The sequence below is a fragment of the Carcharhinus amblyrhynchos genome, chromosome 14 (genome assembly GCF_965287045.1).
Source record: "Carcharhinus amblyrhynchos chromosome 14, sCarAmb.v2.hapA, whole genome shotgun sequence".
Taxonomy (NCBI): Eukaryota; Metazoa; Chordata; class Chondrichthyes; order Carcharhiniformes; family Carcharhinidae; genus Carcharhinus; species Carcharhinus amblyrhynchos.
The window spans coordinates 77,042,851-77,187,029 of NC_137337.1; the positions used below are offsets into that span (position 1 = coordinate 77,042,851).

Below are 144,179 nucleotides of genomic sequence, written 5' to 3' on the forward strand. Positions count from 1 at the left end.
CCTTTGGGATGATATGACAACACAGTGGTTAGCACTGCTGCCTCACGAAGTCAGGGACTTGGTTTGATTCCCAGCTTGGATCACTTTCTGTGTGTTTACACATTCTTCCTGTGTCTGTGTGGGTTTCCTCCCAAGGTCCAAAGGTGTATGGGTTAGGTTGATAGGCTATCTAAATTACTCCTTATTTGATTTGATCTATTATTGTTACTTGTATTAACAGTGAAAAGTATTATCTTACGTTATACAGACATACTGTTCATAGAGAAGGAAACAAGAGAGTGCAGAATTAGTGTTAGTCATAGCTCAGATATAGAGAAAGATCAACCTAATGCAAGGTAAGTCCATTCAAAAGTCTGACAGCAGCGGGGAAGAAGTTGTTCTTGAGTCGGTTGGTACGTGACGTCAGACTTTTGTAACTTTATCCCGAAGGAAGAAGGTGGAAGAGAGAATGTCTGGGATGCTTGAGACCCTTAATTATGCTGGCTGCTTTGCCAAGGTAATGGGAAGCGTTGTTAGAATCAGTGGATGGGAATCTGGTTTATTTGATGGATTGGGCTACATTCACGACCTTTTGTAGTTCCTTGCAGTCTTGGGTAGAGCAGGAGTCTTACCTTAATGTTAGGGAGAATGAACTAGCTTAAATGTATGGAGTTATGGGGATCGAGCCTGGGTGGGATTGTGGTTGGTGTTGACTCAATGGGCTGAATGGCCTCTTTCTGCACAAGATTCCATGATTTCCATGTTTGTCCCCATTATCAGTAACAAAGTTTGCAAAGGAGTCCTTTAACAGCTCCCAGTTCCCTCATTAACATGCCTAAGGCACGCAATGTTTAAAAAAAAAGTGGAACTTCACACATTTAACTTGTAAAAATAAGGATGATGCAAGACACATGGGAAACCTGCTCAAAGAAGACCCACGATGGAACGGATAGATAACATCAGAATGTGGATTGGCCTGTCCATGGATTGACAGTGAGGGCAGCACAGGACAGAAATCAGCAGAGAGAGATTGTACACAGTGCGGCCAACTCTTGGAATGAGGACGCACGTGAGGCAAGATACTTATTTTAGATCCCCACCCCCCGCAATCTTAAATTGCAAGGCTGTTGTTGAATATCCTGTTTTAAAATTTAGGGTGGCACAGTGATTAGCAATGATCCCTCACAGTGCCAGGGACATGGGTTCCAGTCTTGGGTGACTGTGTGGAGTTTGCACATTCTCCCCATGTCTGTGTGGGTTTCCTCTGGGCGCTCCAGTTTCCTCCCACGATCCAAAGACGTGCAGGTTAGACAAACAGGCCATGCTAAATTCTCCCTCAGTGCTGGAATGAGGCGACTGGGGGATTTTCACAGCAACTTCATTGCAGTGTTAATGTAAACCTACTTGTGACTAATGAATAAAAGGAAATATGTCAAAAGTACTTTATACATGGTGTCAACCGCTTGCTGTTTTAGCAGAGAACATTACAAGTGACAGCATAAAAAGAAATTAAAACTTATTGTTTTATTATGATAGTTATTTGATATGTCAAATTACAAGTGTATGATGTAACAAAATCAGTTACAAACTTATATATGCATATTTACATTATATATATTCAAGAAATTAAGAAGCTACACCCTCATACAGTTAAGAAATTACACCCATGGCAGGAGTTATTTAAGTAAATTATACATCACATACTTGGTAACATTTCATCGCAGAGATAAAAAAACTAAAAACAAAAAGTAACAATTACAATAGCAGTTAGATTTAAATGGAGTTTTTGTTAAAATAAACAAACTAGGCACTTTTTGGAAGTGGCTAGGCAACAAGAGAGTGGCGTTAAGCAAACAATAGGCAGTGTTTAGAAAAATAAAAATCTCCAGGTACCAAGCATTCCGTAGCTGAATGTGTTCTATTGATAATGTCCCAACTTCTAAAAAGCAAAACCATTTAAAAATTGGAAGTAGAACAAAAAAATACCATGACAGTTCTTGGTGCCCAAATACACCATCAGGGTCAATTCCTTTTAAAATTAGAGTTATTAGCATGCATAATCCATAAAGCAGACATGACATATAAATTACAGTACATGACTAGGAGATGTACCATACCAGTTAGTAGTGCCTCATCATTCAAAGGTCAAAATGTACCTATTACAACAAACAAAAGACTTTGCGACAGCCAGCAAGTTCTCCTCTTGGGGGTAGCCACATCTCCTTACATTCCACATAACAAGCACCGGCAGACACTCCCCCCATCTAAAGAATCTTTTTCTAAAAAAAAGCAGCTTAAGTTTACATTGAGAATGACTTGATGTTTAACAGTCTCCTGACAAGTTAAAAATCTATTTCCAAATTACATTGGAAACTTTTTCCCCCACTATAACAGCAACTTTTCTTTCTAAGCAATCAAGGATTATCTACAAATTGTTGCAACCTCTGGTCTTATCTGAATGTGAGGAAGGGCAAAATGTTGATTCAGCCTCAAATCCAAAATTGATCTGTGTGAAAATATTCCACCAGGTGTGCACAGTGGTTCATTTTCACAAAGAAAATATACTGGTGAAAACACTCAATCGACAAGAGAACATTAATCGGAAAGTAAAAGGTCAAAAACTGAGAGGTTAAGGCTTATTTTGGTGATTAATATCTGTAAACTTCTAGCTTGGAATATAGGGCTTCCAAAAAAAAACCTGGCTTCAATTCACAATCGATATTATGACTATTAGCTTAACGTATGGGAAAGGTAAAAGGATTCAGTCAGTTCTAGGTACTTCATACTATCCACCAAGGCAGATGAGCGAGCCATATGTTTCCCAGGCCCCAAAAGGCAGAAGACAACAAAACCCTTTAATCACTCGATATCTTCAGGAAATCCTGCGAAGAGAGAGGCTGGGCCCAGATGTTCACATGAAAGGCCACACTTGGTGAAATGCCCGCTGAAGCCTTTGAAAGAGTTCCCACTCAGAGGATCATGTACAGGATTGTAGCAGCATCCGATAGTAACCTTGTCCTCCAGACAGCATTCAACTGAACCTTCAGAGTCAGCCGTTCTGATGCTGTGGCTAAAAAAGATTCTTCCACTTTGGTTATACCTGTCCAACGTGGATATCATTGACGATAGGTGGCAGGCCAGTATTCAAGACATTTTTCCATGGAGAGCTTGCAGTTGTTACAAGAGGCAAGTTGAGAGCTTTTTAAATGGAACTGTGGAAACCATTTTGCCAAAAATTTGGACAATGTAAACTTTTTATTTATTCATTGTTGGGACATGGGTGTCGCTGGCTGGCCAGCATTTATTGCCCATCCCTAGTTGCTTGAGGGCAGTTGAGAGTCAACCACATTGCTGTGGCTCTGGAGTCACATGTAGGCCAGACCAGGTAAGAACGCAGATTTCCTTTCCTAAAAGGAAATGAGTGAACCAGACGGGGTTTTCTGACAATCGACAATGATTTCATGATCAGTGGATTTTTATTCTAGATTTTTTTAAAATTGAATTCCACCATCTGCCATGGCGGGATTCGAACCCGGGCCCCCAGAACATGAGCTGAATTTCTGGATTAATCGTCTAGCGATAATACCACTGAGCCATCGCCTCCCCTCTTGCAAGTAGAAAGGTGAACACAGCAAGAATTACAGGGAATCACAGTCAATATGCAATTACCGGGAGCACAATTTAAATTTTATTTTGGATTTCCCAATGTGCAGAATGCAAATGAAATTAAAGTTCAGACGCATACGGATGGAATCCTATCATGAAAAATCACACACAACTGCTAAATACTCAAAAGGCAAACTGAAAGAATTACCCCTCCCTCCTGTTACCAAACTAGTGAAGCCATTCTGCCATTTAGTACAAAACTAGAAACAAGCTCTTATTTTTAAAAATTAAGTCTCACGTCTTTCGCCTCTACTTTTCAATGTGAAATAATACTCAAAAGTTGGCTTATGTACAGAATGCTGTCAGTCATTTAGTCTACTCACAGCTGATAAATATCAATGTATTCTAACACGAGTATCTTACAAATGGGGTTAATTATTTACAAACCTAAAAAATAGAACCCGGGCAAGCCATTTTGCCAAAGTCCTAAGTTTTAAATGCCGTTGTTGTGAATAAATATTGGATAAAATTTAAAAAGCATTAAGTCTTAGGATGGAGATGGTCCAGGCATAGTCACAACAGCTCAATTTCCCCCTCCAAATGAGACAGGCATGCACAAAGGTGGGGCGTAGCAAAAGCATAAAAATCAAACATGCATTAATGAGTTAATGTAAATATCTTGGTTTACCCCACATAATTGTTGGACTAGTTATCACCACAGGACTGTGCCCTGTGGGGTGGCACGGTGGTTAGCACTGCTGCCAGGGACCCAGGTTCAATTCCAGCCTTGGGTCACTGCCTGTGCAAAGTCTGCACAGACCTGTGCCTGCGTGGGTTTCCTCTGGGTGCTCCGGTTTCCTCCCACAGTCCAAAGATGCGCGGGTAAGGTGGACTGGTCATGATAAATTGTCCCTTAGTGTCAGGGGGACCGGCAGAGTAAATATGTGGGGTTATGGGAAGGGAGGCTGGGTGGGATTGAGAGTGGTGCAGACTCAATGGGCCAAATGGCCTCCTTCTGCATTCTAAGATTTGCACAAAGTGTCGGCTAACCCCAATTAATTATATATTTTAAAAGATACAAGCTAGATATCGCCTAAGAATTTAACCCTGCCGTGAACTTTTCAGGATCAGTGCTGCAGCTCTGAAACCCACGCCCTCACGGATGACTTCCCCAGCCTAAACATAAATGTAAAATCAACTATTTATCGTGTTTATGCACTACTGACAGATACACATTTGAGTATGAATTATGTCTATTTACATCCCCACTCCAGAGGGAAAATGTGGGTTTGCCCACATGCGTAAGGATACAGGGATATATAGCACCCAGTGGTTGTTTTAAACCAACTAAATGCATTCACTTAATAATCCTAGAATAATGCATTAAGCTAGCATAGCTTAGTATCTTGCATAAAGTATTCTAGAGTATGTTTAACTTGCAAACTTAGCCTGGATTTTTCCAAAATTGCGTCTACTCTGTTTTCATTCGGTTACTTGAGATAAGGAGAGGCCAGAAATTCACGAGCTGACTACACTCCGAAAATTTAGGCTTTTAATAGTATATCATACCAGTTACATCGATGCAAGAAGCCATGTGATATTCCTGCACCACTAATGGAAAACTTGCTGGTTGTGCAAAAACATAAAATCAGAAGTGTTTTTAAAAAGATATCTAAAAATCAAAATATGCCACTAACTTGCATGTTCTCCCACAACACGCACACGTATGTACAGAAAACAGGATGCGCTTTATCGCCGCAATGAAAATTAGTCACCAACTTCAGAGAGAAAGATGGGAGGGGACAAAAAATGTTTGAACTGAAGTAAAATCGTATGAGAATAGTAAGCATGCATATCTCAAGGAATTAAAAATTAAAGATCTAATATGGATTCATTATGTCAAAATCTTTCGCTTCCCCAACATAGAAGAACTGAAAGGATAAATGGTTTTTATTGAGAAAGTACAAGCCATCTCAACTTTAGTTATATAGAGTTTGACACTTTACATGTATTAAATATTTCTAATTATTCATAGACAGTAAATTCCATCTGCACTGCCAGTTAAGTGATTCTCTAAATGCACATAGTAAGTAAATAGTAAGAAGTCTTTCTGAACAAAAAAAAATCAAACAGTTACCTAGTGCTTTTAGTCTAATACTTCAATCTGATCTGTAAAAGCGTCATGTGAGATACCGGACCCATTAGTCAACTCAAAACCGCAACATGAATCCCTTCTGCATCATCACATACGGTATTTGCTGAATAACCAAAATGCAAAGAACTCTTGGCTTCACCAAATCTTCTCAAGTTAGGCTGTGCAATGCAAAGTATCAGACACTTGTTAAGTGCCACGATCATTTAAAACACATCACTTCTCCTCGAGCCTTGGAAACTTGCACAGCTCTGCAATCGGTGCTGGCTTTTGATACCAGTTGGCCAAAAAAACCCACCCAGCGCCAGGGTTGATGCTGCCTGGAGAGGAATGACCGAGCCCAGCTTGGCTCCCAGATGGTTCCCATCATCCCGCTGCTTTGTGCTTCCCTCCGCAACAGCCGCACAGCTCCCCGCAGTGGTGACATGCTCTCAGAGGAAGGTAGCAGCACATACACGGTGCAATGACAGACAGCGCTATCAGCGCCAGCCACCGCAAACAGAACTTGTCATCGCTAGTGTCACAAGAGCACGGGTCAGAGAAATCTCCCTCCGAGTCCGACATACAGTGATAGAGCATGCTCTCGGCACACAGCATGCAGCTCATTTGATAAATGCATCTCTTGATGGGATCTGGAGCGTCCTGACACTGTCCCCTCTGATTTTCCTCATGATTAAATATGTCTCGACAATATATACAACGAGAGCGTTCACCATCCTCCTTCCTCCTCCGGGACTTTTTCGATATTAGTGAAGGAGATGGCTGTGCTTTGAATACAACAGAACCTTTTGAATCTTTAATGTGTTCGGTTTCAATCCCTTCCACAGAAGGATATACATAATCGTGTTTTTTAGATTCTGGTTTGAAGCACACATACGAGTCTATCTCCGTTTCCAATTCATTCTTCCGCACAATGGGATGTCTGTAGTCTTCGTAGCCTCTGATCAATACATCCTTTCGAGGGTTAATCCGCACCACTTCATCTTCGTCCTGGAAACTGACATGCCTCGTCGATTTCAGCATGATCTGCAAGAGATTTGAAATGTTCTTATTAGAGGAAACGTCGCTCAATCGTACAACTTTTAAGATAGAATTTTTTTTTTAATGGAGACCATTCTTCCCCACACAGCACATCCCATTTTACTACTGCTTTGCGTAAGCACTGTAATATCTCAGTTACTTGTTGAGGCTCTCAGTTGAGGGTGGGCGGCACGGCAGTGGTTAGCATTGCTGTCTCACAGCACCAGGGGCTCAGGTTCGATTCCAGCCTTGGGTCACTGTCGGTCTGCAGTTTGCACGATCTCTGCGTGGGTGTCTCTGAATGCTCCAGTTTCCTCCCACAATCAAAAGATGTGCAGATTAGGTGGGTTGGTCATGCTAAATCGCCCTTTAGTGTCCCAAGACATGTAGGTGATTGGCCATGCAAAATTGCCCCTTAGTATCTCGCGATGTGTATGTTAAGAGGATTAGCAGGGTGGGGGTTACAGGGGTGGGGCCTGGGGAAGATGCTCTATCAGAGAGTTGGTGCAAAGTCGATTGGCCGAATGGTGAAAGGTGGGCAGTGGGGCTCACACTCTTCTTCACTCTCACCGCCCCTGAGGGGGTAGTGCAGTGGCTCACTTTCCCTCCCTGAGAGGCTAGCTTGTTGGCTCTCTTTAGTTATTTATGCACTGCAGGGATTTTATGATTCTCTTTCCTTGTATGAGGGTAGGGGAATATGACTACAGCTCCTTGTCCACCCATCTTCCTGCTGACCCCACAGCGAATGCAAAAACCACTTCCAAAGTTATGAAATACAGAGAATGTTGGTGGAAATGTATCGTTCTCATCAATAACACACCATCACAACTGGGTCCCGTTGACTATCAGCAGGACCCACCACAGATTTGGCAGCATAGCCAGTAGTTATTGGTCAAGGTAGGGGAGTCTAAAACTAAAGGGCACAGGTTTAAGGTGAGAGGGGAGAGATACAAAAGGGTCCAGAGGGGGAATTTTTTCACACAGAGGGTGATGAGTGTCTGGAACGAGCTGCCAGTGAATAGTAGGAGAGGCGGGTACAATTTTGTCTTTTAAAAAGCACTTTGGGTGGCATAGTGGTACAATGGTTAGCACTGCTGCCTCTCAGTGCCAGGGGCCTGGGTTCGATTCCCAGCTTGGGTCACTGCCTGTGTGGAATTTGCATGTTCTCCCCGTGTCTGCGTGGGTTTCCTCCGGGTGCTCCAGTTTCCTCCCACAGTCTGAAAGACGTGCTGGTTAGGTGCGTTGACCCGAACAGGCGCCAGAGTGTGGCCAGTAGGGGAATTCCACAGTAACTTCATTGCAGTGTTAACGCAAGCCTTAATTGTGACTAATAAATAAACTTTAACCGGGAAAGATGGGAAGAGAGGGGTATGGGCCAAACACGGGCGACTGGGACTAGCTTAGTTAAAAAAGGACAGCATGGACAAGTTGGGCCAAATGGCCGGGTTCCACGCTGTAAACTTGGAGGATCATATGGTCCTGGCTGGGGTTCAGGGCAGGAAAGTCCCACCCTCAGAAAGGCCACGGCACAGAAAGATCCCTGGGGTTTCTACTGGCTCTGTGCACGAGCAAAAAATCTAGTTCCGCTTTCCCACTGCTTCTCTGTCACACTGTGAACAATTTCTCTTCAGACAATTAACCATTTCCCGACTGAGGGCCACGATTAAAATCTACCTCCACCACACACTCAGTTTATAAAGTTTATTTATTTATTAGTCTCACAATTAGGCTTACATTAACACTGCAATGAAGTTACTGTGAAAATCCCCCAGTCGCCCACACTCCGGCCCCTGTTCGGGTACACTGAGGGAGAATTTAGCACAGACAACGCACTCTAACCAGCATGTCTTTCGGACCGTGGGCGGAATCCGGAGCACCCGGGGGGAAACCCACGCAGACACGGGGAGAACACGCAGACTCCACACTGACAGTGAACCAAGCCGGGAATCGAACCCAGGTCCCTGGCGCTGAGAGGCAGCACTGCCAAACATTGTGCCACCGTGATTCCACGCACTAACCGCCCACTGAGTAAAAACGGTTCCCGTTGGCGTCACTAATGCCAGCCATCTCAAATCCGTGTCCTCTGGTTCTCACTCCTCCTGCCCACAGGAACAGTTTCTCTCTGTTTACTGTTTGCTGACGCCTCATGACACCTAACAAATCTCCTCTATCCCCTTTCTTCCCCAAGGAGACCAGCTCCTCCAATCAAGACATAAAAACAAACTACGTCAGAAACAAAAACAGAAAAATGCTGGAGAATCTCAGCAGGTCTGACAGTATCTGTAGAGAGAGAATAGAGCCAACATTTCAAGTCTGGATGGCCCTTTGTCAAGAATCCACACTTGGAACATTGGCTCTATTCTCTCTCCACAAAAAAATCTCAGACCTGCTGAGATTTTCCACCATATTCTGTTGTTGTTCTCCAATCTATCCTTGCAACTGAAATTCCTCATCCCTGAACCAGTAGGCACCCTGACAAACAACACTTGGCAACGATTCAACTCAGAGTGCATGCTCACCAAGAACTTTATTCGTGGCGTGTTTTCAATGCACAGTTTTGTTACCACGTGCATCGATTCATCAGAAAATAACTGCTTCAATCCAATGAATGGCACAGTGGTTGGCACTGCTGCCTCACAACGCCAGGGACCCAGGTTCAATTCCCAGCTTGGGTCACTGTTTGTGTAGAGTCTGCACATTCTTTCCGTGTCCGCATGGGTTTCCTCTGGGTGCTCCAGTTACTCAGAGTCCCCGCAGTGCAGGAGGAGGCCATTCAGCCCATCGAGTCTGCACCGACCACAATCCCGCCCAGGCCCTATTCCCATACTGTCACATATTTACCCTGCTAATCCTCTTGACACTGAGGCAGAATTTAACATGGTCAATCAACCTAACCCACACATCTTTAGGCTGCCCTCCCTATTTTGGACATGCCGGTTAGGTGCATTGGCCACGCTAAGTTCTCCCTCAGTGTATCCGAACAGGAGCTGGAGTGTGGCGACTAGGGGATTTTCACAGTAACTTCATTGTTGTGTTAACGTAAGCCTACTTGTGACACAAATAAATAAACAAAAGCATAAAGGCCGGACAATGCTCAAAATATTTAGAATTTAATTCTGGAAAACTAAATATCAAGGAAAAACCCCACTGATCATTTTCATCTCCGCAAAATCGTTCAGCATTTTGCAATTTGCTTTCCTTCAAGAGTGCAAAGTTACCTGATTCTGCTGAACAGGAAAATATAGTCTTTGAGAACTGAAGTCCTCAAACGGAGGGGTTCTAATATAGCAGCTTCTGTAAGGGTCACTGGTCACTACAGTGTCCTGCCGTGAACTCCGCTCTTTCCGAATCAAAGAATTAGTATCATCTTCTTGTGTAGGCTGAAAGAAAAAGTACAAAAAGAATCCTTCATTATCACTATGATAGACAATCAGAATGTTGCCACCATGATGGTTTATTATTGTCCCGACCACCAGAGGTCGTACTGTCACAATAACTGGAACATGTGCTCGGCAGCACCATGGGTCAGATTCCCTGGGGATGGGGAGAAGGTGTTATTGAATCTCGTCTGTTTGAATTCACCCGTCTGAAGGTTCAGCATGAGGGGCACAAGCAGAAATCCCCCAAGTCGCATCCGTCACTCAGGCTGTGCTTTGTAGTGTGCCCCAGAGTCAGCAGTAGTAAAAGTTTCAGCTTTCCCACTCCCATGTCTGCATCAGAAACCCCGTTTAAACTTGCAACTTGTTCAATCCAGCTTGACTGGGGTTTGTACCGGTGATGGGCAAAGCCAAGGAATTCTGACAAACATTTCCATAGAATCCCCACGGTGCAGGAGGCGGCCACTCGGCCCATTGGATTTGCACTGCCCTCTTCGCCCTGCCTGGCTCTACCACATGCATCCACCATGGCCAATTCACCCAACCTAAACATCTCCAGATACCAAGGGACAATTTAGCTCGGCCTATCCACCTAACCTGCCCATCTTTGGGCACTAAGGGCAATTTAGTATGGCCTATCCACCTAACCTGCCCATCTTCGGGCACTAAGGGCAATTTAGTATGGCCTATCCACCTAACCTGCCCATCTTTGGGCACTAAGGGAAATTTAGTATGGCCTATCCACCTAACCTGCCCATCTTTGGGCACTAAGGGAAATTTAGTATGGCCTATCCACCTAACCTGCCCATCTTTGGGCACTAAGGGCAATTTAGTATGGCCTATCCACCTAACCTGTCCATCTTTGAGCACTAAGGGTTAATGTAGCACGGTCAATCACCCTAACCTGCGCAACTTTGAACTGTGTGGGGAAACCGGAGCACCCGGAGGAAACCCACGCAGACACGGGGAGAACATGCAGACTCAACACAGACAATGACCTGAGGCCAGAATCGAACCCAGGTCCCTGGCACTGTGAGGCAGCAGTGCTAATCACTGTGCCAGCCCAAACTCTGGTATAACCATTTCTCGTAACAGAGGATGTGATGAAGGAATAAGTGATCATCACTGCTCTGACTGTGTCTTTCTGGACTATTTTAAAAGCCTGTAAAAATCATTTCGAGTACGCTGGAGATTTAAACTAGCTCCCTCCCAGGGGAGGATGATACATGCACCGCATTGTTGGCAGTTCATTTTCTCTGTGATTTTATCACTCTACTTTTCTACAGTCAACTTAAACCGACATGCTCTTTGAGAGGAAATCCTCTGCTTCATCCTCCAAGTGGCACTGATGGGCGAGTGTAGATAATGTGGACCACCATAGCTGTTCTCCCAGGATGCACCAAATCCCTAATATTTACACAGATGCCCCAGCTGATTTGCTGGATACCAGCTGGGAGTTGGCACCCTTGCCCATACACATCCCATCACCTTTGCCCTCTGGCCTCTGAAAGGTGGCCAATTTTCACATCATGGTCAATTCACGCCATCAATCAGGGAGTGTGCCATGAACACGCAGTCGGTTGTTTTGATTGCTAATCCCGAGCATCTTTCCAGGGTCAGCACATTAAAATATTGCGGGCAAGTTCCCAGCACGAAATAACCCCTTATTTGGACTTTCACATGCCAAGCATCACCTGTAATAGATTAACAAAGGTTTCCGTTAAGAACATAAGAAATAGGAGCAGGAGTAGGCCATCTGGCCCCTCGAGCCTGCCCCGCCATTCAATAAGATCATGGCTGATCTGTCGTGGCTCAGTTCCACATTCCCGCCCTCTCCCCATAACCCTTAATCCCCTCGCTTATCAAAAACCCATCAACCCGCTTCTTAAAAATATTTAGCGAGGCAGCCTCCACCACTTCAACGGGCAGAGAATTCCAGAGATTCACCACCCTTTGAGTGAAGAAATTCTTCCTCAACTCCGTTCTAAACCACCCCCCCTTTATCTTGAGGCTGTGCCCCCTAGTCCTAGAGAGAGGGAACAAGAGGTCTTCATTTAGTCATGCCCACATGCAGTACTTGTTCCAGTAGATGGGCAGCCAGGTATGGTGATAGAGAGTGTGGCACAGTGGTTAGCTCTGCTGCCTCACAGCGCCAGGGACCCAGGATCGATTCCAGCCTGTGTGTGTGGAGTTTGATGCTCTTTCGGAGACTTGGTGCAGACTCAATGGGCTGGATCACCTCCTTCTGCATTGTAGGGATTCTGTGGGCTGCTGGAAACCTTACTGCATGTGTACCAGAGAGGACGGATGCAGAATAATAGCATTCTTTCAATCTATAAAGTTCTATTACACAGCGTTCGTATGGTTATGTGTCAATCTTCAGTCTGAAACCTGCATCTTATTCATCTGCAAAGTATAATCACAGCCGCCATTTCTCAATCACAGGGAATTAGCAGAATTTGTTGAAGTTGCTCTCATGGCAAGTTCCTGTTTTTGACTGGGAAATTACAAGTGCCAAGCACAGACCGCTTACTTCCCCTTTAGGGAGGACAAAATCAATCACAGAAATGTTACTGGAGGCTTTTTGGAAAGCTCTAAATAAAATGCCATTCCAGCCACGTACTCATTCATAACTACACCCACCGTAAACAGCAAATAAAAACATTAATATGAAGCCAATGGCATCTCAGCACTGTACACAAGTTAGAATGGATCATATCCATTAACAATGCCTGCAGTAACACTGGTTTTACACTACTGTGGACAGGAGTCTATACAGTAAACCTCCAACAGCACAGGGAGATAGGAACAGAATGGGAAATGGATGATTACTTACAATGAAAGGGGTTGCCAGAAAGGACAATTGAAGCTAAAACAAGAGTTATCTGAAAGTTAGACGCTGCTGAAGTTTTTCATCTTGTACTCATCAGGGCAAGCACAAGAATATCAAGTTTCAGACAATTTATACTGGTGGAGAAAAGGGTGCTGATTGAGTGGCAAGTTGACTCTGATTGCCTGCAGTGTTGCCAAGGAGAAATGGGCAATTATAGACTCACCGAGCTCCCAGATAATTCAAAAAGGTGGAATGCTTAAACAAGTTCCTAATGTTTGCACAGAATGGCTCCTTATGCTGAACGTATGTCACTTTGAGATCTTGACCCAACCCTGTAATAAAGATAACAGCTAGTGCTTTGAAGGGTTAAAGTTTAAAGTTCTTAAAGCTTATTTATTAGTCACAAGTAGACTTACATTCACACTGTGATGAAGGTACTGTGAAAATACCCCAATTGCCTCACTCTGGCACCTGTTCGGGTACACTGGGGGAGAATTTAGCACGGCCATTTCACCTAACCCGCACATCTTTGGACTGTGGGAGGAAACTGAAGCACTCGGGGGAAACCCAGGCAGACACAGGGAGAATCTGTAACTTCCATACAAACAGTGACCCAAGCCGGGAATCGAACCCAGGTCCCTGGCGCTGTGAAGCAGCAGTGCTAACCATTGTGCCGGTGTAATGGAAAGAGGGGATCAAACACACTGAATGATCTCCATTCCAGTCTAGACTGTATCGTTGGGTTTATATGATGATTTTCTCTCTAAGCTTCCTAGTCTAATCCCATCCTCCTGCTTATTCCCCTTCCTGAACTCCTTCCCCTTTAAAACCCAGTTAAAACAACTGTCGGACTTTCTGAAACTCCCTGTCACAAACCAACACCGAAACAATTCAACCATTCTGAACAATTCCTTTTCAAACTACCTCTTTAATCCTTTCATCCCATAAATCAGAGGGAGGCCCCCTGCTGCCTTTCTGGAGATAATAGGTCACTATTTAGTAATCCTATCATAATCTTGAAGATTTACCAGGTCTTTGGAACTTGACCCTGTAGCATGTTGGGACATTTCTTTCACTGGGATAGCTTCTTCCCTTTTGCCATCAGACTTCTGAATGGATCTACCTTATATTAAGTTGATCTTTCTCTACATCCTAACTATGACTGTAACACTACATTCTGCACCCTCTCTTTTCCTTCTCCATGTACCGTATGCTTTGACTGTATTGCATGCAAGAAACAATACTTAATTAAGGATCCCATGCACCCCGGACATTCTCTCTTCATCTTCTGTTGGGAAAAAGATACAAAAGTCTGATGTTACCAACTGACTCAAGAACAACTTCTTCCCTGCTGCCATCAGACTTTTGAATGGATCTACCTTATATTAAGTTGATCTTTCTCTACACCCTAACTATGACTAAACATTACATTCTGCACCCTCTGCTTTCCTTCTTCATGTATGCTTTGTCTGTATAGCGTGCAAGAAACAATACTTGTCACTGTGTACTAATACATGACAATATTAAATCAAATCAAATTTCACTTTGTTAGAGGTGTGATATAGCCGTACTTTGTAAGAATTGTTTATTGAAAGCAGGTGGTCGAACGTGTTTTGCCATATCTGCCAAACTGATCTTACAAAAGGTGAAAATCTACTGTAGTTAAGATATGAGAGACATTCCATGCCATATGATTATTCAGTGTAAAGCGCAGGCTAAAAATCAGTGCTTGTTCACCAAGGTACAATATCCTTCTCTCTTTCATGGGATGTGGGTGTTGCTGGCAAGGTCAGCATTTGCTGCCAACCCTGAATTGCCCTTTGGCTGAGTGTCTTGCTGGGCCATTTAAGAGTCACCACATTGCTGTGGCTGTGAGTCACATGTAGGCCAGACCGGGTAAGGACGGCAGATTTCCTTCCCTAAAGGATATTAGTGAATCAGATGGGTTTGTGCAACACAGTTCTGATGAAGAGTTATATCGCACTCGAAACATTAACTCAGTCTCTCGCTCCACCTGCACTGCCAGACTTGCTGAGTATTTCCAGCACTCTGTTTTTATTTCAGATTGCCAGCACCTGTGGTATTTTGCTTTCTTTTAGGGGTTTTATTTTACAACAATACATTTACCTTTACTGAGACTAGCTTTTGATGTCAGGTTTAGTGCTGTAGTGGGATTCGAATCCATGTCCCTAGAACATGAGCCTTTGCAGCATTGGTGCAGTGACCTTACTACTGTACCACATTTCCCCCCCCGAGATCCAATCCTTTCTTATTTTCTCCCCCTCCCCACAGACAACAATCATGAGGGATAGCAATACCAGGGCAAAACAAACCACATTACCAGCTCAATAGTTATGCCATTTTAAAAAAAAAGTCCCTAATGAGACACAGTTGCAGCTACAGAGTCATCAAGTTCCCGTAAGCAATCCAGAAGTTTCTCTTTCACAATGCAGGCCGTTCCTCAGCATTGCAATGTTTGAGATACAACAGAGGACACATAACAGCGTTTGTCATTCCAACTTCCCCAGCGCTGGTTTCAACTCTACGCTGCTCACTCTGACGGCACCAGTGAACAAGTTCCAACGTTCACGCACGCGCATCTATGCTCACAGGGACATAGAAAATAAGAGCAGGTAGTGGTCCATCAGGTCTGCTCTGTCATTCATCATGATCTTGGCTGATTATCCAATTCAACAGCCTTCCCCACCACCCCCCCCCCCATAATTCTTTGATCCCCTTCACCCCAAGAGCTAAATCCAACTCCTTGAAAACATACATGTTTTGGGCTCAATTACTTCGTGGGAGCAAATTCCACAGGCTTACCACTCTCTGGTTGGAGATATTTCTCCTCATTTCAGTCCTAAGACTGTGTCATCAGATTGTGACCCCTGGTTCTGGACACTCCCACCATCGGGAATGTTCTTCCTGCATCTACCCTGTCTAGTCCTGTTAGAATTTTATATATTTATATGAGATGTTCGCTCACTCTTCAAAGCTCCAGCAGATGTAATCCATCCCCGAGTTTACAGTACAGTGGTATATTTGTATGTATTTTTAGCTTGCGATTTTCTTACATCAATATGATTGCTATTTACAACATAAATACATTATTGTTGCTATACTAATTGAAAACATAATTCAGGGTTATTTTGGTAAGTAGGGTATTAGGCCTTGGTTTAGGAACCAATCCCCTCCCTATTTATAACACTGTTGCTATGAGAAACCTGTTTCCTGGTTACGGCGCTTTGACCTATGGTGCGGTTTTCAGTAACCAGTTGTGCTGTAAAGTCTGATCACAGAGCCATAGATTTTACAACGCAGAATGAGGCCATTTGCACCAATAACAATCCACTTGGACACGGGGGGAATGTGCAAACTCCACATAGACAGTCACCCAAGGCTGGAATTGAACATGGGTCCCTGATGCTGTGATTCAGCAACGCTAACCACTGTACCACCCTAGACCCAGGGATTGTAACTATGAATATTTGCGCCTTGGTAATTGTTCTCCTCTACATGAAACTCATCCTTGACCACCTCCCCCTTGTCCTTTTAATCCAACTTCCTGGCTCCAACCTCTCTTCCAACAGAAAAATCCTTGCACACATTGTTTGCCTATTTAGACCATGCTCCTCCTCCTCATAACTCCAGGTATGAACTTCATTCAATCAGGTTTTGCTCCTCAAGGTCCCAATGGCATCCTATGTAGGGGAGAACATAAGAACATAAGAAATAGGAGCAGGAGTAGGCCATCCAGCCCTTCGAGCCTGCCCCGCCATTCAATAAGATCATGGCTGATCTGTCGCTGCTCAGTTCCACTTTCCCGCCCTCTCCCCATAACCCTTAATCCCCTCTCCTATCAAAAACCCATCAACCCGCGTCTTAAAAATATTTAGTGAGGCAGCCTCCACCACTTCAACGGGCAGAGAATTCCAGAGATTCACCACCCTTTGAGTGAAGAAGTTCCTCCTCAACTCCGTTCTAAACCGCCCCCCTTTTATCTTGAGGCTGTGCCCCCTAGGCAATGGTGTAGTGGTTATTATCGCTAGACCATTAATCCAGAAACTCAGCCAATGTTCTGGGGACCCGGGTTTGAATTCCGCCACAGCAGATGGTGAAATTTGAATTCAATTAAAAAAAAAAATCTGGAATTAAGGATCGACCATGAAACCATTGGTGATTGTCAGAAAACCCATCTGGTTCACTAATGTCCTTTAAGGGAGGAATTCTGCCGTCCTTACTCAGCCTGGCCTACACGCGACTCCAGAACTACAATAATGATGCTTAACTGCCCTCTGAAATGGCCCAGTAAGCCATTCAGTCTCAAGGGCAACTCGGGATGGGCAATAAATGCTGGCCAGCCAGCGACATCCATGCCCCACAAATGAATTAAAACAAAACATTGTTAGCTATCCATCCTCATTCTTCACAGCCTGATGCCTTAGACTACAACATCCTCCTAAAATGCCTCTTCCCCCCCCCCTCCTCTGTCCAGCTGGGGATAAGATTGTCCCTGTCTGATTCTATTCCTATCTAGCCAGTCATAACAAGAGTGCCACATGCACTGAGTTCTCTTACGATCCAGTAATTTTCGGGTTAAGCAGCAAGTTTGAATTCTTAGTTACTCACTAAGAAAATAAAGATTCCACAGTTTAAATAAATTAAGTCAGCAAAGTAAAACAGTTTACAATATTTATCTTACGCTCCAACATTCAGAATTAACAGGAGGTAAATAGGAATTAATAGGCAAACTGAGGTTTAACATACCATGCTGAACATTAAGTGGCAGATGTGACTAAGGCCAATCCCACAGACTCCTCAGCCACTCACCCAGATGTTAGTGACCCCTGAGAGTCGCAAAATCTTGTTAAACTCCACCCTCCTCATGAGGGATTTCATATGCTTCAGGATTTCCTCAAAAGTCGCTTTGACCATCTCAAAGGATGCTTGCATCCTTATGGTCCCATCTCTCCTCAAGATTGTGTTCCATGGGATTCCCAAAGCTGCACTCCGGCTTCCAATTTCTGCCATACTTCCAATGCTTTCCCAGGTCGCTAAGCTGGCACTGTCCAGAGTTTCTCCTAACTCTGGTCCTCTTGGATGCTCTGAGACATAAATGGCTCTCTCGGCTTCTCTGAGTCCTAACTACCTAGGATGGAACTTGTAACCTTTTTCCAATTTCTCAGATAGAAGTCTCACAACACCAGGTTAGAGCCCAACCACTTTATTTGATAGAATCTCACAAGCTTTCGGAAACGGTGTTCCTTCGTCAGGTGCGTGGAAGGTTCTGATCAGAGAAGTGCGTATAAAGTCACACACAGTTTATAGAATACTGATTAGAATGCAAGTCTTTACAGCTAACCTGCTATTCACATCTTAAAGGTGCAGACAATGTGAGTGGAGATCGCATTAGCATAGGTTAAAGAGATGTGTATTGTCTCCATTTCTCAGATACCCAAGGTTTGGCCAAAACCTAATCGCCTGGAACTTGCTAACAGTTGTTAGGTTATATCTGTTAGCTGCAAACCACACAAGGTCCAAACTGCAACCAACCTCCCCCTGCCTTGTTCCCAGTAAACACACAGATAAACTGAAACCAGAAACCTTCTTAAGTTCCACCCATCTCCATGGCAAATAACGATCCATGCTTCATTGAATGCTTTCAAATTATTTAGCTCTAACTCCCAAAACAAGCATTGCTCTGGGCTGCATTTCATTGAATGCAGAGTAGACATTGTGACCAGAATTTTACTGGCCACCCGCCATGGGGAGTAGAGCAAGTGAGGGGTGGAGCAAGCAATGTCCACTGACCTCAGGGGGGATTTTCCAGTCTTGGGGTAAGCACAGCCAAAAATTCTTGCCCCATGTCCCCAGTTCCCCAGCTAAATAAGCCCACCTGTTGTTTTATAACTCCATCTCTTCTATCCTGGCTCTATTAAACAGACACGTGGAACGTCTGAATGCTTTTAGGTGTTCTGACAATCTCTAAAACCCCAGCTTAGCCTTACCTTCACAACAGCAATCCCCCCAAAACTAAACATAATTTCTAAAATAAAAATGCAAACCATGATGTAAACGTTCTTCACACTCCTCAGTTTGGCAAAGCATTCATTCTACAATGCTCACTCTTAGTTTCAAACCCGTCACCACCCCCCCCAAAGTCACAAAACCATTCAAGATTGTGGCTTTTCTCAGATTGAGTCCTCTTGCACATCCCCATTTTCATTGGGTGGCACAGTGGCTAGCACTGCTGCCTCACAGCACCAGAGACCAGAGTTTGATTCCAGCCTCGGGTCACTGTCTGTGTGGAGTTTCTCATTCTCCCCTTATCTGCGTGGCTTTCCTCCGGGTGCTCCGGTTTCCTCCCACAGTCCAAAGATGTGTGGGTTAAGGGGATTGGTCATGCTAAATTGCCTCTTAGTGTCAGGGGATTAGCAGGCTAGATACGTGGAGTCATGGGGATAGGGCCTGGGTGGGATTGTTGTCGGCGCAGGCTCGATGGGCCAAATGGCCTCCTCCTGCACTGTAGGATTCTATGATTATTCTACCTTTGGCAGCTGTGGCCTACCGTGGTCTAGGTTGAAACTCTGGCACTTCCTGCCAAAATCTCTCTGCTTCTCTCCCCTCTTTCACAATGCTGTTTAAAACCCACCTCTTTGTCCACTCTTTTATCCTAATACCTCATTATGTACAAAGGGACAATGCTCCAAAAGCTCATGTTACCAAATGAACCTGTTGGGCTTTAATCTGGCGTTGTGAGACTTCTTACAGTGTCCATCCCAGTCCAAGATCAGCATCTCCACATCACCTCACTGTCAGTGTCAAATATTTCTGATAATTCTCCTATGACGAACCTTGGAATGTTTTCTGAGGTTAAAGGCGCTAATTAAATGAAAATTATTCTTGTTGATTTTTTTTGGCTATTGAGGTGGATGACAAGTGACTATATGAATTTGTTCTTAAAGGAAAGGGGAATGAATAAGCATCAGAGTGGACAAGATTGAAAAAAAAAATCACATTGATCTATTTATTTATTAAGAGAACAATAGATGCAATTTACAGCTCTCTCATCACTAGCTATATTTTTCAAAACAAGTTCTTATAAGTTGGGTGGCACAGTGGTTAGCACTGCTGCCTCACAGCGCCAGGGACCTGGGTTCAATTCCGGCCTTGGATCACTGTGGGGAGTTTGCACATTCTCCCTGTGTCTGCATGGGTTTCCTCCGGGTGCTCCGGTTTCCTCCCACAGCCCAAAGATGTGTGGGTTATGCTGATTGGTGATGCTAAATTAACTCTAGTGTCAGGGGATTGGCAGAGTAAATATGTGGGGTTATGGGAATAGGGCCTGGGTGAGACTGTGGTCGGTGCACTCGATGGGTCGAACGGCCTCCTTCTACACTATACAGATCCTACGTTGCGATTCTGTGAATTACTGACCTAAAAAGTTAACTGTTCTACTCTCTCCCCTAACACGCTGTGCACTTCCGTTTTGATTTCAGATATTCATCAGCCACAGTACTTTGCTTTTCCTTTCTGTGCTAAACTGGGTACGGCTCTTAAAACTATTTCTTGCTGCTGCGTGCTCAAGGGCGAGAGCCCGACGTGGGAGAGGCACAGAGCTCCTCACAGTCACAACTGAGGCAACATCTAACCCACTGATACCAAGGATTGGACATCTCTGCGTAACCAAGTTCCTTGCTTCGAAAATGGATTAGAACAACACCTTAGCCCTCAAATACTGCGAGGAGCCATCTTCTTGCAATCATATAGCAGATTTGAGAGTGGCGGTACATAAAAATCCTCTCATTGGCTAATCAATGAACACTTCCGCATCTTTAACATATTTAAAACAAAGAACAAAGAAAATTACAGCACAGGACCAGGCCCTCCAAGCCTGCACCGACCATGCTGCCAGACTGAACTAAAACCCCCCCATCCTTCCGGGTACCATATCTCTCTATTCCCATCCTACTCATGTATTTGTCCAGATGCCCCTTAAAAGTAACTATTGTATCTGCTTCCACTGCCTCCTCCAGCAGTGGGCTCCAGGCACCCACCACCCTCTATGTAAAAAAAACTTGCCTTGCACATCTCCTTTAAACGTTGCCTCTCGCATCTTAAACCTGTGCCCCCTTGTAACTGACTCTTCCAGCGTGGGGGAAAGCTTCTGACTATCCACTCTGTCCATGTCCCTCATAATCCTGTAGACTTCTATCAGTTCAATCCTTATCTGTGTGCTCTTTAGATGTGTACTTGTGATGCCAATGCATACAAAGCGATGGGCTAAATGCTGGAAAATGGGGATTAGAATAGTTGGATGGTTTATCTTTGACAAGCACAGACGCAATGGGCTGAAGGGCCTTTTGCTGTGCTGGATGCCTTTATGGGCGGAATTTTCCTGTCCCGCCCGCCATGGGAATTATACCAGGAGGGACAGGAATATACAAAAGTCCGTTGACCTCAGGCTGGATTTTCCTGCCTTGGAGCAGACACAGCCTGAAATTCCTTGCCCTATGATTTTAGAACTAATTGACTACTGGCTTATTATCTACACAGATATAAAAGATAATATAAATATATATCTAAAGATAGAAAAGATTATGTAAAGATAAAAAAAAACTCAATTTAACATCACAAAAATATCAAATTTGAAAATGCCAGCTCAGACAAAATCAGTTTGCCTTAAATTTCTCCATTTACAAAAAGAGATGGAGGCCAATTTGTCCCATCAATTTTATTAAAATTCAACAACAATCCCAATTCCCTCCTTCCTCCCCCCACCCTTTCCCAATTCCAGTCACACTGACTGAGAACCAGTGAACCTCTTTCAATTATTAAGAAAAAAGGGGTCTGTTAGCTTGGTGGTTAGCACAGCTGCCTCAAAGCGTCAGAGGCCCGGGTTCGATTCCAGTCCAGCGTGGGGTTTGCACATCCTCCCCGTGTCTGCGTGGGTTTCCTCCCGGTGCTCCGGTTTCCTCCCACAGCCCAAAGGTGTGTGGGTTGGATGGCGTGGCCATGGGAAATGTGTGGGCTCACAGGGATAGAGCAGGGCAGGAGGCTTGGGTAAAATGCTCTGTTGGAGGATCGGTGCAGGCTCGATGAGCCTCTCCTGCACTGTAGGGATTCTACGATTACAGATTACAACTACATACACCGGTACGTGCACCCATTGCATCAAAACTCAGGCAGATTTAAGCTAAAATTTAGAATCCATTGTCAACATGTAACTTCGTAAAAAGGATTTAAACTGCCAAAGAAAACAGAGAAGCTGCAATTAGGAGAGAGAAATATCGATGGAACAATTCCTCAGGAAGTAACTCTGGTGCATTCATGATTTGATCCTTGATCTTACCAAGCAAGGAGTTCAGAGACTTTATGGCATCTGCTTTAACTCATACAAACTCTCCAACACAGTTCTATTTCAATCTCTTACACACTTGGCAATCCTCAGGACTACTTTCTGCACCCTCTCCTTTCCTTTTCCTCTACATACTCTATGAACAGTATGGTTTGTACGGCACACAAGAAACAATACCTTTCACTGCATGTTAATACACGTGACAATAATAAATCAAATCAAAATCGTACTGTATTGATTAACTGAAGAAATGGTTCAAACTACACAAGCTTGCAGTGTGATGAACTAGTGTGTGTGCTACCATGCTCATTTTGTTGGAGAGACATACTTAAACATGCATCTCAGTGTCATGTCACTCACTGCCTTAGCAAGGGGCCCATTTCCTGTTGTTTACCGAATTAAAGACAATTTTCTAAATTTGCAATTCATTTAAACTGGCAAAACGGGAATTGTATAATGCACACATGCAGTGAGCAGGCTGTAATATGGACTGTTTTTAAATATATATATAAAGCAGCTGAGTGCTTACAAACTGCAAAACACCACCCACATTCTGCGACGAGATTACTCGGCTCTCTGAGAAAAGGGTTGGCGAGTTTGGTCTGTAAAAAAGCAACCCATAGCAGCTTTTATGTAAAACGGAAATCTGGCTTTCACCCAGCTGCTGTTATAGTAATTACTGTCCTGCGGTTGCTAAGAGATGCTTCCTATGATATTTTTTTCCTTCAAAGTACTAAAATGGATGATGGGTAAAGTAATAAAATTGATTCCAGCTGCAGAGAGGAAAAAAAAAAATTGGGACCAAAAAAAATACAGCTGGAAGAGAAATGGGATCCAGACTCCGTACCCCTTCCATACCAAACCTTCCATTCTCCCCTTTTTGCAGCCCAGAGTTCAAGGAGAAAATCATTAACAGCTTTAAATAAAAAGGTTCTGCTTTGCTCCCAACACATTTCAGCCACAGAAGTGGAATATATTTCCCCCAAACCTTTTGGATTCTTTAACAAGCATTGAAACAAAATTGGTTATTCTGTTAAACATGGAGAAAGTGCAGACTGACGAAGAAGTAAATTCTAATCTATCCCATCATCAAATTAATTACTTTTAGCATATAGAATTAAAATATTCAGGGATAGTCTTCCTGACATTATTGGAAACAGTTTACAGTCTCCAATTTCAAGTAACATACAAGCTTTGCTTATCCAATAACCAACGCATCAGCTGATGTTTTTGAAGGCAGTGGTTAAACTTCCTACTGCACTTTATTACATAAAAAAAATCCGGTGGATTAAAAACTTCAAGCAAACATACGGCAGAAAGATAAATGTGCTCAGTTCTGAAGGAAAAAAAAGGTTCCCAAGTCACTCATCCAACTGCTAAATTTAACTTCCACCCATATAGCATGGGTGAGGGTAACCAAAGATTCTACTAGATTAAAGGTTAAGATTCCTTCCAGATTTATACTCGGGCTGTCTCACTAATGTGCAATTTACCAGCTTTTCCCTCAAGCACCGGGTTACAGTAAAGTCATAACTACCCTGCAATGATAGAAGCATAGAATCCCAACAGTGCAGAAGGTGGCCATTCAGCCCATCGAGCCTGCACTGACAACAATCACACCCAGTCTCTATTCCCATAAACTCACATATTTACCCTGCTATTCTCTCTCACTCTAAGGGGCAATTCACCATGGCCAATCCACCTAATGTTCTCCCCGTGTCTGCGGGGTCTGGGTGCACCGGGTTCTTCCTGCACTCCAACGATGTGTGGGTTAGATTGACTGACTGTGGTAAATTACCCCTTAGGGTCAGGGGGATTAGCAAGGCAAATAAGTGTGGTTACGGGGCCTGGCTGGGGTTTGTTGTTGGTGCTGACATGATGGGCCAAATGGCCTCTTTCTGTATTGTAGGGATTCTATGTTTTTATGTTAAGCATCAAATCTTTGGAGTGTGGGAGGAAACCCACACAAAAAGAGAGGGAAAAGGTGCAAACTCCAAACAGACAGCAGCTCGAGGCTGCAACTGAACCCGGGTCTGTGTGGGATTCCTTCGGGTGTTGTGAGGGAGCAGAACTAAGCACAATGCCAATATGCCAGGGTCAGCTACTTTTGGTTGCAATTGGCAGTCGATGCAGTCAATTAAAGTTATAGAGCCATAGAGATGTACAGCACAGATAGAGGCCCTTTGGCCCACTGTGTCCATGCATCAAAAACAAACTACACAACTATTCTAATCCCACAATTTGCACTTGTTTTCAGAGCAGTTTTCTCATCTCTAGATTGCCAAATATAAAATCTGGCAGTGCAGTCAGAAGCATTCTAAAATGCTTTTATTTTTAATCTTGCTTTAAAACATGTTTCTTGATATATTCAATAATAATGGGAACCTGGGGCAATTTGATTAATCCAGCTGATAAAGGGTTTATCGAAAAAAAATATACATTTTAAACAGGCACAACCATCGTGCAGCCCTATTCTAAAATAACTGGTTAAAGTATACACAACCATTTATTGGGTATGTTGGTGTATAATAGTCAGCTTCTCAGTCTGAATATAAAAAATTGTATTTGAGCTCTGAGTCTTTACGAGTGCCCTCATGTTCACGAGTACCCCTGATCAGGCAGCACAGTGGTTAGCACTGCTGCCTCACAGCGCCAGGCTCCCAGGTTCGATTCCCGGCTTGGGTCACTGTCTGTGCGGAGTCTGCATGTTCTGCCTGCATGGGTTACCTTCAGATGCTCCAGTTCCCTCCCACAGTCCAAAAGATGTGCTGGTTAGATGCGTTGGCCGTGCTAAATTCTCCCTCAGTGTACCCGAACAGGCGCCTGAGTGTGGCAACTAGAGGATTTTCACAGTAACTTCATTGCAGTGTTAATGTAAGCCTACTTGTGACATGAATAAATGAACTTAAAACTATCTCAACACCCTCACTATCCTTGTGTACAAGGATAGTGAGGGTCTTGAGATTCTAGCAGTCAATATTTAGCGGGTGGATTTTGAGTTTGCCACCAAAAGAGAGACAATGCGGTTAATTCTGAGGCTGGTATCTGAATTGATAACTTAAATATGGTTATCTTTCAAAATGATCATTTAGCCTTTGTGGGGTAAGACTTCCTTAACTGTGGTGGGGGTGAGGGAGAGAATTATTTTCTGCTTGTTTTTCTCTGATCAGTTGAAAAGACCTGGAAAGTTTTAGACGGAGGGCCACAAAGTCACACTTTTTTTCTGATGCGATTTGCCCGGAAAAAGGTGGAAAATTTATGAAGGGTCCCAGACGTTCAAATGCAAATTGCGTCCAACGCAAAGCGTGTTTTTTGCGATCTTTTCAATTAAACGCAAAAATCCAGCAAAAAAAATTGCCCCAAAGCCCAATTACTGCCCCACCTCCAGATCGAGTTAATCACCATTGTAGGTTTTTAATCAAGTTAAGAATGGGAATGGTTCTGGGGAGCCTTCTCCAGCCCCAGCCTGGTTACATCATCAGGTTCATGCCCTTTCCACCAAATTAGTGCAGAAACAGGGTACCTTCTGGGGTCCCCGTATGTCTCCCTGCCCCCCCCCCCCCAAATCTCCCCTGTTCCCCTCCTTCTACTTCCCTCCAATTAAGGGGCAATTTAGCATGGCCAATCAACTTAACCCACACATCTCTGGATTGTGGGAGGAAACCCTTGCAGACACGGGCAGGATGTGCAGACTCCACACAGACAATGACCCAAAGTCGGGAATCGAACCCGGATCCCTTGCGCTGTGAAGTAGCAGTGCGAACCACTCTATACAGGATAGGTCTATTTGTGTATTTATCAGTGATTCTCATTTTTAAAGCGAATAAATTAACAGGGTGGGTTTAACCGACAGCGAATATAGGTCAAGGCCTCTTTCTCTGGATCGCTACATTTTCAGTATTACTCATCACGTCGTGAGCAGCCTTTGTTGAAACCCCCAAAGCAGGGTTTAATAGCGGCTGTGAAATTGTTGGGATTAGGAAAACGAAGCGAGCTTACAGAATCAGGTGGGTGCTCGCAGCATGCAGATGAATATCAGGAGAGATCAGAAAACCAACGACTGTATCTCATCGCTGTCAAAAACCACCCACATCCGCTCCGGCTAAAAGCCTAAAGCATCTGTAACGACATGAATCAATGGCATAAAGAAAGAGAGAGAAATGGGGCTGATCCAGCAGGCGTCACAGAGGCGTGACTGCTTGGGAACAAAACATGGTCGGGTACATGGCACTTCCACTTCGATGAGTGTGCTGGGGGGATTACCAGCCCCCTGTTAACAGTCAGGAAGGATCTTGGCCCAGGAGACCAGGAAACAGAATCAGTATGGACAGAGATAAGATACCAAGGGGTAGAAAACACTGGTGAGTAGTTGATAGGTCTCCTACAAAGCAATAATTATTTTTATAGCGCCTTCAGCATCCCAACATGTGTCACAGCAGCAGCGTAACACCAATGCCACATGATGACGAGCACTAGCAGTGGCAATATCGCTGGGTTGAATACCCACAGAGGATCAGCTGGTCAGAAAGGTCACGGAGAACCACTGGGCAACTTTAATCTTCCCATCGACTGGACAAATCATCAAATCCCAACAGTGCAGAGGAGGCCATTCAGCCCATCAAACTGGTAAAAGTAGCTTGGAGGATGAGATTATTTTCTTGAGCATCATGGAATCGAGCAGGGAATGAGATAGTTCAGACACTGGCTGGGATTACCCGTGCGTGGGCAAATTCCGCTATGGTGGCTAACACTCACGAGGGGGGTCAGAATGGGAATGGTTCTGGGGAGCTCTCACAACGAGGCCTTCTCCAGCCCCAGCCCAGTTACATCATCAGGTTCATGCCCTTTCCACTAAATTAGTGCAGAAACACCGTACCTTCTGGGGTCCCCGTATGTCTCCCTCCCCTCCCTCTCCCCTGCTCCCCTCCTTCTCCTCCCTCTCCTTCCCTCTAACCCCCTCCCCACTCCCCCTCCTCGCTTCCTTCTCACCCCACACCCTTCCCTCTCCTCCTCCCTTCTCTCGTCTCTCTCTTCCCCTTCGCCTCCTTCTCCAGCCTTCCTTCTCCCCTCCTCGCTCCCCTCCCTTCCCCCCTTTCCTCCTGCCCCTTCCTCTCCCCCCACTCCTCCCTCCCCACAAAATCACATCGGCAGGGATCAGGGCTGGTTTCTAAACAGGGAATCCAGTGCTGGTGACTACAAGGGACCTGGAGGGGAGTGTAGTCCCAGGCAGTGAGGGGAATGGCTGGGTAATACCCTGGAGGGACAATGCCTGCACTTTGGGGAAGGTTGGGGAGGGTGTGTGGTTACTGCCCGAGTGACGGCGATGATGGAGAGCCGGGGGGGGAGAAACGAGTCTTTAACTTCGATTTGAGGCCCCTGTGCAGCCGGCCTAGACACTGTCTTCAGGCCCCACCCTCAGAAACAACGGTGCAAAAACCCCCCAATCATCCCCCCACTTTTTTTGTAGTGTTGGAAGTCCTGGAGAGAAATCCTGCTCACTTCTCTGGGGAAAACCACACCTGTTCTCTATCAGAACCTGACAGATTTATGTTGCTTTCTTTGGAGCAGAGGAGACTGAGGGGGTGGCGGGGGGCGAACATGATCGAGATGCATAAAATTATGAGGGGCACAGATAGGGGAGACAGGAAGAAACTTTTTCTCTTGGTGGAGGGTCAATGACCAGGGGCAGGAATTTATGGTGAGGGGGCAGGAGGGGATGTGAGGGAAAGAAATATCGCCCAGAGGGTGGTGGGCCCGGAACTGCCTGAAGGGGTGGTGGAAGCAGGGACCCGCGTAACATTTTATAAGTATTTAGATATGCATTTGTGATGCGGAAGCGTACAAAGCTATGGGCCAGGGCTGGAAAATGGGATTAGTGGTTATTTTGACCAACACAAACATGATGGGCCGAAGGGCCTTCTTTTTTGTGCTGTAGACCTTTTATTACTCTATGACTCCCCACTGCACTGGAGTGACTTCTAAAGGAAAACTCAACCCCTTATCTTTTGCGATGAAACTGGGTGAATTAGCTATCTCCTCGTGAGGAATCAGAGTCATAGAGGTTTACAACATTTCAACGGCCCAACTTGTCCATGCTGCCCTTTATGTTTAAACCCCTAAGCTAGTCCCAATTGTCCGCATTTGGCCCATATCCCTTGATACCCATCTTACCCATGTAACTATCTAAATGCTTTTTAAAAGACAAAATTGTACCTAACTCTACTACTGCCTCTGGCAGCTCGTTCCAGACACTCATCACCCCCTGTGTGAAAAAATTGGACACCCTCTGGACACTTTTATATCTCTCCCCTCTCACCTTAAACCTATGCCCTCTAATTTTAGACTCCCCTATCTTTGGGAAAAGGTATTGACTATCTAGCTGATCAATGCTCCTCGTTATTTTATAGACCTCTAGAAGATCACCTCTCTGGGAAAGTGGAACAATTGTCATACGATGAAGAATTTCAGAGCAGGTTTGAGTGTGTTCGTGCACATGGGTGTGGGGAGGAGTGTGGGGAGGATGAGTTGGTCAAAATCAGATTTAAAAGATATCACGGTGGATAAATGAACTTTAAAGAACAAATCATAATTCTCAGGGGATCCACATTCCTTTGAGAAATAACAATTCCACTGGAACCATTCCGAAATTCGCTAAGCATTAAGCGAAGTGTTACAGTAAAAGAAAGGTGGACAATAACCGTTCCAGGAATAGCGAGGCTGAGAACTGGGATAATTTTAAAAACAACAATGGATGACCAAAAAAATGATAAAGTGAGAATACAGAATATGAGGGTAAACTAATAAGAAATCTAAAAACAGATTGTAAGAACTTCTATAGGTAAAAATCCAACGATTTTATCCAAGCCATGATGCCAGATTAGAAGAGCAGCTTGGACTATGATCATGATGTGGATTAGCTGAAAGAGTTTTAACAAAAAACAAAGAAAATTACCGCACAGGAACAGGCTCTTCGGCCCTCCAAACCTGCACCGAACATGCGGCCCGATTGAACTAAAACCCCCTTTGCTTCCAGGGACCATATCCCTCTATTCCCATCCTATTCATGTCAAGATGCCCCTTACAAGTCACTACCGTATCAGTTTCCACTACCTCTCCCGGCAACGAGTTCCAGGCACCCATTACCCTGAGTAAACAATCTGCCTCGTACATCTCCTTTAAATCTTGCCCCTCGCACCTTAAACCTATGTCCCCTAGTAATTAACTCTTCCACCCTGAGAAAAAGCTTCTAGCTATCCACTCTGTCCATGTCTCTCATAATCTTGTAGACTTCTATCAGGTCTCACCTTAACCTCCATCACTCCAATAAGAACAAACCAAGTTTCTCCAACCTCTCATAGCTAATGCTCTCCATACCAGGCAACATCCTGGTAAATCTTTTCTGTACTCTCTCCAAAGCCTCCACATCCTTCCAGTAGTGTGGCAATCAGAATTGAACATTATATTCCAAATGCGGCCTAACTAAGGTTCTATAAAGCTACAACACGGCTTGCCAATTTTTAAACTCTATACCTGGCCAATGATGGCAAGCATGCCATCAGCCTTCTTGACTACCCAGATCCCTTTGCCTATCAATACTCTGAAGGGTTCTGCCATTTACTGTATATTTCCTGTCTGGATTAGACCTTCCAAAATGCATTACCTCACATTTGTCTGGATTAAAACTCCATCTGCCATCTCTCCGCCCAAGTCTCCAACTGATCTATATCCTGCTGTATCCTTTGATGGTCCTTATCTCTATCCGCAAATCCACCAACCTTTGTGTCATCCGCAAACTTACTAATCAATCCTGTTACATTTTCCTCCAAATCATTTATATATATATCACAAACAGCAAAGGTCCCAGCACTGATCATCAAGGAACACCACCTGTCACAGCCCTCCATTCAGAAACGCATCCTTCCGCTGCTATCCTCTGTCTTCTATGACCGAGCCGGTTTTGTATCCACCTTGTCGGCTCACCTCTGACCCCATGCGACTTCACCTCCTGCACCAGTCTGCCATGAGGGACCTAGATATTCTCCCTGCCTGAACTCACCTGAGCATCGGCCTTCATGGAAAGGCAGGGAAGGAACTGGAGGCAAAATATTAAAGGGTTTCCCAGCAACGACGTGCAAGAACATTGAATTTGGTCAGCTGGGCTTTTAAAATGCACAACCTTTCAAGTAGCCCTTTGGGTAATCCTTTGAAGGAATTGCTAACCTACTCTGCTGCAACGGGACCCTAACCTTTTCCCAAACATCGCTGGTGCTCCCTAGCCCAATGCTTCCCAATACTTTCACTCCAGGAGTCTAGTACCCATGATTTCCATCCCTAATACTGACCCTCACTTCAGAAAAAACTCCATCAATTCAATAGTCAGCGACACCCCATAAGCCCCCTGTCAAAATGCTGAGAGTAGCAAGAGTTCTCTCAAAGCAGTCACGTTGGCACTGCCAGTCCACCATCACACGAACGTTCATCCAGTATTCCAACAGGGCAGGAACCCACTCTCACACCAAAGGATTCACCCAAGTGTACATTCTCTGACACTCTTCTATAACTCTTTCCAGGCCGTGGTACCCTACTCTCCATAGTTCTTCCCCATTCAACCTCCCCTTCTCACTCTCTACCACTCCCATGCTCATGAACCTTACCTGAAGACCACCTTCTAATAGTCACCAGTGCCCACCACCTACCTACTCCAGTTATACAAAGAACAAAGTACAGGACAGGACAGGAACGGGCCCTTCAGCCCCCTAAGTCCTGATCATAATGCCCAAACTAAAAAAAAAACCTTCTGCCCCACTTGGTCCATATCCCTCTATTCCCTCCCTATTCATGTATCCATCCAGATGCCTCTTAAACGTTGCTAATGCTTCCACCACCACCTCCTCTGGCAGTGCGTTCCAGGCACCCACCACTCTCCGAGTGAAAAACCTCCCCCAGCACATCTCCCTTAAACTTTCCCCCTCTCACCTTGAACTTGCTCCCCCTTGTAATTAACACTTGCGCCCTCAGAAAAAGCCTCTGACCATTCACCCTGTCTATGCCTCTCATCGGGTCACTCCTCAGCCTCCGTCTCTCTAGTGAAAACAATCCTAGTTTATTCAGTCTCTCCTCACAGTCACGCCCTCGAGACCAGACAACATCCTGGTGTACATGTAACTCCTAACCAGGTAACTGCAGCAACCTGCCTGTCACCTTCACCTACATTTTTATCTTTTATACAGTAACATAAAATTAATCCTTCCTTTGTTGTGTTAAGTATTAGCACTTTCAATACTTCATTAGGAAATGACAGATAGCAAGTTATTTTCTTTGTATTCCAATCAATTAGATAATTCGATCGATATTTTTCTAACTATGATGATGTTCATTGGGTAATAAAGTTAGTTTAAAAGTTAGAAGAAAGTTTTGTATTTAGTAAGTAATGTGTACTCCATACACCAAATCATCTTTTCCTTCTTGGTGTGACAATTATAAGGTGGCTGATACACCCTCAGAAATAGAGCTCATCTTTGTCTCCAAAGCTATCCATTAACAGGAGTATCCTGTCTGCCTAAAGCAAAACCACTTCAGAGTGCACTAGTAAATCACAGGCCCTTGCAAATTTTTTTTTGGTACAAGGCTGGACAGCTTCACGTCGACAAAGGAGTCAGACAAAACATTGCCCGGGGCAAAAGAACAAAGTTGACTATTTTAGACTGATATTTTGCCCAACGCATTACTCATCTTTCCTGTGCCTGTAGCCAGAAATCTTAGAACTTCCATTTTAGCCTCAACCCATCACAAAAGATTGCTGGCAGCGCGCCAGGTCAAAACACCTGCAGACAAAGCCAAGATCTGGTTGCATTGTGAATGGGGAAATCTCAATTACCTTCTCCAATATACCAAAGAACTCTGTGCACCATTCCCTTTTCATTCTGAAGGGGAGAACAAAGTCACTGACTCCAATAGTCATCCAGGTAGGTTATTTAATACACGCAAGTTGCTCAGTTTTCAAAGAATCCTTTTTTTTAAGATTACAATGCAAACTGTCAGAAAAAGTCATGGATGAATCACCAGGTTGACACAGTTTGAAGGTTATAGTTATTTATTTTCCTTGGCACAGATTTTGTCCACTAAGATCCATATGGAATTCTGCCATCTATAGTGGCCTTCTTCAACTTTGCTCCAGTTTGATATAGATCATCATTTTGTTACTACTTTTAGTTTAATGCAGATTTTTTTTATTGCCACTCTACTGTCCTGAGGGCATCAGTTCTTGCTGGGGTATAATTCTATACGGCACCTGCGTAGAAAACCACGCTAGCACTTGGTATTCCCTGTATAACCTGCTGATGGCATGGCTCTCCAGAACTTTCATTTTGATCCCTGCACTCCTCCAAAGTGGTGGTCCTTGTTGCTTTCTGTGAAGCATTTTAGAGTCATGGAGCAATACAGCATGGAAACAGGCCCTTCGGCCCAACTGGTCCATGCCAACCATGCTGCCCTTCCAGCTAGTCCCAATTGCCTGCATTTGGCCAACATCCCTCTAATCCCTTCCCATTCATGTGCTTATCCAAGTGCGTTTTAAATGTTGCTATTGAACCTGCCACAATCACTTTCTCTGGCAGCTCATTCCATACACCCTCTGCGTGAAGAAGTTGCCCCTCGCGCCCCTTTTAAACCTTTCCCCACTCAACTCAAACCTACGCCTTCTAGTTTTCAATTCCCCTTCCCTCGGGAAAAAGCGACGTACGCTTATCCTATCTATGCCCCTCATGATTTTGTACACCTCAGTAAAACATTTATAAAATGTTTTTGTGTTAATGTCACGCGTATCCCAAGAGAGGAGGACATGTAACTGGTTGCTCCCCTTAGCAAGTGCAAAGATTCATTTTGATAAGACTATGGTATTTCTGTATTAAATAGGGTTACTTTGATGATGTTGTTGCTATTAATCTGTAGCCAATATGCTGATAATTTAACATAAAGGACATGGTTTAGAAGAAATACAGTCAATAAGGCTTTTAAACCTACCAAAGTTTGCAAGAAAGCATTTCCGCAAGTGCTTTCTGGGATAAATTTACACAAAAATATTCATGCATCAACAGGAACCTGACATCTGTCTTAATCAGCATCATTGGAGAAAGTGGATAAAAATTTTTCAATCACATTTCAAGGTCACAAAACCCAAAGATTACTAAAATAAACAGGGTAGAAACCATTCTAAAGATAACATTCTCAAGCGCAGCTTCTGAAATGTTATATCTCAACACGTTACGCTCACATACATATCCATTATTCCTTTAGCAAATCCATTTAAAGTAATGTCATTTCCTTCCACACAACACTCGTACATTTAAAAAGGATGGAAAAGTACTTCGAGGCATTAAAATGTCTTAATAAATTTTGACGACCGAGTAAAATGAACATTCACTTCGACTTGGTCATGATTTAATTCTGGAATATTCATTCTCAAGCCACCAATGGGCTTTTGCTCAAGTTCCATCGCAACATGCTAAGTTTCACACTGTTAATACGGAGCAGATCTGACAGGTACCTGCTTTGGAAAGCTTCAAGAAAGGTGGCTTAATCAAATCATTTAATAGGTTTATTTGTACTACTTACTTGAAAGTCATCATCGGGATTGGTGGCTTCATTGACAGATTCTTGGCTACCTGCTGAGAAATTAAACATTGACATCATCAGACTCCACCTTCACCACCTGTAGTCATGCTTCGAAATTTGACATTTACAATGATAAAAGTCTCTCAATTTCACCAAAAACAATACGGGCAGTTGGGATACAACAGCTGACGGTGCGGTGGCACAGTGGTTAGCACTGCTGCCTCACAGCGCCAGGGACCCGAGTTCACTTCCTGGCTTGGGTCACTGTCTGTGTGGAGTCTGCACATTCTCCTCGTGTCTGCATGGGTTTCCTCGGGTGCCCTGGTTTTCTCCCATAAGACATAGGAGTAGAATTAGCCCATCAAGTCTGCTTCGCCTTTCAATCATGGCTGATATTTTTCTCATCCCCATTCTCTTGCCTTTTCCCAATAACCCTGATCCCCTTATTAATCAATCCCACAGTCTGACAGACCTGGTTAGGTGGATTGGCCGTGCTAAATTTTCCCTCAGTGTACCCGAACATGCACTGGAGTGCGGCGACTAGGGGATATTCACAGTAACTTTATTGCAGTGTCAATACAACAATAGAATGCCGCTCCGGGTGTTGGTGAACGAGGTGGACGTTTACGACAATCGATGATAGTTTCATGGTCACCATTACTGAGATTTGCTTTCACTTTCAGGTTTTGTTAATGAAATTGAAACTCCACCGGCTGCCGTGGTGGGATTTGAACCTGGGGAGTGAGAGTCTAGTGAGATTATCGCTGCTTCCTCATCTCAAAACCCTGACCACCAATGGCAAGTTCCATAAGAAAGCAGCACAAGGAAAGTCTGCAAACAAAACATGGGACGGAATCTTCTCATCCCCTCTGTCATGGGAATACGGATCATGCAAAGGTCGTTTACCTTGGATGGGGTTTTCTGGTCTGGGGGAGGGGGGGAAGAAGGTGGGGGGGGAAGGAGGGGAGAGGGGGGCAGTGTGGCCAGAAAATCCCGTCCATTGTCTCGCCAACTCAAAAGACTTTGTGCAATCCAACTAAAAATTGATTGATGTCTATGTAATCAGCAACGCAGATAATAAGTGGAAAAAGTTAAGTTTTCTCTCTCGAGAGACAGAAGCAACAATGGAAGAATTGGATGAAGTCTTTACTTCAAAATAAATTAAGTCAAGTTTCACCTCCTTAGACGAGAAAAATGTAAAGTTTATTTATTCGTCACAAGTCGGCTTACATTGACACTGCAATGAAGTTGCTGTGAAAATCCCTTTGTCGCCACACTCCGGTGCCTGATCGGATACACGGAGGGAGAATTTAGCACCTAACCAGCACATCTTTCAGACTGTGGATGGAAACCGGGGCACCCGGAGGAAACCCACGCAGACACAGGGAGAACATGCAAACTCCACATAAATAGTGACCCAAATTGGGAATCGAACCTGGGTCCCTGGCGCTGTCAGGCAGCAGTGCTAACGCATGTGCCAAACAAAAATCACACGAGATGCACAGTTGTTCAAAATTTTGCACCACACATCTTATACTTTGTGTGATATGTGCTGGATTTTTTAAAAAAGGCATTTATAATGTTGCTCAGAGCAGGAGGCTGACACCTAATAGCATCAACTATGCAGTCACCTTATTATTCCACTCTTACCAGGAAACTTCCAATTTTCGTTCACCTTACAGAATGGTGACACTGAAGGCAGCACAAATCCCAGTTGGAGCTACAACTTTCAATAGTTGATCCACCTGCAGAAACCACTTAACTTTGTCTTGAAGAAACTTAACACTCAGCAGGGCGGGGAAGGGACAAAGAGAATACAATAACACTGGCAAGGTTTCACCTGTTCGACTCGCCTGCTCATTTGTTTTGTCCTTGGAATACTGGGGACACAAGGCAGTATTTACTGTCCATCCCTAGTGGCTTCGAGGCATTACCCATCAACCACAAACTCTGAGGCTGGTAAGAGTGACTGGTCTCTCCCTGACAAACATTAGTAAACTGGTTGTACTTTTATAGCAATCTGACACCTTCAATCTGACATTGATTCTTAAGTGGTTAGTGGAAATGGTCGAGAGTTTCAAGTTGTGGTGTCCAGATCACCACAACCTGTCCTGGTCGCTTCGCACCGATGCTATAGGTAAGAAAGCCCACCAACGCCTCTATTTCAAGAGGCTAAGGAAATTTGGCATGTCCACTATGACTCTCACCAATTTTGACAGATGCACCACAGAAAGCATCCTTTCTGGATATACCTCAGTTTGATGTGGCTCCTGCTCTGACCAAGACCACAAGAAACTACAAAGGATTGTAAACATGGCCCAGTCTTCACGCAAACCAACCTCCCATCCATTGACTCCATCGACATTTCCCGCCACCTCAGAAAAGTAGCCAGCATAATCAAGGATCCCATGCACCCCGGACATTCTCTCTTCCACTTTCTCCCGTCGGGAAAAAGATACAAAGCTCTGAGGTCACATACCAACTGACTCGAGAACAGCTTCTTCCCTGCTGCCATCAGACTTTTGAATGGACCTACTTTATATTAATTTGATCTTTCTCTACAGCCTACCTATAAGTGCAATTTGGGTCTTTTTGAGGAAATATATAAATGAGCTGGAGGTGCTTTTCGAGTTTGATACCTGGAATGAGCGAGTTGTCCTATGAGGAACAATTGGACAGAATGGGCTTGTTTCCATTGGAGTTTAGAAGAGTAAGAGGTGACGTGATTGAAGTATATAAAATTCTGAATGGTCTTGACAAGGTGGATGTGAAAAACATGTTTCCCTTTGTGGAACTAAGGGGCACTGTAGCTTCATTGCAGTGCTAATGTAAGCCTATTTGTGACATTAATAAATACACTTTATAAATTGCATCTAAGAGTTTCATCAATGGAAAAGAAATGACCAGGGCTGCTAATAGCCCAACAGAAACAACTTTTTTAAAATTCATTCATGGGAGTCGCTGGCTGGCCAGCATTTATTGCCAATCCCTGGTTGCCCTTGAACTGAACGGTTTGCTAGTCCATTTCAGGACCATTAAGAGTCAACCACAATTCTATGGCACTGGTGTCACACGTAGGCCAGACCAGGTAAGGACAGCAGATTTCCCTCCCAAGAGGACATTAGTGTGCGGCACAGTGGTTAGCGCTGCTGCCTCACAGCGCCAGGGAGCTGGGTTAGATTCCTGGCTTACACCACTGTCTGCGAGAAATTTGCACTTTCTCCCTGTGTCTGCGTGTGTTTCCTCTGGCTTCCCCCTACCATCCAAAGACCTGCTGGTTAGGTGCGTTGGCCCGTGCTAAATTGCCCCTTAGTGCCCCGGGATTCGTAACTTAGAGGGATTAGTAGGGGACATGGGGATAGGGGCAGGGCGGGATTGTTGTCAGTGCAAACTCGATGGGCTGAATGGCCTCCTCCTACACTGTAAGGTTTCTACGTTCCTATGTGGTAAACCAGATGGGTTTTTCTGACAATCGACAAAGATTTATGATCATCAGTAGATTCTTAATTTTTTTTTACATTGAATTCAAATTCCACCATCTGCTGTGGCGGGATTCGAACCTGGGTCCCCAGGACATTAGCTGAGTTTCTGAATTAACAGTCTAGCCATAATACCACGAGGCCATCACCTCCCCTTAACTCCTGTATTAGCAGAATGAAAATACCGGGGAACAAGTTGCCACTTCTTCTTCCGTTGTTTTCATTAATATTTTATTAATTTGATGTTCCGCAGCATGGCTTTTAGAGCAAGTTTGTGTTGCCACGGTAACAACAGTTAGAATGGAACAAATTATTAGCTTCCGCTGTGAACGGCTAACCAGTTACAGGCTCGGTTATTTTCTGCATCAATTATTACTTGCAACAGTACTTTCCAACACAGTACTTTAATATCTGTCATGTGGTGGCCTTTTCACTGGGAAATTATTCACATCTGACGCCATATTAACAGAAACACACAAAAATGTCAACATCCTCGTGACATTAAACAAAAAAGACAAGGTAGATTCCTCCACAACACAGCTGTGTGTGGTTGAGAGCTCCTGGTAGAAGGTTCAGCTCTGATTATCTTCTTTAACAGGTTCAGTTCCCCTTCTGAAAGCGCGAACATCGCGTCAAATAAAAACGCCCAGTTACTGAAATGGCCGCTAAATACAAACATGAACAGAGCTACGTGGACAAAAAAAAAAGCATCAACTGTGTCGGGGCGGGGGTGGGGGAAACAAAAGTTAATTTTTCGTTTCGAGAAAGGAGCTATTTGGGAGCCGGTTTAGCTCAGTTGGTTTTACGGCTGGTTAGTGACGCAGGGCGACGCCAACAGCGCGGGTTCAATTCCCGTACCAGCCCAGGTTATACATGAAGGCCCCGCCTTCTCATCCTTTGAGGCGTGGTGGCCCTCAGGCTAAATCACCACCAGTCAGCTCTCCCCCTCAAAGGGTACATCTGTCAGCTGGGACTATAGAAACCAGAAGCAGGAAGCGGACACTCAGCCCTTCGAGTCTGCTCCGCCATTCATTATGATCACGGCTGATCATCAAACTCAACATCCTGATTCCCCCCTTTCCTCCCATATCTCTTTAGCCCCAACAGCTCTACCTAATATCTTCATAAAGTCAGACAACATTTTGGCCTATTTTCTGTGGTACAGACTATGAAAGTGACTTTACCATTCATAGATTGGCTCGATGATGTCAAACTGACTCAGGTCTAAGAAGCGCAACCTAAACTAACACTCTTTGTTATACTTAATGTGAGTTGTGAACATTACATGTACAAAATAATCCAGACTGACAACTAACCCAGTACTAGATTAAAAACATGTACAACAACAGTTGAAATTGACTTCATTTTTTTCCACATTTGAAGTTCCTCTTTAATTTTTTTTTGAAAAAGGCAGTAGTGGCTTTCACTTTGGTTCAATAGTCATTTAAACTGTGAAAAAAAAACACCAATGATGATAATTACTTCCACAACCTTCTTGGGGCAAATTACAGATGGACAACAAATGCTGGTTTTCCTTGTGATGTTTCCATCTCTCGAAATAGCAAAGGGCAGTAATGTCTGCTCCTTTCTCTTCCCCTTTCTCCCACCCATTCAACAAGCCTTTTTCCCTCCAAACTGGAATGTTGCCACTTTCCAGAAGTTTCCTCTCTTCACCTTCTGCCACAGAAAAGCTGCCTACATTTCTCTGCCCACTCAACAAGGAATAATGTTTCTTGAATCTCCAAATAGGGTCTTCTGTCATCCTCTACACAAAGTCTTACCCTCAAAACGGCCTCTTTTTTTTCCACCCTCCATCCGTATTTCTTTCCTCCCTCATTTCATTCCCTCCCAAGAGACTCTTTCCCACCCCTATTCCCGGTTCTCGAACCCAGTTCTTGAGGTAGTCAAGAAAGCATACAGCACGCTTGCCTTCAATAGTCGGGGCATTAAGTATAAAAATTGGCAGGTCATGCTGCAGCTGTACAGAACCTTAAGTTAGGCCTTATTTGGAATGCTGTGCACAATTCTGGTCACCACAATACCAAAAGCATGTGGGTTCTTTGCAGAGGGTACAGAAGAGGTTTATCAGGATGTTGCCTGGTCTGGAAGGTATTAGCTATGAGGAGATGTTGGATAAACTCAGTTTGTTCTCACTGGAATGACAGAGATTGAGGGCGGCCTGATAGAGGTTTACAAGATTATGAGTAGCGTGGACAGAGTGGATAGTCAGATGCTTTTTCCTAGGGTAGAGAAGTCACGTACTAGAGGACACAGAACATTGAACATAGGATATTACAGCACAGTACAGGCTCTTTGGCCCTCAATGTTGTGCCGACCAGTGGAACGAATCTAATGACCCTCAAACCTAAACTATTCCAATATTATCCATATGTCTATCCAATGACCATTTGAACGCCCTTAAAGTTGGCGAGTCCACAACTGCTGCAGGCAGGGCATTCCACGCCCTTACTACCCTGAGTAAAGAACCTACCTCTGACATCCGTCCTATAATTATCACCCCTTAATTTAAAGCTATGTCCCCTAAGGTGCATGGGGGAAAGTTTAGAGGAGATGTGTGAGGCAAGTTTTTTTTACACAGAGATCGGTGAACGTCTGGAATGCGTTGCCTGGGGAGATGGCAGGACCAGGTATGACAGCAATATTTAAGGGACATCTAGACAAATACATGAATAGGACGGGAATGGAAGGACACAGTTTTAGTTTAGGCGGGCATTATGATCAGTGCAGGCTTGGAGGGCCGAAGGGCCTGTTCCTGTTCTGAACTGTTCTTTCTTAACATTGTGTAACTCTTAAATTTTCAGATCTTTGCCCTACAATCTGATCCAAAAGTAGCCCACTGATGTCTTATCAAAGCACGGCACTGCCACATGCATATTATTTCAAGAGAATGCAACTTCACCTGGTCTCAACTTGACCCAGGCCCTAACATACCTGCAGCCAATCCCCACAATACAAGGAGTGCAGGGAGGATGGGGGGTGTGCTACTGATCTCACTGTTGATTGACCATAGCCATATTCCAAAATGGCGCCAGAGCGTGGCAACTCTTTGTGAGTATGTATGGATAGACACAAAACAATACTTTTCACTGTATCTCGGTACACGTGACAATAATAAATCAAAGGCAAATGAGAATACAACAATGGGTCTAATCATGTCCATATCTTACCTCACATTCTCCACCTCTTGCTTCACTACCAGCCTTTGCCCATCTACCACATCCTCTTCCCCACCCCTCTGTTTAATTTTTGCTTCATTTTGGATCCTTTTATCATTAATTCCTCCTCTACTGTCTCTCTCCTTACCCTGTTCCCAATGCCTTAGTATCCTATTCTTAATCCTTCCAGCCATAGCTTTCCGCTACTCTCCAACAAAAAAAAAACCCTTCTAGCAATGTAGAGCCTTTAGCAAAGAACAGTACAGCAGAGGAACAGGCCCTTTGGCCCACTAAACCTGCGCTGATCATGTTGTGCTATCTAGACTAATCACCTGTATCCCTCTATTCCCCGTCTATCTATCCAGATAAGTTTTAAACATCACTTAACGTGTTTGCCTCAACCACCTCACTTGGCAGTGCATTCCAGGCCCCCACCACTCTCTGTAAGAAAACTTCCTCGGCACTTCTCCACTGAACCTTCCCCCTCTTGTCTTGAACTTGTGCCCCCTTGTAATTGTCATTTCTGCCCTGGGAAAAAGCTTCCAACTGTTCACCTTATCTATGCCACTCCTAATTTTATAAACTTCTATCAAGTCGTCCCTCAGCCTCCGTCTTTCCAGGAAGAACAATCTCAGTTTATTCAATCTCTCCTCATAGTTAATACCCTCCATACCAGGCAACATCCTGGTAAACCTTTTTCTGTACTCCCTCCAAAGCCTCTACGTCCTAGTGTGGCAACCAGAATTGGACACAATATTCTAAATGTGGCCTAACCAATGGACAGAATTTCAAAGACATTCAGGGAACACACTCAGATGTTTATTTCTTTTGTTCTTTGAGCACTTTTTAAAATAATTTCTCAATCTTTTAATGAAATATGACTGAAACTAATTAGGTGGACAATGCTTCAGCTTTCATTATTATTGTTAATATTTGCCAATTCATTTTTTTGCATATATACCAAGGACTGTGATAGGCTGTAAAGAAAACATGGAGATAGACAGCAAGGAATTTCATGGTGTTTGTAACAGAAAAGCTCTGTGATTCCACTTCATTAATCCTCATTTTCAGCCGATCGATCTACCTTTTCCCAATAGCTTGAGAAACTACAAAACAGGCCTTTTGCAAAACTGCTACTTTGATTTTTTTGATTTGACTATTTTCATGTATTAGTATACAGTGAAAAGTGTTGTTTCTTGCGCACTATATAGACAAAGCATACTGTTCACAGAGAATGAAAGGAGAGGGTGCAGAATGTAGTGTTACAGTCATAGCTAGGGTGTAGAGAAAGATCAACTTAATGCAAGGTAGGTCCATTCAAAAGTCAGATGGTAGCAGGGAAGAAGCTGTTCTTGAATTGGTTGGTACATGACCTCACCCTTTTCCCCAACATTTTCCCATCTTTTTCCCAACGGAAGAAGAGAATGTCCGGGGTGTGTGGGATTATGCTGCTGGTGTGCACAAGCAAACCTGCTCAGCAATCAGAAACTTTGGCTGCTTTTCCTTTTGCTTGGTGTCTTCAGGCTTGCCACTGCTTTCTGGGAAGCTGATGAAAATGACCAAGGTGCTGCTTTTTGCTCTGAACTCCGGACTTGTGTGGGTTTCCTTTGCTGCCTGAGATTCTGGTTAGTTTAGCAGAATTACATTCAACGTGTTAGCTGCTTCTTTGGTTCAGCTCACAGAATTGGCATCACCGTATATGTCACAATGGGACAGCGTGCACGGATTCACATTACAGCAGCCCCAAGGAGAAGCTTTGATCAACAGGGCTGTCAATAAGCAAAGTCTTGCACACTCTTTCCAAATACCTCCTCCATTTTTGGATCTAACTTTGCATATATTATTTTGCTAACGCTTATGTTGCCCAGATCGTTCCAACAGGCTTAGAACAAAACAGTCTCGCCTATTTTTGTCCATCCAGTCTAATCATGGCCATATTAACTTCTGTTGTTACTCTTCAGACAGAAGGCCTGACAGGCAGGAAGGTATGCATCTATGCATCAGGATTTAATTATCATTGCTTTCTGTACATTAACAGGTGGAAAGTATGATTCAACCCAAATGGGTTTCTTTTTATTCATTCGTGGGACATGGTTGTCGCTGGCCAGTCAGCATTTATTGCCCATCTGTGGTTGCCCACGGAGGGCAGTTGAAAGTCAACCACACTGCATTCTGCACTCTCTCCTTTCCTTCTCTATGAACGGTATGCTTTGTCTGTATAGTGCGCAAAAAACAATACTTTTCATTGTACACCAGTACGTGTGACAATAATAAACCAAATCAAAGTAGCAAAGGGCCTGTTTTGTAGTTCCTCAAGCCATTGGGAAAAGGTAGATCGATCCTACATGTAGCTCTGAAGTCACACGTAGGCCAGACCAAGTAAGGATGGCAGATTTCCTTCCATAACGATCAGTGAACCAGATGGGTTTTCCGACAATGGTTTCATGGTCATCAGCAGATCCTTAATTCCAGATTTTTTTTAAAAAATTAAATTCAAATTCCACCACCTGTCACGATGACATTCAAATCCGGAATCCCAGTGCATTAGGTGAGTTTGTGAATTAATAGTCCAGCGATAATACCATTAGGCCACTGCCTCCCTTTAAATGGGTGTCGATGTTTAATTTGGTGGAGGGAGGGGTTAAAAAGAACAAGGGAGAGCTTCACATTTGTTCCCTCTCTCTGATCGAGATGTTGAAGCAGATATTGAAAGGTTCAGATTACAGTTGAGGCACATTTTCCCTTTTCCAGCGTTCTTTTCTTTTTCTTCTCTGCCAAAGATAATTTGGCAGAGGGGGAATTCATCTAAGGAAATTTGGCATGTCAGCTGCGACTCTCACCAACTTTTACAGATGCACCATAGAAAGCATTCTTTCTGGTTGTATCACAGCTTGGTCTGGGCTCCTGCTCTGCCAAAAACCACAAGGAACTACAAAAGGTCGTGAATGTAGCCCAATCCATCACACAAACCAGCCTCGCATCTATTGACCCTGTCTACACTCCCGCTGCCTCGGCAAAGCAGCCAGCATAATTAAGGACCCCACGCACCCCGGACATTCTCTCTTCCACCTTCTTCCTTTGGGAAAAAGTCTGAGGTTACCAACAGACTCAAGAACAGCTTCTTCCCTGCTATTGTCAGACTTTTGAATGGACTTACCTCACATTAAGTTAATCTTTCTCTATACCCTAGCTATGACTGCCCCCACCTCAAGATAAGGGGTGGGTGCAGTTTAGATCGGAGTTGAGGAGGAACTTCTTCACTCAAAGGGTGGTGAATCTCTGGAATTCTCTGACTGTTGAAGTAGTGGAGGCTACCTCACTAAATATATTTAAGTCCGGGTAGATAGGTTTCTGATAGACAAGGGAATTAAGGGTTATGGGGAGAAAGCGGGAATGTGGAAATGATCCACTTCAGATCAGCCATGATCTTATTGAATGGTGGGGCAGGCTCGAGGGGCTAGATGGCCTACTCCTGCTCCTATTTCTTATGTTATGACTGTAACACAACATTCTGCACTCTCTCCTTTTCTTCTCTATGAACGGTATGCTTTGTCTGTATAGTGCGCAAGAAACAATACTTTTCACTGTATGTTAATACATGTGACAATAATAAATCAAATCAAATATTTTACAAGTGAATCATGGCAAAAAATAGTCGAAAAGATTGCTATTTATGAAATACAGGAGTCGGTACCTTTGGAGATAGCTTCAGTCGCTCTGCGGATCCCGCGGTCAAAAGCTCGAGCGTCGGCAGGACTTTGAAAGGTAAGTCCAAATTTTTTATCATCAATCTTCCAGTGGTGAAATATTGGCGTAACCTTGTTGTAGACAAGATCCTTCTTCAGGGCACATTCCAAAACCACCTGCATATTAAAATATCAAAAAGGAGAATTTAATAAACTAAATACATTTACAACCCATAAACTAAATACAAGCTGCAACTCTGCTTAAGATATTCAAATTTTGTTACATTTAGAAGTACATTTTAAAAGACTGCATGATAATAAAAGCCCCAGATTGCAATTCTGAGTCAGTAAATCGTATTAAACCACTGGATTTTACAATCTAAAATATCAATTCAAAAACCGAAGGTTGTATTATCGAAAGAAAGACTCGCAATCAGCCTCATTGAGAATTCAATTATATTTAAACTTGGCTGACTGTGCAGAGTCTGTACGTTCTTCCCGTGTCTGTGTGGGTTTCCTCCAGGTGCTCCGGTTTCCTCCCAGGGTCTGAAAGACGTGCTGGTCAGGTGGATTCATAGAATTCCAACAGTATAAGAGGAAGCCATTCAGCCCATTGAGCCTGCACCGACAACAATCTCACCCTAACCCCACATATTTACCCTGCTGGTCCCCCTGAAACTAAATTCAGTTTAGCATCAATCAACCTAACCCACACATCCTTAGACTGTGGGAGGAAACCAGAGCATCAGGATGAAACCCATGCAGACACGGGGGAGAAAGTGCAAACTCCGCACAGACAGTCACCCAAGCCAGGAATCAAACCTGGGCCCCTGACGCTGTGAGGCAGCACTGCTAACCACTGTGCCACCCATATATTGGCCATGCTAAATTGTCCTTTAGGATTACATGATAGATGGGGTTACAAGGACAGGGCCTGAGTGGGAGTGTTATCGGATGCAGGCTCGACGGACTGAATGACCTCCTTCTGCACTGCAGAGACTCTGTGATGATACCATGGATATTATAGTATCCTTGCTGTGGTGACTGTCAACTACTGTAGCCACTAAGACTGACCTCAACTCAACATTCAATTTCTTTTATGCTAGGCGATAGGAGAGGGAGGAAGTAATAAGTATGTGCCCAAATTGGAAGGAAATGACTACTTGTGTCCCACTAGGATCTGTGCTGTGGTCCCAACCGCTCACTACATCTGTCAATGATTTCGGTTACACAATAGTGGGCTATGTATCCATGTTTGGTGATGACAAAGATTGGTGGTATAGCAGGTAGTGTAGACAGGAACACAACATTTCAAAGGAAGATTGACTGATTTACTAAGTCAAAACTGCGGCTGATAGTTTCTAAAATAGATAACTGTGAGGCACTCCCTTTTGAACCAAAAATAGATAGGTCCAAGATGGTGAAAACTTCAGAACAGAGAAGGTGCAGGGAGATTTAGGAGATGCATATAAAGAAGTCGCTCTGATATAGCTGCCGGATACAAATACATTCCAAAGAGCAAATTAAATGTTTGTCTTCATAACTAAAAGAATAGAATATAAAAGGTTTGAAAAGTTTTTTTTAAGTTTGAAGTTTATTTACTAGTATCAGACGTAGTTTCAACCATAAGATCATAAGATATAGGAGCAGAATTGGGCTTACATTAACATTGGAATGAAGTTACTATGAAAATCCCCTAGTTGCCTCACACCTGGCACCTGCCCAGTACATTGAGGGGAATTTAGTATGGCCAATACACCTAACCAGCACGTCTTTCAGACTGTGGGAGGAAACCGGAGCACCCAGAGGAAACCCACGCAGACATGGGGATATCGTACAGACTGCTCACTGACAGGCACCCAAGCTGCGAACTGAACCCAGATCCCTGGCACTGTGACACAGCAGCGGTAACCACTGTGCCACCATGCAGCCCACAGGGGAGAAGATATTATGCTCTGACTATACTGGCTAGACCATATCTGGAATACTGTGTACAGAACACAGCACTGCATCTTCAGAAAGCTTAGATTAGCTTCGGAAGGTGTGAAGATTCATCTAAAGTGGCCAGGTGTTAGATCACGAGAAGCGATCGTATAAGCTTAGGCTTGTGTCCCCGGGAATACAAAAGATTCTGGGGCAAACGATTGAGGCTCTTCAAGATTTCAAAACAAAGTTATTGGGTAGATGAAGTGAAACATTCTTTCCCGCTGGGGTCTTGAAAGAGTTGAGTGGGGTGGGAGTGGGGAGTAAGTCCAGGGTAAGGGGGCATTAAGCCTCAAAACCAGAGTTAGAAAAGTCTGCACACAAGGTATGGAGAAATTTACACTGCCTGCGAGAAGCAGTAGATGCTAGCTCATTTAATCATAAACAAGGCCGTTCCACCCATCAAGCTCATGCTAGCACTCTGAAAGAGCCAACTCCCACTTTCCCTATGGTCCTACAATTACTTATTTTCCGATGCTCACCCAATTTGTTTTTGAAAGCCATGCTGGAATAATAACATTTGAGAGGCATGTTGACATGAACAGGCAGGGAATAGAGGAATACAGACTGTGTAGAGGCAAAAAACCTTGAGTTTTGGAAGGTGTCACGTGTCGGCGCAGGCTTGATGGGCCGAAGGGCCTGTTCCTTTGTGCACTGTTCTTTGAATCTGTCGCGAACGGCCTTTCAACATAAGGCCATAAGATATAGGAGCAGAATTAGACCACTCGGCCCATCGAGTCTGCTCCACCATTCAATCATGGCCGATATTATTCTCATCTCCTTTCTCCAACTTTCTCCCCGTAACCCTTGACCCCTCCCTTATTGATACTCAGAGTGGTTGGGGTGTGGAATGCACTGCCTGCTGTGATATTGGAGTCGGACACTTTAGGAACTTTCAAGCGGTCATTGGATAGGCACATGGAGCACACCAGAATGATAGGGAGTGGGATAGCTTGATCTTGGGTTCGGACATAGCTCGGCACAACATTGAGGGCCGAAGGGCCTGTACTGTACTGCTCTATGATAAAGGACCTATCTATCTCTATCTTAAAGACACTCAATGACCTGGTCTCCTCAGCCTTCTGCAGCAATGAGTTCCACAGATTCACTACTCTCTGGCTGAAGAAAACCCTCTTCATCTCAGTTTTAGAGGAGTGTCCCTTCACTCTGAGGTTGTGCCCTTGAGTTCTAGTCTCTCCCACTAGTGGAAACATCCTCTCCATGTCCATTCTATCCAGGCCTCTCGGTACTTTGTAAGTTTCAATTCGATCCCCGCCTCATCCTTCTGAACTCCATTGGATTTGGGCCCAGACTCCTCAACCGTTCCTCATTTAGCAAACCCTTCATTCCTGGGATCATTCTTGTGAACTGCCTCTGGACCCCCTCCAAGACCTGCACATCCTTCCTTAGGTATGGGGCCCAAAACTGCTCACATTATTCCAAATGGGATCTGACCAGAGCCTTACAGTCTCAGCAGTACATCCCTGCTCTTGTATTCTACCCTCTAGGAATGAACGCCAACATTGAATTTACCTTCCTAACCATTCGCTGTGTAGACAAATTTCATTTATGTTGTCTTTGATTCTTTCATTACTTTAAATTTATGTCCTCTGATCATCAACCCTTTGGCCAGTGGAACAGTTTTTCTCTATCCACACTCCTCAAGATTTTGAATATCCATCGATCCTTCTCTCAATCTTGTCCGAGGAGAACAAGCCCAGCATTTCCAATCTATCCACACAGCTCACGCCGGGAGCCATTCTCGTGAATCATTTACATATCCTGTCTAAATAAAGCCCTCACATCCCCTCTCAAATGCAGATCCCAGAATTGGACCCCCAGTGCTCCAGACTGAGGCCAAACTGGATTTTAATTATTTGCAAATCTGAGGAAAACCGACAGAAATATTCCAGTTAACACTTCGGTAGCAACAGTGTTCTAATTTAGTTCTCTCGCCCTGGTGTTCAAGCCCCTTCATGTTCTTGCCAGGTTCTGATTTTTGCAGAATTCTCTAAGCCACATGGAGTCTGCTTGCTTGTGCATTCTGCCCCCCTCCTTCCTCTGCCCTCACATTCCCATCACTCCCCAGTGGGGAGTGCTTTCAACAGCTACTCTCTGGTTTGGAATTTCCACCTTAAACCTCTCTGTCCTGTTCACTTTTAAGGATTTTCTTAAAACTTAACATTTTGAACAAGCTTTTAATCACTCCCTCGTTTCCTTCTTTAGAACACAGAAAAACTACAGCACAAACAGGCCCTTCGACCCACAAGTTGCGCCGATGATATCCATACCTACTAGGCTTACCTATAACCCTCAGTTCTGTTAAGTCCCACGTACTCATCTAGAAGTCTCTTGAAAGTCCCTATCGAATTTGCCTCCACCACCACTGACGGCAGCCGATTCCACTCACCCACCACCCTCTGAGTGAAAAACTTACCCCTGACATCTCCTCTGTACCTACTCCCCAGCACCTTAATCCTGTATCCTCTCGTAGTGACCATTTCAGCCCTGGGAAAAAGCCTCGGAGAATCCTCCCGATCTATACCTCTCAACATCTTATACACTTCTGTCAGGTCACCTCTCATCCTTCGTCTCTCCAAGAAGAAAAGACCGAGCTCCCTCAACCTATCCTCATAAGGCATGCCACCCAATCCAGGCAACATCCTTGTAAATCTCCTCTGCACCCTCTCACTAGCTTTGATTGGACTTTGATTTTTGCCTGGTTATTCTTCTCCAGTTTTTCCACGTTGAAGGCATTGGATAAAGCTAAACTGTTACATTCAGTTGAAACATTTTAAAACATATTGCGCTGCCCATTTAAAACAAATGCAAAATCACACAACACTGGCTCCATCATTACAGTTCATGCTGATTTTCTCCCTGCCTATTATATTTCAGTCAACTAAGAAGCTCTATCTGTCCTTGACCTTCGCCTGACGCAGTTGTGACTCATTTGCTGCATCTTAGCATCATAGAATCCCCACAGTGCAGAGGGAGGCCATTTGGCCCATCAAGTCTGCACCGACCACAATCCCATCCAGGCCCTATCCCCACAACCCCACGCACTTACCCCACTAATCCCCCTGACGCTAAGGGGCAATTTAGCATGGCCAATTAACCTAACCTGCATATCTTTGGACTGAGGGGGTGAAACCCACGCAGACACAGGGAGAATGTGCAAACTCCGCACAGACAGTGACCCAAGCTGGGAATCGAACCTGGGTGCTGTGAGGCAGCAGTGTTAAAGACTGTGCCAGTAAGCCTAGTGCCATTGTAAACTGTTCTTTTGGGGAAAATTGCTTGCATTTTTTAAAAATTTGTTTCACGGGACGTGGGCATCGCTGGATGGACCAGTGTTTATTGCCCATCCCTAACTGCTGTCCATTTCAGAAGACAGAGTCAACCACATTGCTGTGGCTCTGGAGTCACTTGTAGGCCAGACTGGGTGAGGACGGCAGATTTCCTCCAAAGGATAAGAGCTGGAAAATAAAGGGGACGGGGATAAAAACATCATTGTTTAATGAGCGCATTCTCCAAATTTCTATTTCTACACGTGAATTTTTATATATTTCCATTTTCAATCTTCTCCATTCGTCAATCCATCTTGCAGAAGACCAAGCCTTCTGCTCTTTTTGTGGTCTTTCTAATTCAAGTGGTGGCCTTAACTCCTTACAGTATCTTGTACTAACATTGTACACTGCTACGAGATTATCTTCTAACAAAGGTTTCAAAACCCCAAAACAAAAGCCACTTGCCTTTTTGTCTGAGGATGCAAAACCCAACAGTCCAAGTTAACTTCCAAGTCACATCTATTTTGCTTTATAATTTTGTTATTGCATTAAAGCCTCCAGTATCTAATACAATAATTTCCACCTTAATAAAGAGAGCCAGCACATGCAATACATGTAGTCATAGAGTCATCCAGCGCAGAAAGAGCCATTCGGCCCATCGAGTCTGCACTGACAACATCTACCACTAAAGTAGATACCAAGTGCATCACCTCGCACTCATCGGGTTAAATACCACTGCTCTGCCCATCTGACCAACCCATCTATCGATATCTTCCGATAACCTACAACTATCTCCTTCACTATTAACTACTCTACCAATCATGGTGTCATCTGTAAATTGGCGTAGCATTCCCTCCAACACTTTCATCATTAATATATACAACAAACAATAATGGTTCCAGTACTGAACCCTGTGGTACAGACACCACTGGACACAGGCCTCCAGTCACTCGAACAGCCTTCGATCACGACCCTTTGTGTCCTATTACTATAACAACTTCTGACCCATTTCGCCAAATTTCCCCCGAATTCCATGTGCTTTAATCTTCTCAGTCAGTCTCCCATGTATCAAAAGCTTTGCTAAATTCCATATAACCTACATCAACTGAACTTTCCTCATTCACATACTTGGTCACGTTTTCAAAAAATTCCAACATATTTAGAATCATAGAACCCTAAGTGCAGAAAGAGACCCTTCGAGTCTGCGCTGACCACAAACCCACATAGACTCTACCTCTATATCCCTACATATTGTACTCGCTAATCCCTCTAACCTACGCATCTCATGTCACTAAGGGACAATTTTTAGCACAGCCAATCATCCTAACCTGCACATCTTTGAACTGAGGGGGGAAACCGGAGCACCCGAGGAAACCCATGCAGACACGAGGAGGATGTGCAAACACACAGACAGTGACCCGAGCCGGGAATCGAATCCAGGTCCCTGGCGCTGCGAGGCAGCAGTGCTAACCACTGTGCCGCCCATTTGCGGGGCATGTATATCACAATATATCTTGACGTATAAAGTTAATAGATGAAGCAAACATAATGATTTTACATTTCAGGGAAAGAAAATCCCCCAACTTCTTCGGAGTGAATACTTGCAAGATCAATACTGCTGAGAAAACAGATAACTGAAGCAAGGAAGTGGAAAGGCAGTGATCGACAGAGACCCAAATATTTTGTCTTCTGGTCAGAAGCTTCCCCTCTATATAAAATATTGCTCGGGATTTTCCACCCCACAGCGGGTGTTTTCCCCTGGTGGAATTGGCTTGTCATTTGCTGGTGGGATCTTCCATACCACTTGCTGCCTACACCACTGGGGAATTCACTGGCCAAACCACTCCCTGTAAATCCTGGCAATGGTTACTCTGCAAATTTGGACAACTCACAGAATCCAAAACAAATACTCTGCATGAGTTAAGGATGCAGGTACAAAGTCACTCGTCAATCCCCAGTAAATGCCACACACAACTTTTGACTTGAGGTCGGACCATTTTGGCTTGGCTAGTTCCAGACGTGCCCACACCTGAATGACAATCCAGAAGCTGCTGCTTTTCAGTCATCTAACCTTGCAGTGTTCCGCAAAATTTAGGGCAAGCAATATATTCATTTCCAGTAACACTCCAATTGGGACGGCACAGTGATTAGCACTGCTGCCTCACAGCGCCAGGGACCCAGGTTCGATCCCAGCCTTGGGTCACTGCCTGTGTGGAGTTTGCACATTCTCCCCATGACTCCGTGGGTTTCCTCTGGGTGCTCCAGTTTCCTTCCACAGTTCGAGAGACGTGCTGGCTAGGGTGCATTGGCCGTGCTACATTCTCCCTCAGTGCCTCCGAACAGGCGCCGGAGCGTGGCGACTGGGGGATTTTCACAGTAACTTCATTGCAGTGTTAATGTAAGCCTACTGGTGACACTAAATAAATAAACTTTAAAAAATGTCCTATTGTTACAGAATTGTCAGCATCAACAGAGAACATTTTCTGGTGAAAATATTTCCTGTTAAATAACGGACAGGATTTTCCAGTCTTGTCCGCGGAGAATGGAGAACTCCAGCAAAAACTCCGTTCACTTTCAGCGGCACCGGAGGATCCCAGCTGCGACTGAGGAAGGAGACTTGCAGGGAATACCAGCATCGTAAGAAATTATTGCCTAAAAACTCCAGGGACAAGGGATTTTCCAGCCCCCAAACCAGAAAATTCTTCCAAGGTCAATCGCCTACTATGATCCCTACGGTGGGTAGTACAAGAAAACTCCCCCCCAAAGTCTCTCTGCTCCATTGTGTTAAAGCTCCAGATAAGTGACTGGCAGTTTTTCTTTCAGCGTGTTTCTGTAGTTGAGAAAATCAGTAGCTAACCGCAATCCTGGGAACCTACAGCATCTTTTTTTTAAATGAATCGCTCTGCCCCAAGATGTCTGGTGACCAGACAAAGCTTCGCTAATCCAGAATTCATTGAACAGAAGCTTCTTTCAATAATCCAACAAGTCTGAAGCTTGCCAAGGATGAGCATCATGACATCAGAACATCCATTGCTGTCTGGTGGTTTACCCAAATCACATGTTTTCTGGGCATTACAATTAGCTCGTTCAGGTCACATGAACTGCGGCCGTGACAAGTACACACCCATCAGCGATCGGACACTGAGGCTGGCCAAGGATCAAAGCAGCCTTCTGACATTCGGGGAACAGTGGCCACCGTGTGAAGTTCGCACGAAGTGGACAAGCAGCATTTACCCATTTGTAACAGTTTGGAAACCTTGACTGCCCTGCATTGTAGACCTCGTGTCAATGAAAGATCATGGGGCAAAGCTTAACTCTGCTGACGCAAGGAGGTCTCGGTGCAGCCGGTACCCGCACAAGGATATTCTCCAAACAATAATAAAGGTAACTGTAATTGCCAAGAAAACGTTTACAACACATTCACAAAAAAATCAACTTGGAACTTGAAAATGGAGAGAACAGCTGAACTGAAACGAAGAAATTGCTAAACATTTTCTGAAGCCAATAATGAAAGCAGACAAAGAATGTGTCATTATATCAAGCAGAAAGGGCAAGTTACTTGACTAATGCACACAACCACAGAATCCCTACAGTGCAGAAGGGGTGACATTTAGCCTGTTGAGGGCTACACTGTCAACAATCCCACCCAGGCCCTATCCCTGTAACCCTATGTATTTGCCCTGCTAATCCCCCTGACACTAAGGGGCAATGTGTGGCACAGTGGCAAAGTGGTTAGCACTGCTGCCTGACAGTGCCAGGGATCCATGTTCGATTCCCTGCTTGGGTGGAGCCTCCCTGTGTGGAGTCTGCATGTTCACCCCGTGTCTGCGTGGGTTTCCTCTGGGTGCTCCGGTTTCCTCCCACAGTCCAAAAGACGTGCTGTTTAGATGCAATCTCCCTCAGTGTACCCGAACAACTGCCAGAGTGTGGCGACTAGGGGATCTTCACAGTAACTTCACTGCACAGTTAATGTAAGCCTACATGTGACACTAATAAATAAACTTTATTTAGCTTGGTCAATCAACCTGACCAGCACATCTTTGGTGTGTAGGCGGAAATCGGAGGAAACTCACGCAGACACGGGCTGAATGTGCAGACTCCGCACAGACAGTGACCTGAGGCTGGAACTGAAACCAGGACCCTGGCGCTGTAAGGCAGCAATGTTAACCACCCTGCTGCCCACAGCATTAAGGAATTTGACCCATGGTGTGCTGGCCAATATTTATCTCCTAACCTACAGATTATCCGATTCTTCTATAGCCAAGTTCAGCAATTCTGGCCAATGTCTGGTGCCTTGCACCCATAACAATGGGATTTTTAAATTACAGGCTGAGAACCAAGCTGGATGGAAGATGTCACTTGGCTGTTCGAGATATAGGGCCGCACCCTGCTGTCAGTTAGTGGTGAATGAATGTAACCTTGCTACGCTAGCATTGCCCATGGAACCAATCCCTTCGGCTTCTGGAAGCTCTTGGCAGCCAACTACGGATGTGGAGTTGGGGCCGGTATGAACATGGTAACTGTACAGCTCTTTAACAAATTAAAATAAGAGTCAATAATGAGTGACAGACTGTCGGAACCAGGAACTATAATTTAGAATAACAAATTCACCATTAAATCATGTACAGAAATCAAAAGATAGGGCTGCATTGAGATTTAAATTTATTTCTTTACATATCCGACAATAATGAAACCTGAAAGGAATGAGCCTCCACACTTGTTAAAGCCAATTTTCAGTTTAAACATCTGGTGATTGTCCCTTTAAAGGCTCAATCTGCAGAGTAATGGTCATGTGACCTAGGGAACCAATCAAGGAGCAGTCCTTCATGTTGGACTGGACACATTACACAAGAGCGCTTTGGGTATTATTTCCAAAGGAATGAAATAGGGGAGGGGCAAAATGCAAGGGGATTGTCTATACTGTCTGTGGCACCCAAACGTATAATCTGATTTGCAGTCTCACAGCCCCTAGCACGCCTGACTCCAAACCACTGGGATTGGTGAAGTCACATTTCCAGCCTAAACCACCTGTCACACTCCAGAGATTCAAGTTTAATTCAAGGGAGACAGCCCCAGGCAAAACGATTGTGGCCTATATCACCAAACTGAAACAGATATCCGAGTATTATGATTTTGGAGTAACATTGAATGATACATTTTAGGACAGATTAGTCTGCGGGGTGGGGAACAGGGAGGTGGTTCAAATAAGATTATTTACAGAGATCGATATATGTTTTAAGCAAGCGTTGGAGATAGCACAGGCGATGGAAAGCCCTGCACAAGAGTTACAGAGTGTAATAAATGGCATTATTCATGAGTTAGGGCGGGAATCTGCAGTTAGCAGTGATGGTAAAATTAAAGTAGCCACAAGGCAGGGAAGGAGTTCAGCAACAAATAAGGCACAATTTAGAAGCATCCAATCAGCAAAGTTTGAAGAGGAATGTTATCGATGTGGAAGTAACCAGTGCCCTGAATCCTGCAGGTATAAGGAGGCTGGGTGTTTTTTTATTATGGGGTGGGGGGGGGGATACTTAATTCAAAAGGTGCAGGGCTAAGACACATCTACCAAGTAGTCGATTAAATAATACATCACTAATATACAATGGGTGGCATGGTGGCACAGTGGTTAGCACTGCTGCCTCACAGAACAAGAACATAAGAACATAAGAAATAGGAGCAGGAGTAGGCCATCTAGCACTTCGAGCCTGCCCCGCCATTCAATAAGATCATGGCTGATCTGTCGTGGCTCAGTTCCACTTTCCCGCCCTCTCCCCATAACCCTTAATCCCCTCTCTTATCAAAAACCCATCAACCCGCGTCTTAAAAATACTTAGCGAGGCAGCCTCCACCACTTCAACGGGCAGAGAATTCCAGAGATTCACCACCCTTTGAGTGAAGTAGTTCCTCCTCAACTCCATTCTAAACCGCCCCCCTTTTATCTTGAGGCTGTGCCCCCTAGTCCTATTATCCTTTCTGAGCGGGAAGAGTCTCTCCACCTCTATCCTATCCATCCCATTCATCATCTTATACGTCTCAATGAGATCTCCCCTCATTCTTCTAAACTCTAACGAGTACAAGCCTAGTTTATTCAGCCTCTCCTCATAGCTCAACCCCCTCAACTCCGGTATCAGCCTAGTAAACCTCCTCTGCACTCCCTCCAAGGCCAAAATATCCTTGCGTAAGTACAGCGCCCAAAACTGCACACAGTACTCCAGCTGCGGCCTCACCAATGCCCTATACAGCTGCAGCAAGACCTCCCTACTTTTATATTCAATCCCCCTCGCTATGAAGGCCAGCATCCCATTCGCCTTCCTGACCACCTGCTGCACCTGCAAGCTGGGTTTTTGCGACTCATGCACAAGGACCCCGGGGTCCCTCTGCACCGTGGCCTGCTGCAGTTTTTCGCCACGTAAGTGATAATCCTTCCTACCATTATTCCTACCAAAGTGGACCACCTCGCACTTGCCAACATTAAATTCCATTTGCCATTTCCAAGGGACTTGGGTTCAATTCCAGGCTCAAGTGACTGTGTGAAGTCTGCAAATTCTCCTTGTGTCTGCGTGGGTTTCCTCCCACAGTCAGAAAGTCATGCTGGTCAGGTGCATTGGCCATTCTCCCTCAGTGTACCTGAACAGGCGCCAAATTGTGGCTACTAGGGGAACTTCATAGTAATTTCATTGCAGCGTTAATGTCAGACTACTTGTGACACTAATAAATAAACTTTAAACAATGGGGAAGAGTATAGCACCAACTGTTTAATATATAAGTGGGTGAGGCAGCCCCTATTACTGTAATGCGTTGGGTAAATGGGAAGCCTCAAGATAGCGGGTGGGTTCCTGATGCAGCCAACCCAACCACTGGGCCGATGGTGCTTAAACCCCGGGGGGCCTCACCAGCAGGCGAGGGTGTTGCCGTGACAGATCGGTGATGGAGAGGGCACCTTGACACAGAGGTACCCTCAGAGAGGCAAGCTGGAAACAGGGATTCAGAGTGGCCTGCACTGAGCCACTTCTGTCCTGTACATCGGACATTGTCCTGGTGGTAAAAATGCCTCGGAAGCTGCCCCAAAGCAGCTTTCTCCCATTTTCCCAATACCTTCCACCTTGTCAGCCCGAGGCCAGAGAAATCTCGGCCCTTTCCTCAGAGCCTCACTAACTTACATGATGGGTCCTTCACACAATACTTCTCCACATCCACACTTGGTTTAAAGATGATTTTCCTCCCTGCTGGGAAATGACTTGAGGCCACATCAAGAGGAGTCCAGCTGTATTCCAGATGTAGAACATTGCAAGGCACTACATCACACAGTGGCAAACCAGGGGGGGTTCTCCCTCTGTGGTCACCCACACTTTAAACAGGGCCAGATTGCAAGGGGAAGGAGGTGCTGACGTAGGCAAAGAATCTTTCCCAAAGGAGATGGGATAGAGGAGAGGGGAAAAATACCATGGGTAGGCCGAGTAAAACATTAAAACGCCTTCCAGGAATTGTTTCGTAAATGGTGGAACCAGAAGCAGCTAACCCAGTGAGGGGCTGGTAAAGAACCTCCGTGCGGATAATTAATCAATACTTCATCAATAACCTTTCTGAGTGGGACAGTGGTTAGCACTGCTGCCTCACAGCGCCAGGGACCCGGGTTCGATTCCCAGCTTGGGTCACTGTCTGTGTTGAGTTTGCACATTCTCCCTGTGTCTGCGTGGGTTTCCTCCAGGTGCTCAGGTTTCCTCCCACAGTCTGAAAGGGGTGTTGGGTAAATTCTCCCTCAGTGTAACCGAACAGGCACCGGACTGTGGTAACGAGGGGACTTTCACAGTAACTTCATTGCAGTGTTGATGTAAATCTACTTGTGACACTAGTAAATAAACTTTAAAAACTGAAAACGAGTCTTTCAAGGATCTATTGCTGAAAGAGGAGACATGCTGTCAAAGTTTTTCATCTTGCACTCATCAGGACAGACCCAGGAATACCAAACTTCAAACAGAGCAACAACTTGAAATTTTGCTGTATTGTTTTCAGCAATATTTAAATTCAGTGGTATCAACCGATCACTTCATAGATTTCCAAAAAATATTTATTTCCTGCAATTAAGAAAACAAGACTAGCTTTTGTGATCTACTAGCCCTCATCAAGCTTACTGCCATTTACAGTAACATACCCCAGCCAGATCTAATCGCATTGCTGTTGAATGGGAGCAGAGGGTTCTAATCAGGGATAGACTCTTGTCTTGAATGACTTAAGACAGCTCAGTTACTGCACAAGGTGACAGTCTATATCACAACTGAAAGCTACTCCAAGTCGTTTCCTGAATGTTTCTTTTGGTTCCCTTCCCAGTTCCTTAAAAACTCCAACATTGGCGTCACTGCCTTTCCTTATTTCAATGCTGATTTACACGACTTTACATGTTGCTCTGTTTGCAATGCTACGTATTATCCATCAGTTTAGGTGCTATGTGTCAAAGCCCATCTGAGAGACTTCCCTCTCAGCTATTCCACATCAACTCCATTTACAAACCACCTCAAAAGAAGTTAGTTGGTCACTGCTATTTGTGTAACATCGAGAAGCAGATAATCTTGTGTGTTAAAACTCTTTTACTAACAAGTCACATGATGAGTCCCATTTTTTTTCTTTCCCCCTGAAGACTGCCTCATCCATGCATCTAAAAGAAATTTGATGCTATCCTGAAACTTCAAGAAATAATCCTCCACCACCCAGTCTCCCTCTCCCCTAAAGCAGGGAAACTGTGAATCATAGAACCCCTACTGTGCAGAAGGCCACTCAGCCCATCGAGTCTGTACCAACCCCACCCAGGCCCTATCCCCATAACACCATGTATTTACCCTAGCTAGTCCCTCTGACACTAAGGGGCAATTTAGCATGGCCAATCCACCTAACCCGCACAGCTTTGGACTGTGGGAAGAAACTGGAGCACCCGGAATAAACCAATGCGGACACGGGGAAACGTGCAGACTCCGCACAAACAGTGACCCAATCTGGGAACTGAACCCAGGTTCCTGGTGTTGTGAGGTAGCAGTGCTAACTATCGTGCCGTCGACTACGAATGGGATTTATAGTCAATGAAAACAGCAATCTTTCTACTTTGCTTCTCAAGGCCCTCACACGGACAACTGAGATGGCCCAAATGTTGTCCAGTGTGAAGGTGATTGGCAAAGAACTAGAGGCGACATGAGGAATTAAAACAAACTAGGGTAATTTAACAGGCATTGCGGAAAGGGTGGTGGAAACAATTTCAATAGCGGCTTTCAGAAGGGAATTGGATAAATACATTAAGGGAAAAATTACAAGGAAAGAATTACAAAGTTGTAAAATTTAAAGTTTTTAAAGTTAAAAGTTTTAAGTTTTTCAATTAGTGTCACAAGTACACTTACACTGCAATGAAGTTACTGTGAAAATCCCCTCGTCACCACACTCCGGTACCTGTTCAGGTACATTGAGGGAGGACTTAGCATGACCAATGACATCTTTCGGACTGTTGGAGAAAACCGGAACACCCGGAAGAAGCCCACGCAGACACAGGGAGAACCTGCAGTCTCTGCACAGACAGTGATCCAAGGCTGGAATTGAACCTGGGATCCTGGCGCCGTGGGGTAGCAGCGCTAACCGCTGTGCCATCAGTATGATGAAAGTGCAGGGGAGTGGCACTAATTAGGTGTTGGTGATGCATTACAGAGTCTGAGTTGCTGTGGCGACATGCACTTGAACATGAATGTTTCAGTCTGGAGCTATGGATGGTGTTGGTCGAGGCTCCAACATTCTTTCCATCACATAGCTGGTCAGAGAAGTGTCCCACTCTGACTGCCTGCCATTGCTGTGCTTTGGAAAATTTTATAGATCGATTCTCTGCTCTGGTTGGCCACATTATGAATGCATCTTCCCTGACCATCAAATCCTGGGACGAGATTCGAACCTGGAGTTTCTGGTTATGAGGCAGTGACGCTATCCACAGCATCGCCAAGATTTGAGTAGCTCTACCAAAAAGTCTGCATTAACACAATGTACTGGAATGGCCTCCCTGTGTGCCATACCACTCCATGGGGTTATGGGGATAGGGCCTGGGTGGGATTGTGGTCAGGACAGACTCAATGGGCTGAGTGGCCTCCTTCTGCACTGTAGGACTCTATGATTCTGTGCTAATTCTCCGACCTTCAAATCCATGCGTACCAACGCCACTCACTCCCTTTCTGATAGTCAATTTCCATAAATAAAGCTCATGAGGTGAATCCTCGTGTGAAAATCCCCTACTCACCACACCCCAGTACCTGTTCAGGTACATTGAGGGAGATCTTAGCATGGCCCTTGTAACACCCACTTTGGGGGGGGTGGAGGGAAAAGGAGGTGAAGCTAAGGAATTAGTCAGGATAATTTGGCTGTCAGTTGTGGAAACTCTTCAAATTCATAACTCAAGACCAATTTAGTAAAATTTACAAATCTGTAAGTTCAGGTTAGCCAGAGTTTTGTTAAAGACAAGTTATTTTCATAGAAATCATAGAACCCGTACAATCAGGAGGCCGCCATTCTGCCCATCAAGATTGCACTGACTCTCTGGCAGAGCATCGCACTCAGGCCCTAACCCTGTAGCCCCACACATTTACTCACCAATACCCCTAACTTACACATCTTGGAACACTAAAGGGCAATTTAGCATGGCCAATCCAGCTAACCTGCACATCTTTGGAGTGTGAGGAGAAACTGGAGCACGGGGAGGATGTGAGGACTCCACACACAGACAGTCACCCGAGGTCGGAATTGAACCTGGGTCCCTGGCATTGTGAGGCAGCAGTGCTAATCACTGTGCTACCAGTACTAGAATCCAGTAGCACATTCTGCTCAATAATTGGATAATGGTAAAAAGGTACTGTACAGAAAGTGCCAATAAAATATATTACAAGAAGTTTTTTTTTCAAATCAGATAACATTAGGCATGGACAAATGGGTATGTCTTTTTATAGCACCTATTGTCATCTCAGGATCTTCCAAAGCACATCACAAACAATGAAACTGGGTTTAAAAGAAAGTATAGAAGAGACAAGAGTAAAGGAATTAACTTATTCAAACAATTCTATGGAGTGGGCTCTCCATTAGAAAAAGGGATATTAAAGTCAGAGTGTATATTGTAAATTCACAAGGCTATTGAGATACTGAGACTATTTCCTCACTTTCCCACACTGAGCAACACCAACCACAGTTTTACCCACTCAGTCTATCTGTCACTTTGCAACTTCCCATTCCTACCCGCACGCCTTAGACCGTCTCCTCCCAAATATTCACTTATTTTACACTGTCCTTTGACTCTCGTTGGCCTCAAAGCTTGAGGGAGGTTTTTGGGGAAACAATCGGCTCATGTCACAATGGAACACTGCGGTTAGTCTCCTGAGTTACACCGTTATATAATTAAATACAACACATCATTCAACGCAAAACAGAGTGATGATATCCCAACATCCAGGAGATCACCAGGGAAAGAAGTATTAAAGTAAAAGAATAAAGGATTATGATTTAATTTTCTCCCAGAAAGATGGAGAGTTAGACATACAAACGTTAAGAACAGGAGTAGGCCACTCAGCCCCTTGAGCTCGCTCCACCATTCAACAGGATCATGGCCGAACTGACAAAAACCTCAACCTCACATTTCTGTCTACCCCCAATAATCTTTCACCCCCTTGCCTATCAAGAATCTATCTAGCCCTGTCTTAAAAATATTTCAAAGGTTCTGTTTCCATTGCCTTTTGAAGAAGAATGTTCCAGAGACTCTCAATCTTCTGGGAGAAATAATTTGTCCTCATCTCCATAAGCAACCCCTTATTTTTAACACAGTGATCCCTAAATCTAGATGGTTTGACAACAGGAAACATCCTCCCCATATCCACCCTGTCACCCTGAAAGGTTTCGATTAGGTATTCATAACTTCTACAGTAAGAAAACCCAGAAGGTTATGCATGGTCCACAATATGTTTGTTACGAACAAAAAATAGCTCTTGTAGAGCTGTTGCTTTCCTCCAACTTTCTTCTCATTGGTTTGTTGGTCCATTTGACCATAATTCTCCTTACGCATTGGGAAGTGAGAGAGTGACTTCACAAAGTGGTGTATCCCGACACCAGTCAACATGGCATCCACAGATATGTCCATATTGCTATCTATTGTCAAAATATATCTGCTGCTTTCCACTCATTGTGTTGTACATTGCCTGTCTCTCTTGTCCCTTCACTGATGATCGAGTTTTCAGTTGTTTTGCCAGGGTGCTCTGGGATCTACATTGCTGCACCAGAGAATCTTTGCAATGCAGAAGGAGGGCATTCAGCCTATCAAGCCTGCACTTGCTCTCTGAAAGAACACTTTCCTTCCTTATCCTCGTAAGCTTACACATTCTCACTTTTCAGATAGCAATTCATTTTGAATCCAACTTGATCAAACCTGCCTCCACTCAAGAAGCTCATTCCAGATTCCAACCACCCTCTGGTGAAGCTTTTTCTCCCCTCTCACATCACTTTTACTCCTTTTACCCATTATTTTGATTCAGCGCCCTTCAGTATTTCTTGATTGGGAACAGTTTCTCACAATGCAATCTGTCCATATCCCTCAGGATCTCCCCTCAAGCTTCTTTTCTCCAAAGAAAAAATCTCCAACCTCCAATCTTTTCAACATATTAAAAACTCTCTCAAACCTCTGCAGTGTCAAACACTCCATCCTAAATTCTGCACTCTGCTCCTCCCTCTGAGACTGGATCCTGAACTTGCTAACCTACAGACTGCAATCAGTAAGGATAGGCAACAACACTTCCTCCATGATCATCCTCAACACCGGTGTCCCACACAGCTGTATCCTCAGTCCCCTGCTATACTCCTTATACACCTGACCGTGTGGCCAAATTCCCCTCCAACTCGATTTTCAAGTTTGCTGATGATACGACCGTAGTGGGTTGGATCTCAAACAACGATGAGACAGAGTACAGGAACGAGATAAAGATTCTGGTGAACTGACGCAACAACAATAATCTCTCCTTCAATGTCAACAAAATGAAGGAGATAGTCATCGACTTCAGGAAAAGTAGTGAAAAAAATGCCCGTCTATATCAACGGAGACAAAGTAGAAATGGTTGAGTGTTTCAGGTTTTTAGGTGTCCAGGTTAGCAAAATCCTGTCCTGGTCCCCCTCATGCCAACACTATAGTTAAGAAAACTCACCAACACCTCTGCTTTCTCAGAAGACTAAGGAAATTTGGCACGTCAGCTACAACTCTCACCAACTTCCACCGAAACCATTCTTTTTGGTCGTATCACAGCTTGGTATGGCTCTGTCCAAAACCTCAAGAAACTACAAAGAGTCATGTGAGGAGACTGAGTGGGGACATGACTGAAGTGGATAAGATTATGAGGGGCACAGACAGAATGAATAGGAAGCAGCTGTTCCCCTTGGTTGAGGGGTCGATCATGAGGGGGCAGAGTTTTAAGGTGAGAGACAGGAGATTCAGAGAGGATTTGAGAAAAAAAATTACTCAGAGTGTGGTGGGAATCGGGAATGGCCTGCCTGGGAGGGTAGGGGAGGCCAGAAACCTTTAAAAGGTACTTGGATGAGCACTTACAATAGGTAATGTTATGGGACAGTGCAGGAAATTGGGATTAGTGCAATTCTAATGGTAGATATTGCTGGTACAGACTAGATGGGCTGAAGGGCCTTTTCTGCACTATAAGACTCTATAACTCGATGACATCTGACAGCAGCAGATTAAAGGGGTGCCCCAATTCTGGTAGTGTACTGTAAGTATGTAAACTCCATTAAACATTGTATGAAGAATGTTATGATTGGTTTCAAGAAAAATAAATACTATTTCCTGAAATAAATTACAGCAGGATTAAAAACATAGATCCCATTCAGTGGCTCCTATGGAGCTGTAAATGTGTAGCTGCTTCCATTTTCTGTTTTCATTTCAGATTTCCTACATCTGCAGTATTTTGCATTCATGCCACTATTTGGAAGAGGATTAAGTTTATTTATTAGTGTCACGAGTAGACTTACATTAACACTGCAGTAAAGTTACTGTGAAAATCCCACAGTCGCCACACCTGTTCGGGTACACTGAGGGAGACTTTAGCATGGCCAATGCACCTAACCAGCACATCATAAATGGGTCTTTCTGATTGGCAGTCAGTGACTAGTGGGATACTACAGGGATCTTTGCTAGGATCCCAACTGTTCACGTTACATATTAATGATTTGGAAGAGGGATTTGCAAATTTGCAGGTGATACAAAGTTGGGTGGGAGGGTGAGCTGTGAGGAGGATACAGAGATGCTTCAGTGTGATTTGGACAGACTGAATGTGTGGACATCTGCATAGCAGATGCAACATGACTGTGAGGTTATCCACTTTGGTAGCAATAACAGGAAGATAGATTATTACTTGAATGGGTGCTAATTGAAAGAGGTGGATACTCACTGAGTGGAGTCTTCGTGCATCAGTCACTGAAACTAAGTGAGCAGGTACAGCAGGCAGTAAAGAAGGCAAATGGTATGTTGGCCTTCATAGCGAGAGGAGTTGAGGATAGGGATAGGGATGTTTTGCTGCAATTGTACAGGGCGTTGGTGAGGCCACACCTGGAGTATTGTGTGCAGTTTTGGTGTCCTTATCTGAGGAAGGATGTCCTTGAAATAGAGGGAGTACAGCGAAGGTTTACCAGGCTGATTCCTGGGATGGCAGGTCTGTCATATGAGGACAGACCAAGTTGGTTAGGATTACATTTATTGAAGTTTAGCAAAGTGAAAGGATCTTGTAGAAGCTTACAAAATTCTAACAGGGTTAGACAGGGTAGATTTAGAAAGAATGTTCCCGATGATGAGGGAGTTCAGACCTAGGGATCATAGTTTGAGGATAAGGGGTAAACCTTTTAGGACTGAGGTGAGGAGAAATTTCTTCACCCAGAGGGTGGAGAATGTGTGGAATTCACTCCCACAGAAAGTAGTTGAGGCCAAAACGTTGTCTGATTTCAAGAAGAAACTAGGGATCAAGGGATATGGGGGGAAGTGGGGGGGAATCAGGATACTGAATTCGATGATCAACTATAATCAAAATGAATAACAGAGCAGGTTTGAAGGGCCGAATGGTCTCCTCATGCTTTTAGTTTTTGTGTCTTTTGGAGTAAACCAGAGCACCCGGAAGAAACCCACGCAGACACGAGGAGAATGTGCGCACTCTGCACAGACAATCATCCAAGCCAGGAATCATACTCGAGTTCCTGGCAATGGGGGCAGCATCACTAACCACTGTGCCGTCCAGGGAAAACTGCTACCGTAAAATCGATGTATTCAAGAATTTTAAAAAACCTGTAAGGTTAAATAGAACGGGAAAGAAAAAGCAATGTTTGGGAATGGCTTAGGAAAAAAATGGAGATTTCTTTCTCCACAACACACTCCACCCCACTACATAAATGAAATATCAGTAAAGGCAATGGCACGGTGGCACAGTGGTTAGCACTGCGGCCTCACAGTGCAAAGGACCCAGGTTCAATTCCCTTGGGTCATTGTCCATATGGAGTCTGCACATTCTCCGTGTCTGTGTGGGTTTCCTCCGGGTGCTCTGGTTTCCTCCCACAGTTTGAAAGGCGTGCTGGTTAGGTGCACTGACCATGCTAAATTCCCCCTCAATGTACCCGAATAGGCGCCGGAGTGTGGCGACTAGGGGATTTTCACAGTATCTTCACTGCACTGTTAATGCAAGCCTATTTGTGATTAATAAACTTTATTTCACTTAATTGCTAGGAACAGCCTTGCTGCAAACTAATTCAGCAAAAGTCAGACTAAGTAATTGAGGGAAAATGTAGAAGTCACATTACAAAAAAAATACAGGAAGCGATAGCAGTCGGAGCAGGAACGGGTTGCCAGAGAAGAGCTTGCTTGAATTAAAACGTGCCCACAAAGGAACTGGAAGTCAAAAAATAAAATAAATCTTAAGTTTTAAGTTTAGAATCAGGAGTGACACTGTAAGGACTTGTTCCGTGGACAAATATTTAGTCACAGCCCAACAGTAAGATGAAGATATGGTATGAATATGTTGAGAAGCATGCTTGTGTTCAACAAGCCCCTTAGACATGACTAAACGGTGACACAGAAAGTGCACGCCAGAGTCATTCGCAATTACTGACGTGCAGATCCCCTGTGGTGTTACTCAGTGACTGAGCAGACACATGGCCTGCTAACAGGAATATCATCAACCAGGATAAATCTGGGGGCTGGAAGAGGAAGCAAGTCATACTGTCAGGAAGTGTAATGTGTGCAATAGTTTCAATATATAATTGATGAATGTATATATTCCCAGACTGGGCTTGCCTGTGTAATCACTTTATTCTCACACTCTTCCTCCTCTTGGTTTTAATCTGTGCTCTTTCCTTCTGGTCTGCTTTTTCTGCATTTTTCTTTTAAAATGTATCTGCATATTCCCTAGCTCCTCTGGTATATTAGAATCATAGAATCCCTACAGTTCAGGAGGCGGCCATTTGGCCCATCGAGCTTGCTCCTGACAGCAATCCCACCCGAGCCCTATCCCCGTAACCTCCCCCGACACTGGGGGTGGCACAGTGGCATAGTGGTTAGTACTGCTGCCTCACAGCGCCAGAGACCCGGGTTCAATTCCCAGCGTAGGTCACTGTCTGAGCGGAGTTTGCACATTCTCCCTGTGTCTGCGTGGGTTTACTCTGGATGCTCAGTTTTCCCCCTGCACTCCAAAGATGTGCGTGTTAGATGAATTGGCCATGCTAAATTGCCCCTTTGTGTCAGGGTAAATGCATGGTGTTATGGGGAAAGGGCCTCAGTGGTATTGTGTTCAGTGTGATGGGCCGAATGGTCTCCTTCTGTCGGATTCTATGATTGTGGGACACTAAGGGGCACTTTAGCACAGTCAAACAAACTAACACACGCAATATAGCAAGTTCTACATCTCCTCTTCCCTTTCTTCAGTGTGCTGCTTTTATTCTGGATTTTACTCTGCTCCCCCTCCATTTTTAATTCTGATGAGGCCTAAGCTCCCAATGATGTCTGGAGGGCAGAAAGGGATTGGGTCTCAATATTCCAGAGAGTGCTTCAAGGAAAGATTCAAGTTCTGAGGTGGAGGAGTCAGAAGGCTACATTTTCAAGGATGGTAATCATTCAGAGGCAATGAGATTTGAGACAGGTTTGATGTGTCAACTCTGACTCAGCTGTGGCTTCAAACATAGTTTCCAGCATTCTCTTTATGGGTGGTAGAAGAATCATAGAATCCCTACGGTGCTGAAGGAGGCCATTCAACACATCGAGTCTGCTTCCTCTGGCTTCTGTCATCAAGCTAATTTTGTACCCATTTAGATACCTCACCCTGGATCCTGTGAGATTTAACCTTTTGCAACAACCTACCACATAGTACCTTGTCAAAGGCCTTGCTAAAGTCCACGTAGACAACATCAACTGCGCTGCCCTCATCTACCTTCTTGGTTACCCCTTCAAAAAAACTCAATCAAATTTGCGAGACATGGTTTTTCACTCACAAAGCCATGCTGACTGTCCCTGATCAGTCCTTGCATCTCTAAATGCCTGTAGATCTTGTCTCTCAGAATACCTTCCAACAACTTATCCATCACAGATGTGAGGCTCACTGGCCTGTAGCTCCCAGGCTTTTCCCTGCAGCCCACCCTGGCCTCATCCCCACAACCCCATGCATTTACCCTGCTAATCCCCGAATACTAAGGGACAATTTACCATGGCCAATCAACCTAACCTGCAAATTTTTTCCTGCGGGAGGAAACCAGAGCACCCAGAGGAAACTCACGCAGACATGGGGAGAATGTGCAAACTCCACATAGACAGTGGCCCGAGGCTGGAATTGAACCCGGGGTCCAGGCGCTGTGAGGCGGCAGTGCTAAGTTCAAGTTGAGCATACCAAGGCTTTTTCACCCAGTCCATGGATGGGAATCTGGAATTCACTGCCTGAAAGGGCTGGTAGAGGCAAGAACCCTCACAACATTTAAGTAGTATTTAGATGAGCACTTGAAATGACAAAACGTGCAAAACTCTGGACCAAGTGCTGGAAAATGAGGTTAGAAGAGATGGGTGTTTGATAGACACACACACACGCACAATCGGCCAAAGGGCCATTTTCTGTGCTGTAAAAGTTCTATGACTCTCCAGCACTGCACTGCTGGATGTGTTGGATCTTGGATGAGCCTTTAAACCAAGATCCCATCCCCTCTTGGCAAGCACGTAAACCAAATCCCACGTGACTACATGGAAGAGGAGTGGTACTGTTATCCCAGCTGCCCCGGCCAACATTCAGTCCTCAATCGATGTCACAGAAAAGAGATTACATTGGTCATTGTCACGTTGCTGCTTGTGGGAGCTTGCAAATTGGCTGCCACATTTCTGACATGGCAATATCAAAAAATACTTAATTCGCTGTAAAACACAGAGGTGGCTGGTAGCCAAGTAAGGCACTTTATCAATGCATATTTACCTTTTGAGAGCAGGGATAGGAAGAGATCACAGGAGGAGAAAAGAAGTTAAAGTTTATTTAATAATCTCACAAGTGAGGCTTACATTAACACTGCAATGAAGTTACTGTGAAAATCTCCTAATCGCCACACTCCGGCACCTGTTTGGGTACACTGAGGGAAAATTTACCATGGCCAATGCACCTAACCTGCACGTCTTTGGACTGTGGGAGGAAACCCATGCAGACATGGGGAGAACATGCAGACTCCGCACAGACAGTGACCCAAGCCAGGGATCAAACCTGGATCCCTGGCGCTGAGAGGCAGCAGTGCTAACCACTGTGCCACACTGCAACCCCACTTGGGGATGTCATGAGTACATGAATGTCCATTGAATTAGGATGAATGGCAGGAAACTATAAACATAATCCGCCCTTTAAAACTCATCGCTGCTCAGTTTGAATTATAATCTTAACATTATACTATTTTATTAAACTTGCCTGACCTGTATCACTGGATAGTTTGACTTTATTTTAAAACAAGGAATTTTGAATAAGCAGCAGCGAACAGCACAGTGGTTAGCACTACTACCTCAGCACCAGGGACCCGGGTTCAATTCTGGACTCGGGTCAGTGTTTGGAGTCTGCACATTTTCCCCGTGGCTGCGTGGGTTTTCTCTGGGTGCTATGGCTTCCTCCCACAGTCCAAAGGTGTGCAGGTTAGTGGGTTGGCCATGATAAGAAGCCCCTTAGTGTCCCAAGATGTGTAGGTTAGAGGGATTAGATGGGTGAATATGTGAGGTTACGGCAATAGGGCCTGGGTATGATGCTCTATTGGAGAGTGGGTGCACACTCAATGGGCCGAATGGCCTCTTTCTGCACTGTAGGGTGTCAATGAGACTATAGTCAGGAAACAATGGATGGGATTTTACAGCCTCGCTCATCCTGAAGCTGTGAAATCCTGCCCGAGGTCAACAGACCTTCCCATTGACCACCCCTCGCCCACTCAGACTCCTGTGGCGGGCGGGACAATAACATTCCGGCCATAAACTTTTTAGGGTTAACAAAACATCATCACATGAGGAGCGCACGATAAATAAACATGGCGAACGATTGAAACTCAAACATAGAAATAGTGCAGCAAATAGAAGTTGTATTCCTGCAATCTAATGTTACTGATAACTGATCTCTGGTCTCAATGTAGAACAGTACAGCACAGTACAGGCCCTTCGGCCCTCGATGTTGTGCTGAGCTATGCCCGAACCCAAGATCAAGCTATCCCACTCCCTATCATTCTGGCCATAGTACAAATGAAAGTAAATGATTTAATTTAAAAACGCCTTGGCTCTTACCGTTTTGTCCCGGAGCCTCTCTCCTTGGATAAGAAAGTCATCGCAGCCACTTTCATCCAGGTGGACTTTGAAAACAGTGACACAGCTGAGACCACCTCCTCCCAGTGGCACCCAACCTCCACTCGAGTCATCACGGGTCATCACCACTGCTCGCACACGTGCAAAGTAACTATCACTGCAAAAAAAAACAAGGCAGCCAATTAGACTTCTCTCTTCTCAGAGGAGATTAAATTTCTTGCCGTGGACCCCATTTTCTCCCCATTTTATAGGGATTAGGAGCAGAAGTGGGGGCAAATTCAGCCCTTCCAGCCTGCTCTGCCATTCAATCAGATCATGGCTGATCTCTCCCCAGTCCCAAATGATGCACAAACCAACCGTGGGAGGGGTGAAGGGGGAGGGACTCAATCCTAAGCCTCCAGCAACATGGTTGCACTCTATTGGCTCAGAAATCACAGAATCATTGAGTTTTACAGCACAGTAAGAGACCTTTTGGCACATCTTTTCAAGATGGTGATGGAATGTGGCGATTTCTTGCGAGCTGTCCCCTGCATACCCTCTAATTCTATCTTCTACTCTCGTTCTAAGCTTTTAATACTTTCTGTACACCCTAGCTTTGACTGTAACTCTATATTTTTCACCTTCTCCCTTCCTTCTCCCCTATGAACAGTCAGTATAGTGTGCAAGAAACAGTACTTTTCACTCTATGTCAATAAATCAAATGAAAACATCTGGAATTAAGAATCTACTGATGACCATTCAGTCATTGTCAATTGTCAGAACCCATCTGGTTCACGAACATCCTTTGGGGAAGGAAATCTGCCATCCTTACCTGGTCTGGACTACATGTGACTCCAGAGCCGTAGCAACATGGTTGACTCACAACTGCCTCCAAGGATGGGCAATAAATACTGGCCCAGCCAGTGATACCCATGTCCCATGAATGGATAAAGAAAACTGACAATAACTCAAACTGTGTCCAAGCCAGCAATCAAGCATTTATCTTTGCTAATTGCTGTCAACTGCCTCCCTTATCCAGCCCGTCCCAACATGGGGAAAACCACATCTCCAAATACAAGGGGGTACAATTTGCAAAAACGTCAAACATACATGATCAAATGGACAGTGTGACTAATGGAGGTAGATTTCATGGATACACAGCATATAGCAACAATACAGGATTAGTATGATCCAAAGATGTGCAGGTTAGATGGATTGGCCATGCTAAATTTCCCCTTGGGCGAGTTGTTCTTTTGGACAGTCGGTAGAGGCTTGATGGGCCGAATGGCCTCCTCCTGCACAAAGGACATCCTATGGTTCTATGAGTATGGGATACTCCTGGTCTTTTCTTCAAGTTTAGAAAGCGGTTTAATAGTTTAGTGGGTCAGATCTCAAACAACTACAAGATGGAGTACAGGAAACAGATAAAGGGTCTGGTGAACTGATAACAATAATCTCTCCCTCAGTGTCAACAAAATGAAGGAGATAGTCATTGACTTCAGGAAGCGTAGGGGTGAACATGCCCCTGTCAACATCAACTGGGACAAAGTAAAAAGGGTCGAGAGCTTCAATTTTTTTTGAAGTGTCCAGATCAGCAACAACCTATCCTGGTCCCCCCATGCCGATACTATAGATAAGAAAGCCCATCAACGCCTCAAGACTACGGAAATTTGGCATGTCAGCTACGACTCTCACCAATTTCTACAGACGAACCACAGAAGGCATTCTTTCTGGTTGTATCACAGCTTGGTATGCCTCCTGCTCTGCCCAAGACTACAAGAAACTACATATGGCCGTGTGAGGAGACTGAGACAGGACATGATTGAGGTGGATAAGATTACGAGGGGCGCAGACAGAATGAATAGGAAGCAGCTGTTCCCCTTGGTTGAGGGGACATAGTTTTAGGGTGAGGGACAGGAGATTTGGGGGGGGGATTTAAGAAAAAAAAACACTCAGAGGGTGGTGGGAATTGGAAATGGCCTGCCCGGGGGGGGGGGATAGGGGAGGCTAGAAACCTTTAAAAGGTATTTGGATGAGCACTTGAAACTTCACAACGTTCAAGGGTATGGGACAAGTGCAGAAAGCAGTTTCTTTCAGCAAGGGCTTGAACTCAAAATGCTTGACACGCATCCAGGTCTGAGCAACCCATTTGATTGGCACTCACACCATCTCAAGCGTTCATTTCCTCCCTCCGACGCACAGTGTGCCCAACCGAGAAGATGCACCGCAGCAACTTGCAAAGGCTCCTTCAACACCAAACTCCTGGGCCGGAATTCTGCCGCCTCGCTCCGGAATCAGGGCGAGAGGGGCTCGCAGAACGGAAATCTCCCGTGGGCCTTGGGTGGGATTTTATGATCTCGCCCAAGCTTGGTCGTAAAATCCAGCCCCTCATCTTTACTAGCTAGAAGGACAAGAGGAGGAGACGCTGGCGTTGGACTAGGGTGGGCATAGTAAGAAATCGCATAACACCAGGTTAAAGTCCAACTGGTTTATTGGGAACTCCCAGCTTCTGTCGTGACACTTCTTATAGAAACTGAGCACCCATGGACCAGTTGAACCAGGAACACTTGTCACAATGGACGTCTCAGCACTCTAAACCAACATCCCTCACACCAACAACATTGCTGCAACAGCCTCAGTACTGAACACCAATCCAAATAAACCTGTTGGACTGGTGTAGAAGGACAAGGGCATCAGATGCACCGTCAGCTGGAAGTTCCTCCAGACGACACACCATCCCGACTTGGAAGTATGTCATCCCTCCTCACCATTACTGGGGCAAAATGCTGGAATTCCCTCCCTAACAGCACTGTGGAGGTATCTATGGATGGTAGCAGTTCAAGGTGGCCCACCACCACCTTCTCAAGGGCAATTAGGGATAGGCACTGAACCTTGCCAGCGACATATCCCATTCATGGGGAACAAAAACTTGGAAAAAGGTGAATTAATACATGTGAGATGCGTTAGGAAAGAGGTTTTTATTATTTATATGGTATCTTTGCAGGACTTAACACATTTTACAGTCAACAAATTAATTTGATTATTATTGTAATGTAGGAAGCCAGCTTGTACGCATCAGCTTCCTAGAAATGAGATGATGCACAGATCATAGTTCAGGAATAACTATTGGGCTGTAAATTCCTGCACTTCTTTGAGTCGTGCCTAGGGACTTCCCAAGGGGGAAGATGGGGCTTCAGTCGCAATATGACACAGCAATGTTAACCACAGGAAACAGAAAATCCAAAATCTATTGCTTGGCCCCTAGCTGGATACAACTGCTTTTGAATTATTGAACTGATAGTTAAATTCGATCGATTCCATTGCAAACAAAAGAGCGAGAGCATCATTTTACCACAGTAACCAATGTTACGTTTCAAAATTACATACAAAACACAGAGCAACTCACGCCTGTTTTCAAAGAGACTAGCTCAGATTTGAGCCTCTTTGCCAATCACTTTACACCAAACATTTACTCAGTGATCTGATAACATTTTAAATGATTTGAGATTTTATGCAATTTCCACATTACCCATTTGTACATGTTTGTGTCAATAAGATTTTATTGTAATGTTGGGTAATAACAAAATACGGCTTCTGTTTAAAGCACAATCCCCAATACTTAAATATACAAATAAGGGGAGGCAATGGCCTAGTGGTATTATTGCTAAACTATTAATCCAGAAATTCAGCTACTGTTCCAGGGGCCTGGATTTGAATCCCGTCACAGCAGACGGTGGAATTTGAATTTTAAAAAAAATCTGGAATTAAGAATCTGCTGATGACCTTGAAACTGATTGTCGGAAAAATCTATCCGGTTCACTAATGTGCTTTAGGGAAGGAAATCTGCCATCCCTTTCTGGTCTGGCCATATGTGACTCCAGAGGCACAGCAATGTGGTTAACTCTCAACTGCTCTTAGGCAACTAGGGATGGGCAATAAATGCTGGCCAGACAGCGACACCAATGTCCCATGAATTTATTGAAAAACACAAATGACAGTGGAAAGGTTACTTTCCAGCTCCTCATCTGAGCTTAAGCCCAATTAGTAAAATGCCGAAAAATACTAGGTGATAAATCTGCCCTAACAGTATTGAGGTTTCCACGAGACACTGACCCTGATAGTGGCACGACGGCACAGTTACAACCGCTGCCTCACAGCGCCAGGGAACCAGGTTTAGTTCTGGCCTTGTGTCACTTTGTGTGTGTGTGTGGAGTTTCCACATCCTCCACGTGCCTGCGTGAGTTTCCTCCCACACTCCAAAGATATGTGGGTTAGGTGGATTGGCCGTGCTAAATTGCCCCTTAGTGTCCCAAGATGTTAGGGGGAATTAAACACTGTGAATGTGTGGGGTTACGGGGACAGGGCAGGGGAAGAGGGCCTGGGGAAGATAGTCTGCCCAAATGTTGGTGCAGATTCAATGGGCTGAATGGTATTGTTTTGACTGTAAGGATTCTATAATTCTATGAGAAAAATGACATCTTAGGAAGGAGAAGGCAACATGAAGCTGGGGTTAAAATGTACCAGAAAGATCTAAACCTGGTGCATATTAGTTAGCAGAAGAGAAGAGGTTCCATGGATAAATGACAGATGGCCATTCAGCCCATACATGTTTTTCTATCAGCTTAATGACCAAGTATGATCGCTCTGGCCTCTGCTGCGTCAATGTCAAATTTGGTGACATGTGTCACCAAATATTTCAGATAGAAGGAAAGGGGAGAAAATAAGAAAACAAGATGGCACAGGGAGGGATCTGGCAGGAAAGATCTCAGAAGATCCAGTTTCTCTCCCGCTCCCCACGTTGAAACGCCCATGGTTCCTCCACTCTGTACAGCTGCTGAGTGGAGTTAAAATACTGAATGAAGGTCAGACCCTGTACAAAAGACTGTTTCTCTCAAAACAGGCTTTCAGAAGATCAATGCGCCCAAAGCTTCAGGCAGAATTGGTGACTGGGAAATGATTCCCTCTCAAAAACTGGCAGCATTCCGTATATGCAAATGTTCCGGCAGTACAAATATGTATTGAAATCACTGGACAGAAATAGATTAGAAATCTCCTCACTGATCTTCTATTTGTTCTATAAAGTCATAACCATATAGCTATTTGAGAGTCCAAAATACAGAGGATGTCTGAGCAGTATAATAAATCCTCAGGGGCAGCACGGTGGTTAGAACTGCGGCCTCACGGCACCAAGGACCCGGGTTCGATTCCCGGTGTCTGTGTGGAGTTTGCACATTCTCCCCGTGACTACATGGGCTTCCTCCGGTTTTCTCTCTCAGTCCAAAAGACGTTAGGTGCATCAGCCATGCTAAATTCTCCCTCAGTGCACCCAAACGGGCACCAACACGTGGCTTCATTGTAGTGTTAAATTAGGCCTTCTTGTGACACTAATAAAGAAACTTTAAACTTCACTTTAAGACATTCTGCTTAATTCCATTCATTTTAATGTTGTTTATTCTTTAGGGCCTGTTTTTTTCTGATTTGTGTTGCCTTTTTCATCTTTAAATAGTCTGAGCACTGTCCCCCCTCTCTTCTCATTGCTCCCCTCCCCCCTACTGTTGCACACTGGCCTCTCTCCCCTCACTGCCTCCCCACCCCCATTGCTATACTCTGGTCTCTCCCCCGCCATGATTAAGGAGAGGGAGAGTGGGAGAGAGAGAGACACACACACACACGAGAGAGTGGAGAGGCAAGCAAGAAAAATCTGAACTGAGTTTCAAGAGTGCTGTGGCTGAGACAGAGCAGCTTTACTAATTAGGACTAGTTTGGGTGATTCTGTTTTATCCTGGGTTCGATCCCTGGCTTGGGTCACTGTCTGTGTGGAGTTTGCACATTCTCCTCGTGTCTGCATGGGTTTCCTCCAGGTGCTCCGGTTCCCTCCTACAGTCCAAAGATGTGCAGGTTAGGTTGATTGGCCATGCTAAAAAAAATGCCCCTTAGAACCCTGAGATACGTAAGTTAGGCAGATTAGTGGGTAAATATGTAGGGATATGGGGGTAGGACCTGGTTGGGATTGTGCTCAGTGCAGACTCGATGGGCTGAATGGCCTCCTTCTGCACTGTCGGGATTCTATGTTCATATTCTACATTCAATTAGAATGTGTACAGTATTTCTGCTATATTCAGTGATTCCTTTCATTCTGTAAGTTATTCTAGCTAGGAATGCCGTGCTGCACGTGTACAGTACAGTCCTTCAACTTGTACACTGCTTTTGCCTTGTCCTCAGCAACCTTACTCCAGATTTAACACTGATTCCCCAAGGAAACCTAATGATTCATCTGTTTTACTTAAAGTCGCCATGCTCAGGAACTGCAACCACATCTTTGGGTGAGGACCTACGGAAAAGGGAAAAACCAGCTGACATTTAAAGTCGATGACCTTTTTTAAAAGATCAGCGGCCTGAAACGTGAACACTGGACGTATCTGACAAGACGCTATCACCTTTACAGAGTGAAATATCTCGTGGAAGTTAACTCATCAGTGAAAGGCTTGCCCTGTTCCAAAAATAAAGTCACCTTCATTCCAAATCCTTTTTGCAGCTTTCTGATTGCCACTTATCCGAGTTAACCTTACACAACCCCAATCTGTACATCATATTAGATATCCTTCCTGTGCCAAATTAATATTTAATACAGTGAAATATTGGAGGGAATGCAGCTAAATTATTAACTTATCTGGACGGAAGTATTTCTTGAATGTCTCCGAATTATGAAACTGTAGTAAACTCATTTCATTATAACTAATTAAACTGAAATGTGCCATTTAAAAAAAAATCTAAGCAGTTAAATTTTTAATCTATAACCATTCACTGTCGCCTGCTGGTCCTCTCTACTTGCTCTAGGTTTTTTACATCTCTAACTTTTTCCACTCCTGATGACATGTCATCGACCTGAACCATTAATTGGACAGTATTTGTCCCTGCACATTTGATGCTTGAACTGTCAGTCTTTTTTCCAGCATTAATCACTACACCATTAAGTTTATTTATCAGTGTTGTAAATAGGCTTCCATTAACACAGCAACAAGGTTACTGTGAAAATCCCCTAGTTGCCACACTCCAGCACCTGTTCAGGTACACTGAGGGAGAATTTGGCATGACCAATGCACCTAACCAGCATGTCTTTCGACTGTGGGAGGAAATTGAAGCACCCGGAGGAAACCCACGCAGACACGGGGGGAACGTGCAGACTTTGCACAGACAGTGCACCCCCAAGCCAGGAATCAAACCTGGGTCCCTGGCACCGTGAGGCACATTCTGGGACACTATTGGCAATTTAGCCAATCAACCTAACCCGCACATCTTTTGGACTGTGGGAGGAAACCCATGCAGATACAAGGAGAATGTGCAAACTCCACACAGACAGTGACCCAAGGTGGGAATTGAGCCCAGGTCCCTGGCGCTGTGAGGCAGCCGTGCTAACCACTGTGCCACCGTGCCACATTAGTCTGATCTGCTTTAAATTAAAACTTTATTAAGGTTATGTCCCATTGTTTGAGCTTCACTGGGTTTTTAAATGTTACGCTCGAAGGGGATTAAGGGTTATGGGGAGCAGGTGGGTAAGTGGAACTGATCCACTTCAGATCAGCCATGATCTTATTGAATGGCGGGGCAGGCTCGAAGGGCTAGATGGCCGACTCCTGCTCCTATTTCTTATGATTCATAATTGCTGGCGAACAAACCTCGCTAGCCTGGAGAAAACAAATGTTAAATTTGTGGCTTGTCAAATATTTACATTCTCTAAATTGTACATATTTTACACATTTTCAAAGTTTATTTGAATGTTTTTATTTTAATTTCAGTATGCTTTGCAAAATATTTTATATGGTTGAGAATAACATGCAATGTTCAGGTTCTAATCGTACGTGTTGAATTGTCGGAGCAGCACTCTTCTTCCTCATTGATTTCAGTCCACTGTCCCAACTCATCTCAAAAGGGTAAAGTAAGCAGTTGATGCAATTTGCAGCAGTAATCATCAATACTGGATGTTTCATTTTGCAAGTAACCCATTTCTTCCTTTTCCAAGTATCTGCTTTAACAACGTACACCACTGCTGAGCTTGCACTGAAGGGTGAGTAACGTCACAAGCGAAGCAATTACACTGAATGCCTCGCTCCAATTCACAGAGAGGACCAGGAAACCAGAAGCCATGGCAATCAATCCAAAAGGGCAAGAGGTGATCATCCTCCAAGCTTTGTCCAAACCAGGACGTTTACACCGCCGGGCACTCGAGAACCCAGGCACAAAAAGGTCAAATCACTAATTTGGTCGGGTCTCAGCCTTTCTAATAAGTCAGACACTGAAGTAAAATAATTGCACCTTTTCTTTTAGTGCTGTGCTACCAAGGTTTATTGATGAAACCATTACCTTCAATAACCCACAATGTCCTAAATGCATTTGTACTGATGTGTCAGAGCAGCTGAATAAAGCACCACTATGCATTTCAGGGACACATCTTTGTTCGTTGCTGTAAAACTATAAACACTTTACAACATATTCTACCATAGAATCCCTACAGTGCAGAGACACACCATTTGGCCCATCCAGTCTACATCGACAACAATCCCACCCCAGCCCCTATCCCCGTAACCCCACACATTTACCTCACTAATCCCTCTAAACCTACACACTCCGGGACACTATTGGCAATTTAGCATGGCCAATCAACCTAACCCGCACATCTTTTGGACTGTGGGAGGAAATCCATGCAGATACGAGGAGAATGTGCAAACTCCACACAGACAGTGACCCAAGCTGGGAATTGAGCCCGGGTCCCTGGCGCTGTGAGGCAGCCTTGCTAACCACTGTGCCACCCTTCAGGCATTTTAACTTGCAATATTTTTTATTTTACAAGACTCAAGCAACTGCTACTTTTAATAGAAATTTTAGCAGTCCAGATTTTACTGTTTGCGAAGATTTAAAATAAAAGCAGAAACAAAGCTCACATTATTTGTTCAATGTAATTTGTTATTATGAGAATCTCTAAATCAGAATGTTCCACATTCAGTTTTAAGACTGTCACATTATAATGTGATTACAACCCAATCCAAGTAAAACATTTCAGCCTTTGCTTTGACACTGGCATTGTTGGACAAGCCTTGTATCAGGTACGTACAGCTCACGTTCAGCCTCCCCAGCTGTCATACCAGGTTAAGCACAGGAAACTCAAAACATTTCCCCACAGTGTTTCACCTTAATCTCTGCCCTCTCCCATGCCACCATTAAGTTGAATGTAACTGTCTTTAGGGGGTGGCAAGGTGGCACAGTGGTTAACGCTGCTACCTCACAGTGCCAGGGACCTGAGTTTAATTCCCAGCTTGGGTCACTATCTGTGTGGAGTCTGCATGTTCTCCCCATGTCTGCGTGGGTTTCCTCTGGTTTCCTCCCACAGCCCTAAGGACATGCTGGTTAGGTAGATTGGCCATGCTAAATTCTCCCTCAGTGTACCCAAACAGGTACAAGTGTGGCGGCTGGGGGATTTTCACAGTAACTTCATTGCAGTGTTAATGTAAGCCTACTTGTGAACAGTGCCTGCCTCCACTCCTACAACTGCCCCCTCTTGACAAAATGTTAATCCACGCCTTCTTCTGACTTTGCTCGCTTGCATCTGTTGCATGCTTAACTTCTTCTGTGTCCAGTTCAGAGAGTCTACCCCTTTCTTGGACCCCCTCCTCATTATGCTATCGCTTCAATATCATCCAGAGACCCAAGCTCAGCTTCCACACTGCGGACAACACACTGCTTTATTTTTCCACTATCCCTTCAGTCTTTCTTTGTCATTCTCTTTGGTGAAACAATGAAACCAAATTTAAACAGAGAAGCAAAGCAAGGGGGAGGTTGGGGGTGGAGGGGGTTGCGGGGGACTGCCTCTTTGAGGGGAACCACCTGAAACACAAACAAAGCCGAAATGGAACTTAAAACATCAATGCAAAAAGTGATTAAAAGGGTCAGTAACACACTCCTGCGGTGCCCAATGGGCATGGAAGGCCTCAGCAGTGTCCATGGACAGCACATGCTCTCCGGGGACACCCGGCAATCAATGCAACCGCAGCAGGGGGGCAGACAGCCAGGTTGGATTACCCCCTTGATCAGCTACTGCCTGGACTTGTTGATGGCGAGTTTAGCCAGGCCTACTCTGCCATTGCCGGTGCTGTCAGAATAACTGACAATACCTAGTCGTGGATTAGCCACAATTTCCTATCGAACATTGGAAAGACCAAAACGATTAACCCTGCCACAAACAATCCACTGCTTCCCCACCATCTCCCTCCAAAACACACCATTCACAACCTTGAAATTCTATTCAATGCTGAGTGGAGTTCTAACTGTAAACGCTCCCATCACCGACCTGCACCCCTATCATCATCCAAAGACATCATTTCCTTAGTCCTTTCTAAGGGGGATCAACAACCTGCGATAAAAACCTCTGAATTATCTCCTACCCATCCGGGAATAGTGCTTCATGGAAACATAGAATGTGGGAGCAGGAGGAGGCCCTTTGCACCTACTCCGCCATTCATCATAGTCACAGCTGTGTGTCCAACTCAACAGCCCAATCCTACTTCCTCCTCATCATCTTTGATCCCATTCACCCCAAGTAGTATCCTTCCCACATCCCAATCTCAAACCCTCCCCCAGAGGAAAACTTAAACTGCTACTATACTGGTTATGTGTTCCACATCCAAGTACCACACAATGGTGAGCACTGCTGCCTCACAGCTCCAGAGACCCAGGTTCAATTCCTGACTTGGGTCACTGTCTGTGTAGAATCTGCGTGTTCTCCCCACGTCTGCATGGTTTTCCTCCAGGTGCTCCGGTTTTCTCCTACAGTTCAAAGAGTTAGGTGCATTGGCCATGCTAAATTGCCCCTTAAGTGTCCCAAAATGTGTAGGTGAGGGGGACTGGCAATAGGAAACATGTGGAATTACAAGGGATAGAGCAGGAGAGAGGGCCTGAGTGAGATACTCTGTCAGAGAGTCAGTGCAGACTCAATGGGCTAAATCCACACTGTTGGGACTCTATGAGCACTTTTTGTCTCAGATAGCAAGCAGGAACAAACTTCATGGGTGGCTCCAATCCAGCCAGTGTCAAATCCCAGTAATTATGGCTCTCTCCCTGGGATCGGCCTTAATGAATGCTGAAGGTTCACTTTGGGATCACCAGTGAGTGTGGAAGACATGTTGACTCGAGTTGACCAAGATCCTAACTACCCATTCAAACCCATCCACAGCCTGACGTCCGGCCACACATTCCACTGCAAGAGAGATGTCCCTCGTCTGTAAGGCTCAACGCCAAACTAAATTAAGAGATTATCTGTTAAGCCAATCACGTGGTCGTGTCTTGGGGCGATTGAAGAAATAAAGAGCCACACACACAAAGCCTTCAACAACTTCTGAAGTCTACAAAGTGGACGTCAGTATTATTGAAGTTACTCTTACCCCAAAGCGGGTTAGATATTTTGACTTGTAATCATTATGATGCTGTACTTGGAGTTACAACTAACCAGAATCACTTATCTTAAGAAACAAGTTACAAAGTGTGAATAATGAAAAATGAATAAAGAGAAAGAGAGCAATGAGTTTGGAGAATAAAGTACTATTAGCCAGTCATCAATAAAACCATAATTGCACTCAGTCAGTTTCAAGTTAACTATAATGACTTTATTTTGATTTTTTGCCCATTTCCAATGACTGAAAGATGGTCTTCTTTTCCACATGTGCTCCCCTGAGGAGCTATTAGTAGATAATGCTAAGCTTTGAATCAAAATAAAGCAGTCTGTAAATTGGAACCTGTAGCAGCATTCCAATGAGATAACCGCAAAGGAACACTTGCTAGGTTCGCCCTTGCGTGTTCATATATATTTTAAGAGGCAGAAAACGTGTACATTCTTTAATACTGTGCAAACACACAGACAGCCGATAACTTTTAAACAAGAGCAGAGATTCAAGATATATTTCTCGTCCCCATTATTTGACAATCAAGCCATTAGGATATGGTTGTCAAATTTAGCATTAGACCCAACTTGCATACTTTATGCTTTCTGCATTGTAGCATAGCTGTTAGCCTTTGCATCAGTTTTTCGTTTAACACTCACGGGTGTTCTGATCAGGAGTTAGCAAACACTTCCAATTAGTTCTGATTACGAATGCAAGTTAAGGTGGTCAGAAAAACCTTTCTTCCTGCGGCCACAGTCACTTTTCAGATCATTTGAGGGCATGATTATACTCAGGCTTTTTCTATTAAACCTAATTTTACTTGTCATTCCTCAAGATTAAAGTTCTGACCACAGCAACATAAAATTAGAGTCCCTTTGGAGTGTCAAATCGAACTCCTGCCAGTACAAGTTAGCACAGTGTGTAAGGTTTCTCACTATTGAAGCTGCCCCAACCCCTCAGGATTTTGGATGCCTCCATTGGATTGCCTCTGAACTTTCTCTTCTCTGCAAACAACCACCTCAGCCTCTCCAGTCTATTCAAGTAACTGAAGCCCGTTATGCCTGGAGCCATTCTCAAAAAACTTTTCCTTACACTCTCTGAAGTTTTAGCATCTTTTTCAAGTGCGGTGCCCAGAATTGGTCATGATATTAAGATATTGTTGCTTTTCCCTCTGCGTTGTGTAAGCAACATTCAAATGAGAATGTTAATGTTATATTAGCGAATATAATGTTATATTAGCTTTCGCCACCCTTTTAGACATTGCAGTTCAGTTCACAATAACTCAATGTTTGGTCATGTTACCCCATCTCCTCTTGTCAATAATCTTAAATCTGTGAAATCTTGATGACCAACTTTTCCGCTACTGAAAAGTAGCTCTTTATCTACTCCATCGTAATCGTTCATAAGCTTGAACGCATATCAAATCTCCTTTTAGCCTTCTCACCCCAAAGGGAAATAATCTCCATTTCCCAGTATCTCCACAAAACTGCTGTTTCTTATCCCTGGTTTTGAGCCCTATGAATTCTCTTCTGCCTGCCTCCAAGTCCTTGGCAACCTTCTTGAAGTGTGGGGCCCAGAAATGAACACAATACTCTAGTAGAGGCCAAACCAGTAGCTCATAAAGGTTTAGCATAAGGTTTCTGAGCTGCCTTCTTCAAAGATCATCATGGAATCCCTACAGTACAGAAGGAGGCATCCTTTCCAGATGTATCACCGCTTGGAATGGCTCCTGCTCTGACTAAGACTGCAAGAAACTACAAAAGGTTGTGAACAAAACCCAGTCCATCACTCAAATCAGCCTCCTATCCATTGACTCCGCTTACACTTCCCACTGCCTCGGAAAAGCAACTAGCATAATCAAAGGCCCCATGCACCCCAGCCATACTCTCTCCCACCTTCTTCCATTGGGAAAAAGATACAAAAGTCTGAGGTCACGTACCAACCGACTCAAGAACAGCTTCTTCTCTAGTGCCAGATTTTTGAATAGACCTACCTTAAGTTGATCTTTCTCTATTTCACCTTACCTATGGCTGTAACACTACATTCTGCACCCTCTCCTTTCCTTATCACCTACATACTTTATGAACGGTATGCTTTGTTTGTATAGTGCACAAGAAACAATACTTTTCACTGTATACCAATACATGTGACAATAATAAATCAGATCAAATTGAGTCTGCACTGACAACAATCCCACTCAGGCCCTATTCCTGTAACCCTACGTAAGCAAATCCCCCTGACACTCAGGATTAATTTAGCATGGCCAATCAGCGCGTCTTTCAGATTGTGGGAGGAAACAGAGCACCCAGAGGAAACCCACGCAGACATGGGGAGAAGGTGCAAACTCCACACAGACAGTGACCCAAGGCTGGAATTGTCCCTGGCACTGCGAGGCAGCAGTGCTAACCACTGTGGCGCCCTACAGAGATTCTGGGGCTCGCCAGTAACTCAAAAATCTTGGTGAGTTTATGAAGGCCATTGACCTGACTCAACATTGACTAATCTTTCACATGGGTTAGCACAACCCGTCTGAAAACTGGGGAAACTTGAAATCAAACAATACTTTCTCACCTGGCAGCCATAAGAATCCAAACATTTTACACATTTACTTGATTAAATTATACTTTCCTGTTAGCATCAGATTGAATGGCATCATTGAGGCTTCCTAGCATTAATGTGACATTTTGAAGAGGATAAGGGGGCAATATGATCAACAAATCACAATCACCAAATTTAAACTGTAGCTGGTTTTATTTTTAATGTTCAGTTTCTTTGGATAGAATGAGGTAAAACATGATGTGACACTGGGCTGGTAACTCACAGATTTGATCAGTTGTGGTATATCTCTGCTTCATTGATGGGACAAAATCATTGCCAGGTCAGTTTCACACAGATACCTCCTGAACCTGGACTAAATTCACCTAGCCCGTGGGATTCCTCCAGTGGAGGAAGCAATATCACTAAAGAAACACAAAAACTAGAAGCAGGAGGAGGCCATTCGATCCTTCGAGCCTACTCCGCCATTCATTATGATCATGGCTGATCATCAAACTCAATGTCCGATCCCCCCTTCCCCCATATCCCTTGATCCCTTTAGCCCCAAAAGCGATATCTAATTTCTTCCTGAAATCACACAGCGTTTTGGCCTCAACTACTTTCTGTGGTAGTGAATTCCTCACATTTACCGTTCTCTGGGTGAAGAAATTTCTCCTCATCTCAGTCCTAAAAGGTTTACTCCTTATCCTCAAACGAAGACCCCAAGTTCTGGACTCCCCCACCGTTGGACCATTCTTTCTGAATCTACTCTGTCTTGCTTTCAACTTTATTATCTCAGCTGGAGCGAGCAATGCAGGAATTATTTGGGGAATTGGAAGAAGTTCTTTTATTCTCAGCCTGCTTAATCTTTTCCTTTCAGACCCAAACTCGAAGCAGCCACATCACCAGGTGCTGGGATTAGGGAGTTCGCTTCCATCTGCCACCGACTCAAATTACAAATAACCTCGAGTATCATTGCAAGGTGGAAACTAAGCTTTTAAGAGAAATGTTCTTGGGATTATAGTCAGCACTAACAAGATTGCAGTTACTGTCCATCCCCTTGAGGATGTTCAGAGTCAATTACAGTTGAGTAGGGCACAGTGGTTAACACTGCTGTCTCACAGCGCCAGGAACCTGGGTTCGATTCCCGGCTTGGGTCACTATCTGAGAGGAGTTTGCACATTCTCCCTGTGTCTGCCTGGGTTTCCTGCAGGTGCTCTGATTTCTTCTCACAGTCCATAGATGTGTGGGTTAGGCAGACTGGCCATGCTAAATTCTCCCTCGTCGTCAAGGGGATTAGCAGGGTAAATATATGGGTCACGGGGATAGGGCCTGGATGGGATTGTGGTCAGTGCAGGCTCGACTTCTGCCCTGTAGGGATTCTATGAACCTTTGAGTGCACTGGTTTCCTCCCACAATCTGAAAGACGTGCTGGTTAAGTGCATTGGGCGTGCTAACTTCTCCCTCAGTGGATTTTCACAGTAACTTCATTGCAGTGTTAATGTAAGCCTACTTGTGGCACTAATAAATAGATAAATAAACTTAAAAACAATATGATATTAGAATCACATATAGGCAGATCAAATAGGAATCGGCAGGTCCCTTTACTAATCCTGTTAGGATTTTACAACAAACTAGTTAATTTCATGATCACTTTCTGCTCCTAATCCACAAATTACCAAATTTACTGGATTCAAACTCCTGGTCGATTTAAATTCAGAACCTATGGATTGATAATCCAATAACAATCACAAACCCACCGTACCCTGTTTGGAAATAGTAAAGGTGGCACATAAGTGCATCTTTCACTATATTAAATGCACTTAAACTATTTTATTATACTATTATCTTCATCATTTGCAAAATCACTGTGCCACAAGTTAGTGAATCATCTGGTACAGAACAAAAAGGTAAATTTAATTAACTGGTTCCAAAGAAAAAGGGAAGGAAAAAGAAGTTTGTATGGTTCACAGGTACCATTATTCTTGCCTAGCTAGAGTTTCATAGAATCATACAGTGCAGAAGGAGGCCATTCAGCCCATCGAGTCTGCACCAACCACAACGCTGCCCAGGGCCCTACCCCTACAACCCCATGCATTTACCCTAGTTAGCCCACTGACACTAAAGGGCAATTTAGCATGGCGAATCCACCTAATCCGCACATCTTTTTGATTGTGGGAGGAAACCGGAGCACTCAAAGGAAACCCACGCAGACACGGGGAGAACGTGCAGACTCCACACCAACAGTGATCCAAGCCAGGAATTGAACCCGGCTCCCGGGCGCTGTGAGGTAGCAGTGCTAACTATTGCGTCACCCCAATTTATTCGGTACGTTTTTAACAGTAGATAAAAATGGCAACATTAAAAAACACGTGCATCGTTCTTGAAACAGATTCCAATGGGAATTTTAGTAACTAACTGGACACAGTGACAGGGACACTCACTAATGTGTAATAACAGTGCACTATATCTAAAGCAGAGCCCTCCGATTTATTCACGGGAAGGTACAATGAGACTGTTTGTTGAATTTTATGGAATTATGCATTTAGAGAAAAGCAGCCCTATAATATTTCAATTAGAACAACCCATTAGTATTTATGGAACTATAAAAAAGAGTTTTAACGACATTGACTTTGAAAATCCATCTCCAACATTGCCAACTGAAGTCATACAGCTGGTAATATATTCTACGCAAATATACACACCCTCATCCTAAATCCCCAACACGGCTTATGGCAAAATAATCCACGTGTTACGAAAGTAGTCGTTACCACCGCCTGGAGCAACACATGGGCAAGAACAGGAGCTATCCCCCACTGATGTCACATAATCACTCGAGAGTTTACTGTGCTGTTTGGACTCCTGCTCAATTTCAACTGGTCTAATTAAAAGCGGCTGTCAGGAGTAAGTTGTTGGATAGATCTGTGTTACTACTTGTGGATTTCCACTGGAAATATAGTCCAACACTAACATCCTCTCCCAAGCCAACCTGCCCAGTGTCAAGGCATCGGTCACTCAAAATCAGTTCCTTTGGGCAGGATGTGATTCACATGATACCAGGCTCCTGAAGCAACTGCTCCAGCCACAACATGGTCATGGCTGGAGGTTTCCAGGAGGAAGGAGGAAATGCTTTAGGGTTGCCTTCAAAGCACTCCCGAAAAGGTCAAACTTCCCTGCGGACCTTATGAGGGGGGGTCCCTGGTTTCTCACCAAGTAAAATGGAGAAGGTTCATTCAGGAAGGCATCAAACACGTCAAAAACAACATGGTCAGGAATCGACAGAGATGATGTCGCAGCATTGAAGAGAATGCACAGGCCTCCAAACAACTTGGGGGGTGGGGGGGCAAGGTGACACAAGTGGTTAGCTCTACTGACTCATGACGCCAGGGACCCGGGTTCAATTCCAGCTTTGGGTCACTGTCTGAGTACAGTTTGTACATTCTCCCAGTGTCTGTGTGGGTTTCCTCCAGGTGCTCCAGTTTCCTCCCACACTCCATAGATGTGCAGGTTAGGCCATGCTAAATTGACCTTCATTGTCAGGATGAATTAGCAGGGTGAATATCTGGGGTCATGGGGATAGGGCCTGGATGGGATGGTGGTCGGTGCGAGCTTGAGGGGCCAAATGGCGATCTTCTGAACTTTAGGAATCCTATGAATTCATCTACCTGAATTTTTGAAGCACCACCTGTCCCACTTGTGGCAAAGTCTGCAGATCACATTCTGGACATACAACCACATTAGAACATCATGAGTGGAAGCAAGTCACCCTCAGGCCTAAGGCAATTTACGCAACTGAAACTTTCAATTTGAGCCACACAACCTCCCACAACTATAGCACTCAAACAATAATATGTCGTATATCGTACTTCCTAAGCAACTGTGCAAAAAGTTAAATTCTATGATGTACACAATTATGCTTCCATTAGGACCATTCATGGAACAATTAACACTTTAAACAATTATTTGTATTTTGATGAGAGCAACAGCCAGTTGAAAACATCTGATCTAAATTTGATTAAAGTTCAGACCATGGAATAATATTAATTACAAGCTGATACAGAAAATGTACTTAAAAAAATCTACCCTGATGGTTATTGGAATGGATTTAATAAGAGAAAATATCTGTACAGAAGTTCTCAAAATATGAAATGGTGTATCTATTGGCAACGACTGCAAAATCAACACCAAATCATATAACCATATAAGAAGTGCAGCAAGAGGCCACTTGACCCGAGTTTGCATCAACTGTCTCAAAAGAGCATCTTTTCCAGGCTCATCCCTCTGCCATGCCCCCATAACACTGCGCATTTACCATGGCAAATCGATCTAACCTACAAATCTTTGGATATTAAGGGGCAATTTAGCACGGTCAATCGACCTAACCTGCAAATCGATCCAACCTACAAATCTTTGGATATTAAGGGGCAATTTAGCACGGTCAATCGACCTAACCTGCACATCCTTGGACGGTGGAAGGAAACGGAGCACCCGGAGGAAACCCACGCAGACACGAGTAGAATGTGCAAACTCCCCACAGACAGTAACCCAAGTCTGGAATCAAACCTAAGTTCTTGTGTTGTGAGGCAGCAGTGCTAACCACTGTGCTGCCCACTCACATCCCTCAGCCACCTATTCAGAATACGCTCAAGAAATTGACTATGATTCTGGCATGAGTTATTCTGATTATCCCAATCTCTACAACGGTCAAAATCCTATAGTCAAAGTAGTTTTGCACATCGGCACAGTGGTTAGCGCCAGGGATTTGGATTCAATTCCCGGCTTGGGTCACTATTTGAGCGGACTCTGCATTTTCCTCCCGTTTCTGCGTGGGTTTCCTCCCACAGTCCGAAAGATGTGCTGGTTAGGGTGCACTGGCCATGCTAAATTCTCCCTCAGTGCACCCGAACAGTGTGGCGACTAGGAGATCTTCACAGTAACTTCATTGCGGCGTTAATGTAAGCCTACATTAATAAATAACCTTTAGTTTGCCAGTGCTACAAGTTTGTTTAATCACTGCATTTACAGAATCTAGTGCTTTGCAGCTGTTACCAATGGGAATATGATAAATTCGAATTTTAAAACCTCCTGTTTCCACTGCCTGCCTACCTTAAATTATATCCTCTCTTTTCACTGAAGTGATTTCATCCTTCATCACTAAAACTACTCACACCTTCCCCCCCTCCATTTTCCCTACCACTCTGGTAGCGAGGAATCAATTCCATTGATTTTACCAAGACATACAATGGCCTTTTTACACCACTTAAAGTAAGTAAATTACTGTGACAGCCATAACCTTGGAAAAAAAACCCCATGACAGATGTTTTATACACCCGATCATTATTAACATACAGTATCTAGTTGATCAGTACAAATTCTGTGCCATATAAACACTGTGACTACAACAGCAAGTCAGAGGCTGGGAATTCTGTGGTGAGTAACTCACCTCCTGACTCCCCAAAGTCTGTAAGAAGTCTCACAACACCAGGTTAAAGTCCAACAGGTTTATTTGGTAGCAAACACCACTAGCTTTCGGGACTTTTCCCCTTCATCAGGTGAGTGGGGAGTTCTGACCACAAAAATCACAAAATGTTTACCCCAGTCCAACACCAGCATCATGATCCCCAAAGTCTGTCACCCATCTACAAGGTACGAATTAAGAGTGTGATGAATACCCTGCACTTGCCTGGGTGGGTGCAGCTCCAACAACACTCAAGAAGCTCAACACCATCCAGGACAAAGCAGCCCACTTGACTGACTTTTCCTCCACCGACCCACAGTAGCAGCAATCTGCTCCGTCTACAAGATGCACTGCAGCGACGCACCAAGGCTCCACAGACAGCACATTCCAAACCCATGCCCCCTACCACCTTAACGTTTACTTATTAGTGTCACGAGTAGGCTTACATTAACACTGCAATGAAGTTACTGTGAAAATCCCCGAGTCATCACACTCCTGTGCCTGTTCGGGTACACTGAGGGAGAATTATGCGTGGCCAATGCACCCTAACCAGCACGTCTTTCAGACTGCGGGAAGAAATCGAAGCACCTGGAGGAAGACCCGTAGACACAGGGAGAACGTGCAAACAATCACCCAACTTGGGAACTGAACCCAGGTCCCTGGCACTGTGAGGCAGCTGTGCTAACCACTGTGCCACCCCCAGGGCAAGGGCAGCAGGCACTTGGGAACACCATAACCTGGATGCTGTTCTCCAAGCCACACATAATTCAGACTTGGAAATCACCCTTCCTTCACTGTCGCAAATCACGGAGTCCCTCCCTAACAGCACAGTGGGTGTACCTACAGCACATGGACTGCAGTTGTTCAAGGCGGTGGCTCACCACCAACTTCTCAAGAGATGGGCAATAAATGGTGACCAACACCCCATGAAAGACTTTTGAAATTAGTGACTTTAGAGTATCTAGAATATTACTAGATGATCAATTCATCTTCAATATCCTTACAACAATCCTTTATATGTCATTCAACTGAACATTAGAATAGCTCTACAGGGTTAATAGTTTCTTACACTTGAATGGATCAGTATTAAAAGGTTGTCACCAAACCTGGTTGCAAAAACAGCTTTTCCCATAAGCCGTACTAAGTAATAAAGTATTGGTCAATTTTCAAATTGCCAATATTTGGTGGCACAGTGGTTAGCACTGCTGCCTCTCAGTGCCAAGGACCCGTGACTTTTCTTCAGGCTTGGGTCACCATTTGTGCAGGGTCTGCACGTTCTCCCCGTGTTTGCGTGGTTTTCCTCCGGTTTCCTCTCTCAGTCCAAAAGACATGCTGGTTAGGGTGCATTGACTGCGCTAAATTCTCCCTCTGTGTACCCGAACAGGCACCAGAGTGTGGCGACCAGGGGACTTTCACAGTAACTCCAGTGCAGAGTTAATGTAAGCCTGCTTGTGACGCTAACAAATAAACTTTAGTACTTGACTTGTCTAAGTGTCCGAGTCGAAAGATTGCAGATTTAAGGGCCATTCCAGGACTTGTGCATACAATGTAGGCTACAATTTTGGAGGTGGTGCCTTTCAGGTGAAATCATGCCCCTGTCTGCCTGCTCTAGTGGACACAGCAAGATCCCATAACAATACGGTCACAAGCGCCTTCCTGTCTGACCAACACACATCTCTCAACTTACACCAAGAGGAAAAGATTATCTGGCTACTGCTAATGAGACCTTTCTATGTATAAAATGGCTGCCCTGTTTACCTCTGTAAATGCACTGTATAGTATATAAATCTAATGGGGAGATGGCAGCCTAATGGTATTATCACTCGTCTATTCATTCAAAAACTCAGCTAATGTCCTGAGGACCTGGGTTCGAATTCCGCCAAGATGGTGGAATTTGAATTCAGTTAAGCAACGTCTGGAAATAAGGTCAACTGTTGACCATGAAACCATTGTTGATTGTCGGAAAATCCCACCTGCTTCACTAATATCCTTTAGGGAAGGAAATCTGTCGTCCTTACCTGCTCTGGCCTAAAGAGACAGGGGCATGGATAGGGAGTAGCTGTTCCCCTTAGCTGAAGAGTCAGTTATGAGACGACACAAGTAAAAGTGAGAAGTGAGATGTTTAGGGGGGATTTGAGGAAAACCTTTTTTACCCAGAGGGTGGTGATGGTCTGGAATGTGCTGCCTGGGAGGATGGTGAAGGTGGGTTGCCTCACATCCTTTAAAAAAGTATCTGGATGAGCGCTTGGCACACCATTACATTCAGGGCTGTGAGCCACGTGCTGGCAAGTGGGATTAGATGGGTCGGTCAGGACACTTTATGTGTCGGTGCAGGCTTGATGGACTGAAGGGCCTCTTCTGCACTGTACTATTCTGTGATGCTTGTGACTACTGCAAGTTACTCTCCGAAGGCAACTGGGGATGGGAAATAAAAGCTGGCCAACCAGTGACACCCAAGTCGCACAAATGAAATGAATTTTTAAAAATACACAGCGCTATATAAATGCCAGCTTGTTTGATTTTTTTTCTTTTAACTGCATATTCTAGAATGTACCTATAGCATGAAGCTGCAGTGATTCAAGGAATTGGCTCACCACCAACATCCCAAGGGCAAATAGGGATGGGCAATGAATGCTGGGCCCACAGCACATGAGCAAATGTAAAAGGTACCAGGCCACTGCTTTAGCAGCAAGCTCCATAAGGGAACCCTACAGATGTCTCGCACACTGGTACTTGCAATGAAAGTAGCCTTCTGTCATTTGACTGGCTGGTCAGATTTTCCACATTACTGACCAACACCAAGGATGCACAGGAAGCCAGAATTATTCAAACAAACTGACGATTGAAATGTGAGACTGGGAGCTCACCGCACGCCTGGCCAACATCGTACAAACAGCTACGGCAGAAAAGCCAACATTTCGCCCCCATATCCCACCAAGGAGACCAGCATTGGTGAAGAGCAGGAGGAAGCCGGGGCTAAGCAACTAAACATTGTGTTTCCTAACTGGGAGAGTACCACAAAAATGTATTTCACAGCACTAAATAATCTTGGATAAAATTTCAGGGTCTCGGTGTGGGGTATTTCTGTCTCACCAGGATGTTACTTGTCAGAAACTGTGCAAACAGGTACGTATATTCATTGAGCATAAAAAGCTTCCAAACTGACAAAACAAGAGTATGTTTTCCTTTAATTTTTTTTAAACTCCATCCTTAAAGTTACAAAGCCAATGCCCAGTGCGGACTGGGAAAACCCAAATCCATTCCTTACTCGCCCAAAACAAACATATTTAAAATCTAACTGAATCCAACTCCTGTTTGCCTCAATAGAGAGAAACAAGATTCACACTGACAAGAAAAGACATTACTGACTTGATCTGAGGTTTAACCTTCACCAAAAGGCCGACAAGCGAGTGAAAACATTTTGCTTCATCTCAACAAAGTGGTTTGCCAGCATACAAATTCCATTTTTATCATTTGGAAACATAAAGCCATGCTAAATAAACTTGCATTTTTATAGCCCCTCCTGTGACCTTGACAACTAATAGGCAGCACGGAGGCAGTGGTGGCACAGTGATTAGCACTGCTGCCTCACAGAGCCAGGGAACTGGGTTTGATTCCTGGCTTGGGTCACTGTCTGTGCAGAGTCTGCACATTCTCCCCAAGTCTGCGGGGGTTTCATCCCACTATCCGAAAGATGTGCTGGAGGTGCATTGGCCTTGCTAAATTCTCCCTCAGTGTATCCGAACAGACGCCAGAGTGTGGTGGTTAGGGGATTTTCACAGTAACTTCATCGCAGCATTAATGTAAGCCTTACTTGTGACATACGAATAAGTAAAAAAACACGAATTGCATTTCAGATGCAGACATTGCAACGATCTATGAAAAGCATGGGTACAATTTATACACTGCATTTTACCATTGGAAACACTGGATTAGCTATGATTAAAATAAAATTAATAATTCCCTACTTCCTGTGTCAGATCTGCAGGCTTAATTAATACATTTGCCTCAAAAAAGTATCTAATTTGTCACAAGGACAGCGACCACATTTGTTAATGTGGAATGTAGATCAGATACACCCACTAGAGACAGCAGCATCCATTATAATATACTATTTCACACCACAACTCTACTGGGTTTCCGAGTACACCACTCCAAATATATACCTTTGCAAATCAGCCAACATTATATTTACAATTACATTCACATGTGTAGTGCTAATAACATACCAACCCCATTTATGTTGTCATCACAAAATACAGCGTCAGGAAATTCAAAAGCCACACGCTATATCAACCTTTATTGATAAATGGACGTGGACAAGAAAGTCTTTCACTGTGCTTACAATTGAGAGAAAATCAGGAAGGAATTGAGATGCAGGATAACTGGCCTCCTTTCACAAAGAACTCCCCCAACACAAGTATTCAGATAGGGTTCAGCCAAGGCGACAGTGAGTGAGTCACGGCCCTCATTTTGTCTCTTCTCAAAAACATTTTTAAGCAGCCCTGGCTCGAAACATCCGAAAAAGTGCGCAGAAACATTTCCTGCACACAAAAAAAACCCATCATTCTTTCACTGTATTTAAAAGCAAATGGGTAATAGTTTTGAAATCATAGCCCTTGGGAATCTCACCATACTGGCTTCCTGTAAACAGATTTTTTTTATATAAGCCCAGTTTAGAACAGTGTGTGCGTGTGTATTTAAAGGAAAATTACCACTCTTTAGTCAGAGAGGTTCCTGAATTCTGCAACTCAAGTTTTGCTTTAACATTTTAAAAAATGTAACCGAGGAACCTGCTCCTTACAATTTCTCTCCAGACTGTGCATTGTTCTGGACTGCTTTAACACAAACTAAAGCATAATACAATGTCAGCACTGGAAGTTGTGAATTAAGTTTTAAAATAGGAACTGCAATTGGCCTGAAGGAGCTGCCTCTGAAAGCCACACTGGCAGAAGAGATAGTCAAACAGGCCAAAGGGCTGGGTCCGAGGGACTGATTAAACTGGTAACATCTTTGTAAACAGTAAGATGGAGTTATTTGTGAGCATGAGTCATGCTGGAATCATTCATGTTTGAGGGAATGGCATTAAATACATGTATCTCATGAGAGACATTTTCTGTTCATAACTTGCACTGGTCAAAATTTCCTAAGCACGCTTTGATTCTATTGCACTTCACATTTTGAAATTATTTTAAAACAAAAATCTGTGACGGCCACAAGGGAATGGGGCCGCGACGTGCGGCTCCCTTTTAATAAGGAAATTACTGAAAAGGGTTCTCTCCTACAGTTCTTCAAGTAGCTGTGAACTGCCAGAGCCTTCAGCATATTCAGTACATTCATAGAAACGTTAATCTCCAAGCTAAGAGCACACAGATGGTATCTCAAAGCGGATATCCTATGCAGCATTGGAGCACATTCATTTGGTATCAGGGGAAGTGGTTTTGAACCATTTGTTTCGAGTTCCTAACAGCTGGTATCGGAGGAGAGGAGGTGTGTGAACAAGCCAGTGTTTTGAGTTGAAGCAGTGTATATACGCCTGGCGCATGAAAATAGCACCCCATTTCAAACAGACCTTCAAATCTAAGATCAAATGATGTTGTGTTTAAGCGCGATGCGTTAAGGGTGTAATATGAAACTCTGAATCTGTGAACTTGCGCAATTAACTTGAAAACATTACAAATGCTAACATCCTACACGCCATTCAACATTATAAAACCGGATAGATTTTACTCAAGTAATTGGTAACTGGCTACTGAGCTTATTCTCACCATCACACCCCCAGCACCTTCCTACATAGGTTACATTTTAGACCCATTTCACTTCATTCTGCATGGGTTTCCTCCCACAGTCTAAAGATGTGCAGGTTTGGTGGATTAGCATTGCTAAATTGTCCCTTAGTGTACCAAGATGTGCAGCTTAGATGGGTAAACCATGGTAAAATCATGGAATCAGTACAGTACAGAAGGAGGTCATGTGGCCCATCAAGCCTGCACCGACAACAATCCCACCCAGACCCTATCCCTATAACCCCAGGCATTTACCCTGCTAATCTCTCTACACAAAGGGGCAATTTAGCATGGCCAATCAAACAAATCAACACACCTTTGGAGTGTGTATGGAAACCAGAGCACCCAGAGGAAACCCACACAGACACGGGGAGAACATGCATACTCCGCACAGATAGTCACTATAGCCAGAATTGAACCCAAGTCCCTGGCGCTGCGAGGCAGCAACGCTAACCACTGTGCCACCATGCTGCCCACAAACGTGTGGGGTTACAGGGATTGGGCTGGGAGGGGGCCTGGGTAAGATATCCTATCAGAGAGTTGGTGCTGACTTGATGGGCCGGATGGCCTCTCCTGCACTGTAGAGACTCCATGACTGCAATAGTGCAGTTACCCAACAGTTTATTGGACATGTGTTTCTAATAATTTAATAATCTGAAATTACATGCCTTACATAAGTAATAAATTTGAACCTTTCGTTTCAAACTCAAATGTTTGAATGTAAAAGAGGAACCGCAATCAATCCAGACTGATTTAACATTAGAGAAAAGATTCCTGGGCTGAGGGGTTGAGTGGATTGGTTAACATTGTCTGGATTTTACAATGGTTAGAGAAATGCATAGGCATTTCTGTAATAGCTTGATAGGGGAGACATCGGTTGCTTCTGAGGAATGGAGAATGTGGGACATAAGTGTCAGGGGAAGGAGACAATCATTTAATCTGGGATGCAGAGGAATTTGTCGATTTGCGGAATTCTCTACCCAACATGGTTAAGGACTAGGAGCCCTGGAGTATGTTCAAGGCTGCGATTGATAGATTTTTGGATTCTTGTGAGGAGTCAGGCCAAAAGCTGGAAGTGAATTTGGGCAGCACGGTAGCACAGCGGTTAGCACTGCTGCCTCATAGCTCCAGGGACCTGGGTTCAATTCCAGCCGTGGGTCACTACCTGTGTGGAGTTTGCATATCCTCCCTGTGTCTGTGTGGGTTTCCTCTGGGTGCTCTGGATTCCTCCCACACTCCAAAGATGTGCAGTTTAGGTGGATTGGCCATGCTAAATTGCTTGTTTGTGGCCAAAGATGTGTAAGTTAGGCGGATTAGCCATGGTAAATGAGCAGGGTTTCAGGAATAAGGTGGGGGAGAGGGCCTGGATAAGACACTGTCAGAGAATCAGTGCAGGCTCAATGGGCTGAATGGACTCTTCTGCAGGGATTCTATGAATTCAAAAGTCAGCCATGATTTTACTGAGGGCCTCTGTGGCTTATCCCTGCAGTTTATGTTTTGATGTTGAAAATTGTGGGTAAAAAGGTGGTTTCAGAAGCTGAGACAGTTGAGTAAATTTTGGCATGCTAAGCTAATTTAGCTTTATTAGAAGTTCTCATAGAATAGAATCCCTACAGTGCAAAAGAAGGCCATTCAGCCCATCAAGTCTGCACTGACCATCCAACAGAGCATCTTACCCAGGCCCACTCACTGCCCTATCCACGCAACCCCATGTATTTCCCCAATAGCTGATTCCCCCTAACTTACACATCTTGGTAAACTCAGGGGCAATTTAGCATGACCAATCCCTCTATGCTACAGATCTTTGGACTGTGGGAAGAAATTGGGGCACTTGGCAGAAACCCACGCAGACATGGGGAGAATGTGCAAACTCGGCACAGTCACCCAAGCTGGGAATCACCATAACCAAAAGTTATGGTGCATATTTCTCCTGCTATATCTAATGTGAATATTTTGCAGATCAAAATTCCACTTTTGAGTCCATTAGGTTATATAATTTAGTCTGAGAAAGTACAACAATTCTGAAGAACTTGATGGGCCGGATTCTGCAATAATTTTAATTTAATTATTTTGCGCTGCATTCATACAATACGATTTCAGTGCAGCACTCAGATTTTAATCCCACGTTGGGCTTTGAACAAGTTAAAATCAGGCCCTTTGGTGTCACGAACAGAAGTGAAGCACAAAAGCAACACAAAACTCCTTGTTTACAAATCAGACTATTTATCATATAACTAGATTACCAGTGCAAAGGCAAATTGGCCACAAGGCTGGAATAACGTGGTTAAAACACATTGCGAATATTGTGACCAGCGCCTACCTACAACCTTCGAATGACATCTGCAGAAACATTTGCAAGAACAGGATTTACAACTGAAACAGACATGACACGAAAAACATGAATGTGCTACACAAAACCTCTCTGCCATTTCAGCTGACAAACACTAAAACAACTGCTCCAAAACGGACAAGCATAAATAAATAAATGAACTGGGTAAATGCATCATCTGCACTTCTGTTTTCTTGCTGAGTCACTGATAAGCGCGGAGGTCCTGATAGTGTTCTTATCCTACATATTGATGCAGGTTAGCTTAAACTGTAAAACTGGCTGACAGGGTTGGGAAGAGAGAGGCAAGAAGGAAAAGCAGGGTCGCCCACACACAGATAAGGTTATTCCCACTTTACTTTGAGCACAATCTTCATTGCAGTATTAACATAAACCTTACTTGTGACTAATAAATAAACTTTGGTTTAATCCTAATAAAACTACCTGCAGCATATTCACAAGGTTGTTTAAAAATGCGTGTAATGATCAAATGTTGTGCGTAACAATGCTAACAGTTCTACATCCTTTCATTTGGAAATGAATAACAGAGCAAAAAAAACTCTTTGTAAACTGAAACCTTGTTTACTCTGGTTGCCAGAAGAACAGGTCAAAGCGAGGCATTACTGTACTCTCTCAGATCCATTCGCACAGCTAAAGTTACAAATAGAACTTCAGTGTAAGTTTGTTACAAAAACAGTAGACTGTCTGGCAACAAGTTCTGTGCAAGCTGTGTCTGCAGGCTCTGTGAATGGACACCAGGTATTTTATGAATGGGGTGGTCATGTGACAGCCACACCTCCCAAGCGAACATTTTTCTCACTGAGTGCTAAAGCACTTGCATTGGCAGTGGCAGGTTTGACAGAAGGAGCCCCCACGGCCCAGGCTTTGAGGGTGCGGGATAACAGAGGTTTATTTATCTGGGGAGTTTTGCTAATGCAAATGAGAATGATTAAGCAGCATTTACAGTCAGAGCGGAAAGGAAATTGCACCCAGTAAACTAAACGAAAGAAATCCAGCACTCATCGCTCATCGGATTGTGCAACTCACACACCCCACCCACTCCCCGGGGTCATTACCCATCAGCACCCCCATTCCCAGGGGGAAAGGCCCACCCCAGGGTGGAGCTGGCACATACCACAGGGGAAACAAAGAAAAGAATCCCTATCAACCCCAAAACAGGACAATATTTAGCTGGATACTGTTTTTTTTATTATTCACTCAGGGGGACACAACATTGCTGGCACTTATTGCCCATCTCTGAGTGCATTTAAGGGTCAACCACATTGCTGTGGGTCTGGAGTCACATGTAGGCCAGACCAGGTAAAGGACATCAGTGAACCAGGTGAGTTTTTATGACAATCGCACCATATTCATTATTAGATTTCTAATTCCAGAATTTTTTATTGAATTAAAATTACACCATCTGCTGGGATGGGATTGTAACCTGGGTCTCTGGATATCATAGAAGCCCTACAATGAAGGAAGCCATTTGGCCCATCGAGTCTGCACCGACCACAGTCCCACCCAGGCCCAATCTCAATAACCCCATGCATTTACCCCAGCTAGTCCCCCTGACACTAAGGGGCAATTCGGCATAGCCAATCCACTTAACCCGCACATCTCTGGACTGTGGGAGGAAACCGGAGCACCCGGAGGAAACCCACACATACATGGGGAAAATGTGCAAATTCCACACAGACAGTGACCCAAGCTGGGAATCGAACCCTGGTCCCTGGAGCTGTGAAGCAGCAGGGCTAACCACTGTGCCACAGTGTCACCCTAACTGTAACTGTGACAATACCTTCCCAGCTTTGAAACATTGATGAAACGTAGGTGGATACATTATATAGATAGTCATCAATAAATGCTGACTGCAAATATTAGTATCTATCGTATAACTAGCAGTTACAAAATTATATCTGCATGTACCTGAATGTACATAACACTAATCCAACATTACAGAAATAAACATGCATTTTCACGATTAACCATCAGGATACACATGCTATAGTCTACAAATCATGATCCCTGCTTTAATCTCACTAACTGTTCAAAGAGATTTTGAGTATCAACAAACATCACTGAGAACACAAAACATAGCAAGGGTCTGTGCCCGGAGCCACAGGAGGGGTGCAGGGGAAAAAATTGGCAGAAAATGGCAAGGGGAAATGGCGGGCATGGGACGGGAAGGCGGGACAGGGGTGAGAGCAGGGTGGGTGAGGGGGTGGGTGAGGGGCAGGGAGGGCGAGGGGGCGGGCAGCAGTGGAGGGGGTGAGGGGCGGACGAGTGGCGAAGGGAGGGCAGGAAGGTGGGAAAGGGGTGGTCTAAAGGCACAGCAGGGATGTGAATGCCAAGCTGTGGTGTAAAGGCCGAGTGGGGTAAAGGCATGGGGGGTAAATTGGGTCTTGATGCTCCTTTGGGGTAAGTGCAGATTGGGTGAGTAGATGCAGACTGTGGGGTGTGTAAACAGGTCGATGTGGGGTTAATGAGGAGCAACGGGTTAGATTAGAGGGGGTAGTTGCTCCGTGGGGGTTCAGATACAGTCTGCAGGATAGATTGGAGCTAGTGCCCACTGAGTGGGTACAAGGGGCTAGGGGTGAATTGTTGTGTAAATGGGGGTAATTGGGAGTAGCTACCCCCGGGGATAGTTTTGCCCTGGACAGCAGGGGTGAATTGGGAGGTGGAGTGGGGCAGATTGGGAGTAAATGAGGGTATTTGCCCCCTGGGAGCTCTAGATGGGGATAGGGGTGAATTGGGGGTAGATTGGGGGTAATAGCTCCTGGGATATAGGTAGATGTTTAGAGGTTATTCGGGGGTTGGTTGGGGGCTAGATGGGGCTATTTATGTTTGGGTTATATTGATGGGGGTAGGGATGAATTAGGAGTATATGGCTGTAGTTGCCCCTCGAGAGTAGATGGGGGTTTAGAGGTTAATTGTGGCTTAGCTGGGGGTAGATTGGAGTATTTTACTCTTGGGGGTGTTATGTAGGTGGGTGACTTGGGGTAGATGGGGGCTAGTTGCCCCCCTGGGGGGATAGATGTTAGGGGTGATTTGGAGGGAAGATTGGGAGGTAGATTGGGGCCTTAGAGGTTACTTCGGTGTTAGTTGGGGGTTAGATGGGGTAAATAGGGGCATTTACTCTGGGGGACTATAGTTGGCATTGAAGCAAATCGAAGCTGGGGGTAGAATGGGGATGGATTGGGTAAATGCAGAGCAGGAAACTAAATTAGGGGGTAGATGTCCCCTGGGGGTGAATTGGGGGTAGATGGGAGGGTTAGTTACCCCCAGGGCTAGATGGAAGTTAGGGTGAATTAGGAGATAGATTGGGGGGTAAGTAGGGCAGTTTGGCCATGGGGGCTTTAGATGGGATTGGAGTGAATTGGGGTTCAATGGGAGTAGTTGCCCCCGGGATTGATGGGGGTTAGAAGTGAACTGGGAGTTGGTGGGTGGTAGATGGGGGGTAGTTGGGGTATTTGCCCCCTGGCATTGTGTACATGGGGTGCAAGGGTGATTTGGGGCATACTGTGGATAGATGGATAGTATTTGGGGCATAGGGATGAATTGGGAGTAGTTTGGGGTACCTACCCCCTGTGGGGGTAAATGAAGGTTAGGGGTGAATTGGGGGTATATAGGGTATTTGCTCCTTGGGGGCTATAGATTGGGGGGGTTAGAGGTTAATTGGGGATAGGTGGGGGTATCTGCCCCCCTGGTGGTAGCATGGAGGTTGGGGTGAATTGGGGGTAGATTGGGGGCTTGTTGCCCCATGATGGGTAGATAGGGTGCTGGTGAATTGGGGGTAAATTAGGGTATTTGCCAAAGGAAGGGCTATAGATGGGGTTTAGGGGTGAATTAGAGGTAGATGTGGGGTAAATGGGAGGTAGATGGCAGTAGATGGGGATATTTGCCCCAAGGGGGCTATAGATGGGAGTTAGGAGAGAATTAGGGGTAGGTTGGGGGTTAGAGGTGAGTTGAGGGGTAAATGGGGATATTTGCCCAAGGGGTGCTATAGATAGGGTTCAGGGGTGATTTGGAGGTGGATGGGTGTAAATTGGGGTATTTGCCCAGGGCTACAGAGATGAATTGGGGGTAAATGGGGGTATTTGCCCAAGGGGGTGCAATAGATGGGGTACAGAGGTGAATTGGAGGTAGATAGGGGTAGATGTGATGTATTTGCTCTGGGGGGGGGCTATAGATGGGGGGGTTAGAGGTAAATAGGGGGATAAATAGGGAGGTATTTGCCCCGGGGGGCTATAGATGGGAGTTAGGAGTGAATTAGGGGTAGGTTGGGGGTTAGAGGTGAATTGGGGGGTAAATATGGGGTAAATAGGGGGTAGATGGGGGGTATTTGCCCCGGTGGGGCTATTCCATTCCTTACTCGCTGGGCTTCGCCTCCTCGCTCATCTTTAGCGGCTGCTCCTGGGCTCCCGCTCCCGCTCCGGCTGCATCTTGTCCCCGCTCCGTCCCCGGGCTGCCGCCGCTCGCATCGGGCAGGAGCGGGGCAGCGGGCGCCGCTCAGACTGAAGCCCGGGCGGGATTGCCGCTGCTGCCGCTGCCGCTGCTCTCCCTGCCTCCCCGGCCCCGGGGCTGCCTCTCAGTGCCTGCGGCCGGGCTCCGCTCCGCTGCCGCTCACCATCCCCGCTCTCTCTTCACTCCATTTTGCAGCAGCAGCAGGAGGAGGGGAGAGAGAGGGGAATTCATCTGGGCGGAAGCAATGACCAACACACACAGACTGGGAGTGGTATCCCTCCACTCAGCCCCCCCCCCCTCACCAACCCCCCCTTCCAAATGCTCAATGCCAGAGGGCAGCCCTGGCCAGCTCCCACTGGGAACAGGGATGTGTCCCAGGCTCAGCTCCCACTGGCCACCTTCCCTCTCCCACACTAATGGCACTGGCAGGAGAAGGGAGTCTCTCTCTGTCTCTCCCCTGGGACAACGCGCACTGATCTATCCACACACACACACACACAGGAGCTGAGTTCAATGTGAGTGAGCTTGCATCTCATCACTGTACACACACACACACACACACAGCTCAGCAACTGGTGAAAGCAGCCAGAGACAGAGAAATAACCAGGAGACACAACTAGTGTAACCAGCCAGAGACAGAGAAATAACCATCAGAAATAACCAGTGAAACCCAGCCAGAGACGTAACCATCAGAACTAATGAAATCTCTCAACACCAGCTTCTTCCCTGCTGCCATCAGACTTTTGAATGGACCTACCTTACATTAAGTTGATCTTTCTTTTCACCCCAGGGATGACTGTAACACTACATTTTGCACCCTCCTTTTCTTCTCCCTTCTGTATTCTATGAACGGTATGTTTTTAAAGATCTTTTTAAAGTTTATTTATTAGTGTCACAAGCAGGCTTACGTTTACACTGCAATGAAGTCACTGTGAAAATCCCCTAGTCGCCACACTCCTGTTCGCATACACTGAGGGAGGGTTTAGCAAGGCCAATGCATCTAACCAGCACGTCTTTCAGGCTGTGGGAGGAAACCCATGCAGACACGAGGAGAATGTACAGACTCAACACAGTGACCCAAGCCGGGAATCGAACCCAGGTCCCTGGTGTTGTGAGGCAGCAGTGCTAACCACTGTGCTGCATCCATACCATCTTTATGGTGCCTGAGTCACACAATAAAATATTATTGGATGTTCTGTCTCTTTAGTACACAAGAAGTATTACTTTTCACTGCCCCAATGTATGGCACAGTGGTTAACACTGCTGCCTCACAACGCCAGGGACCAGGGTTTGATTGCCAGCTTAGGTCATTGTCTGTGTGGAGTTTGCACATTCTCCCTGTATCTGCATGGATTTCATCTGGTGTTGTGGTTTCCTCCCACAGTCCAAAGATGTGCTGGTTAGGGTGCATTGGGCATGCTGAATTCTCCCTCAGTGTACCCGAACGGGCGCCGGAACGTGGCGACTGGGGGATTTTCACAGTAACTTCACTGCAGTAAGCCTACTGGTGACACTAATAAATAATAAAAATAAACTTTACATGTGACAATAACAAATCAAATCAAAAACCAGCCAGCGACAGAGAGAAAATTAACCAGGAGACACAACTAGTGAAACCAGCCAGAGACAGAGACAAAGAGAAATAACCAGGCAATACATCCCAAACGAAACAATCATCAACTTCACTTTCTTCCTCTCATTTAACATCAAACACCCCCCTCCACCCTCCCATTGACATTTGCTTTTAATCCCACTCTACACAGACCTCTTTGAAATCATGTTGCAGAACTTTTGAAGTCTCCCTCAATCCTTTCAAGTAGAATTGGAAGCTGCAGTTCTTTTCTTAATTTTCTGAACATTTTGTCTTATGGCACAATTAAGTGTGGCCAGTGAAGATAATTTGGAGGGCTGGCATGCCTGTAACGTTCATTTTTTTTGTTATTTTTGTTTGGTGTTCTAACTTTGCAGTTGCCTGCAGGGTAACAGTGATACACTCTTGATCTCTGTTGTTGATCTATGTGGACTGATGATATTCTAAAGGTTGCCTGTATTGTTACCTCAACACAACTTAAAGGCGTTAACTCACCAAACTTAGACTTCAAGGCTTTCTGGTTACATCACAGCTTGGTATAGTTCCTGCTCTGACAAAGACCGCAAGAAACTACAAACGGTTGTGAATGTAGCCCAGTCCATCATGCAAACCAGCCTCCCATCCATTGACTCTGTCTATGCTTCCCTGTCTCAGAAAAGCAGCCAGCATAATCAAGGATCCCACACACTCCGGACATCATTGCCGGAACTCTACCACCTTGCCCGCCCAGAAGGACTAACAACGGAAATCCCTGTTGACCTTGGGCAGGAATTTCCGGTCTCACCTGAGCAAGGCTGGAAAATCCCACACCCTCTCTTCCACTTTGTTCTGTCAGGAAAAACATACAGAAGTCTGAGATCATGTATCAACCAACTCAAGAACAGCTTCTTCCCTGCTGCCATCAGCCTTTTAAATGGACCTACCTTATATTAAGTTGATCTGCCTCTGCACCCTAGCTATGACTGTAATACTATGTTCTGCACTCTCTCCTTTTCTGAACGATATGCTTTGTCTGTGTAGCGTGCAAGAAACAATACTTTTCACTGCATACTAATACATGTGACAATAATAAATCAAATCAAAAGGGATAGTCAAAAACAGAGGGGAAAACAGATTTCTAAGTGGGGGGGAATCAGCCAACTCTGAAATTTGAAAGATTGATATTTTTAATGTGAGTTAATAGATGCAGTAACGCAGCATTGTAACATGTGGGTTCTCCTTTTTGTTTTTCTATATCATCAATTCTTTTGTGTTCCTTGACCACATGGATTGGGGGAAGAACTTTAGGGCACATATCAACATCATACTTTGCAAGCATTTCCTCACAATCTGTTCCAGAACTGTCTTAATTGAGGGAGCAAGTGACCTAGCTGCCACCTTAGTTGAGAAATAATGAGCAAGAGTTTAAACATTTATTTATTAGTATCACAAGTAGGCCCACATTAACGCTGCAATGAAGTTATTGGGAAAATTTCCTAGTTGCCACACTCCGGCGCCTGTTCGGGTACACTGAGGGAGAATTTAGCACGGACAATGCACCCTAACGGCATTTCTTTCAGAATGTGGGAGGAAACTGGAGCACCTGGAGGAAACCAATGCAGACACAGGGATGTGTTGGAATCTCATTGCCAGTTTTAGGAATAGCTTTAATAGTTATTTGTCTGATTTGAAGCTTCTGTACTGTCCCAGAGGGTAGAAATCACATCGGCCTCACTAAAAGCTAATGTATAGGATATAGCCAAGAAGTCATGCATATGCTATAGCCCCACTAAGTGGACCAATGCAAAAGAGAAAATCTATTATTTAAAACTATCTTACAATGCTGGGTGCGATATTTCTATTATTAACCTTATTTCACAAAGAGCTTCTTAAAAAGTGGAATTCTGTACATCCATGCCATCTCTACGGTGCCTTATTCACATAACAATATAAGTAGATAAAGTATTATTGGATAGATAATATTATGATGGGCCTGATATTCCAATGAGTCCTACATTAGTGGAGCATGTGGATAAATTATATTCAAGGGTGTTTCTGAGGCTCCTTTAATTTAAGTTAGGCTGCTGTTCCATTCTCCAAGGAGAAGTGATCAAATTACACTGGGTTCATTTGGAATAGGGTTGAAGAGGAGGCTGTGTTATAAATCTTGATCACCTCCGCATTTTCCTGAAACCCACCTAGACTCATTTCGACCCCTCACATGCTGAAAAATAATCCAACAGAGAGCTAATAACCTTTACCCTATATGGCAAGGTCAGTTTATGAATATGGACAAGATAACACTGTACAGGGAGGGAGGGGGGTCATATTTTAAATGCACATACATCAATACGAATATGGCTGATCTTGGGTTTCCACTCCATTTTCCTACACACTCCACATACCCTTTGATTCCCTGAGAGATCATTGAATAGGTTAGGTTGGTCGGTCATGATAAATTGCCCCTTGGTGTCAGGGAGATTAGGAAGGTAAATATGTGGGGTTAAGGGGATAGGACTTGGGTGGGATTGTTGCGGGTGCAGTCTCGGTGGGCTAAATGGCCTCTTTCTGCACTGGAGAGATTCTGCGATTCTAAATCTGTCTGTCCCAACCTTAAATATAGTCACTGACGAAATATTCACAACCCTCTGGGCTAGAGAATTCCAAAGATTCACAGCCCTTTGAATGAAGAAATCTTGCTCCGTCTCCATCCTAAGTGATCGGCCCCCTTATCCCGATATAGTCTTCGGGTGCTAGCGATTAAGGACCTTGGAACAGTCAGACAATATAATTCAGCCTCTATCCCAAAGTTATATATCCTGCCTTTATTTTTATTATTGATTCTCATGTCCACACTAATAATGGAAGCTGCCTATATATAAACTTGCCGCACTGTAAATAGCACCGTGGATGACCCATTTGGTCATTCCACTCTGAGGAAGTTTACATAGACAGTTTCCATTATAAATGTGGAGACATTAATATATGATGCGGGGTGGGGGGGGATAAAAACACTGACAGAAAATATGCTTAGATATAAGACTTCTAATCTATGAGTTGATCTCCATGGCAACGCATATGGATATGCCAGGCCAATTTTAATTTTTCACGTCAAGCTGAGATCGAGGGTGGGAATTTTGGCACCAGTGCGGGAGGAATGGGAAATTAGAAAAGAGAAGAGGCGGCAAATGGGAGCAAGGGGGGCAGGAAAGGGAAGAGAGGGGAAGATGGTGAACCACAGGGAGGTGAGGGAAGTGAAATTCAGAATGGGAAGGAAAAAATATTGGAAAAGGAAGAGACAGGGAAGGGGTGCAGGAAGAAGTGTTTATGAAATATAATTCTTATCAGTGAGGGACAGTAAGTAGTCTCACAACACCAGGCTAAATTCCAACAGGTTTGTTTGGTAGCGTGAGCTTTCGGAGCAGGTCTATCCCAATCCAATGCCAGTAGCTCCACATCATGGTCATCAGTGAGGGATGGGGATCTCTACTATGGAACAGTCAATCATTGGAGAGAAGGAATATAGAGAGTGGGGGGGAGTGCCATGGATGGGAAATATATTAGGGTAGTTTACTGTAAATAGGAAAATGAATCCATATAGACATGTGACTGCATTCTCAGCCAATGAGCGATGGCTTGGTGAAGAGAACTTTCAGGCCCACAGCTGGGTGGGAATGACAAATGCAGGAAGTCAAAATCCTGTTCATCGGAAAGGAGAAATGAGGTTGAAATTTCATGCTGGAGTTCTTAGAATCCTTACAATGTGGAAGGAGGCCATTCAGCCACAACACCTGCACCAACAACAATCCCACCCAGACCCTATCCCCGCATATTTACCCTGACACTAAGGGGCAATTTAGCATGGCCAATTAATCTAACCCACATATCTTTAGACTATGGAAGGAAACCGGAGCACCCAGAGGAAATCCATGCTGACACGGGGAGAACGTGCAAACTCACGGGTGCAAAGTCATGTGTAGATAGATTTCTGATAGACAAGGGAATTAAGGGTTATGGGGAGAAAGCAGGAAAGTGGAACTGATCCACTTCAGATCAGCCATGATCTTATTGAATGGCGGGGCAGACTCGAGGGGCTAGATGGCCTACTCCTGCTCCTATTTCTTATGTTCTTATGTTCTCCACACAGGCAGTGACCCAAAGCCGGAATTGAACCTGGATCCCTGGTGCTGTGAGGCAGCAGTGCTAACCACTGTGTCACCGTGCATTAGTTGATGTGGTGTTGGAATTGTTGGTCTAAAGGATGGTTCTGTTTGGTGGAATTAAGCTCCATTGGGAAGGAAGATTGGGACTCAATCTTTCCTTAGCTTGATGAACCAAATGATTGCTTTGTGGGGAGTTTCAGCCTAACTGCTTTGACTGCTGCATGTCCATTGGCACTGATTTTGCAGATCCAGCTTAAGTTTCAATACTTCTAGAATCTCAAATACTGTACTAAGGATATAAGAACTTAAGAACGAGAAGCAGATGTAGAACATTTGGTCCTTTGAGTCTGCTCTCAATAACTGACTCCACTTTCCTGCTCTGACCCTCTTGCTGAGTCTCTCTTAGTGTCCCCAAACGTATCAATCTCCGTCTTGTTTCTACTCAACTATTGAACAACCACAGCTCTCTGGGGTTGTAAATTCCAATAGTTCACAATGTGTCAATTGAAGAAGTTTCACTTAATCACAGTGCAAAATAGTCAACCCTGTATTCTGATACAAGGCATTCTGGAAAGATAGGCAAAGAACAAAAGAAGGAGGGCTGTTGGTGTTGAATAAGGAGAGAATCGCAGTGTTGGAGAGAGAGGATGACCCAAAGGTGTCAAGGACAGAATCTATTTAGCTAGCGACACGGAACAAAACAGTTTCAATTACATTGCTTAGTGTAGGGGAGGCAATGGCCTCGTGGTTTAAAGCAAATTACTGTGGATGCTGGAATCTGAAACCAAAAGAGAAAACACTGGAAAATCTCAGCGGGTCTAGCAGCATCTGTAAGGAGAGAAAAGAGCTGACGTTTCGAGTCCAGATGACCGTTTGTCAAAGCTTTCTTGGCTTAGTGGTGTTATCGCTAGACTATTAATCCAGAAACTCAGCTCATGTTCTGGGGGCCCAGGTTCAAATCCTGCCATGGCAGATAATTGAATTTCAATTCAGTAATAAATATCTGGAATTAAGAATCTACTGATGACCATGAAACCATTGTTGATTGTTGGAAAAAGCCATCTGCTTTACTAATGCCCTTTAGGGAAGGAAATCTGCCATCTTTACTTGGTCTGGCCCACATGTGACTCCAGAGCCATGTAGTTGACTCTCAACTGCCCTCTGAAATGGCCAAGCAAGACATGCAGTTCAAGAGCAACTAGGGATTAGCAATAAATGTCGGCTAGCTAGTGATGCCCATGTCCCACAAATTAATTAAAAAACGTTGATTGGTCACCAAATAGTGGGAAGAAGGCAGAGGAACAAGTTTCTTAGAATCAAAGAATCCCTGCAATGTAGAAGGAGGCCATTCAGCCCATTGAGCCTGCACCGACAACATTCCCTCCCCATATATTTACTCTACTATTCCCCCAGATACCGAGAGACAATTTGGCATGACCAATTAACCTAACCCGCAAACCTTTGGAGTATGGGAGGAAACTAGAACACTCGGAGAAAACATGGGGAGAATGCGCAAATTCCACACAAATTTGCAAGGAAATTACAGAAAGGTGCCAAAATTATAAAATACTTATGATGGAGGACTTTAAGTCCAAATGCTGGTGTAGGTAGAAACTTGAAGGGCAGAGAAGGGTCAAGAGACCCCAGTGTGGGTCCAGGAAAATGTTCTAAGCAGCATGGTTCCAGTCTAACAAGAAAGGAGACCTGGGTCCTGGGAATGAGGTGGGCCAAATGCCAATGGGAGACTGATCATTGTATCATAAGGTTCAGACTGACTACAGAAAAGGACAAAGAACAATCCTGAGTAAGAATAATTAATTGGCGGATAGCCAAATTCAATGGGGTAAGAACACAACTGGGCCAAATTAATTGGAGTCAAAGCTTGGCAGGAAGAGGGAAGGTGATCAATGGGTGACCTTTAATAAAGTGAGAGTCAGCGCACATTCCCATGAAAGGGAAACGTAGGGCAAACAAATCCAGAGCTCCCCAGATGACAAAATGAGTAGATTAAATATTATTGGCTAAGTAATATTAATAAGTAATATTATGATGGGCCTGAGACTCCAATGTGGCCAATATTGGTGGAACATGTGGATAAATTATATTCAAGGTGTTTTTCTTTAATTTAAGTGACAAGGAACAAAAAGTTTCAATTGCCTTGCTCAGAGTGGTCGATAAGTCACCAAATAGTGGGAAGAACATAAAGGAACAAATTTCTTAGAATCAAAAAATCCCTAAACAAATCCAGAGCTTCCTGGATAACGAATGGTACAGAAATTAAGATAAAGAAGAAAAAATGTGTTTGTGACAGTTGAGAATTGAGAACCACACTGAATCATAAAATCCCTCCAGTGCAGGAGGAGGTCATTCAGCCCATCAAGTCTGAACCAACTTTCTGACCACGTAACCCCACACATTAACCCCAGTACTCCCCCTAACCAACACTTCTAAGGACATTAAGGGGCAATTTAGCATGGCCAATCCACCTAACCTGCACATGTTTGGAGTGTGGAAAGAAACCAGGGCATCCAGAGGAAACCCACGCAGACACATGGAGAATGTGCAAACTCCACACAGATAGTGACCCAAGGCTGGAATCGAACCTGGGTCCCTTGCACTGTGAGGCAGCAGTGCTAACCACTGTGCCATAGAAGATTCAGAGGGGAGGTGAAGAAGCAAATAAGATATGCAAAGAGGAAATACGAAAAACAACTAGCAGCTAACATAAAAAGGAATCCCAAAGTCTTTGAGAAGCACATAAATAAAAAAGGGTGGTAAAAGGAAGAATAGCGATGATAAGGGACCACAAAGGGAACTTACACATGCAAAGAGTATAGGTAAGGTTTTAAATGAATACTTCTCATTTGTCCTCAACAAGGAAGAAGAGGCTACGGTGAAACAGTAGAGGTTTAAAACTGAAATAAAGAGATATTGGAAGATGCAGCAGGATTTTACGGTCTCGCTGTCTCAAAAGCGTAAAACCCTGCCTGAAAATCAATGGACTTTTCTGATGTCCACCCCTCGCCTGCTCTGATTCCCGTAGTGGACAGGATGGTAAAATTTTGGCCGTTATCTGTAATTAAAGTTGAAAAGGCACCAGGACCAGATGAGATGCACGCAAGGATAGTGTGAGCAGTGAGAGGAAATTGCAGAGGTACTGGCCATAATTGTTCCATCTCCCATAGACATGGGGAAGGTGCCAGAGGTCCGGAAGTGCATTCTAGTTTAGAAAAGGGCGTAAAGATAAGCCCAGTAGCAACAGGCCAATCAGTTTAACTTCTGCATTGGGGAAACTTTGAGAAACAATCATTCAGAACAAATGCGAGTTAATTAAGGAAAACATGGATTACTGAAGGGAAAATCACGTTTAACTAACTTCCTGAGCTTTTCAAAGAGGGTTGTTGAATGCAATGGTGTTAATAGACTTCCAAAAGCTGTTCAATAGCGTGCCACACGACACACTTGTGAGTGAAGTTATAGCTTGTGGAATAGAAGGGACAGCAGCAACCTGGATATGAAATTGGCTGAGTGGCAGAAAACAGAGAGTTGTGGTTAATAGATTTTTTTTGGCTGACGGAAGTTTTACAAAGTCAGTGTTGGGATTCTTGCTTCTGTTGTACATTTATAACCTAGATTTTGGTGCGCAGAGTATATTTTCTAAATTTGTGAATGATACAGGACACTGTGAAGGTCATGGTGTAGAACTTTAGAAAGACAGAGAGAAGTTGGTGGAATGGGCAGATATGCAGCAGATGAAGTTTAATATAGAGAAGTGTGAAATGATTCATTTTGGTAGAAAGAACATGGATAGTCAATATAAAACAAAGGGTACAAGAGCAGAGAGATCCGAGTGAGCTTATATCTGCTTAAGTCATTGAAGGTGGGTAGGAGATTTTAAGAGAGTGATTAATAAAGCATACAGTATCCTGGATTTTATTAGCAGGAGCATAAGGTACAAGTGCCAAGGAAGTGATGTTAAAACTGTATTAGATAATAACATAGTGGTAAATGTCACTGGACTAGTAATCCAGAGGTCTAGGCTAATGTTCTGGGGTTATGGGTTCAAATCCCATTGTGGCAGCTGGTGAAATTTAAATTCAATTAATGATTGAACAGTGGCACAGTGTTAGCACTGCTGCCTCACAGCACCAGGGACCCAGGTTCAATTCCGATCTTGGGTGCCTGTCTGTGTGTGGTTTGCACGTTCTCCCCGTGTCTGTGTGGGTTTCTTCTGAGTACTCTGGTTTCTTCCCCCACTTCAAAGATATCTGGGTTAGGTTGATTGGCCATGCTAAATTGCCCCTTAATGTCAGGGGGATTAGGAGGGTAGGAGGGGTTATGGGGATAGGACAGGACCTGAGTGGGATTGTTGTCGGTACAGGCTCAATGGATCAAATGGCCTCCTTCTGCACTGTAGATTCTATGAATAATTCAGTCATTGGTAACCTTGAAGCTATCATTAATTTTTGTAAAAACCCATCTGGTTCACCCTTGCATCTTTAGGGATGGAAATCTGCCGCTCTTACTCAGTCTGGCCTACATGTGACTCCAGAGCCACAGCAATGTGGTTGACTCTTGAATGCCCTCTGAAATGGCCCAGAAAGGCACTCATGGGAAGGGCAGCTTGGGATGAGTGATGCCTATATCCAATGAGTTAATTTTAAAAATGTTTAGTTCAGTTCTGTTATGCTTCCTATTGTTAAGCTGCAAGTTATGTGATCATACAGTTAGATGTTGGGTTGTGGGTGTGCCATCATTGAATATATTTGAGGTGGTCAGCATTTTGGGTCTTTTAGGGAATGTGTGGGTCAGGGGGAGCAGGCGGGAACATGGAATTGAAGCCCAGAATCCGCCATGATCATATTGAATGGCAGAGCAGCCTCAATGGGCCACATAGTCATCTCCTGTTCCTGTTTCTTGTGTTCTTTTTGTGATCATTGTCCATAACGTAATACCTGGGGTCATTTGTAGAAATGCCAAGCACTGGTAAATATGAGAGAATATTTAAGCAAGGTACAAAATTATTAAATATGAAAATTAACCATAGGTCAGATAAGTTGATGCTAAATTAGTATTTCACTTGGTCCATTACATCAGTGACAAGCAACCTCAGTTAGTGAGTGGCAGCATGAGTGACCCTCCTTCATCTCAGATTGAAATCGGGCTTGTTGATCCAAAACCGTAAAATCCCACTTGAGGTCAACAGATATTCCCATTGTCCGCCCCTCGCCCGCTCCAATTCCCCAGGGGGCGGGCCGGTAAAATTCCATCCTATGAGTAAGGCTGAATGCACAAAATGCCCTTATCCTAAAACTATGACCTCTCATCCCAGAATGCCTCACAAGAGGAAGCATCCACTTCATATCTACTTTATCCATTACTTTCATCACCTCAATTTGATCTCCCCTCATTCTTCAAAATTCCAGAGAGTAAAGGCCTACCAAGTAATAGAAAGTGTTTAATTAGCCACATATTAATCGAACTGCCATTAACTTTAAATGATAAGAACAAAAGAAATATTTACAGAGGGAGTGCACAGCTCTCACAGTCAATGTTACGAGCAATCATTTTGCACCTCGCGACACTTGCCCTTGTTTTATGTGTGAAGCACTCAGCCACACTGGCAGGAAAAAAAACCATGTGGATGGAAATCAGCACATTGCAGCAACCCTGCGTGTGGTCAACGGTCAACAAAATGTCTTGTGGGTTGCACTCAGGACACAGATGGCCCTCAATTGGCCCCATGGGCTGTAGGTTGCCCACCACTGTTTTGTTGTGCCAAGCCCACAGGAGCATTCCATTATTTAACATGTCATGATGCACAGAGGAATTTCTAGGCCGGAGTTCTCCAACCTCGCCCACGGCTGGGATTTTCCAGTCCCGGTGCAGTGAATGGAGATTTGGCTCCGTGCCAAACCCTCCATTCTTGCTGGTGGCAGTGGCAGGGCATGCAAAATTGCAGAATCCTGGCCCTATTCTCTTTGCTCCTTCTCTCTTGCTACAGACAGACAAATGCACGGAATATGATACCACCTAGTAAGCTGCCTCTCCGTTCACCATACTGAAAAAAAATGACAAGAATCGTGCAATGAGTCATTGAGCTGTTTTCTCTCCAAACCTCTGAAATAGTAATCACGCTTCCAGAATTTATAAATTGATTTGAAAGCTGACAACAATAAAAAAAAGATATGATAACACAAAACACAGCACATTTCTCATTTCTCTTCAATGGGGAACCACAGTGTAGCATATCACTGTTGGTGTTTGGGGAAGCACGCACGCAGTCTTGCTGACTTCCTTTTATTAAATGGCAAATGTTTCCAATGTTACATTGAAATTCTCTTCTGCTCTGGTGAGGTATTTGTGAAAAAGACTTTCCACTTGTTAGAAGTTTGTTGTGCATAGGAAAAAACATCAAATGAGAGCGTTCTGAGAAAAATACAGACAAATTGGAATTGCAAAAACATTTATTTTTCATATAGCATCTGAATCATCTGAAACATGCCCACATCTAAAGCACATTGAATCATAAAATCCCTACAGTGCAGAAGGAGACCATGCGGCCCATTGAGTCTGCACCAATTCTCCAAGAGAATGTCCCACCCAGGCCCTATCCCGATAGCCCCACGTATTTACTTACCCCACTACTCCTGCTAACCATTTTGGGACACTAAGGGGCAATTTAGCACGGCCTATCAATTTAACCGGCACATCGTTGGAAGGAAGTAGGAGCACCGGGAGGAAACCCATGCAGACACGGGGAGAACATGCAAACTCCAGTCACCCAAGACTGGAATTGAACCCGAGTCCCTGGCACTGATTTGATTTGATTTATTATTGTCACATGTTTAAAGTGAACAGTGCTGTTTCCTGCACGCTATACAGATAAAGCACACTGTTCATAGAAAAGGAAAGTTCATAAGTTCATAAGATATAGCAGCAGAATTAGGCCATTCAGCCCATCAAGTCTGCTCTGCCATTTGATCTTGGCTGATATGCTCCTCATCCCCATTTTCCTGTCTTCTCCCCATAACCCTTCAATCCATTACCAATTAAAAATCTGATTAACACCTCTTTAAATTTACTCACTGTCCCGGCATCCACCGCACTTTGGGGTAGTGAATTCCACAGATTCACAACCCTTTGGGAGAAATAGTTCCTCCTCAACTCTGTTTTAAATTTGCTGCCCCTTATCCTAAGACTCAGGAAGTGAGATTGAAAAGCCATGAGGTGGCCCATTGTTGAAACTGTTAGACTAGAAGTGACTTTTGGAGAGAATTCCAAACTGAGATCTTCAAAGGTAGAGATTGGAGACCCTCATGAGAATGGTGATATTCAGCGAGATTAGTTTGCTCACAATGTAACAGACATCTGGATAGCCTGTTGAGAAACCCATGGAATCAAGTTTGGTGATGTCAATGTGGTGTATACAACTGTTTGCCAAATCATAGAATCATCATAGAATCCCTACAGTGCAGATGGAGGCCATTCAGCCCATCAAGTTGGCTCTGACCACAATTCAACTCAGGCCCTATTCCCATAATCCCTTATATATACCTTGCTAATCCCCCTGACACTAGGGTTAATTTTGCATGGCCAGTCAACCTAACCTGCACATCTTTGGACTGTAGAAGGAAACCGGAGCACCCGGAGGAAACCCATGCAGATACGGGAAGAATGTTCAAACTTCACACAGACAGTGACCCAAGGCTGGGATTGAACCCGGGTTCCTAGCACTGTGAGGCAGCAGTGCTGACCACTGTGCCACTGTGCTGTCCCAAATATTAAAGTAAGTGATGCATATTGTAAATTGGTTCATCACTTGCATAGTAAAGGTTACTTTTTATTCAAAACTTATGGAATTTTATGGTTTTATTCACTGAGTAAGCACCTTGAAGCTCAAATTTTATCTACTTCAAACAAAATGTTATTGGTCCTGAACTGGATCTCCTTCATAACCCAGGTATGACCAAGGATCAGAACAATGCATTCGGAGGTGATGTAGTGGTAATGTCACAGGACTGGTAATTCAGAGAGCCAGCTTAATAATCTTCTGACACAGGTTCAAATCCACCACGATAGCCACTGGACCCTGAATACAACTAATAAAATCTGGAATTGAAGATACTCTTTGCGATAGTGACTACTGAAATGTTATCCATTGTCATTAAAAACCCACTAATGTCCTTTAGGGAAGGAAATCAGCTGTCCTTACCTGGTCTGGCCTACATGTGATGCCAGATCTTATATGTTCCTTTTTAACTCATTTAAAAAGTATAACTCTCTAATGTAATTCTAAAGATGTTCCGGTTGGCCATGCTAAATTGGCCCTTAGCGTCAAGGCATTTGGCAGAGTAAATATATTGGATTACAGGGATGGGGGGGTGGGATTGTTGTCAATACAGCCTCAATGGGCCTGTTCTGTAGGGATGCTATGATTCTATGATCAGATTTCACTTTTTGGGGTGACATGGTTTTGTTTTCTGCTTTATAACTCCGACTATGTATTTCATATTTTATTGAATATGTTTTTTTTATTCATTCGTGGGACATGGGCGTCGCTAGCCAGCATTTATTGCCCATCCCTACTTTCTTCAGGGCAGTTGAGTGTCAACCACATTGCTGTGGCCCTGGAGTCACATGTAGGCCGGGCCAGGTAAGGATAGTAGATTTCCTTCCTGAATGAACCAAATGGCCTTTTCCAGCAGTTGATTCATGGTCATCAGTAGATTCAGAATTTTTTTATTGAATTCAAATCCCACTATCTGCCAAGGCAGGATTCAAACCCGGGTCCCCAGAGCATTAGCCGAGTGACTAGTTTAATAGCCCAATGGTAATACCACTGGGCCGTCACCTCCCCGTTGTTTAATGCAACTACAAATTCTTTCTTTAGTCCTTTTTCCTTTGAGGATTACAATCACATACAGAGGATGAACTTCCAGTAAGAATTAAAAGCTTCAACTTGCATTTTTTCAGAATATTGCCACAAAATTGTGGAGACAACAACTGTTCAGTTTGCAGATACCACAACTACCATAATTCTGAGTCTAACTAGCTGAAATGTGTTGGGATTGAGTTTCTCACTGTTGCCCACTGACTTATTGGAGATGATTATATTAGTCAGAGTGTAATTGTACATTGCTGTTGGAGCAGTGTCACACTTGAAGCGTCTCTTCATCTTCTGTTATAAGCTGTAAATAATGAGTCATATGTTCTATATGGGATTAAGCTGTGGCTTTGCCGCTGTACTTGCGTTTATGCCATGGTTGATTTCTGATGCTGGACTTTATGCTGACACCGAGTTTTGGCGCAAAAGCTATTCCGTGTCGGAAAATTATATTAATTAGCGAGAGGGTTTACATGATTTGTCACATTCTGTTGCTAATTTCCATTCAGTTTTTCAGACTAAATTGCTGCCGTTGAATTCAGCTAGTTGCCTAATTATAGTATATTTGCCAAACCAGGCGTACAGTTATTAAAGAATGACTGAAGACTATTTTCTGGGTGAAGCTGATGACTCAGATGACAAGAGGAAGGTGACATATTTGTGCTTCATGTTTCTACTGTAATTTTATGCACATTCTGAATCAGCAACCTCATCAAGGGTGTTGATTGGCTGAGAATGCAATTATTCAACAGTGCCTGGAATGAAAGCAGTCAGAGTCCGTACAGATTTTTTTGATTGCAGTCTGGCTGACTGTTGTATTCATCTTCTGAGACTGGGGCTGATTCATGCTAGCAACATCATAGGCAGCCTCTATTCCTCTGCATTCAATCGCATGCTTTCAGGTCACACTGGCAATGGTCAGAAGATCGAGTTACTATTTACAATCCAGTTTGAAAAAAATAACCTAAGAACCAACATTGTGCGAGAAGATGAAATAAGCAGGGAGAAGAACCTATGTGACCTCATCTTCCCTCTAAGGTGTGGGCCTGCATGCTCCAATTCATCACTGGGCCACACACTTGGTTATTAACGCCACTCTAATGCCACACGGAGAGTACTCTGCTGCTCCTCCAATCAATGCTACGTGGGTGGCATAATGGCACAGTGGTTAGCACTGCTGCCTCACTGCACCGGGGACCCGGGTTCAACACCGGCCTTGGGTCACTGTCCGTGTGGAGTCTGCGCATTCTCCCCATGGGTTTCCTCCAGTTTCCCCCCACAATCCAAAGATGAACGGATTGGGTGGATTGGCCATGGTAAATTGGCATTTAGTGTCAGGGGAATTAGCAGGGTAAATACATGGGATTATGGATAGGGCCTGGGTGGGATTGTTGTTGGTGTAGCTTCGATGAGCCTTTTTCTGCACTGTAGGGGTTCTATGCCTTTTATGATTCACAGTCCAAAGATATACAGGTTAGATGGGCAGCATTGCCCCTTTGTGTCTCAAGATGTGTAGGTTAGGGGGATTAATAGGGTAAATGCGTGGGGTTACAGATATAGGATGGGGAGGGTGCCTGGGAAAGATGCTCTGTTAGAGACTCGGTGCAGACTCGTAGACTCATAGAATCCCTACAGTGCAGAAGGAGGCCATTCAGCCCATCGAGTCTGCGCCAACCACAATCCCACCCAGGCCCTATCCCCATAGCCTCATGCATTTATCCTAGCTAATCCCCCTGACACTAAGGGGCAATTTAGCATGGTCAATCCACCCAACACGCACATTGTTGGACTGTTGGAGAAAGTCGGAGCACCCAGAGAAAACCCAAAGGGAGAATGTGCAAGCTCCACACAGACAACGACCCAAGCCTCGAATTGAATCCGGCTCCCTGGTGCTGTGAGGCAGCAGAGCTAACTGCTGTGCCACACACTCAATGGGCCGAATGGCCTCCTTCTATGATTCTAAAATGCTAAGCTGTGGTTTTCCACTGGTGCCTTATCCTGCTTCAATATAGTCTGCCTGGATAATACCAACAGTTTGTTGGCTGGGAGCTTGCCCAGAAAGAGTGCAGGAAGACCGAGAGAGAGAGAGCATGCCCTGGAAATGGGAGATGATGAAGAAGAGGGTCTGCCATTTGAAAGGTTTGGCTGACTCACTGTGCGCTGTTCTCTAAGGGACTCTGAGATCTGTGGGCAGAGATATTTATTTTAGGGGTGCACTTTTGGTTTGACTGATGTTACCCCAGCAAAGCTGTATCTGGTAAGGATCCAGTGTGAACAGAGGACACAAGTAGTTACTTGAACCAGCTGTGCTTGGGAAAGGTGATGAGTGGGAGGATTCCTGAGGGAAGAACTGGGAGTGGCAAAGAGCTGGAAAGGGGAAACACGACAGGCAGGAAATAAGTTATTAAGAGTTGGTAATTTTGAGCATAAAGAAAGCGCAGAGATTATTTTATTATGGCATTGGTACAAATAAAACATGTTGTTTTCTTTGTCAAGAAACTGGATAATTTTGTTTCACACAGCAAAGGAACAGATAAATATAACATTCAAAAAGGCAATTGAAAATTCTGCAGTTAATTTTTTTATTTGATTCCATATCAAATTAACATCTTAAAACAGTGCATCTTGTTAATTATCCCTTGTTCCAGAACTATGGTTATTTTTTAAAAGTAACTATTAAAATGATATATAGACTTTTATATAGGCTTGCACATGTTACATGGCAAACAGTCACACACTACATTGGTATCGATGCAAATAACAATATAATTCATTACACAAATAGATGGAAAAAAATTATAAGCAACATTATATGTGACAGTTCATGTTTTTAAAGCATGCAGTCTCCTGAGTATGGTTATGTTTCAGAGACACAAGATATTTGCCAAAAGGAGATTGATTTCATTTCCTTGTGTATATATTTTTATTGAGAGTAACAGAAGGGGGGGGAGAAGCAAATACTTAAGGTGATAGTTAGGGTGCCAATCAAGAGAGCTTGTAGAATCCCTACAGTTGTAGAAAGAGGCCATTCAGCCCATCAGGTCTGCAACAACTCTTCAACAGAGCATCCTACCCAGTCCCATGTGTTTACCCTGCTGATCCCCCTAATTCACACATCCTGGAACACTTAGGGACAATTTAACATGGCCAATCCACCTAACCTGCGCATCTTTGGAGCTGCTTTGAGCTGGATGGCGTTGAGCTTCATGAGGGCTGTTGGAGCCACACTCTGGAAAGCAAATGGAAAGTGTTTCATTACACTCCTGAATTGTGCCTTGTGAATGGTGGACAGACTTTGGGGAGTCAGGAGGTGAGTTATTCACCACAGAATTCCCAGTCTCTGACCTGCTTTTGTAGCCACGATATTTATATGGTTAGTCTAGTTCCATTTCTGGTACACGGAGACTGATGGTAGGGGATTCAGTGATAGTAATGTGATTGAATATTAAAGGAAGATGGTTAGACTCTCTATTGTTGGAGATGGTCATTGCCTGGTACTTGTGTGATATGAATATTGTTTGATCAGTCTGAGCCTGGATGTTGTTAAGGTCTTGCTGCATGTTGGAAAGGACTGTTTCAGTATCTGAGGAGTTGCAAATGGTACTGAAAATTATGCAATCATCAGTCTGATCTTATGATGGAAATCCTAAACCAAGACCCAGGGCAGGAACTGAAAGAGTTCAGTGAGGTGATCTAGAATGAGATTGAATCATATGTTCTGAGGAGGCTTCTGAAGGTGAAAGATGAAGTAAGGAGTAGAGCAGACTGAGTAATGCCAACAGCAAAACCACGGTGAGAGAGAAAGCAGGGAAGGGATAATTCACAGAAGTCAAGATGTCAAGAGGGCTAGAATACAAGAGCAGGGATGTATTTCTGAGGCTGTATAAGGCTCTGGTCAGACCCCATTTGGAGTATTGTGAGCAGTTTTGGGCCCCATATCAAAGGAAGAATGTGCTGGCTTTGGAAAGGATCCAGAGGAGGTTCATAAGAATGATCCCTGGAATGAAGGGCTTGTCATAAGAGGAATGGTTGAGGACTCTGGGTCTGTACTCATTGGAGTTTGGAAGGATGAGGGGGGGATCTTATTGAAACTTACAGGATACTGCGAGGCCTGGATAGAGTGGATATGGAGAGGATGATTCCACGAGTAGGAAAAACTAGAACCAGAGGGCACAACCTCAGGCTAAAGGGATGATCTTTTAAAACAGAGATGAGGAGGATGTTCTTCAGCCAAAGGGTGGTGAATCTGTGGAACTCTTTCCTGCAAAAAGCTGTGGAGGCTGGGTTATTGAGTGTCTTTAAGACAGAGATAAATAGGTTGTTGATTAATAAGGTGATCAGGGCTCATGGGGAAAAGGCAGGAGAATGGGGATGAGAAAAATATCAGCCATGATTGAATGGCGGAGCGGACTCAATGGGCCGAGTGATCTAATTCTGCTCCTATGTCTTATGTTCTTATGGTCTTATAGAAGAAGCAAAATGTATGAGCCAGGATATGAAGCAGGAAGTTGCAGCGGCAGGGCGGAGCCAGGATAGGGCATGGAAATTCCTTTAGGTGTCTGTGACATGTCAAGTTGTCTGCTTCTGTACATACATGCACTGATCTCCCTTTATCTATGTGGCTAGTTACACTCCTAGAAACATCTACTCATCACAAAACAGAAATGCAATCTGCCATTTCAATTAGACAGCTTGCATATCACTCTTCGATGGATCGCTAAATAGATTGAAATGCAGGGCGGCACAGTGGCACAGCGGTTAGCGCTGCTACCTCACAGTGCCTGGGACCTGGGTTCAATTCCAGCCTCGGGCCACTATCTATGTGGAGTTTGCACCTTCTCCCCGTGTCTGTGTGGGTTTCCTCTGGGTGCTCCGGTTTCCTCCCACAGTCAAAAGATGTGCAGGTTAGGAGGATTGGCCTTGATAAATAGACCCTAGTGTCGGGGAGGCTAGTAGGGTAAATATGAGGGGTTATGGGAATAGGTTTGGGTGGGATTATGGTTGGTGCAGACTCTATGGGCCAAATGGCCTCCTTCTGCACTGTAGATTCATGATTCGATATTTGGAAATAAAACTGTACCTACCTTTGCTTTGTGTTTCAAGCACAGGCACCTATAACTGTCTTCCAATGAGTAACGACTGATGAATGTTTAGGGGTTGCAAAAATGAAAAACAATCCATAGGCCAACCTTGGGCCTCCTGTTCTGGCCACAGCATTTGTAATTCTGACAAGCTGCCAGTAAACCAGAGTTCCTTGATAGCTTTCCTTCGTCCAGTCACTAGACCTTACAGGAGATCGTGAGCATTGAAGGTTGGAAGTTGTCCTTGAAGAGTGCCGGAAAGGAATTACTCGTTTCGTCAAGGGACACAGGCAAGAGGGGAAGGTTCAACATTCAAAATCTCCTGCATTTGTTCTGGTGTTTTTGTGCTGGAGTTGAAAAGTACGGGTCACAATTTCATAGCAAATACAACGCCCACTCAGATATTATGATCCGTGTTCTGAAATGATAAGGCAGTTACTTAATTACGTGGGTCTTGAGCTGCCATACACCAATGAAATTAAGCCCAAGGAATTGAGAAAGTCATCAAACTGCAAAACAGGAGCACACGCTTGCAGACAACTGTTGTGTTATATAAAACAGTGGAAATAACATGTATCTCACACTCATATTGTGCCAATATAGCTTTGTTGACTCTGGTTAATGCCAAAGCTTTGCTGATTGTATTTTTAATACCCTGCTGCTTCTCGTGAATCTTGCTACTTAACTTATTAGCATCTTCTAACAATATGGACGATTTACTATATAGAGAAAGAAGTATGAGAAATGATTGCTTAACCCACCAAGTCTTGCCCCTTCCAATGAACTATGCAACCTCACACATATCCTCACCGCCCAAGTAATGCCGTCCTTTGGGAGAAGCAGGGAAAAGCTTTGCTGTGAACTCAGTAAAAAAATTCTGGGAATTTTCTCTAAGTACAATCAACCGAGATCCTGAAAGCCAAGATTCCCAATGTGCATCGTGTCCTGTAGCAACTATTTATCTCCTAAAGGAGAGAATGCCCTCTTCTCTCTGAAACTTGTTTTGAGGGGGAATCTTAAGCCCAAGAATGGGTGGGCTAGGTCCTGATGGTAAGTTAAAAAACACCTTTCAAACCCAACAGTAATCTGCACAAATACAATTTTAATAGAGCTGCTTCAAGATTTCTTTTTCATATTCGCTCTTGGGACATGGAGTGTCGCTGGCTGGCCAGCATTTATTGCCCATCCCCAGTTGCCTTTGGAGGGCAGTTAAGAGTCAACCACTTTGCTGTGGCTCTGGAGTCACATTTAGGCCAGATCAGGTAAGGATGGCAGATTTCCTTCCCCAAAAGGGCATTAATGAATCAGATGGGTTTCCCTAACAATCAACAATGGTTTCCTAGTCACCGGTAGATTCTTAATTTTAAATATCTTTTATTGAGGTCAAATTCCACCATCTGCTGTGGCAAGATTCGATCCTGGGTTCCCAATACGTTAGCTGAGTTTCTGGATTAATGGCTGGCGATAATGTCACGAGGCCATTGCCTTTCCCTTGAGAAGCTGCCTTCTGGAACCACTATACTCACAGTGCTCTTAGGGGAGATTTTGACCCAGTGACCCTGAGGTGGTGTTGAGGACACTTCTAATAACTATCATGCCCTCATCCTCATCTCTGACTCCCCCCCCATCGCTCTTACCTGGCTGACTTTCCACCCCTGGTGGGCAACCAATATGTCAACTGGGCTGGCCACCTTGCAGGAAAGCTGCTGGAAAAGATCTAAAAGGCATCCGGTGGTTAAATCCTGCAGCATGTTCAGGAAACCCTGGCTTCGGGTTTCCCGTCTGGAAATCCTTCGGCACCCCCAGCTCTTTGAACGGCCCCGAGTAAATATCAGGGCCCAGGTGTCTCAGACAGAACTTCCAGTGGCCAATGGCTCTTTGCAAGAAATAAAAACCTTTTCCTGGCGTCCAACCTAAATTATTCCCTACAGATTTAATCTGTATGACCTATAGCTCTATCGCCCCTAACTAATAAATTAACCTATCTAATTGGATTGAATGAGCCCTTCGTTTAAAAAAAACCTCAATCATATCCTTTCTAAATCTGAGCTTTGCCAAAGTAAACAACCCCAATTGCTGCCAAGTTTTGTCGTATGTGTTCCTATTTTCAGACTGCACACACCGGTACTATAAACAGGATGAGGATGAGACTGGGCTTGTGGTTTTTGGGAATAGGTTACGATACGTTAGGGAATTGGAAGTTAACGTTTTGAAGTATTTCACTGTGTTGCATCTAGATTATTATAAGGACAGATTTTACGACTTCCCTGTCCAACGAAACACAGTTCTGAAGCTGTTTTCTTCCCCTTGATTTTCTTCTCACTTGCAATCTATTTGGGGCAGCACGGTGGCACAGTGGTTAGCACTGCTGTCTCACAGCGCCAGGGACCCGAATTTGATTACCAGCTTGGGTCACCGTCTGTGTGGAGCTTGTACATTCTCCCCGTGTCTGCCTGGGTTTCCTCCAGGTGCTCCTGTTTCCTCCCACAGTCCAAAGATGTGTGGATTAGGTGGATTGACCATGCTAAATTGCCCTTTAGTGTCAAGGGGACTAGCTAAGGTAAACATATGGGGATAGGGCCTGGGTGAGATTGTGGTGGGTGCAGATTTGATGGATTGAATGGCCTCCTTCTGCACTATATAATTCTATGAATCTATTTCTTTTATTCATTTTGGCACCTCACATTTTACACTATTGGTGGCATGTAGGATGCATTTGATTTGATTAATGATTGTCACATGTACTGGGATACAGTAAAAAGTATTGTTTCTTGAGCACCATGCAGACAAAAAATAATATTCATAGAGTACATAGGGGAGAAGGAAAGGAGAGGGTGCAGAATATTGTATTACTGTCATGATGTGGAGATACTGGTGCTGGGCAGGGGTGGGCACATTAAGAAGTCTCACAACACCAGGTTAAAGTTCAACAGGTTTATTTGGAATCACGAGCTTTTGGAGCACTGCTCCTTCTTCAAGTGAGAGGAACTGACTACCTGATGAAGGAGCAGCGCTCTGAAAGCTCGTGATTCCAAATAAACCTGTTGGACATTAGCCTGCTGTTGTGAGTCTTCTTAGTGTTACAGTTATAGCTACGGTGTAGAGAAAGATCAACTTAACATAAGGTAGGTCCATTCAAAAGCAGAGAAGAAGCTGTTCTTGAATCTGTTGATACGTGGCCTCAAACTTTTGTATCTTTTTTCCAACAGAAGAAGGTGGACCAGAGAATATCCGGGGTGAGTGGGGTCCTTGATTATGCTAGCTGCTTTTGCAAGACAGCGAGAAGTGTAGACAGAGTCAATGGATGCATAGATGTCTACAGATTTATTTTCCATCAGATATTTGGAGTACAGTAAACCAGATGGCTCTGTTCGATTTCTGATGTTTCTTCCTAATTTTCTCACGGATATCTTGTCCGACACATGCAGCTCATCATAAATTGCCAAAAAGTGTGGCCTGCCGTAAAAGCCCATTGACGGATTCCATTTCTGATTCACCCTTTACACAAATGAATGAACCTTTTGTTATTCTGGAATTGCTTTGAATCTCATTGGCAGAGCCACATGGCTCCTTCACTTCCTGTGCTGACATTACCGCTGAGTTGTACTAATGACTTTCTCATGCATTCCATTGTGGGGGCATTAACATATTTGTATATCCACAATTGTTGAAGCGCTGTGGTTGCAGCATCAGTTTTGTGACCTTCCCCGATGTTTTTGAGGAAGGCGAGCGATGCAAATGCATAATTCACATCAACAGGTGTGATGAATTAGTATTGCTTCCTCTCTCTGATTATCGGGCAGCTGTACAGCGCAAATGCAAATTAAATCTGTTCCAAATTCTGCTTTTTCTGCACAAAAATCTGATTCTGATGTCTGGAAAGTTCAACCGTTTACAAATAAACTCCTCTCATTTCTCTAACAATTCTTACAAGTTTTTGAGTAATGCGACCTGAATCACAGTATCCCTGTAGCGCAGAAGGAGGACATTCAGCCCATCTTGTCTGCACCGACTTGTCGAACAAGCATCATCCTCAGGCCCCACCCATCCCCCCATCCTATCCTTGTAACCGCATTCATTTACCATAGCTAGTCCCCCAAGTTTACACATCTTTGGACACTAAGGGGCAATTTAACATGGCCAATCCACCCAACTTTCACATCTTTGGACACTAAGGGGCAATTTAACATGGCCAATCTCCCTGAATTATACATCTTGGGACACTAAGGGGCAATGTAGCATGGCTAATCCCCCTAATGTACAAATCATTGGACACTAAGCGGTAATTTAGCACGTCCAATCCACCTAACCTGCACATCTTTGGACACTAAAGGATAATTTAGCATGGCCAATCCCTCTAACCTGTACAACTTGGGACACTCAGAGGCAAATTAGCATGGCCAAACTACCTAACCAGCACATCTTTCGGATTGTGGGAAAAAACTGGAGCACCCAGAGGAAACCTACGCAAACAGGAGGAGAACTTGCAGACTCCACACAGTCAGTCACCCAAGGCCGAAATCGAACCCAGATCCCTGATGCTAACTGCTGTGCTACCATGCTGCTCTGAAAAGGTTTGACAGCTGAAGGCATGCTCATTCTTAAAAACGACAATACAAATCACTAAACCTTAATGCTGATTAATTTTCCTTCATCAAACCTTCTGAACATTTTCCAGTTTTAGTTTTCCTGTCCAGACTCATCTCTCTTTGTCCCAGTTTCACCTGCCTTTCCACAGTGTTCATATTTCACTCACCTTAGATCTGGCTCTTTGTTCACATTGAGTCACTGTTCCATGTTCAAATCAGTTACAGAATTGTGCCTTTTTATCCTTGTTTCTCTTCCAGTGTCCAAGCTTGCTGACGTTAGATAGTCTCAGATCCCTTACCTCGCTTCCCACTCCCATGTCACTAACAATAGTATTTAGCCAAGTCCCTCAATATTGGTGAAACTCCAAACTTTCTTGGATATAAGGAATTTTTGGGTTTGCGCTGATCCCACTTTGATTTTATATTTAAATAAAGCCTTTCCTCCTCCACTTGTCTGTCTGCAGCTTTGAAAGTCAACCAGCTTCTGAAAGCCTGGATTTTTCCTTATCTTTTTTGTTGAGGCATGCTAAAAATAACAAGTATTTCCTTTCGCCAGAGAAATGCTCAGGTAAACATACTCTGAAGTTAAAGTTTATTTATTTGTCGCAAGTGAGGCTTGCATTAACACTGCAATGAAGTTACTGTGAAATTCCCCTAGTCTCCACAGTCCGACACCTGTTTGGGTCAATGCACCTAACCAGCACGTCTTTCAGAATGTGGAAGCAAACCGGAGCACCCAGAGGAAACCCACACTGACACAGGGAGAATGTGCGAACTCCTCACAGACAGTGATGCGAACCGGAATCCCTGGCACTGTGAAGCAGCAGTGCTAACCTGTGGCAAGTTGGAGTTACTTTGGAGCAAGCTCAGGCATATCAAAATGCCAAGGAGAGAAAAGGGCTGATGTTTCGAGTCGAAATGACCCTTTGTCAAAACTTTCAAAGTCGGCACTTCTTACTGCCCCTCCCAACCCTCCCTCCCCCCCGCCCGATCATCGGCCCCCTCTTTTTGCCCCTTCTCTGTGAACTGTATGCTTTGTCTGTATAGCACGCATGTGTGCCACTGTATGCTAATACATGTGACAATAATAAAACACATCAAATCACATCATGTTGTCATTGGTTACATAGTTTACTGGGTCAGCTGACCATTACAGTATGTTACCATTGGTCACACTGCAACAGATCCAATGTTATCACTAGTTACAATCTAACATCCATCTCAGACCTGGACTGGCACCCATGTTGCCGTGCTACCCAGTTTCGTGGCCCCGTTCTTTCCACACACGTTGATTAATATGCTGAGCGTTCGCAGTGTTTTCTACAATGGTCCACTTTTGTCTATCTCCAAGATTGAGCCTTGGAAGGTGTTACGTTTTTGGGACACAGCATTAAGCAATCCTACAGTGGCTGAGGTCCTGTCTGTGCATCAGGTTTACGAGTCATCTTGAAAGAGAGACGGCAATTCGTGGAGGTAGATGAGCTATATTCTGATGCACTCACTCATTAAGGGAAGGTCCCACCAAACATTTTATTTTCAGTTGCAAATTTCTAGGGTTGATTCATAAGCACAACTTTTTTAAGTAGCATGAGGCATATGTTGCTGGCCAACCTTGCTTCTTGAGAGGCTGAATCCTGTGGCAGGTTATTTATAGCAAACTGACTAAGCACATGTGGCCAGAACACGCTACAGGAAGAAAGAGGAATGGTGTCCCAGAAGTGCTGAACTACAAAAACGCAATGATACAAACTGGATTCACCGCACCACAGAAACACATGGCAATCTTTATTTAAAAATACACCAACCCTTTTCAGTGGGGACACCGCCAATTGCAAAAGATTAAGATCATTTAACATTTGAAGCAGTGGAGTGTAATATACAGGACCATACATGTAATATAACTTCAATCTGACCACAAAGTTCAGAGAATGTTTTGACCATATGTGTGCTGGAATTTCAGTGAGTTGGACAACATGAATAAGAAATGAAAAAAAAATCTCAGTGGATAAGAAACTAGTTATCTGTACTTGGCCCAGGCTATATATTCCAAAGGAGCTCTGAGTAGAGAAGGAGGCCAATCAGCCCATCAAGCCATGCCAGCCCGCTGTAGAGCAATCCAGTTACGCTCATTCACCCACTCTATCGCCACGGCCCTGTAAGGTTACTTCATAGAAAGGTAGAAAGTAGAAGCAGGAGTAGGCCATTCAGCTCTGCAAGCCTGCTCCGCCGTTCATTTTGATCATGGCTGATCATCAGATTCAATATCCTGATCCCTCCTTCCTTCAACATCCCTTTGACCCCTTTAGCCCCAAGAGTTCTACCTAATTTCTTCTTGAAATCACACAATGTTTTGGCCTCAGCTACTTTCTGTGGTAGTGAACTCCACACATTCACAACTCTCCCTTAAATGTCCTTTTGAAATCATTGGTCACCTCTGCTTCCACCACAGTTCACAAGCTCCAGATCGATTTGCTGCATCAGAAACTTCTTTCTCACATCACTCCTGTAACTTCTTCTCAAAACCTTAAACCTGAACCCCTTGGTCCGTGTACGATTAGCTAATCTCTTCCAAACCTGTCATACACCTTAATCAGATTTTAACAAATTCATTCATGGCTCATGGGTGTCACTGGCTGGCCAGCATTTACTGCCCATCCATAGCTGGCCTAGAAGGGCAGAGAATCAACCACATTGCTATGGCTCTGGAATCACGTGTAGGAACGTCAGATTTCCTTCCCTAAGAGACACTAGTGAATCAGATGAGTTTTTTTGACAAACGACAATGGTTTCATGGTCATCAGTAGTCTCTTAATTCCAGATTTTTTTATTGGATTCAAATTCCACCACCTGCTGTGGTAGGATTCGAACCGAGCCCCACAGACCATTAGCTGAGCTTCTGGATTAATAGTCAAGTGATAATACCACTAAGCCATCGCCTTCCCCATAGGTCTTCCCTCCATCTCTTTTGCTCCTAGGGGCACAATCCCAGTACTATGGTCCTTGGAGGTGTGGTGGAGGCGGGTTCAATCGAGAGATTCCAGAGGGCGTTGGATGATTGATCAAATATAAATGACATACAAGGAAAGGGGTGAAGGAAGGAGAATGACGCTAAGTCATAATGCTCAACCGTAGACCAGAACAGACAAGATGGGCTGAATGGCCTCCATAAGTGCTGTAACAATTTGAAAATAGTTGTTGATAAGTAAATTTAGACGGGAGTGCTATTTTTTGAATGACCTTGCAGCAGCAGATAGGAAATCAATTGTTAATGTCTTGCCTAAGCATGAAGCAATGTAAAACACTTGCTGCTATGTCTTTGGATAGAACTATTAAAAAATCCTCTTTCAATTTGTTTTACTCAAGACTTACACTTGTGTTTCTGACCCCAATAGCACTCCTTGTAAATGGATAAATGCTGATTTCATCATCAGCAAAACCCCAGGGGGAATCTCGCTGCTAGTGTGGATATAAAAGTATTTTACCTGCTGTGTATCGGTCATGCATTAATAATTCAATATAATCTAAAGCAAGGAAACGTAAATGCTACTAATCTGGAAACTGAAATTTATAAGCAGTGAATATGATCTCAGGAATTTACAAACAGTTGTATCTAAATGGATTAATCTATTACTTGCCCTATTTTGATCACTTTCCTGCTTAAGGGCTAAAAGTACTGGGCAGCACAGTGGCGAGCACTGCTGCCTCACAGCTCCAGGGATCCAGGTTCTGTTTCCGGCTTGGGGTCACTGTCTGTGTGGAGTCTGCACGTTCTCCCCGTGTCTGCATGGGTTTCCTCTGGGTGCTCTGGTTTCCTCCCACAGTCTGAAAGACGTGCTGGGTTAGATGGCTTGGCTATGCTAAATTCTCCCTCAGTGTACCCGAACAGGCACGGGAGTATGGCGACAAGGGGATTTTCACAGTAACTTCATTGCAGTGTTAATGTAAGCCTTATTTGTGACACTAATATATAAACTTTACTTGATTTAAAAGGAATAGGCTAGGTTAGTTGTTACATTACACAATTAGGCTACCTATGAGCAATGATAGATCTGAAAAACAGGCCTGACATATTTGTTTATTAATATTCTTTTGCTGAGATGTGGGTGTGACTGGCTGGGCCAGTATTTGTTGCCCATCCCTGAAGTAAACCACTTTGTTGTGGCTCTGGAGTCACATGTAGGCCAGACCAAGTAGGGATGGCAGATTTCCTTCCCCAAAGGGTGTTAGTGAACCAGATGGGTTTTCATGACAATCGACAATGGTTTCATGGTCATCAGTTGGCTTTTAATTCCAGATTTATTTTATACTGAATCCACCTGCAATGGTGGGATTCAACTCTGAGTCCCCAGAACATTAGCCTGGGTTCCTGAATTATTAGTTCAGTGACAATTCTACAATATCACCATCCCCCAACCCCCCAGCCCCCACCCCCTTAGTTTTTATAGAATCCCTACAAGGCAGATGGAGGCCATTCAGCCCATCACGTTTGCACCAACTCTCTAGCAGAGCACTCACCCAAGCCCTGTAATCCAATGCATTTACCCCACTACTCTTCCTAACCTATAACATCTTGAGATACTAAGGAGCAATTTAGCATGGCCAATCCACCTAATCTGCACACCTTTGGACTGTGGGAGGAAACCAGAGCACCCGGAGGAAACCCACACAGATATAAAGAGAACACGCAGTCTCCACACAGACTGTCACCCAAGGCCAGAATTGAATCAGGGTCCCTGACGCTGTGAGGCAGCAGCGTTAAGCACCGTGCCACAACGAAACATTGGGAAATGTTATAGTGTAAAGGGAGATAGCCATACTGAATCCCATTCCCTCAAGTCACCCTGATTACCGTTTGCTTCAGTTATGGATGTTCCTGCTGTGCACTGACGGTCTCTGCAGAGTTCTATCAAGTGGCAGATGTGAAAATCAAGGCCAGGATCGAGTCCTGTACTCCTGAGATCTCGCCACCAAATTACTTTTCGCACTTTTAACTGGATCCCCAGTGACATCGGCCTTTTGTTAAAGGGGCAAAAGTTGATGGGTTCAGCAATGGAAATTTGGACGGGTGCAGCTTGAGGCTGAGGCCACAAGGTGCTGCCCACAGATTTTGGGGATTTGGTTGTGGGGGTGGTGGGGGGTGGGGGGAGGAAGGTGGATGGGATTATAAAAGTTATATAAGTGCTGAGTCTACAACCCAATTTCACCCACCAATAGCACAGGATCTAATTTAAATTGTACAAAGTGACCATTTCACTCATTTCCTGTTGTTTTTATGGAATTGAAACGTACATATGCTTTTGGAAAAATACAAAATTTAAGCAATTAGCCCACACATTCAGCAGCATTGACCCTCCCAATAGGGGTCAGAAAGCTGGAGGGATTCCTGCATGGGCCATTACACGCGATCGCTTGTTTCCCACCTCAATAGTCATGTATGCGCGCAACTTATGTTGAGTCTCGTGATGAGGTGTCAGGAAGCCAGGCTCATGTCCGGTCCTACTAGGTGAGTGGCCTTCACTGTGGGAAGAAGGGTGAATATGAGGAGGCAAGAGGCCACGACTCCCCATTTCGACGATATATCCCTGGAGCATCTCCGTGAAAGATGGGACATCCACTTCCCCAGGGATGGTTGCAGGACACCCATGCGACTGACCAGTCCCACCTGGGAGGAGGTCGCCAAGATGGTCAGCGTTCCAAATGTAAAGGGCAGCAGTTTCCTCCTGTGATTGTTTCTGTGAGAACTGCCCAAGGTGTCTGCCTCCAGAGGAACCCTTGTGGCCTGGAAACATGACTATAGAGAGCTAGATGTGTCAATCAAACAGATGGCATTTCCAAAACCCAACCATCCTCTTTCTCATATTGAACCGAAGATGTAACAATCCCCCTTTTCCTTACAAGCCAAAGAAGTCCGATCCTCTGTGACTCTGAGTTCCCTGGAGAAGGGGGAGGGGGAATAGGGGTGGGTGGGGTCGGGTAGATAAAGTCAGTTGATGTTTCCATTATCTAAACCCGTCCACCACCCCCCCTCAGATGAAGAATGGCCACTTTTTTGGAGGAAAGAAACCCAGTAGAACAGAAACTGTCAAATGATTACCAACCTACAGAAGGAAAAGAAAAACAGTTTTAAAAATGTGTGGGAGCAAAGGGGTGGAAAGCATGATTCTATCTGTGACAACTGAAGAAAACACCCCAAAATATTCCTGTCTGGGTAAAAAACTAATGGACGGTACAGTCCTGCATATTTTTGCGAATAAGGATGACTAGAATTTCACATCAGAGAACGTATTTTCATTGCTCCTTGGTAATTTTTTAAAAAGCAATTGGAGAGTAACTCTTGGACTCCAGCAATAAATATTTTATTGATGTTTTTTCTGAACTTTTTCTGACTTCAGAAGGTTAAATATGTCTTATATATATTGCATGACTGCATAAAGGCATCAGGCAAAAATAGAGAGATCTAAAGGACTTTAATATTTCAGATATGACCGAATGGAATGTTGTGTTTTCTGAACATTTAGGAGCAGTTCAAATTTCATGGATAGAAACTGTTGGCTCATTAAATTTCTGGAATCTCCACTCAGGAGGGCATTATACTGGAAAAGGAAAAGTCTCCAGCTCTTGGAATGGCACGGTAGCACAGTGGTTAGCACTGGGGACCTGGGTTCAATTCCAACCTCGGGTTACTGTCTGTGTGGAGTTTGCACATTCTCCCTCTGTCTGTGTGGGTTTCCTCCAGGTGCTCCGGTTTCCTTCCATACTCCAAAGGTGTGTGGGTCAGGTTGATTGACCATGCTAAGTTGATCCTAGTGGCAGGGAGACTAGCAGGGTAAATATGTGGGGTTATGGGAATAGGGCCTGGGTGGGATTGTGGTCAGTGCAGACTCAATGGGTTGAATGGCCTCCTTCTGCACTGTAGGGATTCTATGTTACTTTTGTAAGCATTGGAGATTGTATTTAACATTGTCCCAAAATAACATGTCTTTCACTCAAGCACCTCCTATTGTCCAGCGCAAAGTACAATGTCATAAAATAGGAAGAACAATTATCAATCCGGGTGGCACGGTAGCACAGTGATCAGCACTGCTGCCTCACCGTGCCAGCCTCGGGTGACTGACTATGTGGAATTGCATGTTCTCCCCATGCTTGCATGGGTTTTCTCTGGGTGCTCCGGTTTCCTCCCACACTTCAAAGACATGCAGGTTGCGTTGGTTGGCCATGTTAAATTGTCCCTTCATGTCCCAGGGTGTGTAGCTTAGGGGGATTAGCAATCTAATTACATGGGCTTGCACAGAGGGTATGCGTGGAGAGATAGTGCAGACTTGATGGGCCGAATTGCCTGTATCTGCACTGTCGGGATTCTATGATCAGAATAACCATTTGGTTCCAGACCAGAAATAGAGGTAAACATTACAGAAAGTTGTTTTTGGCTATTGGATTTTTACAAAAAATCTTCACTATTACTAACCGGTCTTGGTTACAAACAGGCTTCTAGCCAATGAATTTAACTTGGTTATACATTAACTTTTTGTCTTGTAGTCAACCAGAACTGTTCTATACTTAGGCAAAATGGAACTGGACCCAAAATAGGAGAAAACGCCAGCAGGATGAGTCAAGAATTCAAACATTAAAAATAAGTGCTGGCGTGGGGGTGGGTGAAGGGAGATTAAATAAAACTAAGAATTGGATTAAATTTAAAATAGGAAGTATAGAATAGAAAAAGAAAGTTCACAGGATAAAAAAAATAGAGAAGCATAGCCAGGCAACAGTGGCACAGTGGTTAGGACTGCTTCCTCACAGTGCCAGAGAACCGGGTTCGATTCCGGACTTGGGTCACTGTTTGCGTGGAGTTTGCACATTTTCCCCGTGTCTGCATGGGTTTCCTCCCACAGTCCAAAGATGTGCGGTTTTGGCTGTGCTAAATTGACCCTAGTGTCAGGGGGATTAGTTGGGTAAATATGTGGGGTTACAGTAGTGGGGCCTGGGTGGGACTGTGGTTGTTGCAGACTCAACACGCTGAATGGCCTCCTTCTGCACCTCACAGACTCTATGATTCTAAGAGCCTTCAATATATTTGAGCTTTTCTAATAACAATACTACTCATAACATTTGAATAGCTTTATTATAAAATTGACATTTAGTTCAGCCTTACTGTGTATGAACTGAAAATAGCAGAAACATTCGCTGCCAGTTTTCTGAAGATTGAAGTTATTGACCGTGTAGAATGCAGCATCATGATAAGCTAAAATAGTGCCGTCAGTGTGTAAAAATACATTGAGGCAGCTAATGGAAAAAGTGCACAAGATACGAAATGAGAACAGGAAATGAACCCGAGGAAGGATTTTCTTCCCATTCCTCATGGGTTTTGTGCTGGTCCTGGGATCGTGATGACTGCAAGCTTAGTGGTGACGAACTTTGCTGGATCACTGCCTAGTTTTGCACGTATTGTAGTTTCTCTTTTGAAATGCCAGGCAACACCAACAATGTCTGCCCGACTAGGGTCTTGCATGCTCCCTAATTAGATGGTAACTATGGAATGAGGTCAGCGTTCACATTTTCCATCGTTGCTGCCTTAGCAACGCTTTCTATGATGCATCTGTAAAAATTGGTGAGAATCGTAGTGGACATGCCAAATTTCCTTCGCCTTTTGAGAAATTAGTGGACTTTCTTAATTATAGCACACCAGGAATGCCAGTGGACAAGAGGTACCCAGCGTTCCCAAGCATGGTGGAAAACTCACGTGTCTGCCAGGTCAGGGCTTCAGATAGATGACAAGATTGTTGATATGTCGGTCTACAGAAATTTCCGTATTGGATCCATATTGGACACAGCAATGCCACCTCTTCCTAGCTGTTGTTAGACAACTGGATTTAAACTGGGGGCAGTGATTGAAACATTTACATAGAGCTGCATTTGCCTTCCATAGCGAGAAACTCTCAACTGCAGGAGGGAATACCACCGAGGGACCAGCTGCCTAAATAGGAAACTGGCAAGTGAGGTGAACAACATCCTATCCTCCCTACTTCCAGGTTTTGATTTGATTTGATTTATTATTGCCACATGTACTGGTATTCAGTGAAAAGTTTCTTGTTAGCTAAGACAAAACATAACATTCATAGAAGGAAAGGAGAGGGTGCAGAATACAGTGTTACAGTCTTAGAAAGATCAAGCCAATTTAAGGTAGATCCATTTAAAAGTTCAATGGCAGCAGGGAAAATGCTGTTTTTGAGTCAGCTGGTACATGATCTCAGACTTTTGTATCTTTTACCCAATGGAAGAAGGTGGAAGAGAGTATGTTCAGGGTGTGTGGGATCCTCAATTATACTGGCTGCTTTTCCAAGGCAGCAAAAGTGTAGATGGATTCAATGAATGGGAGGTTGGTTTGCGTGATGGACTAGCCTTCATTCACAAATCTTTGTATTTCTTGTGGTGTTGATCAGAACAGGAGCTATATCTAGCTGTGATACATCTGGAAAGCATGCTTTCTATGATGCATCTGTAAAAATTGGTGAGAATCTTAGTGGACGTGCCAAATTTCTTTAGCCTTTTGAGAAACTAGAGGCATTGGTGGACTTTCTTAACTATACCATCAGTGTGGTGGGACTAGGACTTGTTGGTGATCTGGACACCTAGAAACTAGAAGCTCTCGATCATTTCCACTTTATCCCCATTGACGTAGTCAGGGGCATCTCCCCAGTATGCTTCCTGAAGACAATGATTATCTCCTTCATTTTACTAACATTGAGCGAGAGATTATTGTCATCGCGCCAATTCACCAGATCGCTATCTCTTTTCTATACTTCATCTCATCATTGTTTGAGATCCGATCCACTAAGGTGGTGTCTTCAGCAAACTTGAAGATTGAGTTGGAGGGGAATTTGGCCAATATAGTCATAGGTGTAAGAGTATAGAGTAAGGGCTGTGGACACCGGTGTTGAGAATGATTTTGGAGGAGGTGTTGTTGCAGGTTAGGAAGTCTAGGATTCAGGTGCAGAGGGGGGAGCTGGGCCCTAGGCCACGGATTTTGGATTTGAGGCTTGTAGGGATAATGTTGATTTTTCCACTGCTGAGTTGAACCTGACATTAGAAGTTCTCAGCCCTCTACCACCATTTTCTGCTTTAATTATAATGTGTTGTAAAATGGTAATATTGTGATTAAAAACAAACATATTTTCATTAATTTGAAAAAGGTGACCCTTCCCAAAACTATTATTGATAGGATAATCCATACAGTAATCTGACAGATAGAAAGCAGTCCAAACTGTTCAAAACATTACAGTTTACAAAATGGAACTTAGTAAAGGACTAATCCCACCTTTTCCTTGTGTTATCTTCTGATGCGATGCTTCTTATAAAAGTCACGATGAATTGGTTGTTTCTGAAACACCACAAGTTGATTTTCATCGTTTATTTTCTTTTTATTTCAATATTGTTCAGAATCATCAGGAAGATAAGTCTGCTTCCATTGGTTATAGCAGTAAAATTAAAATTATGTGTAGACATGTTGGCCAGGAACTGATGATCTTGCTGGAGCGAGTCTCATAAAATCCCACCCGCGGCCAACAGAGAATTCTGTTCTGTGAGCCTTGCCCGCCCCGATTCCGGGAAAGGTGTGCCAGTCAAATTCTGCCCATTGAGTTTGAACAGGAATTTTATCCTGAGTCTGACTGGCTATGGAATTTTTTCATATCCATTCTGGTTTTACAAAATAGAATATTCCATTCCTCTCACTATGATGAGCAAACATTTAAGGCATACATTCTATGTTTCACCTTTACCCATTCTAGATCAGTGATGGGTGGCACGGCGGCACAATGTAAAAAGTTACATGGATGGAAATCAGCAGAACGTGTAGGTGGGCAACGGTCAACAAAATATTTCATGGGCTGCACTCAGACGGGCTGCTTGTGGCTCCCGGGCTACAGGCTACCTATCACTAGTCAAGATCATTTACTTTTGTGTTCAGTTTAGAAATGATCTAGTGAGCCATGAAGAGAATCTCAAGGGTGGGATTTCCCCCTGAACAGGACCTTCCGATTCAAATGAAGAGCAGGGGGTGGTGGTGGAGAACCCCAGCCCAAACTTTCTGCTAAGTGATAACGACAATATGTATGTCGAATTGTGCTGCCCGGTTTAATGTTCATCTGGACTGTTAATAACCTTTAATACTACTGGCTATTCAAAACTCTTGCACCAGATTATAATGTTCAATCAACCTTAAGCAAATAAGGTAACATTAGATCCAGTAGATTAACATTGCACCTGTATAGATTTATAATTGCACCTCTGTTTATAGTTGCTGCCTATTTATAGAATCATAGAATGGTTACAGAACAGCCAGAGGCCATTCAGCCCATCATGTCAATACTAGTTGTGTGCAAGAGTAATGGGGCTAATCCCATTCCTCAACTTTTCTCTACAGCCCTGCAATTTTTTTTCTCTTTTCCAATAATCATCCAATTCCTTCCGTGACTGATTCTGCCACCACCACATTCTCGGGCACTGCGTTCTAGGTCCAACCACACGCCGCGTAAGTCATCCTTTCTCCTCTCGCTGCTGGTTCTTTCGCCAATCGCTTTCACGCGTTGTCCTCTGGTTCTCGATCTTCCTGCCAACGGGAATGGTTTCTCCCCATCTTCTCTGTCCAGGCACCTCATAGATTCCTGTGGATTAGGGGGCCTATGCCAACTCTTATTAATAAAACAAACTGGCGGTAAACTGTTCACACTGTAACGACATCCTTGTGCCAAGTGGCACTGCTTCAGTTGTGGCCTGTGGAAAGTGAACCTGGCTTGTAGGCTCGAAGATGTGTAGTACATTTCCATGCATCAGCACAAGTCAACTGTATCAATGAGATGCTTTTCTTTTAAGTTTCCAAGCTTACTACTTCTCTTCAAAGACAAATTTCAAAAACTTTGTAGTAGCATTTCTGAAAAGTAACAGCATGCCACTGTTGATGTGGTGTCTGCACATTGGGTACAGCAAAAGCAGCCAAAGAAAATCAGGGTTCTGACTGCACACCCGTTTGTTCTGTGTTCAAGGTACTTCAGAAGATGTAGGAATTTGAAAGGAAAAAGAGACAGGCAGTCTCCATGTTGATGTCACTTTAATTCTTGAAAAAAGGACACCAGCTGAATCTCGAGTCAAATTGTCTTTTCTTGACATGTAGAAATGATTAAACTTTTGTTTTACACAATGTGGGGAGCTGGGGATGGGGGGTTGAGGGAATGAATGCGGGGCAGTGATGTTCCCAGTACAATCACTGGGAAGATCGCTTCTAGCACCTCTGGGATGGCACGGTCGGTAGGATTGTTGCTTCACAATTTTACTTTTATCTGAAGTGCAAATGGATCTAACACAGTCTGCAAACTCAACACAGACAGTGGCCCAAGTCAGGAATTGAACCCGGGTCCCTGGAGTGTGAGGCAGCAGTGCTAACCACTGTGCCATTGTGCTGCCCTTATATAATGTCTTGTAAGGTTAAAGGCACTATATAAATGCAAGTTGTTGCTGCTCTGAAAATGCTCTCCAATCTTTAGTATTCAACATATGGTTTGGCCATCACACGCTACAGTCTCAGTCTGATTCCCCAAAACGCAAAGCTTTGCTGGTCTGCGATTAAGCACCAGCTTTCTGTCTGGCTTGATCATTTCTGCTTTGCAATAACCAGATATGGGCTGGAATTCTCCGGCCATTCCCGCTGTGGCTTTCCCAGCGGTGTGGGGGTAGCTTTACTGGGAACTCCCATTGGCAGTGGCAGGACTGGAGGATCTCATCGCCAGCGAATGGTGCGCTGCCTTCTGTCACTGAGAAAAACATTGAGAGGAGGTCAGAGAACCTCACACAGGATCATGGCTGAGCTGCCCCTACCTTTCTATCTCCCCTCATTTTCCTTATGTAGCTTTCCTCATGTAGGCAACCCTTTCCCCATTGCAGCTGGTGCCACAGGCTAGCACCGGCTGAGCATCAGAGCTGGAACATCAGCTGCTCAAGTGCACTTAGACCTGATTGTACATTGTTGGCTTCGTAACTCATCATTACTTTGTGATAACTAAAATTACAGGCCAAATCCTGGCTCTGGAGACGGGAACATGATTTTTTCCAACTTTGAATTAATAAGAGAAGTAGATGGTAAGGCTTTTGTACACCGCAGTGTCATTGTTTTAAATATCAAAATTGTTTTGAAAAGGCAAATCAGACTTTTAGAGCACTGCTATCAAAGTCTACAACGGAACTGTCCTGCTTTTGTTTTCCTTTAGTAGCAAGGAACTCAAAAGTCAACGAATGTATAACTAGCCATTTGATATTAGAGAACTTGAGTATTGGTGAGGAAAGAAACATGTTGAAATTTTTCACCTTGCACTCATCAGAACACTTCACAAGAATGCCACTGTAAGGGTTTATACTGAATGAGGAGATAGTACTGATTGGTTGGCAAGTGGACATTGATTGGTAGAGATGTTATCATGAAGAATGCACCAGTTGATGGTGACTCACAGACAACTGCCAAACATTGTTCACTTGCCAACCAATCAGCATTCTCTTCTTGTATGATATAAATAGTTGTCCTCCCCTTGAGCTGGTGTTCATTGAAGAGTTGTGATGAGTGCAGTACAAAAATATAATTGTTCAATCTGGAGGTTGAGAATGAGAGCAGCTCCCTCTCAGATAAGGACGGCTATTCATAGACTAAAGCTCAGCCTTTAACACCATTATTCCACCTCCAGACTTCGTGGCCTGGGGCTCGGCTCCTCCCTCTGCAACTGGATCCTAGACTTCCTAACTCACAGACCACAATCAGTAAGGATAGGCAACAACACCTCCTCCACGATCATCCTCAACATCGGAGCCCCACAAGGCTGTGTTCTCAGCCCCCTGCTACACTCCTTATACACCTATGACTGAGTGGCCAAATTCCCCTCCAATTCGATTTTCAAGTTTGCTGATGATACCACCGTAGTGGGTTGGATCTCAAACAATGACAAGACACAGTACAGGAAAGAGATTGAGTCAGGTAAACTGGTGCGATGACAATAATCTCTGCCTCAAGGTTAACAAAACGAAGGAGGTAGTCATTGACTTCAGGAAGTGTAGTGGGGGGCATGCCCCTGTCTACATCAATGGGGATGAAGTAGAAATGTTTGCAAGCTTCAGGTTTCTAGGCATCTGGATCACCAACAACCTGTGCTGGTCCCTCCATGCCAACACTATAGTTAAGAAAGCCCCAAGTGCCTCTACTTTCTCAGGAGACGAAGGAAATTTGGCATGTCCACTACAACCCTCACCAGCTTCTACAGATGCACCATAGGAAGCATTCTTTCTGGTTGTATCCCAGCTTGGTATGGCTCCTGCTCTGTCCAAGACTGCACAAAACTACAAAAGGTCATGAACGAAGCCCAGTTCATCACTCAAACCAGCCTCCTATTCACTGACACTGTCTACACTTCCCATTGCCTTGGCGAAGCAGCTAGCATAATCACACCCTTGACATTCTCTCATCTAGCTTCTTTCATCAGAAAAAAATACAAATGTCTGAGGTCACGTACCGACCGACTCAAGGACAGCTTCTTCCCTGCTGCCATCAGACTTTTGGATGGACCCAACTTGCATTAAGTTGATTTTTCTCTAAACCCTAGCTATGACTGTAACACTACATTCTCTACTCTCTTCTTTCCTTCTCTATGAATGGTATCCTTTGTCCATATAATATGGAAGAAACAATATTTTTCACTAATACATGTGACAACAATAAATCAAATCAAACCAAAAATCAAATCAATGTTATCTAATCTCCTTAAGGTATAAGAATGATTTATGGCATTTGCAATCATACATAAATGTCACAGTAGTATTTATCTAATAGACAGGTAATACATTCTGCTGAAGGAGATTCTGTATAATCTGTTAAAAAAACATATTGATGGTTCTCTGATGGGCATTCAGGGTGTGATGTAAAAACTATGCCCAGCCTGCCATTTCAGGTGGGTGCAAAAGATCTTTCAGCCAAATATTGAAATGAAGCAAATGGAATTTAATGTTGGCAAGTGTGAAGTTGTCCACTTTGGTAGGAATAATGGTAGGAAGGACTATTACTTACATGGCGAAAAACTGCAGCAGGCGACGGTGCAGAGGGATCTCGGGGTCCTTGTGCATGAGTCGCAAAAACCCAGCCCGCAGGTGCAGCAGGTGGTCAGGAAGGCGAATGGGATGCTGGCCTTCATAGCGAGGGGGATTGAATATTAAAGTAGGGAGGTCTTGCTGCAACTATACAGGGCACTGGTGAGGCCGCAGCTGGAGTACTGTGTGCAGTTTTGGTCACCGCACTTACGCAAGGATATTTTGGCCTTGGAGGGAGTGCAGAGGAGGTTTACTAGGCTGATACTAGAGTTGAGGGGGTTGAACTATGAGGGGAGGCTGAATAAACTAGGCTTGTACTCGTTAGAATTTAGAAGAATGAGGGGAGATCTCATTGAGACGTATAAGATGATGAATGGGATGGATAGGATAGAGGTGGAGAGGCTCTTCCCGCTCAGAAAGGACAGTAGGACTAGAGGGCACAGCCTCAAGATAAAGGGGGGGCAGTTTAGAACGGAGTTGAGGAGGAACTTCTTCACTCAAAGGGTGGTGAATCTCTGGAATTCTCTGCCCGTTGAAGTGGTGGAGGCTGCCTCGCTAAATATATTTAAGACGCGGGTGGATGGGTTTTTGATAAGAGAGGGGATTAAGGGTTATGGGGAAAGGGCGGGAAAGTGGAACTGAGCCATGACAGATCAGCCATGATCTTATTGAATGGCGGGGCAGGCTCGAAGGGCTGGATGGCCTACTCCTGCTCCTATTTCTTATGTTCTTATGTTAAGACATTTTCCCCAGTGTCTCACCATCACTAAAAACAAAACAGATAATCTGATTTTTATCACCTTGCTTTTTGGGATCTTGCTGTGCACAACTGAATGCCACATTCTCTACTTGACAGCTATGGTTACCCTTCAAAAGAGTGCTTCAGTCACTGCCAAGCGAATTGTGACACCCTGGGGTTGTGAAGGCGCCACTTAAATGCACATCTCTATTTATCTTCATTTGATCATTTAGATTAACCCAAAGACACCCACCCATTCTGGAAGATGCATTGCAAGGTGGCAACAGGGGTGACACGGTGGCACAGCGGTTGCCACTGCTGCCTCGTAGCTTTGGAGAGAGCTGGCTAACAGAGTAACCAAATGGGATGGGGGTAGATTCTGGTTAGGGGGGAAGGGGGAGGACAGGTCAGCAATGGTTGTTACAACAAAGGCCTCTGAAATGGCCTAGTAATTGAGCCAGTTAGTTACATCAAACCAGAAGAAGAATCCACACGGTGCTATGTGATTACCCACTCCAGATGAGCAATTAACACAAGAAGTTGCCAGTGACACCCATGCCTGAAAGAATAAAAAAAATCAGTCCTATACAAGACCTAATTAATTTTGAGATATAAGCTGAGTAGAAAAAATGGCGGCACGGTGGCACAGTGGTTAGCACTGCTGCCTCAGAGCGCCAGGGAGTTGAGTTTGATTCCGGCCTCGGGTGACTGTGTGGAGTTTGCATGTTCTTCCTGTGTCTGCGTGGGTTTCCTCCAGTGGCTCCAGTTTCCTCCCACACTCCAAGGATACATGGATTGTCCAAGCTTAATCGTCCCATAGTGTCAGGGGGAGTAGCTGAGGTAAATACATGGGGTTACAGGGATAGGGGCTGGATGGGAGTGTTGTCAGTGCAGACTCGATGGACCTATTGGTTTCCTTTTGAGGGATTCTGTGATTCTATGAAAGTAGAGCACCCTACAAGAGAAAGTTGTGGTTTTACCCTAACCCTGCCAGTTGATACCTTCACAGGCTGGTAGTGAAACACACTGTAACCAGTTTCAATTTTAGACAGGACAGGAAAGAAAAATAAAAGCTAAAAAATAAAACAACAAAAGCAGCAGTGTGTTCCATTAATAATGTATCTGTTGAAAACATAATGTTAAAAAAAACTTCTGTATCAACTGTCACACAATGTTTAGCAAAATCTTTATTTAACAATGCCCACTTGGGCTTGACAGAGTTTAACTGTTAGTAATCAAAAGGGAATGCACCAGTCTATCACACACTTAAATTAGCCGCAGCCACTTTCAACATTCTGGCTTCTAATTAACAAAGTACAGTGTATGCTCACTGTGTAAGCAGCTGGTGTTGAAGAAATGTCTTGTGAAAGTTGTACAAGACATTGATAAGGCCACATTTGGAATACTGTGTAAAGTTCTGGTCACCCTATTATAGAAAGGATATTATTAAACTAGAAAGAGAGCAGAAAAGATTTACTAGGATGCTACCGGGACTTGATGGTTTGAGTTTCAGGAGAAGCTGGATAGATTGCAACTTTTTTCTCTGGAGTGTAGGAGTCTTAGAGTTGATCTTATAGAGGTCTATAAAATAATGAGGGGCATAGATCAGTTAGGTAGTCAATATCTTTTCCCAAAGCTGAGGGAGTCTAAAACTAGAAGGTGTAAGTTAAAGGTGAGAGGGGAGAGATAGAAAAGGGTCCAGAGGGGCAATTTTTCACACTGAGGGTGGTTAGCGTCTGGAACAAGCTACCAGGGATTGTAGTAGAGGCGGATACAATTCTGTCTTTTAAAAAGTGTTTAGATAGGTACATGGATAAAATGGATATTGAGGGATATGGGCCAAATGTGGGCAATTGGGGCTAACTTTGTGCTTAAAAAAAGGGCACCATGGACAAGTTGGGTCAAGGGGCCAGTTTCTGTACTGTAAACCTCTCTGACTCTAAATCACCTCAGTTTCGATAACTGTTTAGTTTTAGTTTCGAGATGATTGTAGGATATATCACTATTTCTTTACCCACTTACAAATCAAATTGGTAGTAACGGGCTAGTTAGAAATGGAAGTGAGATACATGGTGGCACAGTGGTTAGCACTGCTGCCTCACAGCACCAGGGACCTGGGTTTAGTTCCAGCCTCAGGTCACTGTACGGAGTTTGCATTTTCTCCCCGTGTCTGCGTGGGTTTCCTCCGGGTACTCTGGTTTCCTCCCACAGTCCAAAGATTTGTGGGTTAGGTTGATTGGCCATGCTAAGAAATTGCCCCTTAGTGTCCAGGGATGCGTAAGTTAGAGGGATTAGTGAGTATAATATGTAGGGATATGGGGGTAGGGCCTGGGTGGGATTGTGTTCGGTGCAGACTCAATGGGCCGAAGGGCCTCTTTCTGCACTGTAGGGATTCTCTGAAGTTGACCCTAGTGTCGGGGGATCAACACGGTAAATGTGTGGGGTTACAGGAATAGGGCCTGGGTGGGATTGTTGTCAGTACAGACTCAATGGGCTGAATGGCCTCCTTTTGCACTGTAGGGATTCTATGATTCTTGACAAGCTGAAAAATAAATGAGCTGGCTGGTTTGCAAATGTTTCACGATCTTTGTTCTTCCATGCATCAGACTCTCTGTGGCCTAATTAGCCTTTTCTCTATCCGTTTCCTCATTCAGGGATCGAAAAGCTGCATTT

At 44.3% G+C, this 144,179-nt stretch overlaps 1 protein-coding gene across 2 annotated transcripts; it reads right to left on the minus strand.

Moving 5' to 3' along the window:
• Positions 1 to 1,484: 1,484 nt before the first annotated feature.
• Positions 1,485 to 101,652, minus strand: spred1 (sprouty related EVH1 domain containing 1). 2 transcript variants are annotated; one of them, XM_080203154.1, is made up of 6 exons: positions 101,272 to 101,652; positions 69,366 to 69,540; positions 44,288 to 44,456; positions 33,939 to 33,988; positions 9,976 to 10,137; positions 1,485 to 6,763 (listed from the first exon to the last, which is right to left on the minus strand). In XM_080203154.1, the coding sequence occupies exons 1-6, from the start codon at positions 101,295 to 101,297 to the stop codon at positions 6,104 to 6,106; spliced, it is 1,242 nt and encodes a 413-aa protein (XP_080059280.1). In that variant the 5' UTR covers positions 101,298 to 101,652; the 3' UTR covers positions 1,485 to 6,103. The 2 variants fall into 2 exon arrangements, with proteins under 2 accessions (XP_080059280.1, XP_080059279.1); XM_080203153.1 differs by having other exon boundaries at positions 33,939 to 33,991.
• Positions 101,653 to 144,179: the final 42,527 nt, after the last annotated feature.

What these genes read in the sequence shown, in the direction of transcription:
- spred1 (XM_080203153.1), bottom strand. Translation starts at nt 101,297, where the DNA reads ATGAGCGAGGAGGCGAAGCCCAGCGA. An exon ending in AGAGGCTCCGGGACAAAACG is followed by an intron (nt 44,457 to 69,365) that starts GTAAGAGCCAAG and finishes TTTAATATGCAG; the next exon opens with GTGGTTTTGGAATGTGCCCT. An exon ending in GACTGAAGCTATCTCCAAAG is followed by an intron (nt 33,992 to 44,287) that starts GTACCGACTCCT and finishes TTAATTTCTCAG; the next exon opens with CAGGTAGCCAAGAATCTGTC.